Raw genomic sequence first — 121,896 nt, 5'->3', positions numbered from 1 at the left:
CGGGCGGCCAGCACTAGGAAGAGTCTTGGTGGTTCCAAACTTTGTCCATTTAAGAATGATGGAGGCACTGTATTCTTGGGGACCTTCATTCCAAGAGACAATGTCACAGCACAGAGAAATCCATGGCTCCTTTAACCTCTGATGAGAACAGAGTCTATTGTTAGAGCTCTGCTGATATTTTAGAGTAAACCAGGCTCACTGAGGCATGGAGGTATAGCCTTTGTATTAGAGTGCATTAAGGAACATGTGAAGGAAGGCATATGATCATCCTGATAAAAAAAGAATCCCTGCATGCAGGATTTTCTAGGTTACAGCGTTACATTGTCAGGATAAAGGGTATCATCTTTGTGCTACATTTTTCATGTCTTGTCATTCTTCTTTGGTAGGGGCTTGTCAAAGAAATGATCTTGCTTGGCCGGACACTGCGTCAATTACGCCTCAGTCCATAGTTGCTCTGGAAAATAGCCGGGACTTTAGATTAGTTTGCGGCTAGAGGCAAGGAATTTTCTCTGACCAATAAATTCTCCCTCGTTGAAAATATTTTTTTTATTTCCTGATTTGGAAGGTTATTCGGCCCCAAAGCATTACCATCGTAATCCCATATCTTTTCTTTTTTTTGATCGTTCCAAAAATGTACGGTACATTTATCCTTCGGCTCTGTGTCCCCCCTTTTTTATACTGTGAGAGGCATTGACTCTTATGAGTAATAACCATAAATGTCCTTCACATGGTAAATTATGTTCGCTTTTAATGATGAAAACACCTCTTCATCCCTTCCAATAACAAATGCAGTGGTTTTGTCAATTTAGCAAGGGACAGATGATAACATAACTTGTTCCGTTCTTGCAATTATTGAGTTGACCTTAGGTGATGCCTTGTGTTATCTCCAAACTCTGCCTTAATCAAGTGACAGTGTATGAGCCTTAAGAAGGATTTCCCATGAACATCAAACTGCTCTCCTCATCTCCATCTACTGTATACCCATACATTTAAACAAGAGCATCTGGAGCATATATACAGTACATTCGGAAAGTACTCAGACCCCTTGACTTTTTCCAAATTTTGTTACGTTACAGCCTTAGTCTCTAAAATGTATTAAATCGTTTTTTTCCCTCATCAATCTACAAACATTACCTCATAATGGCAAAGCAAAAACAGGTTGAAAAATTTTGCGAATTTATTAAATATAAAAAACTGAAATATTGCATTAACATAAGTATTCAGACCCTTTACTCAGCACTTTGTTGAATCACCTTTGGCAGCGATTACAGCCTTGAGTCTTCTTGCATATGACGCTACAAGCTTGGCACACCTGTATTTGGGGAGTTTCTCCCATTTCCTCTGCAGATCCTCTCAAGCTCTGTCAGGCTGGATGGGGAGCGTCGCTGCACAGCTATTTTCAGGTCTCTCCAGTCTGAGTTCGCCACAGTCTGAGGTCCTGAGAGTTCTGGAACAGGTTTTCTCTGTACTTTGCACCGTTCATCTTTCCCGCGATCCTGACTAGTCTTCAAGTCCCTGCCACTGAAAAACATCCCCACAGCATGATGCTGCCACCACCATGCTTCCCCGTGGGGATGGTGCCAGGTTTCTTCCAGACATGATGCTTGACATTCAGGCCAAAGAGCTCAATCTTGGTTCCATCAGACCAGAATCTTCTTTCTCATGGTCTGAGAGTCCTTTAGGTGCCCTTTGGCAAACTCCAACTGGACTGTTGTGTCTTTTACTGAGGGGTGTCTTCATTGTGGCCATAAAGGCCTGATTGGTGGAGTGCTGCAGAGATGGTTGTCCTTCTGGAAGATTATCCCATCTCCACAGAGGTACTGTGGAGCTCTGTCAGAGTGACCATCGGGTTCTTGGTCACCTCTCTGACCAAGGCCCTTCTCCACCAATTGCTCAGTTTGGCCGGGCGGCCAGCGATAGGAAGAGTCTTGGTGGTTCCAAACTTTGTCCATTAAAGAATGATGGAGGCACTGTATTCTTGGGGACCTTCAATGCTGCAGAAATGTTTTTATACCATTCCCCAGATCTGTGCTTCGACACATTCCTGTCTTAGAACTCTACGGACAATTCCTTCGACCTCATGGCTTGGTTTTTGTTCTGACATGCACTGTCAACTGTGGGACCTTACATATACAGGTGTGTGCCTTTCCAAATCATGTCCAATCAATTGAATTTACCACAGGTGGACTCCAATCAACTTGCAGAAACATCTCAAGGATGTTCAATGGAAACATGAGGAATCTGAGCTCCATTTCGAGCCTCATAGCAAATGGTCTGAATACTTATGTAAATAAGATATTTCCGTTTTTCTATTTTTTTAATCAGTTTTTTTGTCATTATGGGGTATTCTATGTAGACTGATGAGGATTTTTTTGTTTAATCCATTTTAAAATAAGACTGTAACGTAACAAAATGTGGAAAAAGGGAAGAGGTCTAAATACTTTCCGAATGCACTGTAGAAGTAATTCTGTAAAAAATGTCATCTCACCCACCATGACCCAATGGACACTGTTAGCCTATAGACCTACAATATAGGGGTAGGGGAGTCAAATAACAGACATCAAAGGGACTTTCCACCTTTACCAGGCTTAGTGCTGTGGTGAACAAACCAGTTCTATTTATCATCAGCAGAGTTAGGTCCCCTCATTTAGCAGCATGATTGATGTAGACCTGTGGAGAACTGATGTGTTCTCCCCCACCTGACATATGATGCAATTTAATTTTAAATTTTTAAATTTTTAAAATGTTAAATTTCACCTTTATTTAACCAGGTAGGTCAGTTGAAAACAAGATCTCATTTTAGGAGCAGTTGGAGGCCACTGAAGGATGGCATTGAATCTCGTTTGGAGGTTTGTTAACACAGTGTCCAAAAAAGGGCCAGATGTATACAGAATGGTGTCGTCTGCGTAGAGGTGGATCAGAGAATCACCAGCAGTAAGAGCAACATCATTGATATGTACAGAGAAAAGAGTCAGCCCGAGAATTGAACCCTGTGGTACCCCCATAGAGACTGCCAGAGGTCCGGACAACAGGCCCTCCGATTTGACACACTGAACTCTATCTGAGAAGTAGTTGGTGAACCAGGCGAGGCAGTCATTTGAGAAACCAAGGCTGTTGAGTCTGCCGATAAGAATACGGTGATTGACAGAGTCGAAGGCCTTGGCCAGGTCGATGAAGACGGCTGCAAAGTACTGTCTTTTATCGATGGCGGTTATGATATCGTTTAGTACCTTGCGCGTTGCTGAGGTGCACCCGTGACCAGCTCGGAAACCGGATTGCACAGCGGAGAAGGTACGGTGGGATTCGAAATGGTCAGTGATCTGTTTGTTAACTTGGCTTTTGAAGACTTTAGAAAGGCAGGGCAGGATGAATACAGGTCTGTAACAGTTTGGGTCTAGAGTGTCACCCCCTTTGAAAAGGGGGATGACCGCGGCAGTTTTCCAATCTTTAGGAATCCCGGACAATACGAAAGAAAGGTTGAAGAGACTAGTAATAGGGGTTGCAGCAATGGCGGCGGATAATTTTAGAAAGAGAGGGTCCAGATTGTCTAGCACAGCTGATTTGTACGGGTCCAGGTTTTGCAGCTCTTTCAGAACATCTGCTATCTGGATTTGGGTGAAGGAGAAGCTGGGGAGGCTTGGGCAAGTATCTGCGGGGGGGGGGGGGGGGAGCTGTTGGCCGGGGTTGGGGTAGCCAGGAGGAAAGCATGGCCAGCCGTAGAGAAATGCTTATTGAAATTCTCGATTATCGTGGATTTATCAGTGGTGACAGTGTTTCCTCGCCTCAGTGCAGTAGGCAGCTGGGAGGAGGTGCTCTTATTCTCCATGGGCTTTACAGTGTCCCAGAACTTTTTGGAGTTAGAGCTACATGATGCAAATTTCTGTTTGAAAAAGCTAGCCTTTGCTTTCCTAACTGACTGTGTGTATTGGTTCCTGACTTCCCTAAAAAGTTGCATATCGCGGGGACTATTCGATGCTAGTGCAGTACGCCACATTATGTTTTTGTGCCGGTCGAGGGCAGTCAGGTCTGGAGTGAACCAAGGGCTATATATGTTCTTAGTTCTACATTTTTTGAAAGGGGCATGCAGATTTAAGATGGTGAGGAAATTACTTTTAAAGAACAACCAGGCATCCTCCCTTCCAGAATACCCAGGCCAGGTCGATTAGAAAGGCCTGCTCGCAGAAGTGTTTTAGGGAGCGTTTGACAGTGATGAGGGGTGATTGTTTGACCGCGGACCCATAAAGGACGTAGGCAATGAGGCAGTGATCAATGAGATCCTGACTGAAAACAGCAGAGGTGTATTTGGAGGGCAAGTTGGTCAGGATAATATCTATGAGGGTGCCCATGTTTACAGATTTAGGGTTGTACCTGGTGGGTTCCTTGATAATTTGTGTGAGATTGAGGGCATCTAGCTTAGATTGTAGGACGGCTGGGGTGTTAAGCATATCCCAGTTTAGGTCACCTAACCGAACGAACTCTGAAGATAGATGGGGGGCAATCAATTCACATATGGTGTCCAGGGCACAGCTGGGAGCTGAGAGGGGTCTATGACAGGCGGCAACAGTGAGAGGCTTATTTCTGGAGAGATTCATTTTTTTAATTAGAAGCTCGAATTGTTTGGGCATTGACCTGGAAAGTATGACAGAACTTTCTCTGCAGTAGATTGCAACTCCTCCCCCTTTGGCAGTTCTATCTTGACGGAAAATGTTGTAGTTGGGGATGGAAATCTCCAAATTTTTGGTGGCCTTCCTAAGCCAGGATTCAGACACGGCAAGGACATCAGGGTTGGCGGAGTGTGCTAACGCAATGAGTAAAACAAACTTAGGGAGGAGGCTTCTGATGTTAACATGCATGAAACCAAGGCTTTTACGGTTACAGCAGTCAACAAATGAGAGCGCCTGGTGATACACAGGGCCTGGGTTAACCTCTACATCACCCGAGGAACAGAGGAGGAGTAGGATGAGGGTAACACTAAAGGCTATCAAAACTGGTCGTCTAGTGCATTGGGGACAGAGAATAAAAGGAGCAGATTTCTGGGTGTGGTAGAATAGATTCAGGGCATAATGTACAAACAGGGGTATGGTAGGGTGCGGGTACAGTGGAGGTAGACCTAGGCATTGAGTGATGATAAGAGAGGTATCTGAGGCATGTTGAGTGGTGCTAGGGGCTCCGCAGTAAAATAAAACAATGATAACTATCCTAAACAACAGTATACAAGGCGTATTGACATTAGAGAGAGACATAAAGCGAAGCATAAACAATCACAGGTGTTGATTGGGAGAGCTAGCTCAGACAACAACGGGTAAGACAACAACAGTTAATCAGCTCAAACAACAACAACAGATAAAATGGCGATGAATGGGCAGAGAAGGTCAGTTAACTACAGGGCCTGAGTTCGAGGCTGGGGCCGACAGATAAACAAAATAAACAAAATGGAGTACCATGATTATTGACCAGTCCAGCAGGCATCAGCTATGTAACCAGGTGATCATAGGGTCCAGTGAACAGCAATAGATGAAACTGGGAAGCCGTTGGGTAGTTGTTACACCACCAGCAAGCAGGAGACACGGCGTTCATAAAGTTAGCAGGCAGGGGATAGCAGAAGCGTCTTCAACGACGTCCGGCAAAGGCCGGTTGAGGGCACATCGGACGGAATTACGTCGGCAGACCAGTCGTGATGGATCGGCGGGGCTCCGTGTCGACAAAGAGTCCAGGCCAATTGGCAAAAGAGGTGTTGAAGCTGGAGTCATTTTGTTTGCTAGCTGGGAGATGCGCCTGGCTCGAGGCTAACTGGAGCTAGTTTCGGGACAAGGGCGTTAACCACTATAGCCACTCGGTAGCAGCTAGCTAGCTGCGATGATCTGATGCAAAGGTCCAGAGCTTACGGCAAGAATGCGGCGATGTAGTGGCTTCTAGTCGTGTTAGTAAAGAGTCCGGGAGGCATTAGCTGTGTAGCCGAGTGATCACTGAATAGGCCGGAAGATGGGCCTGGCTCATGGCTAGCTTCGGGGCTGGGCCACTCAGTAGCAGCTAGCTAGGTGCAATGATCTGGAGTAATGGTCCAGATCTTACAGCAGGAATCTGGTGATGTAGTGGAGAAAAGCAGTCCGGTATGCTCAGGGTTGATATCGCGCTGTGCAGACTGGTATTATCCAGGCTAAAAGTGGCTGGTGTCTGAGCTAAAGGTAAAGGCCGCTAGCAGTGGCTAACAATTACTAAATAGCTAGTATCTAATTAGCTGGTTAGCATCTGATGGCTAGCTTCTGATGGCGGTTCTAGCTATAAGGTAAAAAAAAACAGATCCGTACCACATTGGGTGAGGCGGGTTGCCGGAAGGTATATTTAATTTAAAAATGGAAAAAGAGATTGAAATATATACAAAAAAAACTCAATCCACACGGGACAACGACAAACACGTCTGCACTGCTACGCCATCTTGGATAAAGCGCCTGTATATTTACAATGGCTCTCCTAGCTGTGGCGTGCGCCTCAGAAACCCTCAAATTCCTCACTCCCCATTCCCTAGATAGGGAACACTTCATCAAGGGAGAGGTGGTGGGATTGGAGAAGGAGAGGGGAGGTGGCATGACATCAGCTACTCTTCCTGGGATCCACATCATCATCCATGACCAGCATTCACATGAATAGGCCTTAAAATGCAATGGAATCAATGCCAAGGAATGGATTCAAAATGGGTTTAAATCCCAGGCTAATCAGCTAATTCATGGGGTTCAAGAAAGTATCCCAATCAGTGTCTGAGGATCCTCAAATGTCTTAATAGATACATAAAGATTGTTTTCTCTTTTCCCATTAACCACTTTTGCAGGGGGAAGGGTATGGGACGGGTTGCAATCTGGTACAGTTTCTCTTTGGGATAAACTTCCTTCTGTCAAAAGAGGCTGCCCCTGTGGAATAGAGATGAAATTAAAAACAACAAAAAACAACAGTGGCTCTTTGGGGAGTGGAGAGGAGATACTGAGCCAGGCGAGAATTCATAAGCACCCATTTGCATCTCTTAGTGTCGTAAGCGAGCTATGCTAACATAGTAACATAGTTTGCAGTATATCAGTCGATATCTCTGAATGAATGGTTCACAAAAAATGAAGGACAACTTCCAAATATTGAGTTGCAACCCCAGCTTTTGCCATCACAACAGCCTCAATTCATCAGGGCAAGGGACTCTACAAGGTGTCGAAAGCGTTCCACAGGGATGCTGGCCTATGTTGACTCCAATGACTCCCACAGTTGTGTCAAGTTGGCTGGATGTCCTTTGGGTGGTATACAATTCTTGATACATACGGGAAACTGCTGAGCGTGAAAAACCCAGCAGCATTGCAGTTCTTGACACAAACCGGTGTGCCTGGCACATACTACCATACCCCGTTCAAAGGCACTTAAATCTTGCCCATTCACCCTCTAAATGGCACAGATACACAATCCATGTCTCAATTCTCTCACGGCTTAAAAAATCATTCTTTAACCTGTGTCCTCCCCTTCATCTACTGTACACTGATTTAAGTGGATTTAACAAGTGACATCAATAAAGGATCTTAGCGTTTACCTGGATTCATGGAAAGAGCAGGTGTCCTTAATGTTTCATACACTCAGTGTATATCCAAACCATCCGTTCCCCAGGTAGGCTGTCATTGTAAATAAGCATTTGTTCTTAACTGACTTGCCTAGTTAAATAAAAGTTAAGTGTAATTTTTTTTTTTAAATGCAGCATTAGTATAAGCAATATCACACAATACCTTTGAGAGGTCTTTTTGCACACAAACATCCACACAAAGGTAAAAACAAAAAACAATCAAATTAGGCTAAATGTATTTATTTGAGTAATTATGAATATTTTTGATTAAGTTATGCTTTCTGGCTATAAGAGATTGCATTTTCCTGCGCCTAGTGGTGCTGAAAATACCAAGCAATGCTGGGGAAAACAAAACTTAATGTTGTGTGCAATGTAGTGGAAATTATGTTGAAAAGAGATTGATCTGTTTACCTTGAATGCACCAGGCATTATACCACCCAGTGCAGAGGAGGCTGGTGGGAGGAGCTTTAGGAAGACAGGCTCATTGTAATGGCTGGAATGGAATTAATAGAATGGAGTCAAACTTGGTTTCCATTATATGTTTGATGTGCTTGATACTGTTCCATTTATTCCATTCCAGCCATTACAATGAGTCTGTCCACCTATAGCTCCTCCCACCAGCCTCCTCTGACACAGTGGTATATTTTACCTCTCAAAGATACAACCATGAGATTCATCATAAACAGTGATCAAATTCAGCCTTTTTGACAATAATCTTCTGACTGACCCCTTTTGATCCATTCAAGCAGCTTACGAATGCAAAACAAAACATTGGTTCCACGTTTGGCTCTTGATTCTGATTCAGTCATTTCCCTTGTCTTTAATCAGTGCATGATAAACATTTTCCGATTTTTCGCTCCCTCTCTGATTCTCTACCATGATGAAAGCTTCATGAATAAATTGAAAAGCAGACTCAGAGTAACATCTGCTTTTGAAGTCATTGGTCCTTTAACTGCAAGGAGTGTGCACTGCTCCCCAAATAAGATATGGGAATAACAAATGACAGAGAGACAGAGAGAGAGAATGAGAAAGAGAGAGAGAGAGACAGAGAGAGAACGAGAAAGAGAAAGAGAGATAGAGAGAGAGAGTGAGAGAGAGAAAGAGTGCCAAACATTTACTAACCCTAAATACCAGTAATTGTGGAGCAATGCACATGCATCTGAACAATCACTTTTCCTCTTGCCATGACTACATCATGGTGAGAGAGGCAGAAACAAAGGACCTTTTGGAAGAGAATACATTCATGTGATTGGATTAAAATATGCTGCCTGCATGTGGATGTGAGCATCACTAAAGGCCTGGCTGTGTTCTAGTACACAGGAGGGAATGCGCTTTACTGAGGTATAAACGAACATTCAACACGGATCAATAGGCCGAGTGGCCAATGCTGACTCGGGATGCTGAGCATAAATCTCCCAGGGCCACCCTCTCCCTCATTAAATTATAAAAGATATATGAGCCGTGAAACACTGACGGTGAAGGATCCCAGCGGTGCCTAAAAATAGAGACCAACAAAAGAGATGTTCAGTCCATATTGTTACTCAAGAATCCTTTTAAGTTTGTCTACAGAGCTCATGTACATCTGTGGTGCGTCAGCTTGTCAAGAAAATGCTTACACTTCTGTGTGATGTCACGACCACGGAAATACGGTGTAAGAGCGACCAGGGAACACTCGACAGGTACATTCCTGAGGTCCGAGCTGCAGCTCATTGCTTGTTATATTCGAATTGAAAACCCACTGCAGTACATAAGTTAGGAGTGCTCGGAACTAAAACGGAAGCCATGTTGTGTCTGAAGCTTTTAAAAAAATCATGGACCTTGCACTTATGGAGATTACATTTTCATGCGGTAAAATAAAAAGAGTCCCAACACATCACCATCATAATTTTTAAAGGGGGTCTGTTCCCACAAATGGAATCCTAATGCCAAAAGTTATGCCTCATACAATACCGGCTCTGGGGGAATGAACGCAAGGACAGAATGTGGCACATTGTAATGCTAGCTCACCAATCAGTGTTGACAAGGACCTGTTTCCACACTAGTGAGTTTTCAGGGCCTGTATAAATATCAGCCATCTGCGAGACCATCTGCATTAGGGTGCTATATCATGCACTAAGGCTAAGCCACCAAACATAGACAAGTTTGCTTCCATGGCGAGGTCTGCTCCCCATTTGTGATGGATGACCTGCTGCATGACCATTAGTATCTACCTCGCAATGTGTCTAACTGCATTACATTTTACTATTACAGGAGCAATTAGGGTTAACTGCCTTGCTTAAGGGCACATTGACAGATTTTTCACCTAGTTTGCTCAAGGATTCGAATTATGTCTAAATAGGACACAGTTATGAATACAAAAACCGTATTAGTTTGTTTAAAATGTGACAAAACTGACAAAACTGCACATGCTATAGCACATAGACAGAGTGAGACAAAGAAAAGCACTTCTTCATACCTCTCCTGGCACATTGGCTTGATGTAGATGAAGGGGAAGGGGAGGCATTGTTTCAAGCTATCTAGATATTGTGATGGAAATGAATGGGGGTCTTGTGCTCAGAGAGCCACTTCAGAGAAAATCAGCAGTGAGGGGAGTGGAGTGGAGGGCTGGCCTGGTGGCCACTGGAGACCCCAGACATGTGTGTTATTTAAATAGATTGTTCAGAGACAGAAGAGGGGATTAATCTCAATGGGACACTTTGCTCCTTTGTTTATTTACCTCACTGGATGCACAGTCATACATTCTACATCCAGGGAAACCATGAATGGTTACATAAATATTATCTGGATGCGAACTATGCCTCAGGGATAATGGACACTACAAGCCAATAGATATGTAGACAGAAAACGTTAGAATGTTGTGTTGAGTAGTGACATGTGTTGCAATTGTTTATAAATGCAAATATACAGTATATTGAATATACAGTACCAGTCAAACATTTGGACATGCCTACTCATTCAAGGGTTTTTCTTTATTTTTACTATTTTCAACATTGTAGAATAATAGTGAAGACATCAAAAATATGAAATAACACATATGGAATCATGTAGTAACCAATTTTTTTCTAAACAAATCAAAATATATTTTAGATTTTCAAAGTAGCCACCCTTTGCCTTGATGACAGCTTGGCACACTCTTGGCATTCTCTCAAACCAGCTTCAACTGGAACACTTTTCCAACAGTCTTGAAGGAGTTCCCACATATTCTGAGCACTTGCTGGCTGCTTTTCCTTCACTCTGCCGTCCAACTCATCCCAAACCATCTCAATTTGGTTGATGTCGGGTGATTGTGGAGACCAGGTCATCTGATGCAGCACTCCATCGCTCTCCTTCTTGGTCAAATAGCCTTAACACAGCCTGGAGGTGTGTTTTGGGTCTTTGTCCTGTTGAAAAACAAATGATAGTCCCACTAAGCACAAACCAGATGGGATGGCATAACGCTGCAGAATGCTGTGGTAGCCATGCTGGTTAAGTGTGCCTTGAATTCTAAATAAATCACTGACAGTGTCACCAGCAGAGCACCCCCACACCATCACACCTCCTCCTCCATGCTTCACGATGGGACTCACACATGTAGAGATCATCCATTCACCTTATCTGCATCTCACAAAGACACAGCGGTTGGAACAAAAAATCTCAAATCATCAGACCAAAGGACAGATTTTCACTGGTCTAATGTCCATTGCTCGTGTTTCTTGGCCCAAGCAAGTCTCTTCTTATTATTGGTGTTCTTTGGTAGTGGTTTCTTTGCAGCAATTCGACCATGAAGGCCTGATTCATGCAGTCTCCTCTGAACAGTTGATGTTGAGATGTGTCTGTTACTTGAACTCTGTGAAGCATTTATTTGGGCTACAATCTAAGGTGCAGTTAACTGTAATGAATTTATCCTCTGCAGCAAAGGTAACTCTGGGTCTTCCTTTCCTGTGGCGGTCCTCATGAGAACCAGTTTCATCATAACGCCTGATGGTTTTTGTGACTGCTCTTGAAGAAACTTTCAAAGTTCTTGAAATGTTATGGATTTACTGACCTTCATGTCTTAAAGCAATGACGGACTGTCATTTCTCTTTGCTTAATTGAGCTGTTCTTGCCTTAATATGGACTTGGTCTTTTACCAAATAGGGCTATCTTCTGTATACTACCCCTATCTTGTCACAAGACAACTGATTGACTCAAATGCAATAAGAAGGAAAGAAATGAACAATGCACACCTGTTAATTGAAATGCATTCCAGGTGACTACCTCATGAAGCTGGTTGAGAGAATGCCAAAAGTGTTCAAAGTTGTCATCAAGGCAAAGGGTGGCTACTTTGAAGAATATAAAATTAAACATATATTTTGATTTGTTTAACACTTTTTTGGTTACTACATGATTTCATATGTGTTATTTATTAGTTTTGATGTCTTCACTATTATTCTACAATGTAGAAAATAGTAAAAATAAAGAAAAACCCCTGAATGAGTAGGTGTGTCAAAACTTTTTACTGGTACTGTATATATTGAAAAAAATAAGGAATTCCAGTCATTTGTTTTCTATTTCAATCTTTCCCAACATGTGTTACTTTTTCACTACGCTGTCTCCCAACTTATTCCATTGTTTTTCCAGATAAGATACATTATACACTATTGTAAAAAATTATGCAAGAACATTAACATTTTCTTTAAAGCACTGAAAAATAGTAACCTATTACATAAACATTTTCATGCAGACATCTGTACAGGGAAACATTGTTAACCTTTTTTTGCACTGCTAAGGAAGTGGCCATCAAGTAGCCTACCTCACAGTCAGACCAGCCCAAGATGCCTTTGTGGTCATACGAGGCGATGTGAGCACTTCAGACTCTAGAGGTCTCCGTCCAGCATGCAGCAACATCCCCCTATCCAGATTCTGCCCCTCACGTTCTAGTGCAGCGGACAACGGTATAGGAGAAGACCGCTCAGAGCCACGGAGACAGAGGGAACCTGAGGGACGCACGCTTCCCGAACGAGACAGAAAGAACGGGAACTTTGATTTGACGCGAGGCTGATAAAATTACGATAATATAGAGCTGCATTCCTTAGTGAAGGGATGCATTGACATTTCGTGTGTTCAAATATGATGTCCCTGGTTCCCTGCTCATTGTAGATTATATTTAATGTATCTCTCCTATTTCTGATGTGCTACTTCATTGTGACTGTACACTTGGGTCACCCGCATGAATTTTAAGGCAGCCGGAGCGCATTGTTTCCAGCCTCGTTTCATGGGATTTCCAGTCGTGTCGGGTGCCGTGATGTCTGCAACATTTCGCTCTTTGTTTCTGGGTAAGTGAGTTCCCAATCGCAAATAGTTAGTTATTTAATAGGAGAGTATCAATGTGACGATAAAGTATTTAATCGGGTTTTTGTTATGAATTATTATGATTTAAATCGAGACGTTATATACATTTGTATTGTTCACAAAAATGTACCATAGCTAACAGCGCTCTATTGTGCGTAATTTTATCCAGAATTATATCGAAATTAGCCTACAAATGATGTAACAAACTATTCATAATTTTTTATCTCACGTTCTTTTTGAATAGCCTAGATCACTTTGACAAATAGCCATTTTGTTATGTAAAATAAAAGTGAATGAGACGAGACTTAATTGCGATAAGTAGGCTAATTCAAGTGAAGAATTAGTGTTAAGAAAAAAAAAGTTAACTTCGTTTAAAAAAATGAACCCTTACAATGTGAATTGAAAGCTGTGTTAATGATCACTGTACAAAGGCTACACTTCAGGCATTCACTTGACTGGTCCTGGACAAAGACTGTAGTCTGAGTGTATTCTAGGCTATTCATTGTCTGTTATTGACAGATTAAACACACCTGCTTCTTATCAGAAAGCACAAAGACAGGGCACGCCACATATAATCCGAATCACAAACTAATGTGCTGTGACACCGATTGGCAAACAGATATTTCTAATAGATCACGGCCGGTGGTGAGCGAGCGGCTCAGCTGGTGCCCTTAAGAGGAATGAGGAAGCTGGATATCGCATGCCCGCGTGTGCCGGGTCAGAGCTCGTAAGAGTGGTGCAAAGCAAACGTTGAATATTCTCGGGGTGGTCTCCTTTGGTTAAATTCCAACAATTTCGTCCATCGTTGTGATGGTGCATTCCAGAACAATTGTTATGTCTATTGACAGTTTGTTGGCTATAGCCTTCTGTGTGTAGCCTAATGTGTCCAGCAAACTTAGACCTGTAATATACTGTGTATTTTATTTGCAATAGTACATTAAATGCATGACCTCTGGTAATGTATTTGGATGTTAAATTGGGCCCTAAAGTCTTCTTTTGTCCAAATTCAATGCAACGTCCACAGTTCTTGCAGTAACCTCACAATGTCTAAATTGCACTGTGAGGTTTCTAAAAATTCAGGAAATACCATAGCTAGAGCTTTACATGTTCAAAGTACAGTAGCTATGCCTGAATGAGGTCTCAGTAGCATGCCCTGCAAGGATAGGTGTATGAGTGAGGCAGACAAATGATGTGGGTTGCTGTCCATTGACCGACTTAAATAGTTGGACTGAGGATGGGACACGCCTTAGCACTTTAAGCCCCTCTGTCACTGGGATAATGAGGATAATCATATAACCACTGTGTTCATTTTCTATAGCCTATAGGCTGGGGATCATTGGGTTGACAGTCTAGACATGCAATAACAGCTTTAGTGAACTGTATTATCAGCTATTCATTTTGTTAGCTGGTGGTGATGATGGTGGTGGTGGTGATGATAGTGATGATGATGATAACGATGGTGTTGATGATGGTTATGGTGATGATGACGATGATGGTGGTGATGATGATTGTGGTGGTGGTGATGATGATTATGATGATGGTGTGGTGGTGATGTTGAGTATGATGGAATTGGTACACTATATATACAAAAGTATGTGGACACTCCTTCATATTAATGGATTCGGCTATTTCAGCCACACCCGTTGCTGACAGGTGTATAAAATCGAGCACACAACCATGTAATCTCAATAGACGGACATTGGCAGTAGAATGGCCTTACTGAAGAGCTCAGTGACTTTCAACATGGCACCGTCACCAGATGCCAGCTTTCCAACGATTCAGTTCGTAACATTTCTGCCATGCTAGAGCTTCCCCGGTCAACTGTAAGTGCTGTTATTGTGAAATGAAAACATCTAGGAGCAACAACGGCTCAGCTGCAAAGAGGTAGGCCACACAAGCTCACAGAATGGGACTGCCGAATGCTGAAGCACGTAGCGCGTAAAAATAATCTGTCCTCGTTTGCAACACTCACTACCGAGTTCCAAACTGCCTCTGGAAGCAACGTCAGCACAATAACTGTTCGTCGGGAGCTTCATGAAATGGGTTTCCATGGCTGAGCAGCCTCACACAAGCCTAAGATCACCATGCTCAATGCCATGCATCGGCTGGAGTGGTGTAAAGCTCGCTGCCATTGGAACCGAAGCAGTGGAAAGCTATTTTTCATGGTTCAGGCCCCTTAGTTCCAGGGAAGGGAAATCTTAACGCTACAGCATACAATGAATTTCTAGATGATTCTGTGCTTCCAACTTTGTGGCAACAGTTTGTGGAAGGCCATTTTCCTGTTTCAGCATGACAATGCCCCTGCGCACAAAGCGAGGTGCATACAGAAATGGTTTGTCGAGATCAGTGTGGAAGAACTTAACTGGCCTGTACAGAGCACTAACCTCAACCCCATCAAACACCTTTGGGATGAATTGGAATTGGAACACCCCAAATCAGTGCCCGACCTCACTAATGCTCTTGTGGCTAAATGGAAGCAAGTCCCCGCAACAATGTTCCAAAATCTAATGGAAAGCCTTCTGTTATAGCAGGAAAGAGGGACCAACTCCATTATTTTGGAATGAGATGTTCGACAAGCAGGTGTCCACATACTTTTGTTCATGTAGTGTATTATCGTTTGTATTTGGCAGATTAGTGTAGTGCTGAAGTGATCGTTAGATGGCATACATGTAGTGGTTACATATCCCTCTGTGCGGTCTTTCATAATGGCAAACCAGGTTGAAGGACATTTCCCTTATAATTATAAACAGATCAACACAGAGGCTGAGCTAAGAGAGAAGAGCTTATTCTATTATGGAATGATCAATACTCATTAATAGAGCTCATTTCCTTTTAATTTGTCTATGGCCTTGGAAGTCCTGAGACATTCTTAATTTAATATCTGTGGGAGATGTAATATCCAGTGTTCCCTTTATAGATAAGTACCACAATTAAACACCACAGAAAACCTCAACTGGCTTTATCAAGGCTTACATCACAAAATGAACAGAATAGTAGAAGGTCAAATGATGTGGTAAAGCCCTTAAAACTGCTGGAAGTAGAACCTGAGTAACCAAACCAGAGTAGTGGAGCTTAATGATGGAGTGCCTGCCTGTCCTTCCCTCAGCAAAATATGGTATTGAATGGAAAATGTTAAATGACTGTCCAGGAAGTAATAACAGATTGTAATTCACTTGACAGAAATGTAATGAGAAAAAATGAGTAGCCTTTCCGTTGGAGTTATTCATTTCCAACCCCCAAACGCCCTCATTTCAAATGGAGCTTATGCGCTATGATATTTAGCAGTCTTGCATCTATGCTGCACTATTTGAGATACATCCTCAAGTCTAATCATTGTTCATCTGATCCACTATGTATGGAGATAGATACTAGGTTTAAAACGGGTTTCTGTTCCCGTTCTATATTTAGCAAGTCTCCAGGGGTGGACAAAGGATCTCTCAAATGTGGAGATGACAGGAGCCTCCAGAGCCAGAGGTTATGAAGTGACATCTCGATGTGTTTGCTCCTGAATCACACTCCCACACATACTAACCCCCCCTATCTCACACTAATACAAACACACAGCAATTTAAAAAAAATCAGATGACCATAGAAAGCATTAAAGCTATAGTTCTAGTTATTGCATATTTAGTCAGTATTCATCAACTAGGGGCTGTATTCAATCAAATCAGATGTTATTAGTCACATTTTATTTTTATTTTTATTTTACCATTATTTTACCAGGTAAGTTGACTGAGAACACGTTCTCATTTGCAGCAACGACCTGGGGAATAGTTACAGGGGAGAGGAGGGGGATGAATGAGCCAATTGTAAACTGGGGATTATTAGGTGACCGTGATGGTTGAGGGCCAGATTGGGAATTTAGCCAGGACACCGGGGTTAACACCCCTACTCTTACGATAAGTGCCATGGGATCTTTAATGACCTCAGAGAGTCAGGACACCCGTTTAACGTCCCATCCGAAAGACGGCACCCTACACAGAGCAGTGTCCCCAATCACTGCCCTGGGGCATTGGGATCTTTGTCTAGACCAGAGGAAAGAGTGCCTCCTACTGGCCCTCCAACACCACTTCCAGCAGCACCTGGTCTCCCATCCAGGGACTGACCAGGACCAACCCTGCTTAGCTTCAGAAGCAAGCCAGCAGTGGTATGCAGGGTGGTATGCTGCTGGCAATCATGCGCCGAATACAACAGGTGTAGACCTTACAGTGAAATGCTTACTTACGAGCCCCTAACCAACAATGCAGGTAAAAAAAAATAAAAAAAATAATATTAAGAAGAAGAAGAAATAAAAATAACAAGTAGTTAAAGAGCAGCAGTAAAATAACAATAGCGAGACTATATACAGGGGTGTACCGGTACAGAGTCAATGTGCGGGGGCACCGGTTAGTCAATCTATCACATTTATTTATGAAGCCCTTCTTACATCAGCTGATGTCACAAAGTGCTGTACAGAAACCCAGCCTAAAACCCCAAACAACAAGCAATGCAGGTGTAGAAACACTGTAGCTAGGAAAAACTCCCTAGAAAGGCCGGAACCTAGGAAGAAACCTAGAGAGGAACCAGGCTATGAGGGGTGGCCAGTCCTCTTCTGGCTGTGCCGGGTGGAGATTATAACATAACATGGCCAAAATGTTCAAATGTTCATAGATGACCAGCACGGTCAAATAATAATAATCACAGTAACAGGTCAGCACCTTAGGAGTAAATGTAGTTGGCTTTTCATAGCCGATCATTCAGAGTATCTCTACCACTCTTGCTGTCTCTAGAGAGTTGAAAACAGCAGGTCTGGGACACGGTAGCACGTCCAGTGAACAGGTCAGGGTTCCATAGCCCCAGGCAGAACAGTTGAAACTGGAGCAGCAGCATGACCGGGTGGACTGGGGACAGTAAGGAGTCATCAGGCCAGGTAGTCCTGAGGCATGGTCCTAGGGCTCAGGTCCTCAGAGAGAAAAAAAGAGAGAAAGAAAGAGAGAGAGAGAGAAAAAGAGAGGGAGAGAATTAGAAAGAGCATACTTAAATTCACACAGGACACAGGACGGATAAGACAGGAGAAATACTCCAGTTATAACAGACTGACCCTAGCCCCCGACACATAAACTATTGCAGCATAAATACTGGAGGCTGAGCAGGAGGAGTCGGGAGACACTGTGGCCCCGTCCGACGATACCCCCAGACAGTGCCAAGCAGGCAGTATATAACCCCACCCACTTTACCAAAGCACAGCCCCCACACCACTAGAGGGATATCTTCAACCACCAACTTACTATCCTGAGACAAGGCCGAGTATAGCCCACGAAGATCTCCCCCACGGCACGAGCCCAATGGGGGGGGGGGCGCCAACCCAGACAGGAAGATCACATCAGTGACTCAACCCACTCAAATTACGCACCCCTCCTAGGCACAGCATGGAATAGCACCAGTAAGCCAGTGACTCAGCCCCTGTAATAGGGTTTGAGGCAGAGAATCCCAGTGGAGAGAGGGGAACCGGTCAGGCAGAGACAGCAAGGGTGGTTCGTTGCTCCAGTCCCTTTCCGTTCACCTTCACACTCCTGGGCCAGACTACACTCAATCATAGGACCTACTGAAGAGATGAGTCTTCAATAAAGACTTAAAGGTCGAGACCGAGTCTGCATCTCTCACATGGATAGGCAGACCATTCCATAAAAATTGAGCTTTATAGGACAAAGCTCTGCCTCCAACTGTTTGCTTAGAAATTCTAGGTACAGTAAGGAGGCCTGCGTCTTGTGACCGTAGCGTACGTGTAGGTATGTACCGCAGGACCAAATCGGAAAGATATGTAGGAGCAAGCCCATGTAATGCTTTGTAGGTTAACAGTAAAATATTGAAATCAGCCCTAGCCTTAACAAGAAGCCAGTCTTCTTACCCCAGGTTAGCATTGGGGTAATATGATCATATTTTTTGGTTCTAGACAATATTCTAGCAGCCGTGTTTAGCACTAACTGAAGTTTATTTAGTGCTTTAACCTGTCTAGCCCCGCTAGCGGAACCCCCCCCACATTCCACTGAAAAGGCAGCGTGCGAAATTCAATTATTATTTCTTTTTTAATATTTAACTTTCACACATTAACAAGTCCAATACAGCAAATGAAAGATAAACATCTTGTGAATCCAGCCAACATGTCCGATTTTTAAATGTTTTACAGCGAAAACACCACGTATATTTATGTTAGCTCACCACCAAATACAAAAAAGCACAGACATTTCTTTCACAGCACAGGTAGCTTGCACAAAACCCCCAAATAGAGATAGAATTAGTCACTAACCAAGAAACAACTTCATCAGATGACAGTCTTATAACATGTTATACAATAAATCTATGTTTTGTTCGAAAAATGTGCATATTTCAGGTATAAATCATTGTTTTACATTGCAGCTACAATCACAAATAGCACCGAAGCAGCAAGAATAACTACAGAGAGCAACGTGAAATACCTAAATACTCATCATAAAACATTTATGAAAAATACATGGTGTACAGCAAATGAAAGATAAACATCTTGTGAATCAAGCCAATATTTCAGATTTTTTAAGTGTTTTACAGCGAAAACACAATATAGCATTATATTAGCGTACCACAATAGCCAACCACACAACCGCATTCATTCACCGCAAAGGTAGCGATCGCAAAAAAACAGCAAAAGATATAAAATTATTCACTAACCTTGACAAACTTCATCAGATGACAGTCCTATAACATCATGTTACACAATACATATATGTTTTGTTCGAAAATGTGCATATTTAGCGGTACAAATCGTGGTTTTACAATGTGAATACGTAGCCAAACTGCACAAAATTATCCGGATATATTTCTGACACTAACCTAATCTAATCAAAGAACTCATCATAAACTTTACTAAAAAATACATGTTGTACAGCAAATGAAAGATACACTAGTTCTTAATGCAATCGCCGTGTTAGAATTCTAAAAATAACTTTAGTACGACATACAGCTTACGTTATAGCGAGACAGCGCCTGCAATGAGGGCGGAAAATAGTACTAAACATTTTCCACAGAAATACGAAATAACATCATAAATGGTTCCTACTTTTGCTGAGCTTCCATCAGAATCTTGTACAAGGAGTCCTTTGTCCAGAATAAATCGTTGTTTGGTTTTAGAATGTCCTCTTCTCCTGTCGAATTAGCAACCAAAGCTAGCCAAGTGGCGCGAAGTTGTCCATCTTCACCAAACGCAGAGAACGGAAAACGCAAAAACTCCCGATAAACGTTCAATAATCTGATAAAACTATATTGAAAAAACATACTTTACGATGATATTATCACATGTATCAAATAAAATCAAAGCCGGAGATATTAGCCGTCTATACCGAAAGCTTTTCAGAAGGCAATCCAGGGTTCCTTCCCGCGCCTTGCTGAACAAAGGAAATTTGGGGTCACGTCATTCCAAGAGCTCTTGTTCAACCTCAGATCAAGCTAGACACCCCATTCCACCTCCCACTGCCTGTTGACATCTAGTGGAAGGCGTATGAAGTGCATGTATATCCATAAATGTCAAGTAAATGAATAGGAAGGCCCTGGAACAGAGCCTCCTCCAGATTTTTCACTTCCTGGCAGGAAGTTTGCTGCAAAATGAGTTCTGTTTTACTCACAGATATGCATATTGTACGATCTAGGATAGAGTACGAGGCCGTTTAAATTGGGCACGATTTTTTCCCAAAGTGAAAATAGCGCCCCCTATCCCAAAGAAGTTATCCAGGTAGCCGGAAAGTAGAGCATTGCAGTAGTCTAACCTAGAAGTGAGATAAGCATGGATACATTTTTCTGTATAATTTTTGGACAGAAAGTTTCTGATTTTTACAATTTTACGGAGATGGAAAAAAGCTATCCTTGAAATATTCTTGATATGTTCATCAAAAGCGAGATCAGGGTCCAGAGTAACGCCGAGGTCCTTCACAGTTTTATTTGAGACAACTGTACAACCATCAAGATTAATTGTCAGATTCAACAGAAGATCTCTTTGTTTCTTGGCACCTAGAACTAGCATCTCTGTTTTGAGATGTTCTTAAAGTAGAACATTTGCCGCCATCCACTTCCTTATGTCTGAAACACAGGCTTCCAGGGAGGGCAATTTTGGGGCTTCACCATGTTTCAACGAAATGTACAGCTGTGTATCGTCCGCATAGCAGTGAAAGTTAACATTATGTTTCCGAATGACATCACCAAGAGGTAAAATATATAGTGAAAACAATAGTGGTCCTAAAACGGAGCCTTGAGGAACACAGAAATATACAGTTGATTTGTCAGAGGACAAACCATCCACAGAGACAAACTGATATCTTTCCGACAGATAAGATCTAAACCAGGCCAGAACATGTCCGTGTAGACCAATTTGGGTTCCAATCTCTCCAAAAGAATGTGGTGATCAATAGTATCAAAAACAGCACTAAGGTCTAGAAGCACGAGGACAGATGCAGAGCCTCGGTATGACACCATTCAAAGGTTATTTAGCACCTTCACAAGTGCAGTCTCAGTGCTATGATGGGGTCTAAAACCAGTGTTTCATATACATTGTTTGTCTTCAGGAAGGCAGTGAGTTGCTGCGCAACAGCTTTTCAAAAATGTCTGAGAGGAATGGGAGATTCGATATAGGACAATAGTTTTTGATATTTTCTGGGTCATGTTTTGGCTTTTTCAAGAGAATCTTTATGACAGCCACTTTTAGTGAGTTCGGTACACATCCGGTGGATAGAGAGCCATTTATTATGTTCACCATAGGAGGGCCAAGCACAGGAAGCAGCTCTTTCAGTAGTTTAGTTGGAATAGGGTTCAGTATGCAGCTTAAAGGTTTAGAGGCCATGATTATTTTCATCAATGTATCAAGAGATATAGTATTAAACAACTTGTGTCTCCCTTGATCCTAGGTCCTGGCAGTGTTGTGCAGACTCAGGACAACTGTGCTTTGGAGGAATTTTCAGATTTAAAGAGGAATCTGTAATTTGCTTTCTAATGATCATGATCTTTTCGTCAAAGAAGTTCATGAATTTATCACTGCTGAAGTGAAAGCTATCCTCCCTTGGGGAATGCTGCTTTTTAGTTAGCTTTGCGACAGTACCAAAAATACATTTTGGATTGTTCTTATTTTCCTCAATTAAGTTGGAAAAATAGGATGATCGCGCAGCAGGGCTCTTCGACATTGCACCGTACTGTCTTTCCAAGCTTGTCAGAAGACTTCCAGTTTGGTGTAGCGCCATTTACGTTTCAATTTTCTGGAAGCTTGCTTCAGAGCTCGGGTACTTTCTTTATACCAGGGAGCTAGTTTCTTATGACAAATGTTTTTAGGGGTGTGACTGCATCTAGGGTATTACGCAAGGTTAAATTGAGTTCCTCAGTTAGGTGGTTAACTGATTTTTGTACTCTGACGTCCTTGGGGAGGTGGAGGGAGTCTGGGAGGGCATCTAGGAATCTTTAGGTTGTCCGAGAATTTATAGCACGGCTTTTGATGATCCTTGGTTGGGGTCTAAGCAGATTATTTGTTGCGATTGCAAACATAATAAAATGGTGGTCCGATAGTCCAGGATTATGAGGGAAAACATTAAGATCCACAACATTTATTCCACAGGACATAACTAGCTCCAGAGTATGACTGTGGCAGTGACTAGGTCCAGAGACATGTTGGACAAAACCCACTGAGTCGATGATGACTCCGAAAGCCTTTTGGAGTGGGTCTGTGGACTTTTCCATGTGAATATTAAAGTCGCCAATAATGTGAATATTATCTGCCATGATTACAAGGTCCGATAGGAATTCAGGGACCTCAGTGAGGAACGCTGTATATGGCCCAGGAGGCCTGTACACAGTAGCTATAAAAAGTGATTGAGTAGGCTGCATAGATTTCATAACTTGAAGCTCAAAAGATGAAAACGCAGTCGTTTTTTTGGTCAATTGAAATTTTCTATCGTAAATGATTGCAACACCTCCGCCTTTGCAGGATGCGCAGGGGATATGGTCACTAGTGTAACCAGGAGGTGAGGCCTCATTTAACACAGTAAATTCATCAGGCTTAAGCAATGTTTCAGTCAGACCAATCACATCAAGATTATGATCCGTGATTAGTTCATTGACTATAACTGCCTTGGAAGTAAGGGATCTAACATTAAGTAGCCCTATTTTGAGACGTGAGATATCACAATCTCTTTCAATAATGACAGGAATGGAGGTCTTTATTCCAGTAAGATTGCTAAGGTGAACACCACCATGTTTAGTTTTGCCCAACCTAGATCGAGGCACAGACACGGTCTCAATGGGGATAGCTGAGCTGACTACACTGACTGTGCTAGTGGCAGACACCACTAAGCTGGCAGGCTGATTAACAGCCTGCTGCCTGGCCTGCACCCTATCTCATTGTGGAGCTAGGGGAGTTAGAGCCCTGTCTATGTTCGTAGATGAGATGAGAGCACCCCTCCAGCTAGGATGGAGTCCGTCACTCCTCAGCAGGCCAGGCTTGGTCCTGTTTGTGGGTGAGTCCCAGAAAGAGGGCCAATTATCTACAAATTATATATTTTGGGAGAGGCAGAAAAAAACAGTTTTCAACCAGCGATTGAGTTGTGAGACTGCTGTAGAGCTCATCACTCCCCCTAACTGGGAGGGGGCCAGAGACAATTACTCGATGCCGACACATCTATCTAGCTGATTTACACGCTGAAGCTATGTTGCGCTTGGTGACCTCTGACTGTTTCATCCTAACATCGTTGGTGCTGACGTGGATAACAATATCCCTATACTCTCTACACTCGCCAGTTTTAGCCTTAGCCAGCACCATCTTCAGATTAGCCTTAACGTCGGTAGCCCTGCCCCCTGGTAAACAGTGTATGATCGCTGGATGATTCGTCTTAAGTCTAATACTGCGGGTAATGGAGTCGCCAATGACTTGGGGTTTCAATTTGTCAGAGCTAATGGTGGGAGGCTTCGGCGTCTCAGACCCCGTAACGGGAGGAGGAGAGACCAGAGAAGGCTTGGCCTCTGACTCCGACCAGTTGCTTAATGGGGAGAACCGGTTGAAAGTTTCTGTCGGCTGAATGAGCGTCACCGGTTGAGCATTCCTTCAGCATTTCCTTCCAGAAGCCATGAGAAAAGTGTCCGGCTGCGGGGACTGTGCGAGGGGATTTATACTACTATCTGTACTTATTGGTGGCACAGATGCTGTTTCATCCTTTCTTACACACAAATTACCCTTGCCTAACGATTGCGTCTGAAGCTGGGCTTGCAACACAGCTATCCTCGCCATAAGGTGATCGTTCTCCTGTATATTATGTGTACAGCGACTGCAATTAGAAGGCATCATGTTAATGTTACTACTTAGCTTCGGCTGGTGGAGGTCCTGACGAACCACGTCCAGTTAAAGCATCCGGGGTGAAAAAGTTGAATGAAAAAATTTGAGCGATGTAAAATTTAATATAAATGTTAATTAAATAGTAAAAACCGTAAAGTTGGCAGGTAGCAAAGTAAAATTAGCAACAAACCGCACAGCAGCACGTAAACAAGTCTACAAGTTGTGACTGGAAATGACGCCAAAAAACAAGTCAACTTATCCTCCGAGGTAACTGAGGTAATATGTACATGTAGGTAGATCATTAAAGTGTCTATGCATAGATGATAACAACAGAGAGTAGCAGTGGAGTAAAAGAGGGGGGGGAAATGCAAATAGTCTGGGTAGCCATTTGATTAGATGTTCAGGAGTCTTAGGCTTGGCGCTCCAGTACCACTTGCCTTGCGGTAGCAGAGAGAACAGTCTATGACTAGGGTGGCTGGAGTCTTTGACAATTTTTAGGGCCTTCCTCTGACACCACCTGGTATAGAGGTCCTGGATGGCTGGAAGCTTTGCCCCAGTGATGTACTGGACTGTACGCACTACCCTCTGTAGTGCCTTGTGGTCGGAGGCCGAGCAGTTGCCATAACAGGCAGTGAGTGATGCAACCAGTCAGGATGCTCTCAATGGTGCAGCTGTAGAATCTTTTGAGAATCTGAGGACCCATGCCAAATGTTTTCAGTCTCCTAAAGGGGGAATAGGCTTTGTCATGCCCTCTTCACGACTGCCTTGATGTGCTTGGACCGTGTTAGTTTGTTGGTGATGTGGACACCAAGGAATTTGAAGCTCTCAACCTGCTCCACTACAGCCCTCTTGATGAGAATGGGGGCGTGCTCTGTCCTCTTTTTGCTGTAGTCCCCAATCATCTCCTTTGTCTTGATCACGTTGAGGGAGAGGTTGTTGTCCTGGTACCACACGGCCAGGTCTCTGACCTCCTCCCTACAGGCTGTCTCGTCGTTGTTAGTGATCAGGCCTACCACTGTTGTGTCATCGACAACCTTAATGATGGTGTTGGAGTCGTACTTGGCCTTGCAGGAGGTGGCTGAACACGCATCCCTGATGGGCCCCTGTGTTGAGGATCAGTGTGGCGGATGTGTTGTTACCTACCCTTACCACCTGGGGGTGGCCCATCAGGAAGTCCAGGATCCAGTTGCAGAGGGAGGTCTTTAGTCCCAGGGTCCTTAGCTTATTGATGAGCTTTGAGGGCACTATGGTGTTGAATGCTGAGCTGTAGTCAATGAATAGCATTCTCACATAGATGCTCCTTTTGTCCAGGTGGGAAAGGGCAGTGTGGAGTGCAATAGAGATTGCATCATCTGTGGATCTGTTAGGGTGGTATGCAAATCAGAGTGGGTCTAGGGTTTCTGGGATAATGGTGTTGATGTGAGCCATGACCAAACTTTCAAAGCACTTCATGGCTACAGACATGAGTGCTGCGGGTCGGTAGTAATTTAGGCAGGTTACCTTAGTGTTCTTGGGCACAGGGACTATGGTGGTCTGCTTATAAAAACATGTTGGTATTACAGACTCGGACAGGGAGAGGTTGAAAATGTCAGTGAAGACGCTTGCCAGTTGGTCAGCGCATGCTCGCAGTACACGTCTTGGTAATCCGTCTGGCACTGCGGCCTTGTGAATGTTGACCTGTTTTATGGTCTTACTCACATCGGCTGCGGAGAGCGTGATCACACAATCTTCCAGAAAAACTGGTGCTCTCATGCATGTTTCAGTGTTATCTTCCTTGAAGCGAGCATAGAAGTAGTTTAGCTCGTCTAGTAGGCTCGTGTCACTGGGAAGCTCTCGGCTGTGCTTCCCTTTGTAGTCTGTAATGACGAGCATCAGAGCCGGTGTAGTACACTTCGATCTTAGTCCTGTATTGACGCTTTGCATGTTTGATGGTTCGTCGGAGGGCATAGCGGGATTTCTTATAAGCCTCCGGGTTAGAGTCCCGCTCCTTGAAAGCGGCAGCTCTAGCCTTTAGCTCAGTGCGGATGTTGCCTGTAATCCATGGCTTCTGGTTTGGGTATGTACGTACAGTGGTTCCTCCTTTAAAAGTTGCAGCGTACAGCGGCGCAGCTTGCATGGTGCGGCAGAATTCTATGGCACGTTATTTAAGTGTGAACCACTGGTACCATTAATGCTAGGTAGTGCTAGTTTGACCACGAAAGAGCATCTTTGAGAAGCATTTGATAGCCTTCAATATTGGCTGTACTAGAGAATGCGGGCAAGCAGGAGACCGGGGTTCAATTTCCCGACAGGGAGGAAGGAGTAGACTGTCCTTGTAACTTAAGAATTTGTTCTTAATTGATTCCATATGTGTTATTTCATAGTTGTGGTACAATGTAGAAAATAGTGAAAATAAAGAAAAACCCTGGAATGAGTAGGTGTGTCCAAACTTTTGACTGGTACTTGCTTAATTAATTTGATTAATATTATGGTGTTTCTATTCCAAGAATACCCTCTGGGTTTCTGTTAGGAAGGAACGGAAAATAGGGCGTTGTACAACGTGATGTCGGAAGTACAGTACTGAATCACCACATAGCGCGCCAAAGGGCACGCGGGAGACTGGGGTTCAATTCCCTGATATGGAGGAAGGAATAGGCTGTCCTTGTAAATAAGCTTGTCTCAGAGCAGTGCGAAACGTTGCTAAAATAGTTGTAGGCTTTTGCTTCAAATCCTATTGCCTCTAACTTCAATATGCTCTTGAAATAAATAAGACCTGCGCCACTTTTAACAGCACATTACTCAACATTAGTGAGACTCATGTCGCCTACGGTAGGCCTACAGTATATCGAAAAATATGACGTGACTCCGCCAATAATTACATATAAAGGATTGGAAGATTGGAGGATATTTCTGTAATTCAGTGATATTTATTCCCATAGTAATTTGTTATGGATCCATAACTAAATAAACATCGTAAATTTGATAGAGTATTTTTGTCATTATTTTATTAATGAAAGCATAAAGATGCCATTATTAGTTACATTGTTTGAGTTTGAACATGCAGACTGGCACTAAGAACAGAACCCCTTCCTCCTCCTCCCTTCCCCATGTCTAGGTCGGTCTTCTGTGCGCGGCTCTGCGGCCCATCCCGTGCCCCCTGCCCTCGTGCCTTGAACCTTGCGCGCTTTCAGTGGACACAGCTGAAGAACTGCAAGGCAGTCCCATTGTGCAACACTCCGGAGCCATGACCAATATATATTGTCCTGCTAATAACAGGGTTAATAATATATCTGTGAGAATATCCAATGGGCTTTTATATCATTCTAAATTAATAATAATAATAATAATCGCTTTGTTTAAAAAATAACAATATTTTGGAGATTATTTTGTTTTCCAATAATGTAAAATGAGTGAGAAAAAGGCCATTCTTGAACATGGGGTGAGACAATGTTACTAATTTGTAAATAAAGCCTGTTTGTTATTTATAATTATTTATTTCTGTTTTTAGATGGAGAAAAACCAAAAACCTAGTTATCTCATGGGTCTCCCAGTCAAGGCTATTGAACCAGCATCTGCAGCAACACAGCTTGCACTGCTATGCAGTGTCTTAAACCATTGCGCCACTCAGGCGCTGTACAATGTGACTGGTCGGGAGTGGGCTACAGTACTACAGTAAGAGAAAAATAAGACATTAGTGTAACAGTTTTAGTAAGTAATACTGAAGTCGTGCACAATTATCAGTTTCTATTTAGGTTCATGTCGCCCATTCATTGTCAGTTAGAGACACAGTAGGACCCAAGAGCATAATCAGTGCTCTAACTGCTCCTTGTGCTGGTCTGGAGCAATGAAGTGGTGACGCAGGGTACCGTACTAAACCACAAATTACCTCCAAGTCCCGTGGCGTAAACTCACCATTTTTAAAGGAGGAACCACTGTACGGACGTCATCATCGATGCACTTATTGATGTGATTTGATGTACTCCTCAATGCAATCAGAGGAATTCCAGAAAACATATTCCAGTCTGTGCTAACAAAACAGTCCTGTAGCTTAGCATCTGCTTCATCTAACCACTTTTTTAATGATCGAGTCACTGGTGCTTCCTGCTTTAATTTTTGCTTGTAAGCAGGAATCAGGAGGATAGAATTATGGTCAGATTTGCCAAATGCAAGGCGAGGGAGAGCTTTGTATGCGTCTCTGTGTGTGGAGTAAAGGTGGTCCAGAGTTTTTTTTCCCTCTGGTTGCACATTTAACATGCTGATAGAAATCTTGGTATGACCGTTTTTAGTTTCCCTGCATTCAAGTCCCCGGCCACTAGGAGCACCACCTCTGGGTGAGCGTTTTCCTGTTTGCTTATGGCCCAATACAGCTCAATGAGTATGGTCTTAGTGCCATCATCAGTCTGTGGTGGTATGTAGACAGCTACGAAAAATACAGATGAAAACTAAAGGTAGATAGTGTGGTCTACAGCTTATCATGAGATACTCTAACTCGGGCGAGCAAAACCTATAGACTTTATTAGATATCGTGCACAAGCTGTTATTTACAAAAATACGTAGTCCGCCGCCCCTTGTCTTACCAGACGCCACTGTTCTATCCTGCCGATACAGCGTATAACCAGCCAGCTGTATGTTTATAATGTCATCATTCAGCCACGACTTCGTGAAGCATAAGATATTTCAGTTTTGAATGCCCGGTTGGTAGTTTAATCTTCCGCATAGGTCATTGATTTTATTTTCCAAAGATTGCACGTTTGCTAGCAGAATGGAAGGCAGTGGGGGTTTATTCGATTGCCTATGAATTCTCAGGAGGCAGCCCGCCCTCCGGCCCCATTTCCTGCGTCTTCACGCAAATGACGGGGATCTGGGCCTGTTCCCGGGAAAGCAGTATGTCATTCACGTCGGGCTCGTCGGACTTGTTAAAGGAAAAAAATTATTCTGCCAGTTCGTGATGAGTAATCGCAGTTCTGATGTCCAGAAGTTATTTTCTGTCATAAGAGACGGTAGCAGCAACATTATGTACAAAATAAGTAAAAATAAGTTATAAGCAACGCAAAGAAACAAACAAAAAAACACAATTGGATAGGAACACGTAAAACGTCAGCCTTCTTCTCCGCCGCCATCTAATCCGTATCGCAGAAGTTCAGCGTTACAGCATGATTGAAATTTAAAGATAATGTTCCCGCGTTAGCAGAGACTGCATTCCCTTAAACGCTGCATATGTCGGCTCAATCAGAAATTACCTTTACATTTCTTTACATTGCACAATCTGTAATGCTTCAGCCCTAGATACTGATTTTCATCAACATGACTCGACATTCATTTTCCATAAAGACTACATTTTCTACTTGGAGGTTGTTTTGGTTTTTAGGGTTGGGTTTCACTTGGCAGTTTTGAATTTGTGGGACAAAAATCACATGGTATTTAACACGCTTGGCCTGAACTCTTGGCTGGACAGTTCTTTGGACATTCTTGTGGTGTTTGAGGGAGGAAATGATCTTGATTGTTTGAGTTATTAATCCTGTTGGAAGTCGCCGTAATACAAACCGAAAGCACACTATGAAGGACTTGCACCTTTGTCATCAAGAGCAAAGAGAGAACAGATATGATTTACCTCCAAGGCTTTGGCAAAACATTATATAATAGTGAATCCAAATATTTCAAGCTCTTGGCTGCAGAGATACACAAAGGATGGAAGAACCTTTTAGAAGACATGTGAGCACACATCTAATGATCAGCCTAATGAGAAGATGTTCGAGCACAAAGCTCTGTCACTATTAGAACTATACAACCATATCGCTAACAAACACTGATTAGCTTTTCTTGCAGTTTTTCTAGATGAGTTATGTGTTACGTGATTCCTATGGCCTTTTTTGCTGGCTAATACTCTTTTCCATTTTTTCTGCTGAAAGAACATTGTTTCATTAATTGAGGTGCTTTTAGGAAGGTTTTTCCGTCCAGAGCAAGCCTAGGGCCCGATTCAATCAGATCCACTTTAGCCGACATCCGCATAGTGTTTGTTTTGGCAGTGTCAGATGTGGAACTTTGTTAGAGCTGTCAAATCCACAAGCAGCTCTGTGGGTTAAGGCCAGTTAAGGCTATTGCGGATCACTGCCATTGGATGCAATGAAACCACACCCGACTAGGAGTTCATGCAGCCGCTTTACAAGTTCAAACACTCAAATTAACTTATAGGCAAAAATCCCGTGTCATGCATTAGTCTAACATCAATGGTTTGACATTTTTATCAGTAATATTTCTACCATCGATAGAGCCTACACTTTCTAGCGCCATTTTGAACTTCTAATGCAGTAGGGATAATAAGGAAGGGAGTGGTTTGTGACACACAAGATTTGTCAGCTCATACCCCAGTTACACCTCCAACAACATCAAAACATCAGCTATGTAGATCCTGCCAACTCTGGTTAACGTTGGTTAGTGCTTGATCTGATTGAATCCAGGTCCTACTTCTGTGTTTTGAATGAGAGTGACTTTAGGTGAAATAGTGCCTGTTTTATACCTGTTCTTGCTCTCTCTGTGGAACATATCCACTGTGTGTATTTTTTTTTACAGTCAAAGACATCCTCGGTACAAGTAAAGGTCATTCTGGTGGGATGAAATTGTACATTTCAGCATGACAGATTTCCTCTCTCTTTTTCTAAATCCTGCCTATTTTAACTCCCAGTGTCTCTCACCATCTAATTTGCATCAATACACTACATTGATATTGGACATCAATTTCACCATTGATCAATGTTTTTTCAAAAGGTCTGACTCAAAATACAGTATGTCTTCGTTTGAAATATGATGTAGCATTGACATGGGCCACAAACGTCAGGACAGGTAGCTTTGTGGTTAGAGGGTGGCAGGTAGCCTAGTGGTTAGAGCATTGGGCCAGTAACCAAAAGTTTACTAGATCAAATCCCTGAGCTGACAAGGTAAAAATCTGTTGTTCTGCCCCTGAACAAGGCAGTTAATCCACTGTTCCTAGAATTTGTTCTTAACTGACTTGCCTAGTTAAATAAAGGTTAAATAAAAAACAGTACTGGGTTTGTGTTGTTTTCTGACCTATAAATCTGACGCTTTTTAACCTTCACTGACAAAATGACTTCCAGATTATTTTGGAACACATGAACAGGAACTGCCTATTTCACTTTATGGCTAACTTTTGACAGATGTTCTGGAGAGGGTCAGATTCAAGTTAACTCAAGCCACCTGTATAGTACAGTAGGCTATGTTCATTCTTGAATACCAAGCTCTTCTTTCTAAGTTATCTATCAAGCATTGCAGACCTTCCCCATAAATGGGGTTCAAACATAAGAGTGCCCTGCGGCTTTCTCTAATCTCTGCCGCCATGGTCATTTACGAGCAAAGGTTTGGATTTCTGCACTATTTGCTGCAGTAAATAACCATGAAAGTCAATGGAGCAAGGACAATTATTGCTTCTTTTCAGAAAAGCTTTGCCGCTAGTGAACATAAACAGTTTGATGAGGGTCTCTTTGATTGGACACAGAGATCTGAGGGTGAACAAGACAAATACAAGCATTTCGCAACACTCGCATTAACATCTGCTAACCATGTGTATGTGACAAATACAATTTGATTTGATTTGAAATACTGATGTTTTCTGCCCTGAACTACAAAGGGCATGGTGCTGCCTTGCGGTGATTCACCTCACTAAAGTCCTGGTATGATATTTTTTAGATTGCAGATAGATTGTGGGTTCTATCAATTTAATTGTTTGCATAATTTCTAATCCCTGTTATTTTTTCAATATTTTTTCCGTCTACCCTACCATCCCTACCCTGATTGGAATAAACTAATGGACAACAATACTTCTACTGCTACTTGTAGTTATTTTCTCTTACATGTACGGTACATGTACTTAAATAATTTTACATATATTTCTAATTTCGTCTTTCTGTAAATTCACCCACAGTGGCCAATCCACCATTAATTCTGATCTTAACTCCAACCCTCTGATGTCCAGTGATAATGCCATTTTGCTCTTTCCTTTTGCAATACATCCCTCCATTTTACTATTATGTCTTACGGGGATCCTGAACCTCCCTATTTGTAAAATGTTTACCAATATTGTAAAAAAAAAATAATACATTACCCAAGAGTATAATGATATTTCCCATTGACTGATTGTGGTTTTTCAGATCCCCTGGTATGATATTGTTGCACATCAGTGCTTGACACTGTTGAACTTTAACCACATCTTTCAATTGATACCTAGTGTATGGGTCAATTGATACCTAGTGTATGGGTCAATTGATACCTAGTGTATGGGTCAATTGATACCTAGTGTATGGGTCAAGTGAATAGAGATTGATCAAAATCAACACTTCTTTTGAATACCATTTAAAATGATTCCATTATAATCATTCATTGTTGGGATGCTATCATTCCAAGCTCACTGCTCTGTTTTGCTTCTCTCAAGCATGCTCTGCCTAAGTGAAAACTGGCAGCCCAGAATAAGGCTGGCACGCTTGTCTACGCTGAGCAGAACATGCTTTTGATCTGTGTTCTCTCTCTGGAAACTAGGTATATCTGTTTTCAGAGAGGCTGAGTGATCCGACGCAAGTACAGGAAAATAAATAGCTTCAACCCCCCCAAAAAATCCCTGTACCAAATGTATCTTTCAATTTCAAGCAGCTTAGCATACTGCTTACATCAGTGACACGAAAAGAATAGCAAGTGCTTAACAATGTATTTTAGGTGTGGTTTGCCTCCATTGAAAAGAATGGAATTGTCATTCTGTACATTCGTTTCATGGCTGAAATTGGCCAAACCTTCTTTTTCTCAGAGGCTGTAGTGAGCGTTTCCTCTGTGTCAAATGCTCTAGCCTCCTGTCACCTGAATGACCATTAGCTTGAGCTGAGGTGATCACGCTGCAAGGCTGAGATGATGAGTTGTGATTTGACTGTTTTATGTTATTCGTCAAATGTGCAAGCCCTTGCAAAATATGCAGGGAATTGTTGATTTTGCCCAAGAAATTCTGTAGGGACTAATTGATTATTATGTCCAAATAGAGGCTTTGATGTTCAAAATGCTTGATATGACTGAAGATCTGAATCATTTGGGAATATTGCTCTCAGAGGAATAGGTTCTCACATTAAAGCACTCTATGATAGGGATTATCAGATAGATTCAGCCGCTGGACAAGTTTTTCTTCGCTATTTAAGTGCTAATATTGTCACCCATCAGACTATTCTTGATTTAATCTTGTCTTTGCATATACTAAATAATTTATGTGTGGAATTTGTTTTGATTTAGAGTGGACCATTATCAAGCACCTGTATCGAAACAGGGGCAGGGGAAAGACATGTCATCTATGCACTTAAATAGCGAATGGAGGGCGCTATTCCAGTGGTTCATTTTCATTCCAGTCTGTTGTAACGAGAAGCAATGTGCTTAATATTAGGAAAGTTGAGAAATAAATATAGTAGTCTTAGCCTATAGAATGCTGATGGGATCATTCTCTTTTTAATAGAGGCCATCACTCACGCAATTGCGCAGCCTAATGTTGCGCAACATGAGCTCATAGGCTCTCATGAAGGGTTTGATTCAATTTTGGATCACATTTGCATTGATGTCAGAGTGATTAGAGGGACAATAGAGTGCTGAATACCAGACAGTTAGCAAGTTTGGTAGGTTACTAACGACCATCAGCAGCATCAGAGCTTGGAGATGCCTAATTACCCTGACTAATGGGTCACGTGGAATTTGACTGCCGTTATGACCCCTGAACGCCGGTGTGGCGGTAATACGATCACCGTAACAGCCCTAACTAAGGTTTGACTTCTTCTCCCACATGTGACGTTAAGAAGTAATTTAATTACAGAAATTGATTACAGATTTTTTTTAAATATCAACCCATGATGCAAAAGCATATTTCACAAGGCAATGGCAACCCTGATGTTTTTTCTCTCTCTCTTTTTGTGGAATGGGAGCCAACTGAGTGAAGGGGGAAATGTTCCACATCTGACTATTTAGACGCCTGCTGTTCCTTTCAATTTGAAACAGTCTATTAGCTCTGCTAGCAGGCCACTCCATTAGGTGTTCTGAACCCGCGTGCTCCATTGTCTCACTCCATTTCCCTCTTGCTGCTCTCCCCCAAAGCGTTAGTGCCAGTAATCAGCCTCCTGTTCTTCTTGCATTCATCTTCACCCCCATTGGTCATCACCACTCCACCCGGAAAAGATCCAAAGATGGATGGTGTTTGCAGGGGGAATTTGGTGACCATTTATTAGTGCATTTAAAAGTAAGGAAGAAGGAATGGGTAACCTGCATGTAGCAATAACAACTTGAGCACCATTTGTCTTCTTACCTGAGTCCATGTCCCTATTTGATTTGGAGGGGTTTTAAAATCTGAAGTTTGTTCATGGTTCAATACTTTTGTTTTATGTCTGTAATTAATTGATCAATACATAACGTCCTGTAATTCAGATAGGTTGTAATTATTTTATTAGAATCATGAAACTGGCTTTATATGATAAACACGTACACTGATGCTGATTAATTTATAACTAAGGATAAATGCATTGGTCATCATGACCGCAGATCTTTTATTGCTATTCAGTACAACTAACTGTAGAATGCAATATTTAGGTCCCACGGTAGTGGCTTGCTTTTATCTTGTACTAGAGGCGTCATGATGGATGGTATAATTATCAAGCGACAATGCCAGGCATTTGGCTGTTCATACCACAGCAAAAACATTGTAAACTGGATATCGCTGATCAATCGCTAGGCTGCCTGCAATTAAGTGTGTAATGCTGCTGATTACACTAGCCTGCAGTGTGTCACACTAACAGTGGCTCAACCTTTAGACACTGAGAGGCGAGATGCACTCAATGGAAGAAGTTTATGTTTGCATAGGAGATTAAGTCACTTATTCAGGTGCTTAGGCCAGGGGTGTCAAACTCATTTTGCCCCGGGGGCCTCATTCGGTCTTTAACGAGGTCCGGAGGGGCGCGATTAAAATTGGTTATATTTCCTTGCCGCCAGAATTAGTAGAAAATTGTCCTCTATCCATCGTTTTTGGAATTTTCGATGCTCCCTGACTGTCTAGCTTTCATTTCGGTGAACATTTCGGTGAATATTAACGAGCTACAAATAATGGAATGTATGTTTGGCACCCATGGTTCAGAGTTAGACCATGGTGAGTGTACAGTAGATTGCCCTCCCTGCTGAAAAAGCCATTTTTTCTCCCTTCCTGTGAAACTGTTCCAGAACAGATGGCATCACCACCTTTACTTTTACGAGTCGTTAGACTTGACTTGTTGATGAAATGGAGCCTTTCCGCTATACTGCCCATGCAGATGTGTAGCTCTATGGTTTGATGTTATCCACCATGTAGCATAGTGCCGTGCAGCAATAGCGATGTAATATACAGCCCAAACACCTACGAGAATTACATTTACAGGGCTTCAGATATTGCCTTTCCAAAGAGGGCACATTATGTTTTCCAATGACTGAGATGGCAGCAGCACCACGACCTGTGCTCTGATAAAAGTGTAATGCAGGGTTGTTATCCTGCATGCCTGAAATACACACACACACATTCACACTCTTTCTCTCACACACACACACACTCCTGCCCTGGGATCGTGGGGCTCATGGTACGGTTGTGCTCCTGCTTCTGAGGAGGCTTCCAGTACACTGGGGAGTGGCAAATTAATGCCATCTACTTCCCTGTTCCCGGATGGACCAAGCTGCTACTTACATTTCCTGCAGATGCTACCATTTTCACTCCATTGTTTAGTCATCTTCTGCCCCTCCTGTGTCTCTCCTTGATTCTTTACCTTGGTCCTCATCCAGCCTAACTGTAGCTCACTACACCACCAGAGAAGACACTGGGCTTAGGACTGTGTTTAAAATGCTTGTCATGGTTTTGTGTTTTGTCAAAACTGTCACATTTAATGTATCCCATGCTGGTGCTGGACAGTTTGCTTCTGAATGAGATGTTCCTTTTCAAATATTTGTTCATTTCGGGGCAAAGGTTCAGTTGGGAGCAAATAGAACATGACGGGCACGGCTTGTCTTTTTTATATTAAATGTGAGGTTTTTAGCAGTACACATCATTTTATTGTCTGTGTCATTTCTGAAAGGGAAATCTGGGGTGTTAGCATTTGGCATGATTTGCCGTCTGGGTTCCAGAGTTGCTGTGGAGGAGGAATAGCAACGTTTGCAAAATCATGCTCTTAAAATAATTAAAGTTGGCAATGATGACTGTGTATTCTAGACTAGTCCAAGCTCAAAAAGTACAGCGATGGGAAGTACTGTACCATCAAATGTATGCTATGTTATACGTTTTTTTTAAATGGCATTGGGTTAGAATATAGAATACGAAGATGTGATTAAATTAATTGCAAATAGAGAATAAGGACATGCCTCATCTCCTTGGTTACTGGACACAATTAAAAAATGTAAAAACATTTTTCCTATCTACACTCTTGGGAAAAAAAGGTGCTATCTAGAACCTAAAAGGGTTCTTCGGCTGTCCCCATTGAAGAACGATTTTTGGTTCCAGGTAGAACTCTTTTGGGTTCCATGTAAAACCCTTTCCACTGAAGGTTCTACATAAGGTTGTGGCGGTCACGAAATTTCGCCGGTGATTGTCAAGCAAATAACTGTCGGTCTCACGGTAAGTGACTGTTAATTAACATTAACACATTTAGCATCTCCTGGCTTCCACACATAGCCTACAAGCCATTTTAAAAAGTAAAATAAATCCATGTAATGTAGCCTACACCTTCACAATAAGTCCATTATTTATTTTAGACAGGTCTAAAGAAGCATGATATGAAGAAAATGCAGTCTATTTCAGAAGAAAACAATGGTGTACTCTGAGTTGTCCTTATGTTAGGTACAGATGTGGCTATGCCAAATGGCTGTGGGCTACACTACTTAATTTAGAAGACAAGATTTGCTTATAATTCTGTTGCATTATTTTATAGTATGAAGAATACAATTGAACAAATCTGAAAAATAATATAAATATTTTCTCCAAACGATTTGAGGAAATGCGCATATGCCACTATTCTGTGTTGAGCGGTTAACAAAGAAATAGGTACTCAAATATCATTAATTTAGAGTTACGAATGTAACTTTAGTTGTTCTACAAACGTTGGGCTATATGTTTAGAGTTATTTTATTTTTAACACATTGTAAGGCTGCATGATGAGACTCTAATGATGATTTGAAAAAAGTTGCATGAGCTCTGCTTTGTTTTTTGCGCAGGCTGTACACACTTCAATAGCCTCTCATTCACAATTTGACAAGCACCTGATAATGCCTCGAATTTCACGGCGGCATCCCCTTTGTGGCCGTAATGCACCCTAAAAAAATCCATGCCTTTTGCGGCCCAGAGTGCTGCGTTGTGCCCTTCTCTCTGAGTGTGCTGCGCAATCCGAAGCGCCTCTCACTCACATGGCTCTCCGTCACATGATCAGGTCTTTCTCACAGGCTACAAGTGAAGACGAACACATCAGGGATGCAACTGCGGACGTCCTTATACAATTCCAAGGTGCATATTGAAGATATTGGAAGAACTGTCCACATTTACTTTTCGTCAGCCAACAAGATGAGTAACGAACAGCAAAATCACAAGCCTATGTCAATCTACTATCACCAATAGTACAAAAGTTGACCTATTCTATTCTGTGCAATAAATAAATATTCCAAACATAGTCTGGGACAGTTGTGGGATGCGATAGATCCCAAATTAATACAACCATTAGCATCAAATAACCTTTTTTATGCAATGTAGCTGACGCAACAGATCAGAACGTTTAGCTTAAAATGTTGATAAACTATTATGCTATTTCTTCACATTAGAAGCGCAGCAATGCGTACATGGTAGTAGGCTATAAGCGTGAATGTTACATTAGCGACCGCAAATGCAATTATGCATATAATGCTTTTTTATAAAGGTGCATTTTTATTGTGAAAATTATCTTCTCCAAACTCATGCGCTGCTTATATATGCCAGATAGGCTCTACGCTGTTTGTAAAGCAGATTAATGTGCTTAATTTTAAGAAGCTATTTGGCCACTTTAGTTGTGATACAAACCTTATTAAAATATATAGGCCTATGGGCTAGGTTACATGAGGTGTGCGACTATGATTCGAAAAAGTTTTTTAAAAAGTCATTGTTTCTTATGCTCGGCATCATTCACAAGTGATAATATATAATCCACAAGTGATAGGCTAATATTGTCACCCATCAGACTATTCTTGATTTTAATCTTGTCTTTACAAATACTAAATAATATTTGTGTGACATTTGTTTTGATTTAGAATGGACCATTATCATGCACCTGTATCGAAACAGGGGCAGCAGGAAAAAAAACATGTAATCTATGCACTTAAATAGCGAATGGAGGACGCTTTTCCCTGTGGTTTATTTTCATGCCAGCCAGGTAGGCTATACTCCTGTTGTAAATATAAGCCATGTGCTTAATATTTGGAAAGTTGAGAAATAAATATAGTATGCCTAGCCTATAGAAAGCTGATAGGATCCTCCTATTTTTATCAGCGGCCATCACTCTGTTTTCTCCCGCAATTGCATAGCCTTTGCATAGAAATGTTGCGCAACATGAGCTCATGGGCTCTCATGAAGTGTTTGATTAGATTTTTGAATGCATTTGCATTGATGTCAGAGTGATTAGAGGGACAATAGAGTGCTGAGTACCAGGCAGTTAGCAAGTTTGGTAGGCTACTAATTACCAGCAGCAGCATCAGAGCTTGGAGAAGCGTAATTACCGTGACTAATCGGTCACGTGGAATTTGACTGCCTTCATGACTCGTGGCGGTAATATGGTCACCGCAACTGCCCTATTCTACATGGAACCCAAAAGGGTTCCCCTATGGGGATAGCTGAATAACCCTTTTGGAACCCTTTTTCTAAAAGTGTAGAGGAGAAGACACTATGTACCCTATTAGCCTTTCCTCTTGGATGCACTCTTGGCATTGAACAATGTGGAAGAGCCGACTCGTCACTAGCCCCTTTGCTAATCAGGCAATTAAGTCTAACCTGCCGTGGTGCGGCACTGGGCTGAGTGTAGGGCCGAGAAGTCATCTGCAGTCTCAGCAAACACCAAGCGTCTCATGCCCCCTGGCTGCAAACAGAAGGCACATGCAGGCCTGTTTGGTGGGATTCACTCCCCATCCACCCCCTTTCTCCTCTTCCCTTCTTCTGTGGCCATCCCTCTCCAATGTGACCCTCACTCATCGCTTCAGATCACAAGCAGGGTCAGGCCGCATTGAAGCCTTTGGTGTCTAGCTAGTAGCTTCATAGAATCACGTTATCCATGATTGATGCTTGTGCGCTTCCTGTTTGGCGATGGGATATGAAACAGTACATGGTGTTATAGTGTTGCTTCAGAGTGTTGACTGCTACTGCTGACCTGATTATAACATGGTGCAGCAGCAGCATTTTCCTGTCCTGGCGCCTCGGCCGTTAGTGGAGTATTTACCATGTTTCCTTTGGTCCATGAGTTATTCATGCCACCAAAAGCTCCTCCTCAGGGAGGGGACCTTGGGCTGCAGCAGTGTGGATGGAGGGATCCTACTGCAGCTGGAGGTAGCGTGGTGCGAGGGTGCTTGTTTCTACTTTACCTCCCTCCCACATGACGCTCATAAATAAAACAAGGCCCACCTCTCCTTCACCTGCTCACTCATTGCTAGATAATCCTGCGTGTTAGTGTGTTGTATGTGTGTGTGCGTGTGTGTATGTGTACAGTATGTGTGTGTGTGTGTGCATGCATACGTGTGCATCATGTGTTTCGTTAGATTGCATCTTCCTAGTGTGTTATGGGGATTTCTGTTAAAACATGTAAATTCATTCACCTCAAGGCTGTTTTGCTTATTCCAGGCTAATGTTGATTGTTTAAAATTGATACTCCGCATTCCTCCTCTTGCCCAATTAAATTATAGTGACATCAGTTAGCATGCTTACTGCTGCTGTGTCATGTACAGAATTAGAGCCTAAGTTAATGTGTTTAAAGGCAGTGATAATGGCAAGGCTTACGGCTGCTCAGAAAGGGATTACTGGACATCGTTTTCTGTCTTCAAATAGCTGGCTTAACCGTCAGATTACTTTCTTCTTCTCTGGTAATGAATCACTGGTGTTGCCTGACAGACGGCATGAAAGAAAACGTCTCACTCTGCGGAGAAGGAAGACTGCTGCTCATTAGCACTGGAAAGGTATACTGCACCGCACAGTGCAGAGAGAGAGAGACAGGAGACGTCCTGGCAGATTTGCTTGAAGTCTCTGAAGTCTGCTCTTTCACGGCCAGTTGGCTAATGATTGATCAGAAACATTTGAGAAGCGATCCATATGTGATTTGTAATGAAAGTGTTTGTGTGGACGTACAGGAATGTCCTCATGCATATACTAAAGCAATTGTACATGAGAGGGTGTGCTAAATGACTTTTTTTTAGCATGGCTGTGCTGCGGATATAGGTACGAGGCAGAGCGGAGTACAGTAGCTCAGCACAGCCGTGCTAAAAAAGTAGGTTTGCACAACCTCGAGTGTAAAATTGCTTTTCTCCAAATGGTTACCAATGAAATAAAAAACATTATTTTGATCAATGTATTCATAGGCTACTATTTTATCTCTCAATGAAAATATAGGCCTAGTCCCGACACATTCTATAGGTTAGGTTGCTAGAGACGTGACCCAGTCGTTAAGTCTTTTTGTTCTATATCTATGGATGCAACCCAGTCGTTCATTCTAAATGTTCCGTTGCCATGCTGTCTGGCAACACTCTTATCCCTTGCTTGCTAGCTATCCAACTACGGCTAACACAGTCATGTCAAACCGTGCAGCTAGAATAATAGCAAAGTAGCTGCATTTCATTTGACTTGTTTTTCAATAGATTTTTCATTGTATATACAGTATCCATAAAAATGCTGATTATGCTGATTCATGGTTTCGACGGGCTGAGAAAATATGTCCGTCTCGTCCTGACACTATAATTCTCAATATGACAGTGGTTTTCGAATTTCAATATTGAAGCAAATGTTGCAAATGTCGAGAGACAGACAACGTTTGTACAAACCCCTGTTGTTGCAAACCAAATGTTAGGCTAGAAGCAAGGGGAAATAATGTCTAGATGGTTTTTACAGTGGAGATCAAGTTAATTCATTGGCTGACTGAGCTGATGGGACACTGGATGCGCATGTATTTCTCAGATGGAACAGAAAACAAGATACCCATTTTCACGTCATGGGCTTATCCGTGCTAAACGTTTTTTTTAGTATGGCTTACGATGCATCTCAACCAATCACAATGCTTGTTTTGACCAACCCGTTGTCGAAAGTAGATTGATATACATGTATAAAACAACATGTTCAGTTGATTCCGTTTTGTAGAGGAAAGTATAACAAGTAAATCAAGTGGCAGTCCCTTTGTTTAGGGTTTCCACATCCTCTCCAGTTTTGAGAACAAACCCACTAAAGGGTGACATATTGTGTGTCAAGATCCATCTGCAGATCACGTGAGCGGATCAATAGCCAGAAATCACTCCTGCGAGCGATTGGCGCCTGTGAGGCAGCTGGATTGGGGGGTATCAGTTACAGGTCACCTGGAGGGTAAACTGACAAGACCTTACGAAAGTGCCCTGTGAGCAATAGCCGAACGCGTCTGCTCTGTCATTGGCCGAGCGGAGTGACACCAGATCCAGAAGGAGACGTGCTTGACAGCACAGCAGCATGCTGAAGGATAAATAATTCCCTCCCTTGCAGACGTAATCCTTTCCTCCAAATGCACTGCTTACAGGACCTTTATAAAGACATTAGACTGGAGAAATGACTCCGTATTCAATATTCAACCCACATAGCATGGCAGGATGAGACTCTTACTTCCCTTGTTAGAGGAAATGTATTGAGTGTGCACCCTGAGGACTCACATCCCTATGTAATGCTGTCTGATGTTGCAGGCAGTGGCACTCTGCTTATGGCTGGAGCTGCGCTGTGTTGTGTGTTTCAGGAGGCTAGCTAACGAGTGCTCACCAATAGCCCATGGTAACTGCACTGGTGATTGGATTGTCTTGGGCACGCTTTATCTGAAGGCATGTCAATAGCTCCGATATACCCCAGCCTATTCATCGACTGACTGGTTAGCGCCATTTTGTAATGAGGTTTTTGTCTGGTCTCCATTACCTCTGAGGAGAAGCCATACAGTATGCGGGTGCATCAGTGCTTAATGAAGAGGGTTTATTCTAGCACTGTTCTATCAGTAGGACCCAGTTACCTCACTGGTATGTCACTCTCCTTCTATCTCCCATCCTCTCCTTCAGACCATCCTCCCACCAAGCTAAACACTTCCTGCAATTGATTTCACAGAACATTTGTGCAGGAGGGAGGGGGAAGGCAGTTAACATTTGTGCAGGAGGTGGTGGGGCAGTTAACACATCCTGTCTTGGGGGCGGACATTTTGATGTATCACGCCATGCATTATCATTGGAATGCATTAGCATGCCTGGCCAATGGCGAGGCTACATGGGTTTTGAAAGCCACCATTAATTCACCTTAGATCTTTCAGCAGAACGGTATTGAGATCTGTTAAAGTAAGACAGTATATCTTCCCTACATGTATCATTCTTTTCACTGACCTATTCTAATTGGATTAGGAACAAATAAGCAATGATGCATTTTTATAGATCCCAAATGTCTTTTGTGTTATAGTCTCCCTGTGTGTTGTTTGAATGGAACTGAAGGATGAATGATGTTTCACTCAGCTGACCCTACCAGGCCATTCATCTTAATGTTTAGAGTGTAGCCACCACATACTCTCAGCCTTGGTTTGACTACAAGTCATCATAGCCAGTATCTCTGTGTGTTGTGCAGCAACAGAAACACTATACACGCAGAGCCATAGTCCATCAATCTATGGGACACTGCCATTTCTTTCCACCTGTATTGTTTTTGTTTCACGCCTCACCCTTCCCTCATCTTTTAACGACCTGTTTTTACTGTCCTTTACCACTCTCTGAGTAATGGAACCGGCTATGTACGGGTAGAGCATCATGGACATGTAACCACTGCAGGGTGTGATGGTTAAGGGTACGGGCTATGTACGGGTAGAGCATCATGGACATGTAACCACTGCAGGGTGTGATGGTTAAGGGTACGGGCTATGTACGGGTAGAGCATCATGGACATGTAACCACTGCAGGGTGTGATGGTTAAGGGTACGGGCTATGTACGGGTAGAGCATCATGGACATGTAACCACTGCAGGGTGTTATGGTTAAGGGTACGGGCTATGTACGGGTAGAGCATCATGGACATGTAACCACTGCAGGGTGTGATGGTTTAGGGTACGGGCTATGTACGGGTAGAGCATCATGGACATGTAACCACTGCAGGGTGTGATGGTTAAGGGTACGGGCTATGTACGGGTAGAGCATCATGGACATGTAACCACTGCAGGGTGTGATGGTTAAGGGTACGGGCTATGTACGGGTAGAGCATCATGGACATGTAACCACTGCAGGGTGTTATGGTTAAGGGTACGGGCTATGTACGGGTAGAGCATCATGGACATGTAACCACTGCAGGGTGTGATGGTTAAGGGTACGGGCTATGTACGGGTAGAGCATCATGGACATGTAACCACTGCAGGGTGTGATGGTTAAGGGTACGGGCTATGTACGGGTAGAGAATCATGGACATGTAACCACTGCAGGGTGTGATGGTTTAGGGTACGGGCTATGTACGGGTAGAGCATCATGGACATGTAACCACTGCAGGGTGTGATGGTTAAGGGTACGGGCTATGTACGGGTAGAGCATCATGGACATGTAACCACTGCAGGGTGTGATGGTTAAGGGTACGGGCTATGTACGGGTAGAGCATCATGGACATGTAACCACTGCAGGGTGTGATGGTTAAGGGTACGGGCTATGTACGGGTAGAGCATCATGGACATGTAACGGGTGTTATGGTTAAGGGTACGGGCTATGTACGGGTAGAGCATCATGGACATGTAACCACTGCAGGGTGTGATGGTTAAGGGTACGGGCTATGTACGGGTAGAGCATCATGGACATGTAACCACTGCAGGGTGTGATGGTTTAGGGTACGGGCTACGTACGGGTAGAGCATCATGGACATGTAACCACTGCAGGGTGTGATGGTTAAGGGTACGGGCTATGTACGGGTAGAGCATCATGGACATGTAACCACTGCAGGGTGTGATGGTTAAGGGTACGGGCTATGTACGGGTAGAGCATCATGGACATGTAACCACTGCAGGGTGTGATGGTTAAGGGTACGGGCTATGTACGGGTAGAGCATCATGGACATGTAACGGGTGTTATGGTTAAGGGTACGGGCTATGTACGGGTAGAGCATCATGGACATGTAACCACTGCAGGGTGTGATGGTTAAGGGTACGGGCTATGTACGGGTAGAGCATCATGGACATGTAACCACTGCAGGGTGTGATGGTTTAGGGTACGGGCTACGTACGGGTAGAGCATCATGGACATGTAACCACTGCAGGGTGTGATGGTTAAGGGTACGGGCTATGTACGGGTAGAGCATCATGGACATGTAACCACTGCAGGGTGTGATGGTTAAGGGTACGGGCTATGTACGGGTAGAGCATCATGGACATGTAACTACTGCAGGGTGTTATGGTTAAGGGTACGGGCTATGTACGGGTAGAGCATCATGGACATGTAACCACTGCAGGGTGTGATGGTTAAGGGTATGGGCTATGTACGGGTAGAGCATCATGGACATGTAACCACTGCAGGGTGTGATGGTTAAGGGTACGGGCTATGTACGGGTAGAGCATCATGGACATGTAACCACTGCAGGGTGTTATGGTTAAGGGTACGGGCTATGTACGGGTAGAGCATCATGGACATGTAACCACTGCAGGGTGTTATGGTTAAGGGTATGGGCTATGTACGGGTAGAGAATCATGGACATGTAACCACTGCAGGGTGTGATGGTTAAGGGTACGGGCTATGTACGGGTAGAGAATCATGGACATGTAACCACTGCAGGGTGTGATGGTTTAGGGTACGGGCTATGTGCGGGTAGAGAATCATGGACATGTAACCACTGCAGGGTGTGATGGTTAAGGGTACAGGCTATGTACGGGTAGAGAATCATGGACATGTAACCACTGCAGGGTGTGATGGTTAAGGGTACGGGCTATGTACGGGTAGAGAATCATGGACATGTAACCACTGCAGGGTGTGATGGTTTAGGGTACGGGCTATGTACGGGTAGAGCATCATGGACATGTAACCACTGCAGGGTGTGATGGTTAAGGGTACGGGCTATGTACGGGTAGAGCATCATGGACATGTAACCACTGCAGGGTGTGATGGTTAAGGGTACGGGCTATGTACGGGTAGAGTATCATGGACATGTAACCACTGCAGGGTGTGATGGTTAAGGGTACGGGCTATGTACGGGTAGAGCATCATGGACATGTAACGGGTGTTATGGTTAAGGGTACGGGCTATGTACGGGTAGAGCATCATGGACATGTAACCACTGCAGGGTGTGATGGTTAAGGGTACGGGCTATGTACGGGTAGAGCATCATGGACATGTAACCACTGCAGGGTGTGATGGTTTAGGGTACGGGCTACGTACGGGTAGAGCATCATGGACATGTAACCACTGCAGGGTGTGATGGTTAAGGGTACGGGCTATGTACGGGTAGAGCATCATGGACATGTAACCACTGCAGGGTGTGATGGTTTAGGGTACGGGCTACGTACGGGTAGAGCATCATGGACATGTAACCACTGCAGGGTGTGATGGTTAAGGGTACGGGCTATGTACGGGTAGAGCATCATGGACATGTAACCACTGCAGGGTGTGATGGTTAAGGGTACGGGCTATGTACGGGTAGAGCATCATGGACATGTAACCACTGCAGGGTGTGATGGTTAAGGGTACGGGCTATGTACGGGTAGAGAATCATGGACATGTAACCACTGCAGGGTGTGATGGTTAAGGGTACGGGCTATGTACGGGTAGAGCATCATGGACATGTAACCACTGCAGGGTGTGATGGTTAAGGGTACGGGCTATGTACGGGTAGAGCATCATGGACATGTAACCACTGCAGGGTGTGATGGATGACCACTCAACCATGTGCATCCTGCTCACCAGAGGCAGCTTATAAATTATGCTCTGAAGTGGGGTTGGGTCTGGGGTGGAAGAGGGGTTGAGTTGGGTTGGGTTGGCTGCAGGAACATATTGGAGGCTCTTGCTTGGTAAAGGAATGCTCTGTAGGAAGACACTGGAGGACAGAGTAAAAGTGCTATAGGAAGAGAGAGAGAACCATTGAGAGAAATATAGAGAGACAGAAACAGAAGGAGGGAGTCTGGGATAGTAAGCGAGATGGAGAGGGAGAAACAGCACTTGAGAGAGAAAAAAAGAGAGCAAGAGAGGGGGAGGAAGGGAGAGAACGAGAGAGAGAGGCAGGGAGGATCCGTCATTGATCTAGTGGCATTAGCCAGGGCTGTCATAATGAGGTGTGTGTGTGTGTGTGTGTGTGTGTGTGTGTGTGTGTGTGTGTGTGTGTGTGTGTGTGTGTGTGTGTGTGTGTGTGTGTGTGTGTGTGTGTGTGTGTGTGTGTGTGTGTGTGTGTGTGTGTGTGTGTGTGTGCACGCTGGGCCACAGTGGAGGGAGGCAGCACGACTCATCCATCATGTTTCCCCTTGGCCTATGGTGCCCTCAGAGGAGTGCGGCGCTGTCACGGTGACATTGGGCTCATTTTCGACCAGAAAAATGTAGAGTACACAACAAACGCAGGAGCCCACACACCCTGGCTCCAGCACCACCAGAACCGCCTCAGACACCACATTAATAATCCCTCAGTCTCAGTGGGTCTGGTTCTCAGTCTCTTCTTTGTGGCTGCATGTCCGCCGGGACAGATTGCTAATCAGAGATGTTTGAGGGTCTCCTTTGTCCTCCATTTAGACACCGCTTCAGGTGGGCTGTCCGCCGTTTAGACACTGCTTCAGGTGAGCTACTCCCTCAGACAACCTTGGGCCTGACTGGGAAAGGCTGAGGAGGGAGGACAGGATTAGGGTTGTTTATGAACACGGCACATTCCCTCCTTGTCTCCCCCTCGCCCCTCTGCTTGCAAATGTAACGGGTGAGTCAGCATGAGCTATCCAATCAATCTGTTTATGCTCGCCTCTGAGGGGACAATGTGAGCGCCGTGCTGCCTGCCGACTGACTGCTGCTTCGTGACTCAGTAGCTTGCCAGTCCCTCCCCAACCTCAGTATGTGTGTGTGTTTACGTGTGTGTGCGTGTGCTTGCGTGCATACATGTGTGCGTGTTTGTACGTTTGCATTCTGGGTGTATCTCTGTGTGTGTGTGGGAGAGAACATGACTTCCATCAAAAGCTGCTGTACTGAGAGAGAGAGATAGATAGTTGTCAAGGTCAGGTGACATGCTGGGTAATGAATATACAATTCACTCGTCCCCGGGAGAGAGGGAAAGGAGAGACGAGGAAGATGGAGAGATGTGTGTGTATAGGAGGAAGGGAGTGAACACTGCCTGGTCTCAGGCTTTATGGAGGGATGTTGGGTCTGTTACAGTGTTAACCCTCTCTGTGACTGTTACTCTTCTACGTCACTGGGCCTGTCATATACAGTATCTCCGGTCCTTGTACCACTCCATGGACAACCTTTGAAGTGGGCCCTGCTAGGATTAACAACCCCCCTCCCCAGCTCCCCCTCTGCCATTATGGAATGCCAGTCACCACATTTTAAGGTCATTCCTACAGAAACAGCACATCACACTCCTATCATCCATCTCCTGCATTTCTGGATGGGACGTATATGGGGGTACGGTGTTGGTCGGTGGACAAGGGAAGGGAAGCGGGGATGAATTAGCAGCATGTTTGCCCTGCCACTGCCCTGTGGCTGTAGTTATTTACAGTCCCTCATCGTCCCTACCCCCACCCCGACTCACACACATGCACACACGTACACAGACGCATAAACACATACATACTGATGCACACACACACATACTGACGGACACAAATACATTGACACACAGTAACCAGTCCCCAATCAGCCTATTTTACAGTAACCCATACCCTATCCCCATCCATACCCTATCCCCATCCATACCCTATCCCCATCCATACCCTATCCCCATCCAGCTGACATGAAATAACAGCACACCAATCCCAGTCCCTACTGAAGTGACACACGCGTCAACAGAGAGAAACAATGTCCTTCACTGTCCCAAGTCAGCATGTTCCTCTCTGTTCTGCTCTTTTGTTTTGAAACGGACAGATCTATTTCCAACAGCACGGTTCATTTAGAAGATGCTTGTGCATGGCGATTGATTGTTCCCTTGTCACCAGAAATCCATGGTCATTCATCGTCTTTATCACTGATCTCATTCCTCCATTTGCATTGAGCTCCCGGTCCAGTGACCTCAGGTTTCATTGAAGTGAAGATAAATGTGTACGCATGTTATTAATTGTGTGACCCCTCTCAGTTGAATTTACTATTGAACAGAACCCATGGCAGTATTGTCTTTCATACGGCCCCAGGAATAACTTAAATTGACTTCCTTCCTTCGTATGAATCAATAGTATGGGCCCTAAGAAATATTATGCGATTCAGTTTACAAAGGATATGAGTTCTTGAATACACCAACCGAAGCCATAATGGACATCCCACTGCAGATAAAAATGTTGCTGTTCCCGCTTCCGTAGCTGTTGTGGATGCCGCATACTTTTGTTTTCAGTGAAAGTGGATTCCTTTAAATTCAGTGTAAGCTGCACCAGAGGCTTTTGATGTGTACAAGTATCTTGCTCGTTTTCCTGACATAACTGAGAGGGTTTGTACTGTATTGTATTGCATCTTATCCTACTGTAGCCCGTCACCATGAAGGAATGTTGAATAGCACATTTCAATAATTCTGTCACTGGAAAACTCGAGTTTTTCTCTGCTGCATGGCATATGTCCTCGACTTCCCCTAATCCCTATTATGGTTAAGAAGCGAAGGTCATTGTCAAAGCGGAGGAGTGATTAAGTTAATCCACTTGTTTAGTGAATCCGATTTACCTCATTTTCAAATCTAGGAAACAATGTTCCAGTACAAAGACTATCAAAATGATAGTGGTGCATAAAGGAGACCAGGCTAGAAACTATCTGGGTATCGGGTATCTGCTACCCGGCACAGCCAGAAGAGGACTGGCCACCCCTCATAGCCTGGTTCCTCTCTAGGTTTCTTCCTAGGTTTTGGCCTTTCTTAGGAGTTTTTCCCAGCCACCGTGCTTCTACACCTGCATTGCTTGCTGTTTGGGGTTTTAGGCTGGGTTTCTGTACAGCACTTCGAGATATTAGCTGATGTACGAAGGGCTATATAAAATAAACTTGATTTGATTTGATCTGTCTGCATTATCTATATCCCTTCTCCTGTGTTTCCTAGTTATAGCAACCCAGTGCATTTTAAATGAATATATTCAAAGCTATCTGTGTCATGCATGCATGCATGCATAGAGAGAGAGAGAGAGAGAGAGAGAGAGAGAGAGAGAGAGAGAGAGAGAGAGAGAGAGAGAGAGAGAGAGAGAGAGAGAGAGAGAGAGAGAGAGAGAGAGAGAGAGAGAGAGACAGAGAGAGAGAGAGAGAGCAGAGAGCAGAGAGAGACAGACAAAGCAGAGAGAGACAGACAAAGCAGAGAGAGACAGACAAAGCAGAGAGAGACAGACAAAGCAGAGAGAGACAGACAAAGCAGAGACAGACAGACAAAGCAGAGACAGACAGACAAAGCAGAGACAGACAGACAAAGCAGAGACAGACAGACAAAGCAGAGACAGACAGACAAAGCAGAGACAGACAGACAGAAACTGAGAGAGAAAGCAGAGAGAGAAAGAGAGACTTTTGGGGAGGCAGGTAGCCTAGTGGTTAGAGCGTTGGGCCAGTAACCGAAAGGCTGCTAGATCAAATTCCTGAGCTGACAAGGTAAAAATCTGTCGTTCTGCCCCTGAACCCACTGTTCCTAGGCTGTTATTGTAAATAAGAATTTGTTCTTAACTGACTTGCCTAGTTAAATTTAAAAAATGAAGTCAAGCTCATAATCATCAGGGGGGCAACACCTAATGTCTGGTTCTGTGTAAATTGCCTGACAACCTGATGTTTCTGGATTCTACTGACCTGCTGAAGGTGCTCTTAACAGTAGACATCTAAAAACCATGTCAGTCAGTCTTCTCTCGATGACATGGTTGTTTTGCTATGTTATGGTTCTTCTCTTGCCACGTCTTTGATGTGTTTGATGCCATGTCATTGACTCCATTCCAGCCATTATTTTGAGCCGTCCTCCCCTCAGCAGCCTCCACTAGAGTTCACCATTAAAAGCCCTTTCTCTTTCTTTCTTCTCTGTTGTTCTCAATCTCACATATCCTCGACTGACTGCCGAGATGCTTTGTTTTCTGCCCTGCCTCTGGAGATTGTGTAAAGCACAGTCAACGCACTGGGGGTATCACGTAGACTGCAGAAGTTCATTCCCTTTCTCCATGTATTTCTTTCTCTCTTCTTCTCCACCACCCAGGGTTTCCTCCTGTCAGTTTCAACAGCAGAATGAAACTCACTAAACAAGCTCAATCCTCTGAACTCTAGTTGACTCCAGCTCATTTGGGGGGAAAAAAAGAAATAAAGAAAGTGAATTCCTTGGTCTTCCAGAAATCCTGGTTGGTGGATTTCTGATTTCTTGCTTATTCCCTCCTGATTCCGGGAATCCTCCAACTGGGATTTTGTGAAAACCAGGGAATTGATTGATTGTTCCCGGAATTTTGCAACCCTCAGCATACCCAATCTAAATACTTCATGATCCACATCCTTTAGATGACTCTTTAGCGGGGAAGTTATTTTCCCGCACTCATTAACACTCTTGCTCTCTCGCTGGGGTTTAACAAATCCCACGGTCGCATCCGTCATAATTAAGTCCTAAATGAGTTATTGCCTAGCATTTCATTAGGAAAAGGTGGACGCCAGCAACAACTTAATTACATGCCATTCCCTCACTTTATTATTTTCTGAAGGACCATTTGTAATGATGAAGAGATAGAGAGGGAACTGTCTAGTGAGGGAGAGAGAGATGATGCTTATCACTTTAGTTCTCACGGCACCAGCCAAATGTTGCCTTTTGGGGAGACGTAGTTCAGAGCACCCTCTCGTAGACTCTGGGTGATCTCTGTGTGCTATATTGGGATGTACGTGCTAATGAAATGCTACAGATGTAGGATCTTAATTTGAGCCAGTTTGCTACAGCAGGAAAATAATCCTGCAGAAACAGGACATCTGAATTATAATGTGGATTATAATTAATAGATGTTTTTTGTTTTTTTAGGCAAGTTAGTTAAGAACAAATTCTTATTTATGATGACAGCCTACCAGGGAAAGTAGGTTAACTGCCTTGTTCAGGGGTAGAACAACAGATTTTTACCTAGTCAGCTCCAGGATTCAATCCAGAAACCTTTTGCTTACAGGCCCAACACTGTAACCACTAGGCTACCTGCCGCCCCAGGGGTTGATACATTTTTTGTAAGAAAAAATAAAGTCTGAAATTACAAACTTTAGAAGTCTTTTTAAAACTCGAATACACTCCAAGTTTGCATTTCCTGCTTTCCAGGAAAATTCTCATTAACAAAAGAGTGATCAAAATGAAGATCCTACATCTGTACTTAACAGCCCTTAATGGATTAACTGTTAAAATGCATTGTCTGCCTGCCCATTACTTTGTGTTACTTCACTGTTAACAGCCTGGGTGACCTCATTCAGTCTGTCTTATTCAAATTCCCTTTGATCCTCACTCGTACTAACCATCTCAGGTACATCAGGGATGGCTGGGAGTTTGAGTTCCTAAAGTACACAATTAGTGAGATAGTGAGAAATTCCAACCCCTGAGGGATTATTTAAAAGTAGCTTTTTTTCTGATGATGTGTTCCAGAGCTGTTAAGCTATAGGTCTGGTCACACCATTTTATATTCCTTTTTCTTTAACTTCAAATAACTCACCAAGCAGCCAGACTGTCTCAGTCCTCCTCTAGACTGCATGATCAGTGTTTGCTTGGAGACCTACCTGCCCATTCAAATTATGTCCTTGGAGCTTGGGCGCAATGATCCATTTGAGTAGGAGACACTCCCCTATTACTCTGAAATTGAACTTGGCACACCTCAGCCAGTCCTGATGGCCACAGGAAGGGCAGGCCTCCTCTCATTGGTACAGTAAATTGCTTTTAAGAGTGTTAATCCGCGCTAAATGAGTCTATCTGGGCACTTGAGCTGTTTCACCTGCTTTCCAATCATTTACAGCCCCCTATTTGGTCTATTTACAAAAGAGATTGTCACAAAGTGCTGTAAGGTTTGCCAGGGAAAATTCAAGGAGGCAGACTAATAGATAAAGTAGCATTTTTCCTGATTCAGGCTAATAAGAAAAATACTCTGCATCAGAGCATCAGGATTTCAGGGACTGAGAGAACCATTGATAGTCTATAGGACACTTTTTTTTATTTAACCTTTTTTTAACTAGGTAAGTCAGTTAAGAACAAATTCTTATTTTACAATGACCTTGGCCAAACCCCTAACCCGGACAACGCTGGGCCAATTGTGCACCGCCCTATGTGACTGCCAATCACAGCCGGTTGTGATACAGCCCGGGATCAAACCAGGGTCTGTAGTGACACCTCTAGCACAGAGATGCATTGCCTTAGACCGCTACGGCACACGGGAGCCCAATAACTAATAGAGAAAGGCTCCCACACTGTTTTATGATGTTTCATCCTATCCTGTTCTCTGGAGGAATGGGAGGGAGAGGGATTGAAGCTGGCTCAGCCTGAGATGTGTGCTAAGTGCTCTGTCACTGTTTCATGAGGACAGGAGGAGATCAGCTGAGGCTCCAAACAGAGTTAGAATCTTCACTCTCATCAGAGAGGACCATACACCTCCTCCATCTCTCTCTCGTTCCCTCTTTCCCTCTCTTTTTATCTCTCCATCTCTGTCTTTCTAGCTCTATCTCTCTCTCTCTCTTAATTAATAATTCTCTCTCTAGCTCTCTCTAGCTCTTTCTCTAATAGGAAGTATTATTATACTGTACCGAGAAATACTGTTATTATTCCTGTAAGTGTAATTCCTGTTATTATGAAACCAATGTCATAAATAATATAATGGAGATATGCGTTTGCATATTTACATAAACTCAGCAAAAAAAGAAACGTCCTCTCACTGTCAACTGCGTTTATTTTCAGCAAACTTAACATGCGTAAATATTTGTATGAACATAACAAGATTCAACAACTGAGACATAAACTGAACAAGTTCCACAGACATGTGACTAACAGAAATGGAATAATGTGTCCCTGAACAAAGAGTGGGGTCAAAATCAAAAGTAAAGGTCAGTATCTGAATGAAGTACTGCAGTGCTTCTCCTCCTCATGGACTGCACCAGATGTGCCAGTTCTTGCTGTGAGATGTTACCCAACTCTTCCACCAAGGCACCTGCAAGTTCCCGGTCATTTCTGGGGGGAATGACCCTAGCCCTCACCCTCCAATCCAACAGGTCCCAGACGTGCTCAATGGGATTGAGATCCGGGCTCTTCGCTGGCCATGGCAGAACACTGACATTCCTGTCTTGCAGGAAATCACGCACAGAACGAGCAGTATGGCTGGTGGCATTGTCATGCTGGAGGGTCATGTCAGGATGAGCCTGCAGGAAGGGTACCACATGAGGGAGGAGGATGTCTTCCCTGTAACGCACAGCGTTGAGATTGCCTGCAATGACAACAAGCTCAGTCCGATGATGCTGTGACACACCGCCCCAGAACATGACAGACCCTCCACCTCCAAATCGATCCCGCTCCATAGTACAGGACTGGCAAAAGTGCTCTTCACTGTCGTGGTTTTGTCTCACCAGGGGTGATGGCGGATTCGCGTTTATCGTCGAAGGAATGGGCGTTACACCGAGTCCTGTCTGGTCCAGCGATGGTGGGTTTGTGCCCATAGGCGACGTTGTTGCCAGTGATGTCTGGTGAGGACCTGCCTTACACCAGGCCTACAAGCCCTCAGTCCAGCCTCTCTCAGCCTATTACGGACAGTCTGAGCACTGATGGAGGGATTGTGCATTCCTGGTGTAACTCAGGCAGTTGTTGTTGCCATCCTGTACCTGTCCCGCAGGTGTGATGTTCGGATGTACCGATCCTGTGGCGGTGTTGTTGCAGGTGGTCTGCCACTGTGAGGACGATCAGCTGTCCGTCCTGTCTCCCTATAGCGCTGTCTTAGGCGTCTCACAGTACGGCCATTGCAATTTATTTCCCTGGCCACATCTGCAGTCCTCATGCCTCCTTGCAGCATGCCTAAGGCACATTCATGCAGATGAGCAGGGACCCTGGGCATCTTTCTTTTGGTGTTTTTCAGAGTCAGTAGAAAGGCCTCTTTAGTGTCCTAAGTTTTCATAACAGTGACCTTAATTGCCTACCGTCTGTAGGCTGTTAGTGTCTTAACGACCATTCCACAGGTGCATGTATGTTCATTAATTGTTTATGGTTCATTGAATAAGCATGGGAAACAGTGTTTAAACCTTTTACAATGGATTTTTACAAATGATCTTTGAAAGACAGGGTCCTGAAAAAGGGACGTTTCTTTTTTTTGCTGAGTTTATATGTTTGTGAATCAACTCAGAATAGCTTCTCTCTGTCACATTCTGATGAGTTGCTCTCTGTTTCTGGTCATTGTAACGGCGGCTTGGTACATGAGGAAGACCCATTGGAGGGAGGGAGGGAGGGAGGGAGGGAGGGAGAAAAACTGTCAATTGTCAATTTATGTGTGACCAGACCCAAATGATCTCTCTCTCAGTCTAAATATTAGACATCTAAAAACCTGACAGTCTTCAGTCTCTTAATGGCTGACATGATTGTTTTTCAATGCTATGGTGTAGAGTGGCAAGTATCCTAGTGGTTAGAGCGCTGGTTTTGAAAGGTCACTAGTTTGAAGACCATACACCTTCTCTATCTCTTTCTCTTTCCCTCTCTCTCTATCTCTCTGTCTTTCTATCTCTCTATCTTAGTTGATATCTTTCTCTCTAGCTCTCTCTAGCTCTTTCTCTAGTAGGACGTATTATTATAGTGTACCAAGAAGTCAGCTAAGTTCAATTCCTGTTATTATGAAACCAATGTCATAAATAATATCATGAAGACATAGTCGACAAGAGAGCACGTGAGATGCAAGAAGTGTACTAAATAAAGTGTTGTGCAGTTGGAAATGACAGTTTACATTTAGTCTTCTTGAGGCCTCATATTCTGACACCTATGCTCCAGTTCATCTGCAAATCAAATTGTATTTGTCACATACACATGGTTAGCAGATGTTAATGCGAGTGTAGCGAAATGCTTGTATAGCTGCTATTTGCTAATCACAACAAAACTGTTGGAAACACTGAACATGAAGTAAATGAGTGTCTCCAGACAATCTACAGTGTCTCTCCCAGTGTGAATCCTCTGGCTGGTAATCAACAGTTCACAATGCTGGATGTTCCCAGTGCTTTCCATAACAGGTCTGTCTGTCTGTCTGTCTGTCTGTCTGTCTGTCTGTCTGTCTGTCTGTCTGTCTGTCTGTCTGTCTGTCTGTCTGTCTGTCTGTCTGTCTGTCTGTCTGTCTGTCTGTCTGTCTTACTCAGCTCAAACTATTTTTGTCTATCCTCTGTGACAGCTGAAATTCAATGTGAATCCATATGAGCTCCAAATACTGGAGTTACTTTGACACAATTGTGACAATTACAACTAAACTGAACAAGAATATACATTTTACATGCAACACTTACAAAGATTTTACTGAGTTACGGTTCAGGGTGGGCCTGGGAGGGCATAAGCTTACCCACTGAGGAGCCAGTGGGTAGGCTTATATAATGATTTTTTCCCCACAAAGGGCTTCATTACAGACATAAATACTTCTCAGCACCGCCTCAGACGATCCCGCAGGTGAAGAAGCTGGATGTGGAGGACCTGGGCTGGCGTGGTTACACGTGGTCTGCGGTTGTGAGCCCAGTTGGACGTACTGCGGAATTCTCTAAAACAACGTTTTTTTTCACCTTTATTTAACCAGGTACCCTAGTTGAGGACAAGTTCTTATTTACAACTGTGACCTGGCCAAGATAAAGCAAAGCAGTGCGACAAAAACAACAACACAGAGTTACACATGGGATAAGCAAACGTACAGTCAATAATACAATAGAAAAATATATGTACAGTGTGTGCAAATGTAGTAAGGTTAGGGAGGTAAGGCAATAAATAGGCCATGGTGGCGAAATAATTACAATTTAGCATTAACACTGGAGTGATAGATGTGCAGATGATGATGTGCAAGTAGAGATACTGGGGTGCAAAAGAGCAAAAAAAAAAATAACAATATGGGGATGAGGTAGTTGTGCTATTTACAGATGGGCTGTGTACAGGTACAGTGATCGGTAAGCTGCTCTGACAGCTGATGCTTAAAGTTAGTGAGGGAGATATAAGACTCCAGCTTCAGTGATTTTTGCAATTCAATCCAGTCATTGGCAGCAGAGAACTGGAAGGAAAGGCAGCCAAAGGAAGTGTTGGCTTTGGGGATGACCAGTGAAATATACCTGCTGGAGCGCGTGCTACGGTGGGTGTTGCTTTGGTGACCAGTGAGCTGAGATAAGGCGGGGCTTTACCTAGCAAAGAGTTATAGATGACCTTGAGCCAGTGGGTTTGGTGACAAATATGTAGCGAGGACCAGCCAACGAGAGCATGCAGATCGCAGTGGTGGGTAGTATATGGGGCTTTGGTGACAAAACGGATGGCACTGTGATAGACTACATCCAATTTGCTGACTAGAGTGTTGGAGGCTATTTTGTAAATTACATAGCCGAAGTCAAGGATCGGTAGGATAGTCAGTTTTACGAGGGTATGTTTGGCAGCATGAGTGAAGGAGGCTTTGTTGCGAAATAGGAAGCCGATTCTAAATGTAATTTTGGATTGGAGATGCTTAATGTGAGTCTGGAAGGAGAGTTTACAGTCTAACCAGACACCTAGGTATTTGTAGTTGTCCACATATTCTAGGTCAGAACCATCCAGAGTAGTGATGCTAGGCGGGCCGGCGGGTGCGGGCAGCGATCGGTTGAAGAGCATGCATTTAGTTTTACTAGCATTTAAGAGCAGTTGGAGACCACGGAAGGAGTGTTGTATGGCATTGAAGCTCGTTTGTAGGTTTGTTAACACAGTGTCCAAGGAAGGGCCCGATGTGTACAGAATGGTGTCGTCTGCGTAGAGGTGGATCATAGAATCACCAGCAGCAAGAGCGACATCTCTACATCTCTACTGACGTAGAGAAATTAACATTAGAATATCTGGAAACGCTCCCTCAAAACATGAGACATCTGTGGAATTGTGTTGTGTGACAAAACTGCATATTTTAAAGTGGCCTTTTATTGTCCCTAGCACAAGGTGCACCTGTGTAATGATCATGCTGATTAATCAGCTTCTTGATATGCCACAACTGTCAGGTGGATGGATTATCTTGGCAACTGAGAAATGCTCACTGACAGGGATGTAAACAGATTTGTGCACAAAATTAGAGAGAAATACGCTTTTTTTGTTTACGGAATATTTCTGGGATTTTTCCCCCCAGCTCATTCAACATGGGACCAACACTATACATGTCGCGTTTCTATTTTTGTTCAGCGTAATACGCCACTTGCAGTCATAAATGGATGGATCTTTATTTGTTATTATTCAAATTAACCTCATAAAAGAGGTTCAGTATAACATTTGGCTCCAGTGAACATTTCTATTTTCTACCATGATATTTTTTTTCACATTCTTTGGTCTGTTCCATGGACAGGGTTAGGAATAAAGCCTTCACAGAGCCACCCTGTTCTGGTGTTATAGGGTGGGGAGTTAGTTTGTGAGTCTGCATCCACCAATCCCGGTGACTGTCTGGTTACAGTAAACGGGAGGCCTGGGTTCTTGAGATCTGGTTTCATAGTGCGGGTTGGATGCCAGATGTCCACGGATGTGCAAGGCATAGGCGGGTCCCTGCTCCCAGATGTGAAAAATCTTGGTACGACACAGACTGTTTTCTCCTTGGTATGATACAGTGTGGACGCCTCACCATCCTCAGCCTCAGTCCTACAGTACTCTCAGCCCCAGCAGTGCAGTCAGCAGCAAGATGCCAGAGCGACCAAACACTGATTACATTACTGAACTCTTTCACTCCTCCTCTCTTTCTCACCACAGCTCTACAACAGAGCACTCTTAAAAATAAAGCAGTCGTCTGAAAAGAAAGCAACACCAGTTTGTCTAAATGGTGCTTTTTTCTACATGTTTAGTACAGTAAACAAGCTTTGCTGAATGTAATGACAGCAAAGATGTTAGCTATCTAATTACGCCAATTAGCAATCATTGTTTTGATTACGTCTCTTCCTGATAATTTATTATAATGACATTCAGTTGCTCTGTGATTATAATTATCACCCCAAGTGTGTTTTCCAGTGGTCCTGATTGCCTTGGTCCCATTTAATTTGGAGAGCAGACCATGGATGAGCTGAGGCCTCACAGATCATCATGTGATTGAGAATCCCTGATCAATCAGGGAACAGGGCCAATGTCTACTGTCTCCATCCATCACACCCCCATATCCCAAGATTACTGAGTCTCTCGGCCTGGCTAAGGAAATATCATCCTGATAACCCTCTGAAGGGGTCAACCGGATGGTCTCTCCACCTGACCCTATGGACCCATGTGACCAAGCCCCCTGCTGAAATAATGAAGGAGGGCCTGTTAGCGTGACGGGGAGCACCCATGTGTCCCTCAGGCTGATTAAAACACGATGCTCTGTATTTACTGCCACAGGCCAAGGATGCGCAACACAGGAGGCTCTAAACTCCCCCACCCCATCGCATTACTGCCTTGTGGGGGGTTGAGCCAAGGACCAAGATGGCTGCTGCTGCTCTCCACCTCTGGAGGTGTATTTCTATTTATTAAGGAACCCCATTAGTTTCTGAAAAGGCAGCAGTTCCTGGGGTTCAGCAACATTAAGGCAGTTATATACAATTTAAAATACTACATGACACTTTTCACACCACATTAAGTGTGTTCCCTCAGGCCACCACTCTATTACCACATATCTGCAATACAAAATCCATGTGTACATGTGTGTAGACTGCGTGTCTTATCATGTGTATCTGTGTCTGTGCCTGTGTGTGTGTGTCTCTTCACACTCCCCGCTGTTCCATAAGGTGTATTTTTATGTTTTAAAAAAATCTGATTCTACTGCTTGTATCAGTTACCTGATGTGGAATAGAGTCCATGTACTGTAGCCATGGCTCTATGTAGTACCGTGTGCCTCCCATAATCTGTTATTGACTTGGGGATTGTGAAGAGGCCTTTGGTGGCATGTCTTGTGGGGTATGCATGGGTGTCCGAGCTGTGTGCTAGTAGTTTAAACAGAGACCTCGGTGCATTCAGCATGTCAACACTTCTTACAAAAACAAGTAATGATGAAGTCAATCTCTCCTCCACTTTGAGCCAGGAGAGATTGACATGCATATTATAAATGTTAGCTCTCTGTGTACACCCAAGGGCCAGCAATGCTGCCCGTTTCAGAGCCAATTGTCATTTTCCAAGGTCCCTCTTTGTGGCACCTGACCACATGGCTGAAAAGTAGTCAAGGTGCGACAAAACTAGGGTGACAAAACCTGCCTTGTTGATAGTGTTGTTAAAAAGGCAGAGCAGCGCTTTATTATGGACAGACTTCTCCCCATCTTAGCTACTGTTGTATCAACATGTTTTGACCATGACAGTTTACAATCCAGGGTTACTCCAAGCAGTTTAGTCACCTCAACTTGCTCAATTTACACATTATTTATTACAAGATTTAGTTGAGGTTTAGGGTTTAGTGGATGATTTGTCCCAAATACAATGCTTTTAGTTTTTAAAATATTTAGGACTAATTTATTCCTTGCCACCCATTCTGAAACTAATTGCAACTCTTTGTTAAGTGTCAGGGTGTGATCTGAGTGGGCATTCTATGTTGTATGTCTAGTTTGTCTATTTCTATGTGTTCGCCTGATATGGTTCTCAATCAGAGGCAGGTGTTAGTCGTTGTCTCTGATTGTGAACCATATTTAGGTAGCCTGTTTTGTATTGTGGGGTTGTGGGTGATTGTTCCTGTTACTGTGTTCACGTTACGGGACTGTTTCGTTTTTGTTTGTTGTTTTTTTGTTTTTGTTTTGGTCAAGTATTCGATTAAAATGAATACTCACCATGCTGCATCTTGGTCCTCCTCTCTTTCTCCCAACGAAGATCTTGACAGAATCACCCACCACCTAAGGACCAAGCAGCGTGGTAAACGGGCAGCAGCAGCGATCGCAGGACTCCTGGACCTGGGAGGAGATTCTGGACGGTAAGGGACCCTGGGCACAAGCTGGAGAGTATCGCCGCCCCAAGGCTGAGCTGGAGGCAGCGAAAGTGGAGAGGCGGTGGTATGAGGAGCGTGCACGTAAGCGCGGCAGGAAGCTAGAGAGGCAGCCCCAAAAATGTATTGGGCGGGGGCACACGAGGAGTGTGGCTAAGTCAGGTAGGAGACCTGAGCCAACTCCCCGTGCTTACCGTGGAGAGAGAGGTACCGGGCAGGCACCGTGTTATGCCGTGAGGCGCACGTTGTCCCCGGTGAGCAGGCATAGCCCGGTGCGGTACATAGCAGCGCCTCGTATCGGCCGGGCTAGAGTGGGCATCGAGCCAGGTGCCATGAAGCCGGCTCAGCGCATCTGGTCTCCAGTGTGTCTCCTCGGGCCGGGGTACATGGCACCAGCCCTACGCATGGTGTCCCCGGTTCGCCAGCACAGCCCAGTGCGGGCTATTCCACCTCGCCGCACTGGCCTGGCTACGGGGAGCATTCAGCCAGGTAGGGTTGGGCAGGCTCGGTGCTCGAGACCTGTAGTGCGCCTCCATGGTCCGGTCTATCCGGTGCCACCTGGCAGCCCCCCGCACCAGGCTGTCTCTCCGAGTCTTCCTCCAGTCCAGCGTCGCCAGAGCCGCCCGCCAGTCCGGAGCCGCCAGAGCCGCTCGCCAGTCCTGAGCCGCCAGAGCCGCCCGCCAGTCCGGAGCCGCCCGCCAGTCCGGAGCCGCCAGAGCCGCCCGCCAGTCCGGAGCCGCCAGAGCCGCACGCCAGTCCTGAGCCGCCCCTCAGTCAGGAGCTGCCCCTCAGTCCAGAGGCGCCCCTCAGTCCAAAGGCGCTCCTCAGTCCAGTGGTGCCCTTTAGTAGGGTTGCCGGTCCAAGGTCGGCGGCGAGGGTAGCCGCTGCTAAGAGGCCACTGAAGCGGGGAATGACTATGGTGGAGTGGGGTCCACGTCCCGCGCCAGAGCCGCCACCGCGGACAGATGCCCACCCAGACCCTCCCCTATAGGTTTAGGTTTTGCGGCCATAGTTTGCTTTGTATGTTTCTATGTTTTGTTTGGTATGGGTGTGATCTGAGTGGGCATTCTATGTTGTATGTCTAGTTTGTCTATTTCTATGTGTTGGCCTGATATGGTTCTCAATCAGAGGCAGGTGTTAGTCGTTGTCTCTGATTGGGAACCATATTTAAGGTAGCCTGTTTTGTATTGTGGGGTTGTGGGTGATTGTTCCTGTTACTGTGTTTCTGTGTTCACATTACGGGACTGTTTCGTTGTCGTTTGTTTGTTGGTTTTTTGTTTTGTTCAAGTATTTGATTAAAATGAATACTCACCACGCTGCATCTTGGTCCTCCTCTTTTTCTCCCAACGACGATCGTGACACTGGCTTTACTCACACTGGCTTTACTTAGTAAAGACTGAGAAAAGTAAGGGGCCTAGACAGCTGCCCTAAAATGTCAAAAGCCGCACTGAAATCTAACAAAACAGATCCCACAATCTTTTTATCATCAATTTCTCTCAGCCAATCAATCATTTGTGTAAGTGCTGTGCTTGTTGAATGTCCTTCCCTATAAGCGTGCTGAAAGTCTGTTTACAGTAAAATACCACTGTATCTGGTCAAACACAATTCTTCCCAAAGGTTTACTGAGGGTTGGTAACAGGCTGATTTGTCAGCTATTTGAGCCAGTAAATGGGGCTTTACCATTCTTGGGTAGCGGAATGACTTTTGCTTTCCTCCAGGCCTGAGGGCACACACTTTCTAGTAGGCTTAGATTGAAGATGTGGCAAATAAGATATGGCAATATCATCCGCTATTATCCTCAGTAATTTTCCATCCAAGTTGTCAGACCCCAGAGGCTTGTCATTGTTGATAGACAACAATACTTTTTTCATTTCTTCCACACTCACTTTATGGAATTCTAAATTACAATGATTGTCTTTCATAATTTGATCAGTTATACGTGGATGTGTAGTGTCAGCGTTTATTGCTGGCATGTCATGCTTAAGTTTGCTAATCTTGCCAATGAAAAATCATTAAAGTAATTTGCAATATCAGTGGGTTTTGTGATGAATGAGCCATCTGGTTTTGGGAATGTTTTAATTCCTCATCAATCCAAGGGGATTTAACAGTTTTACAGTAATTTTCTTAATGGTTGCATGCGTATTTGTAATTGAAATGAGCAATTTCATAAGTGCGACGTTTGGTTGCTCCTCATTACACACCACAGACCAACAAATATTCTTTACATCAACAACATAGGAATCACTACAAAACTTATTGTATGACCTCTTATACACTATATTAGGCCCAGCCTTTGGAACTTTGGTTTTCCAAGATATGGCTACTATATTGTGATCACTGCATCCGATAGATTTGGATACTGCTTTAAAGTATATTTCTGCAGCATTAGTAGAGTTGTGATCAATACATGTTGATGACTTCATTCCTGTGTGTGTGTGTGTGTGTGTGTGTGTGTACACACTGTGTCACTGCAGCTGAAGGCTTGTCACTGATAGTGGCCCTGCTGTGAAGTGAAGGTCACCGTACTCTGTGGCTTTCATCTGGCCCTCTCTGAGGGACACCTCTGTGCATGTCAGCTAATGAGACAGGGGAGAGAGAGGTAGGAGGGGGAGATTGGGAAGGGAAGAAGTAGTCAGGGGCGTGGTAGAGATTACTGCAACAAACAAGAAGATGGAGAGAAGAGTGGGTGCAGAAATTTGGGAGTCATATGGAGTGTGGTTGCAGAGTGAAGGCCTATCTAAGGCACAGTGGGAGAGGCCTCCTGCAGTCTCACCTAGCATGGCTCACAGCACTGTTCCTATCCCACCAAGCCTGCTGCTCTCTCACTGCACACTCCTATAGCAGGGAGAGAGAAAGAGCTCCCAGACATCGTCAGGAATGATGGATTGGGGTGGGATGGGGGGGGTGGGGGGGGGGGGGTGCACTGCAGTGGATATGACAGATGGAACATGCATTATTTTCCCGGTGGGTTTGGCTTGGGCTAAAATGTATACCGCGAGCACAGTATGGAAAAAGCCTCCAGTCTGTAGGATGAGGGCTCTTTTAGTGGTTGTTTTTTACCACTGAATCACAACCAGCAATTCATACGGTATGAATTACGCCATGTCAGGGGCAGCAAGAAAGAGGTTGGCAGACAGACAACAGTTTACACAGCCATAGACGGTTGGTAGATAGGCAGGAGGTTTGGATAAAGAAACTGTTTTAGAAATCTGGTCTGAGTGTGCTAACTCAGTTAGCACACACAGACCAGGCAGATTTAGGCTTCAACATGTGCATAAAACAGACATTGTTTACAGGACTATATCCCAGATTTAGGCTTCAGCATGTGCTTAAAACAGACATTGTTTACAGGACTATATCCCAGATTTAGGCATCAACATGTACATAAAACAGACATTGTTTACAGGACTATATCCCAGATTTAGGCTTCAACATGTGCATAAAATTGACATTGTTTACAGGACTATATCCCAGATTTAGGCATCAACATGTACATAAAACAGACATTGTTTACAGGACTATATCACAGATTTAGGCTTCAACATGTGCATAAAATTGACATTGTTTACAGGACTATATCCCAGATTTAGGCATCAACATGTACATAAAACAGACATTGTTTACAGGACTATATCCCAGATTTAGGCATCAACATGTACATAAAACAGACATTGTTTACAGGACTATATCACAGATTTAGGCTTCAACATGTGCATAAAATTGACATTGTTTACAGGACTATATCCCAGATTTAGGCTTCAACATGTACATAAAACTGACATTGTTTACAGGACTATATCCCAGATTTAGGCTTCTCCATGTACATAAGGTCAGTCTCCATGGTAGAAACACAGTTTGGCTGCCATAATGTTGATACATGACTCATCAGCCCTGTGACATCATTACACAAGCGCAGGGCCTGCTGTCATTCATTTGCATACAGTATGCATATGGAACTCCAGCCACAATCCACCATTTCCATTTAATTTTCCTCATGTTATGTGTGGTTTGTTTAACAGCTTAATTTACATAGTCATTAATGGACAAAACCCTCAAGCTGGTCACACGTCAATTCCCAATGCTTTCATAACATTTTACTTTGTGCATAAATCAATAGGCTTGACCATAATTCCCATGACTAGTTAAAAAGAAATCTAAACGCCCGCCATTAAAGTATGTCAGTTGTGATGTGCATAACGTAACTGTATGTAGTAGTAGATATAGCTCTCTTCATTCATTTAAAATGAGCCTGTTATGACTCCCTGGAGCCACAGTGGAGACTGGAGTCTTATTGTACGCTGAACTGGAACCTCCTGTTGGACAGTGTAGCCAGTGAAGTGTCAGAATGTATGCAGAGCATATACAGTAGATAAGGCCTAATCATAGCAAGGAATAGTGTTGTACTATACTTGATGTACACTACCATTCAAAAGTTTGGGGTCACTTCGAAATGTCCTTATTTTTGAAAGAAAAACACATTTTTGTCAATTAAAATAACATCAAATTTATCAGAAATACAGTGTAGACATTGTTAATGTTGTAAATGACTATTGTAGCTGGAAACGGCAGATTTTTCATGGAATATCTACATAGGCGTACAGAGGCCCATTATCAGCAACCATCACTCCTGTGTTCCAATGGCACGTTGTGTTATCTAATCCAAGATTATAATTTGAAAAGGCTAATTGATCATTAGAAAACCCGGTTGGAACCGGAATTATTTTCCAATCATTTAGTTCTGAACAGAACCATTATTTTTTTGTTCCGTTCCACTATTCCGACCAGCAAAATAAAATTCTGAACCAGTTCTAACAAAAAACAAGTGATGGATTATATCGTTCCTTTCCGGTCCTTTTTTAACCTCTGAAATTGTCATTTTGTTTACAATTAGCTTAACATTAAATAATTTCAGATAGAACAGCTTGTTATGGAGCGGCTAGCTATTTACATGCATTGGACAGACGAGTGTAGGACGCGAGATGCGACTGAAATGTTGTGGGTGGGGAGAGAGCAAGAGAGGGTAGAGGACAAGGCTTGGCTTGAAGTGTTGGGCAACTTGTTGTTTGCATTATCTGAATTAGGCCCACGGAATTATACCTACTGAAGAGCAGTTTCTATGAAGGAACTTTGAATGTCTTTGAACTTCAGAATGTGCGTTGGACCAGCTAGCTAGCTAACAAGCTTATGTGGGCATACCAGCACCAGAATTAAAATATACATTTTAATAAATCCTATGCTTCGGAAGGAGAGGGGCGGGTTGCCTACACACGCACAGGCAAAGATTTTCCATGGCAGGCAGGCAGACACTGGAATACGTTTCTGAGCGAGGGCTTTGCATTGGCACTTTGTATAATTTTGGGGGGGACTGGAAAAAAATGCCCGGAACGTAATTAACCTTTTTAACCGGTTCCCATGCTTTTAAAATAACGGTTCTGATCCAGAACAGTATAGATCCCTTTCGTTCGTGGTTCTGATTCTGTTCCTTGAAAATGCCGTTATTTTCAGTTTTTTGGTTCTGTTCCCTGAACCGGTTCCAATCCCTGATAATGATATCATTGGGGTCAATTCCATTTCATTGAAATCATTTCAAATCATTGAAATGCATTGAGGAAAATTGGAATTTCAGTTTACTTTCTGATACCCAACCCTGATATGTACTTTGGAGTAGAATATTCAGATTTATTTTAGTTTATTCATCCACACAGTATAACCTAATATTGCTTTGGAAGCAGTGAAACAATGCACCAGAGAATCAGCCCAATTGCAAAATGGCTCGTGGTCAAAACCTGTCAGGTTTTGGCTCTGATTCCCCCATCATGGAACAAGTCTCTGAAACCACCGTCACCTCATTTGTCCCTTCCCATCCGTCGCTCCCAGTCACAAACAACACTGCCATTTTACTGGGCCAATTAAAAGGCAGTGACATTCAAGCGTGGGAGACGGAGTGACATTAAGATTAATTTCTGGTAAAAACCCAGTGACATTACTCTGCTGATCAGCCGGCGAGCACACAGGCACGCTTGTACCTACTGGCCAGGAGCACTACTACAGCATACAAATCCGCTGCTGGGGACCCGTTCTCAATATGAAGCCTTTCAAATGTCATTAGACAATTAAGCTGCTTTTCATAAAGTGAAAGGGAGGGATGGTCTCTTGTGCTTACCTCAGCAGCGATTATTATTCAGTATGGTTTGATATACCGAGCAGGCGAGTCTCTCTCTCTCTCTCTCTCTCTCTCGCTTTCTCTCTCTCTCATCCACATTCATCTAGATATCCGTCCCCTTTGTGTTTGAGTGACAGGGGACCTAGCTGTCACTCAAGGACATCTGGGGGAGGAAGGACATTGTGGCTTGAAGGTTACGCTATGGAGTCTGTAGCACTTCGCTAAGGGCAGCCTTACAGCTCCAGTTTCCTCCGTACTCATGTGTGTGTATGTTTGTGCATGCGTGCGTGTGAGCGTACATGTGTGTGCACCCTAAAACCTAAAACCCTACTCCAGGCAAATATCCACTGCTCATTAAATCATACAGGGCATTTCTCCCTCTCATCTACACCAGACCCATAATCAGCATGCAGTCCCACCCTGAACCTCCCCAACTACTGTATGTCTGCATTAAGAACCAGGCACACATCTCAGACAGAATTAAGTCCTGCACCTGCCTGACCTCCCCTCCACCCCCTATTAGAGGAGTCTCTCACGCAGAGCAACTTGTGTCGCAGCACATCACTGGAATGCAGGTGGGGCTAATAGAAAAAAACCTTCACCAACTTTCTCACTCTAATATTTCTATGAGTTGACCAGATTAGACTGGACTAATCCGCCCGACGATTGGGAATATAAATTGCGTCCAGAGCCTGTGTGATTGACCATGGTGGGATAAATAAGCCTGGAGCAGAGCAGGCCGGTCTGAAATAGATCCTTCTAACTCCAGCGCCGCCTGGCTCTCCTCTACTCAGATACGCTGGCTAGCTGCTCCAGCTGAAGACACGGACCGGGCCACTGCATGGCATCTGGGCCGGAACCGAAGCTGATTGAATCAGTTCTTGTTTATTGGATGCCTGGGAGAATGTTGTTATTGCCCTGGCATTGGCCCATCCATGCATGGAAAGTGCATTATTCCCCTCCACCGAACAGTCGCCTTGCAGTTTGTGTTGTAGTGTGTGTTCTGTGTGTGCACTGTGGGCTTGTCCACATCAAGGCAAAAGGGGTGGGTGGAGAAAGTTTGGAGGCAGAAACGGGTTGAAGGATGTGGGTTGGGATGAATTGAAGAAAGAACGAACGTCTTACTGCAGGCTCCTGAAAACATTCCCTCACCCTCTTCCCCCCCAGAACCCTCCACCCTACCCTACCCGCATCACCCCCAATGCAGCAAAGAAGCCAGACAGGGATGGTGAATCTGGTTTGAGGCGGTCATGTTCCACACAAAGGGAGTAGCCTGAGAGTGAAGTGTACCACCACTAGTGATACATTTACATTTACATTTAAGTCATTTAGCAGACGCTCTTATCCAGAGCGACTTACAAGTTGGTGCATTCACCTTATGATGTCCAGTGGAACAACCACTTTACAATAGTGCATCTAACTCTAAGGGGGGGGGGGGGTTAGAAGGATTACTTTATCCTATCCTAGGTATTCCTTAAAGAGGTGGGGTTTCAGGTGTCTCTGATACAGTGCCTCTTAGACTGGGATGGGTGGATGGCAGTCAAACAGACAGCATGACAAAGTATTTTTATACAGCCTCACTTTGTCTGCCTCCAGAATTCACTCTAGGTCTGAATAGGAGGATGCTGCAGTTCACTGTTTGACATAATCGTCTTTGAAAGGTACGTTGGACAATGACAGATGCCAAATCTTTGTGTTATAGGCTTTAGTACCTATTCTCTGTGATGTTTTATATGGCCAGATGATGATGGGATCAGGCTCTCACCGGTTCACTGTGTTGTGAAGTCATGACACCATGATGTACTCATCACACCCAGAAAGCAAAGCCCACAGTCTGCTGCTGTGGGATAGGGCTTATCTGGCACGGACATGGTCAAATGCAGAATTATATCAAATGGATGCCATGTTGTTTTTATGTTTTACGAATATGGAGTACTTGAGTCTAGATATGTGTGTGATGCTGCATGACGCAGGGCGGCATATAAATGGCATATAAATCAACTCCTGCCCCTTGAACTCAAGTCAGCTCACAGAAACATAAAGGACATACAGTCCCAGATCAGCAGTCGTTTGTCCCTTTTAGAACAGATAATATTATATTCTAACGTGGTTGCTGCCCTTCAAAAACATGTTAACGGTATTATTTGGGGTAATGGTTTTCATTTTCCTGCTTGAAATCCGATTTGTCAGCAGGGGACAGAGAAAAAGTAGTCATTTTCAGATAAATTTGAGATCCACTTTTTATTTATTTGTTAGGAGGGTAAAAATGGGAGAGGAGGAGAGAAATAATTGCTTCACTGAGCAAGCAGAATGTTCTGTATAGTGTGGCGCATAGTGAGGCTGTTCTTAACCTCTGTGTAGGATCCAAACGCCAAAGAGCCAAACGTCTTTCATTAATCTTGAGACAAAGTCCCTGCATCAGCAGAACCGCAGACTCCACGGCAGAGTGAGGATCATACCGAAAACTTTGAGAAGATATACAACAAGAAATACAACACACTCCACCCGCCTCAACAGTAGCTATCCCTCCTCTGCTCCTTGCTCACTTTTTAATTAAGAAGAAGAAATTACCCTAAGGGTTGATGCATAAGAGACAAAACACTTAGCATGTCTGGCCTTATATAAGATTCTACATTCTGTTGCCTAAAATAAATCAATTTATTCAGACCTCCAGGGTACGCTTTTTCATGGCTAAAAGGGTCCTGTGTTGATTCTAGTTTAGCTGCCACACTACTTAAGCACTCATCTAGGGCTGTGTGGCTGTATTTAAATGAAGGAATGGGAGGTATGAATTTATATAACATACCAAGAGAGGGAGGAGAGGGGGAAGACCAGGCTTGACGAAAGAGAAGAGGGAGAAAGACTCTAATTTCAGTCTCTGAAAAGCAAAAATGTAAGCTTTTGCCAAATGCTAAATTAATATCTAGAGTCCTCTGACATATCCTCAGATACTGTACCTTCTTGCACATTAATCATAATTGATACCCATTTGAAATTAGAGAGAGATAGAGGAGAAGGAGAGAGGCAGAAAGAGAGAGAGTGAGTAGGGAGGCTGTGTTCCTTTGTGTTGCTCACTCTGTCTCCCGTGGTGATGTCATAGGGGATCAAGTCATGGAGGCTCGGGCCTGGCTGATGATTCACACAGATAGAGGAAGCCAATAGGGACAGGGGAAGACCCAGAGGCCAGGAGAGGAGTGGATAGCAGCAGCAGCTCCCTCCCTGCCACATGAAGGGAGCCAGTTGATTAGGAGGAGGAGAATAATAAGCTTAGCCTGCATGTGTATTGTGTCAAGGCTGGCTGAGTTTAATAGGGGACTCACAGCAGGTAAACCACAACTAACTAAACTCACACTGCATCACTAGGAGCACATGTTCAACCACAGAACTAGCCTGTCCTGTGCCAGGTTTACCCCATTGTTCTGCTATTGTTATTGTTTGTGTTTGCAGTGCTGGGTATTTTGTCATCTAAGTGGTTTGCTCTGTACTGGTTGAACTGTCTCCGGAATGTATTACGTATGTCCAGTAGGTCCAGTGTCTTTTTAATGGCTCTCTTAATTAACTAACTGTAAAATGTTAGTCTCGTCAGAGAGGATGCCCAAGCATGCCATTTAGCCCGGGGTAATGAGATTAACCTCTTGTTGGCCAAGCAAACACAGATTAAACATTACGTATGAATTAAATTAGGTCTTTCTTTACTCGAGCCTAGTGCAGCGCAGCAGCCAGCGAAGCAGCCACAATTCTTTCAGCAGAAACATAGCTGAAATGTCATGGGGATATGGAGTGTGTTTGGCGTTGGGTTGTGAGTGTGGCCAACCAGCTACATGTCAGAGGGAACAGGGATGGATCCTGGAGCAGTGTCTGGAAAATAGTATGCTACATTGCCTCGCTCAGGAGGGCCATTGTGAACAACCAATGAAAGCAGACCCTTAATCACTCACACACAGCCTCTGCCCTGAACACGCACACACTCACACTCATACTCACACACACACACAGTCTGAACACATGAACTGGGTGAGACAGAGAAACAGGGACACGTGGCACGTTTAGCAGAGTCCTACACTGGCCAACAGAAAATCACCTCCAAGCTGGAAAAACAAGCCTTGTGCAGTATGTTTGTTTTGTCTCTTTCTTCCCCAGTCCCCTAAACCACAGTCAAACACCCTCCAAGTTGCTCAAATTCTCTGTGCTGAGCACATCTTATGTCCTGGACAACTGGAACATGAACTTTATACCACATTGCTGTAAAACATTCAAATTTGAGGGAAAGGCTTGAGTTATCGTATATTGATTGCATTTAATTGGACTTACAGGTCTTACATCCATGTTACACAGACAGCAATTGCAGACAGGGGTATTAATGTGTCATTATAAACTCTAAGGTATAATTAGTAACTCCAGCAATTGTGGATCTGTGTCAGTTTTTTTCACTCTTCACATGATCCATATAAACTCCTGGATTAGACAGGGATGTTTCTAGTCCTCGGTTTCTCCCATAATGTTGCAGTTTGTGCTCATTTTCTTTGGCACCGTCGGTTGTCACTTTCCACCCCATGGCTTACTTTACTGTATTGCGTGACTTTATTTCACACAAAAACACAACGTAAGGTGACAAACCCCTTTTAGGCAGAATCTAATTTCATTACATTCATCAGCGCTCCCATTTAACTGAGAAGTCTGAATCAGGGTCGATCAATTATTTTGTCTGATGGAAATTTGGAGTGCATTCTTGATGTGTCTGGAAAGAACTCCTGAGACTACGGCGACAAATCAGAGAGACTGTAGGTCTGCCCTTTACCCTGTTGTCGCATTGAGCCCACGCCCTGCTCTGAGCACTGAGCTCTCAGCCTTGGCCCAACGAGCTCCGCATCTCGTTTAATCAGGCTTTGGGGAGTGAAATATGGGCCTGGCGAGCCTGCTGCACCAAAGTCCCATTCATCTGGTTTCAATCTCCTCTCCTCCCTCGGTTGTGGCCGCGTGGGAATTCCTTATCTGGCTGACGGGCCGGGAGGGGCCACCCCGCACTGAGACTGAATGGGCTGAACAGCCCAAAGGCCAGCCTTATTTATTGGGGGAGTGTGTGAGAGCTGTGAAGCTTTTGCCACATATGGATGCATGGGGACCTCTGCTCTGCTTTGCTGCTGACCCCCAGTGATGGGAGAAGGTTTTTGGCCTTTCCTGGTGCTCCATCTTTAAAGGGCTTTTTAGGCATGTTGTTAACTGGTGCTGTAAGATGCCTGGTTGCATCACATGCATTATTTTAATGGATATCTAGTATATGGCACATTACAAGTGGACAAAGTACAGTAATGATTCTAAATAGTTTACTATTGATAGGCTGCTATATTAGGCCTACTGAAATGCTGCATTGTTTTCTTATGCCAGCATTTAGTAAGTAAAGAGATGCCTGTACTTTATATGTGAGTGATTGTGTGCTCTGTGTACTCATGAGACAGAGTGTGTGTATGTGTGTCTAGCAGGCACTCACTGTCAGTCTGCTCCATTGGACCTGAGTAGCCAGCAGCACAGATGGTAACCTGGGCCATTAGTGATCCTCTGAGCATAAATCGGACCTTTCCTGGAAGCTCTGGCTCCTGTTTGCCCTCCACAGCAACAGGAGCACTTTGTCTTTGTCAGATACCTCACAAATCAACACATTTCACAAGCCGTGAAAGCTGCCATGGCACCTCTTCACCTCAGGGGAGATCAAATCAAATCAAACTTTATTTCTACAGCATATTTCAGACATGAAATGCAGCACAATGTGCTTCACAGGAAAAAACTATGAAAATAAAAACTTGTATATTTACTACACAACCAACATAAGAAGATAAAAAATTAAAGAATAACAATAAAAACTAAAAGATTAAAAAGCACCCTAAGGAAAAGCAAAGCTAAAAAGGTGTGTTTTAAGATCTCTTTTAAATATGTCCACAGTTTCGGCCCCCCTCAGGTTCTCTGACAGGCTATTCCAAAGGCTGTGGGCATAGTAACTAAAATCTGCATCCCCATGCCTCTTGGTCCTAGGCTTTGGGATAGTTAAAAGGCAAGTTCCAGTGTCACGACCTGACCGTAGAGATCCTTTTTATGTCTCTATTTTGGTTGGTCAGGGCGTGAGTTTGGGTGGGCATTCTATGTCTGGTGTTCTATGTTGTGCTTGTTTTGCATTTCTGTGTGTTTGGCCTGGTATGGTTCTCAATCAGAGGCAGCTGTCTATCGTTGTCTCTGATTGAGAATCATACTTAGGTAGCCTGTTCCCACCTGTGTTGGTGGGTGGTTGTTTTCTGTTTTGTGTGTTCACCTTACAGGACTGTTCGTTTATCGTTTTTGTTGTTTTGTCAAGTGTTTCATATTTTAATTCAAATAATGAACACTTACCACACTGCACCTTGGTCCTCCTCTCCTTCTCCAGACGACAAACGTGACATCCAGAGGACCTGAGGGTCCTACTGGGTACATAACTTAAAAGCATGTCTGACATGTATTGGGGTGCACAATCATGGATTAATTAAAAAAACAATAGAAGAAGCTTAAAATTAATTTTAAACTTACAGGCAGCCAGCGCAGAGACCTTAAAACTAGTGTAATGTGTGCTCTCTGTCTTGGTCAGTACCCGTGATACAGTGGAGACTGGTGGGAGGAGCTATAGGAGGACGGGCTCATTGTAATGGCTGGAATGGAATAAATGGAACGGTATCATACACATCAAAGATATGGAAACCACGTTTGACTCCGTTCCAAATACCATTCCAGCCATTACAATGAGCCCGTCCTGCTATAGCTCCTCCCACCAGCCTCCACTGCCGTGCTGCAGCATTCTGTATGTTTTGCAGTTGACCAATGGCTTTCTTGGGTAGACCAGACAGGAGAACATTACAGTAGTGAAGCGTGACTCAAGCCTGCTTGTAATAAAAGCCTGAATGAGTCTCTCAGTATCAGCCTGAGAGAGAAACGGCCGCACCTTGGCAATGTTCCTCAAGGCGGTAAAAAGCTATTTTGGTTACTTGTGTGATTCGAAATTGAGTTCAAAATCTAAAATAGAACCTAGGTTTTTTACCTGGTGTTTTATCTTTATTGCCCATGAATTAAAAAGAAGTTAAAATATGCGGGCAGATTATTTCTCTGTGCTTTGGCTAAAACAATAAGTACCTCGATCTTGTCTTGATTTAGCTGGAGAAAGTTGTGAGCCATCCAAGTATTTAAATCACTAATACAATCTAATAATATATCAAGTTGTGTAGCAAACTCATCACGTGGAGGAAAGCTCGTATAGATTTGCCATGGTAGGATTTATCAGGCCATCAATGGTCGAGAAGAGCACTCTAAAATTATTCTGATTATTAGTCATCAAGTTAGAAAAATGGAGATGGGTCCCTCGACGTGCCCTTCCCAGTCATCAGACAGGATGGATAGGGTGACTCCACTCCCATGCAGCAAGAGCAGCATCCTGTATCCACTCCTGGTTTCATGTGTCCTGTATTTGTTATGTTCTGCTTAGTCGATCAAGTAAAAGGATGAATCAGATGCATACCATAATTCTGGAGACAGCGCGAATATGTTACTGATGCTGGCGAGCTAGCAGACTCGGATGAAGGGGAGGGAGTTAGTGTCCCGTCTGTTTTCAATTAGCTTGTTAAATGTACAACATGGAACTCACTCTGCTCTGTTGTTGTTCAGATCCTATTCTTCCATGGACAACAGCCCAGCTCTTCAGTGCCTTTGCTCAGATACGCTCCGTCTAACCCTGGGTGAACTCAAGGGCTTCGACAGTGACAAACAGTGGCAGTGGACAAACTAATGGAATTAAATGTGTGTTGAGAGGAGAGGGACCAGGAAAGTATCCAGAGGCCCAGCAGCATGCTCAGGCCACAAAATGTAGCATGTCCAAACCCAGGCCGTTTTACACCATCTAAAGCCATATTTTAGCGTTAGCATGTCCAAACCCAGGCCGTTTTACACCATCTAAAGCCATGCTTTAGCATTAGCATGTCCAAACCCAGGCCGTTTTACACCATCTAAAGCCATGTTTTAGCGTTAGCATGTCCAAACCCAGGCCGTTTTACACCATCTAAAGCCATGTTTTAGCGTTAGCATGTCCAAACCCAGGCCTTTTTAGACCATCTAAAGCCATAATTTAGTACAGCTCTAAATATAGTCCAGGCTTTGAGGTTGTTTTCAAACAGCCGTTTTCACGTACCACCACTATCCTTTGTATACACTCATGTGTTTTATTGTCTTACTTGTAAAAGGAGTTCGAGAGACTCCTTTAAAACATCATCATCGAAGTATTGAATTGCATTTAATAAAAGTTAATGGCACAATACTTAATGCAGACAGCATTTGATGTTTTTTATTGGTCGTACAGTACGCTGATATAGAGCATCCATCACCACAGAGACTGGGCAACCACCATGCATTCCACTTCTTGGTCATCCACCTAGTCAGCTCTATTTTCCACCTAATTGACATAAAAAATTGCAGATTGCAGCTAAATGGACTTGGCAGCACCGTAGCGTATTATTGATCTTCGGAGGTCAATGCACAAGTCCAGGCAGCACCGACAATGTGAGCGGAGTTCACCAGCAGCCAGCCACAAATGGAGATTAGATTCATAAATAACAGGGAAATAAACATTGTCCATTTTGTGTTCTGGATAATGGAGAGACTTGCACACAGGTGCCTGTTGTGCCAGGTGAAGTAGTATACAAAAAGGTTATTGATATGGGTACTGTGGCAATTATGTTTGGTCTCAGTGCTTCTCTATCTGTCTGTCCATAGCATAATTTAGTTTCTCTCACACCAATACCCAACATGCCTGCTGCTGATAAACAGGAGCTGTCGAGGCATTCTTAAACAGTGCTTTAATTCATAAGGCCAGCTTCCAAGTTGACTGCACCATCTGTTTTGATGGCAGGGTCAAGCCGAGCCTGAACCCCATGGAGGCAAATGTATGACTGTTTTTCTTTTTCTAGGTATCGTTTCTTCTCCAGCTAACTGTTACAGTATAAGTCCTCTGATATTAATATTTCCTTTCTGTTTACACAATCCTGGAAAATAACCTTTCTGTTTGCCAAGAAAAATGACTTAATGCCACTCAAAGCGAAACATAGGCCAGGCTCAGAAAACAATAGTTTTGCTGAATTCTTGGAGAAACTTTCCAAGTGCTTGATAAAAATAAATGTTTTCCTAATAGAGGTAAATGAAAATAAATGTAATTTCTTAACAGGATATAGAATTGTTTTCTTTGAATATCACGAATTGCTGAGTCTTTCAATTATTGCCATTGTTTTTCATCCTCACATATTGTTTACACACACAGATTTTTCTAATGTTTCAATGGAAACGTCAAAAAGCGGTCTATTCTAGCCTGTCTGGAAATGTCTTACCGTGTCAAGGGATTTCAGTCCCCTGTCCATGAAATATGGATACTGCACTGTACTCGGTGGGGGTGGGGCATTGGAGGCTAGTAAAGTTTGTGCAGGGCGTGTGTGTGTGCATGTCTCGCTGTCTTAGTGTGTGTCTCTATGTGTGTTGATCTATCTATCTCTCTGTGTGTGTGTTCCGGGGGGATGTGCCTTTAAAAGGCCCACACCACAACCACATGTGAAGCAAACAGAGAGAGAGAGAGAGAGAGAGAGAGAGAGAGAGAGAGAGAGAGAGAGAGAGAGAGAGAGAGAGAGAGAGAGAGAGAGAGAGAGAGAGAGAGAGAGAGAGAGAGAGAGAGAGAGAGAGAGAGAGAGAGAGAGAGAGAGAGAGAGAGAGAGAGAGAGAGAGAGAGAGAGAGAGAGAGAGAGAGAGAGAGAGAGAGAGAGAGAGAGAGAGAGAGAGAGAGAGAGAGAGAGAGAGAGAGAGAGAGAGAGAGAGAGAGAGAGAGAGAGAGAGAGAGAGAGAGAGAGAGAGAGAGAGAGAGAGAGAGAGAGGACCAGCACATTAGTCAACATTTTTTGAGGAGTAAGTTTACACCTCTCTCTCTTTCTATCATTCTCTGTCCTGGGAAGAGAGAGCTAAGCATATACTGTATGTAGACACTCTGGTCATGTGTAGCAAAGCAAATGCACACACATGCTGGTTTATTTTGGAGTGGCCAGATGTGGGGAGGATATATTGCCACAGCAGAGCAGAGGGTCTTTCTCCAAGCCCCACAATGCAGCTGACGCATGTTATCTTGCGCAAGCCAGACCATTTGATGTTTGGGAGGCTTGTTTATTTAGAACACCTCATGGAAATGGGAGGTCCTTTACATGGTGTTATTTCAACCTGAAAATAACCCCTTAAATGGTTTAACACCATACAGACTCCAGCGATTATCCTGCGAGGGAGCCTGGAGTCTCTTAAAATGCATTGGCATAATTAAAATGTAAATGGAGAACATCCATTCCAAAATATGAATTGGGTTTGAATTAAAACTCTACCAATGACTTTCAGTGGTGTCTTTGTGTTTGGGCCCTTTTAAGTCCTGTGCCTCTCTTTCCACTCTATCATATGTTGGAGCTGTGGTTTTACTGAGCCACATAAAGATAAAGGGAGGAAGGAGGAAGTGGGGCAGCGGTGGCTGCTTACTGGAACGTCTCGAGTACCACATGTGGTACACTCTGGAGCCCTGGTCGTTTAAGCTAACGCTAACGGCTAAGCGGCTGATGGAACATCCATAGGATCTTGGATAACACCCGTGCATACAGTATGATTCCAACAGATGTAGGGTTTGGAAGATGTAAGCAGGTTTTAGTGAGTTGGCGATCCTTTGGGAAAAGTTGTAATTAGCTTTTTTTTGCTGAGAGAGTTTATCGAAATCTTTTGGGGAATTAAAAGCCCTCGGCATGAAACCAATTTAGCATCTATTTTGGGATTCTGTCAGTGGGATGGCGTCCGTTTTTCGCTTGATGTGACATAGATGACGAGCCCCTGAAATAGATGCTAATGAAGGCAACAAGCGAGCTTGAGGTGAAAACGTACCACATTCTTCAGACCTTAGTGGAATTTCATTCCGTATTCATTCCGTATTTCCCATAGGCCCTCTCCCTTTACCTGTTTCTCTCTTCCAGGTCCAACGGATTATCCTGGATGTGATTCCATTCCTTCTTTGCACTCGCCTGCTCTAGCCAGGCTCTTAGGAATCCATCATTGCAGACGAGTGCGGACACGACAGGGCCCTCTTTTTAAACGTTTTTCCTTTCAAGCCCCGGCTCTCTCTCTCCATGCTTGAAGTGGCCCTGATCTTTAATAGTGCTGCAAGTGCCATGGAGAAAAGTCCCATGTCAGCAGAAGGGGTGTTGGTCACCGAGCGCAATGCATGGAAGGATTATGGGTACTTTATCCCTCCAAAAAGCAGCATCCAGTCAGAGAAAACACAGCCCTCTTTGATTCCACAGGAGGAAAATATTCATGACATGGACCAAGATTTAGGGAGTGCCCGCGACACGTGCGATTTAATGTTTGGGCGTGATCTCTGGGAGCGTTTAAAAAGATTTTCCCCCTTCAGAAGAACTAATTAAAAAGAGCCTGTATAAGAGGCAGTATAAATAAAGGAGTCTCTTTGAGAGCTCTGACGGGGGTTGTTTTTGTAGCCTGTCAGTTTGTACTACCGTCTCAGAGCATGGCTTTTGTCTGGGGAGCCATCAGAGATGTGAGAGGATTTCAGTGTTTCATGCCTTCCGTCTCTCTGGAAAGCCTCAGAGATGGCAGTAAAAGAGAGAGCATATGCTTTACCTCCCTCTGTGCCCATCTCTGTGATAACTCTGTTTCCCTGTGAAGAAAGCACCAATATACTGTATTTACCATTTGTATAGCCACAGCAACAGGAGGTCAACAAACCCACTGTGATGCAGTGTTCATTTCATTGATCTTTCTAAAACACCAAGCTGCACCTCTGGCTGTGACCTCTGAATATTTCAGTGTTTTCCATCATCTGAATGTTTCTCCAGCTCAACTAAAACCTGCTGTATGTCAGCAGTCACTTCTGATGCATTTCATACATATTGGTCAGAACAAAGAGAAAAGCCAAATACAGTGCACCTGGTAACCTAGGAGGCTTTTCTCTATGTCCCAGCCCAGTGTTCTCTGAGTAGTTCTCCCCGTCCGCTCCCTCTGTTCTCTCCTCCTGCCAGAGGAGCCTGTCAGTGGTGCAAGCTAAAACATTTAGTATAGAGTGGCAGTGCTGAGAGATGAATGCTGCAGACCTCTCTCCCTGTCTGGAGCCATACCTTGTGTGGAGCAGCTGGTAACTCCTATGCAATTTGAAACTCCATATGCCCCACGACTGCTATACTCTAATTCACATGTCTGCATTGATTTACCGTCAACATGAGATAGCCTTGTTTTTCCATTATGCAGATAGAGGAGTATGGAAGGGCATTTCTGAGACAGCATATGTTCACATAAAGCATGCAGCACACACAGATGCACTCTTATTACAAAGACAAATACAGATTCTCTAAAGGACTCTAAAGGAGTTAGTTCTGCATCCTCCACTTTTCCCCACTGCTTGTTCCTATAGCTAAGGTGAGATTAAAGCTCATTGTGGCCTTTTCCTCTCTTTTCCCTCTTCTTTTTCCTCCACTGATCTCTTCAGTCTTTAGAGCCAGAGGTCAGGAGCTTTAGCGATGCTGAGGCCCCAACCAAGCCAATGTGCTGATGGGATGTGGAGCTTGACTTTGGTAAATGTGAAAGATCTGGGGCCGCTGCCTGCCTGCATCCCACTGGCTGCTCTATAATAAGATTGTACCGTTCTGTGGGGAGGTGGATTTACTGGAGCACAACTCCCCCTAGGGCATTTTTATAGAAATTGGATCCTCCACTACAGTCGCCCCAGCTCTCCCTCATTCGCTCTGTCTCTCACTCTCTCTGTCTCTCTCTGTTTCTCTATCTCTGTGTCTCACTGTTTCTCTCTCTGTCTCTCACTCTCTCTGTCTCCCTGTCTCTCTCTGTCTCTCTGTTTCTCTGTCTCTCTCTGTCGCTCTCTGTTTCTGTCTCTTTGTCTCTCTGTCTCTCTCTCTGTCTTTCTTTAGCTCTTTTCTTTGCTTCGGTTAAAACCGAGCTCCATCAAAAATGACAATGTGCAGCCGCGTTGATCACAGCCCAGAGAGTAGAGGAAATGAGGGGGGGTGTCTAGTCGGAGCCAGAAGTTATTAACATAGTTACCTTATCGCGAAATACCCCTTTGACTTACAGCTCTCAGTTTAGATGGCCTCCTTAACATGGCATTTCCCAGGGCCCTATGGAATGTCAAGAAGACGTGAATGAATAGAGGCCTCGTGATCTGACATGGGTTCAAGTACATGTGTATTAGAGTATCTGGTATTTAAAATACTTTTTTGTGTATTTTACTATTTTCAAATACACAGCCCAAAACAAGTACTTGTATTTGAGTACTTGAATGGTTATTTGTAAAAAACAAATAGTATTGTATTTCAAATACATTGACTCAAATATACTCCCATGCAATTAACCCAGGAATTTGAAAATAGTATTTGAAATAAGCATTTGAAAATACTGTAACATACTTTCCAAGTGGATTTTCAAATACATTAAAATATTCAATCACCCCACTGGGCAAAGACATCAATTCAACATCTATTCCACATTGGTTCAACGTAATTTCATTGTGAATATGTGGAAATAACGTTGATTCAACCAGTGTGTGCCCAGTGTGACTTGTCTTTTTAAATATATTTGAATACTTACTTTGAATGTATGTGAAAGTATTTGAGATATTTGAAATAGTATTTGAACCAAGGTCTGCTCGTGATGGAACATGTTTCGAGTTTTGTCATGCCTGACTGTAGGTAATGTCTTAGACTATTTACTATGTCACAAGTATGCATAGTAATTCAACAATTTCTTTGCTTCTGTTGCCAGAAAGCTGGTTAGCAAGCTGCCCACCAGTTCTAGTTTGTATGGAAACGATCAAGTCAAACAGTATTATGCAAAGGTAGCAACTGCCAAAGTAGCAATTATGCTAGCAGAGCTTAAATGCGCCAAAGCCACAGGCAGGGATAATATTCCAGCAAGGTTTCTTAGAGATTCTGCTGAGCAAATTGCCCCTTGCAACACGCATATCGTTAATCTCTCTCTTCAACAAGGCATCTTTACCAAGGACATGAAAAAAGCTAAAGTTATACCTCTGTATAAGAAGGGGATAAAGTCTGACCCTGGGAATTGTAGGCCTGTATCTATCCTCATTATTACATCAAAGATCCCGGAGAGAGTTGTACACGAACAAATGTATGAACATGTCAAACTAAGTCTAATGTATGATTTTCAGTCGGGATTTAGAAAAACATACTCCACTGACACTTTACTTGACTGACTTCATCAGGAAAGAGATTGATGAGAGAAATCTTTGTGGAATGGTACTCCTTCCTCCTGGGGGGGAGCATGGCCAATAAAGTGCTAGGGAAGGTTAATTCCGGGACCAAGTTTTTGCCTAGAAAGTCCAAGCAGCTTGATAAGGACTCCATGAGAGTGCTAGCCACGGACCTAATTCAATTCCATTTTGACTACGCAAATACTTCCTGGTTTGGGGTCTTGTCTAATCTTCTGAAGGGGAAGCTCCAGATTCCCCAGAATGAGCTGATCAGGGTAGTATTGAAGGTGAGTCCACGTACTCACATAGGCAGGAGCTGCTTTCAGGAACTCAACTGGCTGCCTATTGATGCTAGGGTGTCCCAGATTAGACTGAGTATGGTTTCCAGGTATATTTATGGTTCTGCACCCAGATATCTGACTGATTACTTTCCCCACGTTAGGGATGTACAAAACCACAGCACCAGATCAGGTGTTGCTAATTTGTGCTTATACAAGTTCAGGAGTAATGCTGGGAAAGGTACTGTCTTGTATACTGGAGCCTCAGGGTGGAATGCCTTAAAAATAAAGTAAAAAACAGTTTGATGTCTTCTGTGCCCATATGAATGTACCCTACGATGTAACTGCAATGATGAGATAGATGTTGTTCTTCTTTGTTTTTATGCTTTATTATCTCGCTGCCATACTCTCTCTTGTCTCAAGAGGACCACAGTGGAAATAAGTTCCTTCCTTTATTGTGTGTTATCCTCGATGATTTTACTGATGTGCATGTATGACTTCAAGTTTTATGTGTGCTTGTTTTTTTAAATGGTTGAATAATTAACTAAATTAAAGTATGCTGAAATATCCCACTATATTAAAACCATTGAAAGCCAATGTCATAAAACTACAGACTACCTGATGTTCCTATACAGAGTCACCATAGTCTGCTGTGACACCCCGGTATGCCGCATACTGGGCATCTCACAAATGCTGGTTCCCATCGGTCCAAACTGCCACAGCTGTGCACACTGTGAATGAGGCCAATCCAAATTTGAGTGCAAATAGATTTCAAGGCAGGCTTATTTTGGACCACTATGTTATCCATTCCACAGCACAAAATCCCCTCTCCAAGACCATAAACTGTGGATGTAAAAGCTGACTGTTATGTCACTATAAAGACATTGAAATGTTTGTCATGTTGTTGACTGAAAGTTAGATAATTTCATATGTGGTAAATCTATTGACAGGTGATGAAGTGGGGGGGCTGGCGGTGGAGAGGTGAGCCTACTAGCTGTTATCAGGCCCAGCACACAGAGCAGGGAGTTCAGCCCTGGGGTGACGAGTGTGGGGGCACTGATTAGACAGCACGGCTTAAACAGGCCTTGTCTAGCAGCGGGCACTGGGCTCCCAACGGACCATCACCGGGCCCCAACACTCACACTCTCTCGCACACACACACTCCAGCCAACCTCCTCCTTCCTCCTCCTCCTTAAAGTGATTAGGAGCTATGCTGAGAGGATACCCAGTGTCCTCTGTGCTGGCTGGATCTGGATCCTTCTCTCCTAGGCTTCCCTCCATGACTTCCATCCAAAGTAATATCTGCGGGGAGCCCACGAGATGAATGGCTCTGCAAATGCTGCATTAAAAAGTAATGAACGGGGACACCTTCAGGGGTGCTGGAAGCTCCTTGGCTGGGAAGAGGTGGCCCTTTTTTCTGCTGAGTAGTGATTTGAGCAGAGCAGGGGAGCGCAAGAGCAGTAGGAGGACAGTAATGTGTCCTGTCACCAGGGCTGTATTGAGCGGACTGAGGGCCCTGCTGTACTGTAATATGGCTTCCTCTCCTGTGTTGCTGGGTGCCAGTCAGTGAGCGCAACTGGGGTTGTGTCTAAGTGGTGACTCAGATGGATGTGAGTGATTGGCGTGGAGCCCAGGGTTATTGCAGCAGGGAAATGTGAAGTGAAGGAAACTTAAAGAGCTGCACACAAAGTTCACAGAGTAATGATGTCATCACTGTGAGTCAGTCAACCAATTCTGAATAAGCGGTTTACAGTTATGATACCTTCCTCCCCGTACCAAATCAAATCAAATTTGATTTGTCACATGTGCCGAATACAACTAGTGTAGACTTTACCATGAAATGCTAGCTTAAGACTCGTAAGATGTCACCCATCTCCAACCATCACCATCTTTAACACAAACTTACACCAAGTCACATGTTTTATAGGGCAGACCAGCGACCATTCTCATTGGCTCTGACAGCTCTTACGTGCTGTTCCTGAGAGGGTGGCCACAAAATAAGAAGAAAAGTGCCTATGACTGATGCATTGACCACATTAGGTGATCCATGGAACATTGACAACGTCATCGAGGGTGATAGGGCACTAAAGCATTCTTTCAATGAGTCGCTGTCTGTTGAATCATTCAAGCCCAGACATAACACACTCGGGGCTAGGCAACAGGCCATACAGTGTTTGTGTAAGTACTGTATGTATACCACACTGTATATTTAGTGATTTATTGAAACACTCAGCACCTAATCAGCAACATACCACTGAGTAATGAAAAGGAGATAATATAATATTTACATGACCAGGACATAATGCATCTGAAAAAGCGTTTGGATAACTTTATTTAAAGCTCTTTGAAGCCAGGCTCTTAGCCCGCTCTCTGCAGTGACTAAATTAAATGTGCTAGTTAGGTTAATGCAGAGGCACCAAAAATATCTCTCGCATTTGAGCGAGAAAGCCCAGGGGGGATGTGGAGCCTGTGCATTGTTTTCCCTGTGCCGGGTCTACCAGGTGGAGGGAGTCGTATGTCCCCTTCGCCCCCCTACGGCCCCCCTAAGCTTCATCCCTCTGCAAATCCCCCCGACGCCTCTCCCTAATTCCCCTCCAGCCAGTGGGGCTGTCCAGCATCCTCCAATAAATTAGCCCAGCGGCCCCCTCTGCGTAATAGGCCCTAACAGTCTGGCTTCTGGCCAGGGGCAGAGTCACAAGCTCCATGTATGCTACTGACTGAGCCTAGTGTAACCCATACCCTGTCCTACAGCAAAGAACCTGACAGCTAGGTCGGCTTGGGAGATATTGACTAGTTATAGTCTTTGTCTCATTGTGGCTTGGATGGTTTTTATTGTTTGATTCTGTTTCTTTTACGTATTATGTCCTAGTAATTCTGATTCTGTTTCCTATCTCACTAGATTTTTACTCCAGCTATATTCTGCCTGTGGCTGCTGTCTGGTGGTGTATCTGGTTCTAGTTGTCTGACAGTTCCTCTGTTCTCTCTCTCTCCAGTGCTGCTGAGCCTGCTGATGGCTGGCGCCCAGACAGAAATGAAGAGAGTTGTCGGAGACAACGCCACCCTGCCGTGCCACCATCAGTTCTGGCAGTCCAACGCGCAGTTGCTCGACATCGAGTGGCTACTGCAGAAGCCCAACTCCAAGCAGAGAGTGGTGAGGAAGCCTCTCTCTCTCTCTCTCTCTCTCTCTCTTTGTCATTGTCTCTCTTTCCTTCTTTCTCTCTTTCTTCTCTCTCCTTTTCTCTATACCCCCAATCTCTTTGTTGCAGCCAATATGATATAATTTGAATAGCTTTTTCAAAGGCACACTTACACAACACAATGTTCCTCCAATTTGTTTCCTTCCCATCTCAACCCTTTTCTACTTCCTACAGTTTACTCTTACTCTCTCCCAATTCCTCATTCCTCTATTTATTTAATATGCTCAGGGTATTGTTCATAGGCTTTTTCAGATTCCCTGAAGTGTTACAATATCGACAGAGATACAATAGTAAACAAATTACTGTGGCTGAAAGTCTACCAGAGACACAGTTAATAAATAAAGCCTATACATCCTACCAGCTGTGAAAATAGAATACCTAGACCTTCCAGTCCCTGACAATTGAATTAGACCACATCAATACTGCCAGCTCTTAATAGGATAAAAATGGATCCATCCTATCACCTACCTTGAATCATTTACCCGAGTCTAAAAACAGCCCTAATCTAATTACTTGTGTTGTAGCTCTCAGAAGATGTTAGAATATCAGTTTCTGTTTTGATTTGTTCCTGTTTTTTTTAATGGGATGCAGTATCTGATAACAGTAAGACCATGGAATCTCAACAGGCCTCATCAGAACAAAGAGATTTCTTCTCTCTTTGGAAGTCATTCGTTAACACACTGATCTGTTGATTAGAAGTGAGAGATTTGGTTCCACAAGAAAATGGAGACAGGAGGGAGAGAAGGGAGGAGGGAGAGAAGGGAGGCAAGAGAGAAGGGAGGCAAGAGAGAAGGGAGGCAAGAGAGAAGGGAGGAGAGAGAGAGAGAAGGGAGGAGTGAGAGAAGGGAGGTGGGAGAGAAGGGAGAAGGGAGAGAAGGGAAGAAGGGGGAGGGAGAGAAGGGAGAGAAGGGAGGAGGGAGAGAAGGGAAGAAGGGAGTATGGAGAGAAGGGAGGAGGGAGAGAAGGGAAGAAGGGAGTAAGGAGAGAAGGGAGGTGGGAGAGAAGGGAGAAGGGAGAGAAGGGAAGAAGGGGGAGGGAGAGAAGGGAGAGAAGGGAGGAGGGAGAGAAGGGAAGAAGGGGGAGGGAGAGAAGGGGAGGAGGGAGAGAAGGGAGGAGGGAGAGAAGGGAGGAGAGAGAGAAGGGAGAAGGGAGGAGAGAAGGGAGGAGGGAGAGAAGGGAGGAGCAGGGAGAGAAGGGAGGAGGGAGAGAAGGGAGGAGAGAGAGAAGGGAGGAGGGACTATTTAACGGGGAGATAACATTGAAGGCACCATTAATTAAAATCAAATGTCTGATAATTTGATTAGGAATGAGACTGTGCCAGTGGCGGAATGAATAACTAATTATTTTATTTCCGCTGAAAGGCCGTGTTGAAATGGAAAAGAGCAACTTGTCAACATTTATCCTCTGTTGCCGAGCGTACAGCCTAAATGTGTCAGGAGCACAGAGGGGAGAGAAAGCCTGAGCAAGGGCAGAGTTCACTTGTGCTAACCTGGGGATGCGTATGCTAATGATAATGGTGGTAACCACCCATAGGCCCATATACTGAGGCCTTCCACAGACACGGAAACAAACAAAAATTTGACCAACTGGGGACATTTTGTTAGTCCCCACCAGGGTTGGGGAGTAACGGATTACAAAAATATCGCAAAAATACCAGCAAAAATACCAGCAATAATATAGTAATCGGATTACAGATACTTTTGAAAAACTAGATGATTACTTCGAGGATTAGTTTTAAATTCAGAAATTTGCGAAGAAAATATTTGACACTATTCTGTTTTCTCAATGACATTCAAATCAGCATTGAAAAAAGGCGCAAGTTTAAGTTTGTTCACCTGAGCGAGTCTGATGACACACCAAATGTGTTTGATGGATTGTGGGAAAAGAGCAGGGATAGGCTTTTGTAGGCTACAGCCAAGCTATGTCTTCCAATGGTGCAACTGCTGTCGGCATCCAAAGATTATCCAACTTGAATAAACACATGGAGATAAGGATGACAGCAGTGGTATACTCTACGGCGATACGGCTATCACTTATTATTGATATCTACATAGCGCATTGATGTAAATCACACTGCTACTCTCTGATTTAGCTATTTGAGCTTTACAGATTGTGGTTGTTATGGATGGCTGTTCACAGTTCAGAGTGAAAGAAAAGCAGCCAACGGGTGCACAGCATATGTAGGAACTCCTTGCAAAATCATTTCAGGTGAAGCTCGTTGAAGGAATGCCAAGAGTGTGCAAAGCTGTCGTCAAGGCAAACGGTGGCTACGTTGAAGAATCTCAAATCTAAAATATATTTTGATTTGTTTCACACTTTTTTGGTTACCACATGATTCCATATGTGTTATGTCATAGTTTTGATGTCTTCACTATTATTCTACAGTGTAGAAAATAGTAAAAATAAGGAAAAACCCTTGAATGAGTAGGTGTGTCCAAACTTTTGACTGGTACTGTCTATTAATGTAAAGATATAATTTCATGTAGTGGAAAGGGATGGGTTAGAAGAAACCAACATAACCAACCCATAAAGTAAAATGTAACATCTTATAGGGGCAGCTATGTAAACTTTAACATTGATTTATCCTGCAATAGATGTCGTTCAATTGGAAACATATATTTTTGTCTTTTTCTAATGCCTCTTAAAGGGAAAGTAATCTAAAAGTAACAGAATGTAATCAGATAATGTTACTGAGTTTGGGTAATCAAAAAGTTACATTACTGATTACAATTTTGGACAGGTATCTAGTAACTGTAGCGAATTATATTTAGAAAGTAACCTACCCAACCTTGATCCCCAAAAGGTCAAATGCTATTTCTAGGGGGATTAGGGTTAAGGTTAGAGTTAGAATTAGGTTTAGATTCAGGGTTAGATTTAGGGTTAGGGTTAAGGTTAGGTTTTGGGGTTAGGGTTAGGGTAAGGGTTAGAGTTAGGGTTAGGGGAAATCATTTTGAATAGGACAGAATTTTGTGTCCCCACAAGTTTACTTGTACAAGACTGTGTGTGTGTGTGTGTGTGTTTGTGTACTGTAAATGGCCAGTTGTCACCTGCAAACACAGCAGGTAAACCCAGCTCCTGTGGCACTGATGTGCTGTGGCACCAGCATTTAGCAGTCACCATCTGCAGGCTCTCAGTTGCCCTGAGTAATAGGCTGCTGTGACAGCTGTGTTTGATGGTGTTGTTGTAGTGTGTGTGTGTTTACAAGGGAGAGAGAAAAAAAGACAAAGAGAGGGTACATGTCTGTACTGTATGTGTATGTGTCTTTATGAGCAAGCAGTGTCCAATGCATGTGTAAATCCAGATACAGATCTGATGTCTTTACATATGTCTCTGCATACAGCTCTCTCAGTGTGTCTCATTGTCTCTCTCCCCAACCCAGATCATCACGTTTTTCGGGGGCCAGGTGTACACCAATGAGGTGACCAGCGAGGCCAGTCGTCTGTCTTTCGCAGGCGACTACCTAAAGGGAGACGCCTCCCTGCTCCTCAGTGACCTACAGCTGACGGACTCTGGAGAGTACTACTGCAAGGTCAAGACGGGGGGAAAGTACCACTGGAGCCAGGTTAACCTCATAGTGCTGGGTGAGTCTGCTCTCCAGCTCTGTCTCTCACACACACTAATCAATAGGGAATTAGCAGGCACATTTCCTCTCTCATGCTAACTGATCTAATGATTCAATTTGATTTAGACGGAGTGATTCGATTTAGATTTTTTGTTTGGCCTTGTTTCTCTGTTGCGAGGGTCTCTGAGATGTGTGGTTGTTAAGGCATATACAGTAGAAGTAACATATCATATATAATATACTAAACTCAGAAAAAAAAGAAATGTCCCTTTTTCAGGACCTTGTCTTTCAAAGATAATTCATAAAAATCCAAATAACTTCACAGATCTTCATTGTAAAGGATTTAAACACTGTTTCCCATGCTTGTGCAATGAACCATAAATAATTAATGAACATGCACCTGCGGAACGGTCTTTAAGACACTAATAGCTTACAGACAGTAGGCAATTAAGGTCACAGTTATGAAAACTTAGAACACTAAAGAGGCCTTTCTACTGACTCTGAAACACACCAAAAGAAAGATGCCCAGGGTCCCTGCTCATCTGCATGAACGTGCCTTAGGCATGCTGTAAGGAGGCATGAGGACTGCAGATGTGGCCAGGGCAATAAATTGCAATGTCCGTACTGTGAGATGCCTAAGACAGCGCTACAGGTAGACAGGGCGGACAGCTGATCTTCCTCGCAGCGGCAGACGATGTATAACAACACCTGCACAGGATCGGTACATTCGAACATCATACCTGCGGGACAGGTACAGGATGGCAACAACAACTGCCCGAGTTACACAAGGAATGCACCATCCCTCCATCAGTGCTCAGGCTGTCCGCAATAGGCTGAGAGAGGCTGGACTGAGGGCTTGTAGGCCTGTTGTAAGGCAGGTCCCCACCAGACAACTACGTCGCCTATGGGCACAAACCCACCGTCGCTGGACCAGACAGGACTGGTAAAAAGTGCTCTTCACAGACGAGTTGCGGTTTTGTCTCACCAGGGGCGATGGTTCGCGTTTATCGTCGAAGGAATGAGCGTTACACCGAAGCCTGTACTCTGGAGCAGGATCGATTTGGAGGTGGAGGGTCCGTCATGTTCTGGGGCGGTGTGTCACAGCATCATCGGACTGAGCTTGTTGTCATTGCAGGCAATCTCAACGCTGTGCGTTACAGGGAAGACATCCTCCTCCCTCATGTGGTACCCTTCATGCAGGCTCATCCTGACATGACTCTCCAGCATGACAATGCCACCAGCCATACTGCTCGTTCTGTGCGTGATTTCCTGCAAGACAGGAATGTCAGTGTTCTGCCATGGCCAGCGAAGAGCCCGGATCTCAATCCCATTGAGCACGTCTGGGACCTGTTGGATCGGAGGGTGAGGGCTAGGGCCATTCCCTCAGAAATGTCTGGGAACTTGCAGGTGCCTTGGTGGAAGAGTGGGGTAACATCTCACAGCAAGAACTGGCAAATCTGGTGCAGTCCATGAGGAGGAGATGCACTGCAGTACTTCATTCAGCTGGTGGCCACACCAGATACTGACTGTTACTTTTGACCCCCCCCCTTTGTTCAGGGACACATTATTACATTTCTGTTGGTGACATGGAACTTGTTCAGTTTATATATGTTGTTGAATCTTGTTATGTTCATACAAATATTTACACATGTTAAGTTTGCTGAAAATAAACGCAGTTGACAGTGAGAGGCCGTTTCTTTTTTTGCTGAGTTTATGTCTAGAAATGGCTGACATTGGGGATTGACCTGGTCAGCTTGAAACAGATGATGCAGAATTTAGATGTTAAAGCGGAAGTTCACCCATTTTTACAGGTGGCCTTATTTTCACTTTTTCTGTGCTTGTAGTTGATACCCCAAACCATTTTTCATATTTTGTTTCGTTACAGAAAACATTGATTGTCACATTTTGCTGAGTCATTACTTGCTTTAGACTACAATGCATTATGAAAATGTGTTTGAGCATGTTATAAAATGCTCCAAACCCCCTTATATTACATCAGAATCTCATTCTGGATAACACCTCTGTACTCAATTTTAGAAAATGTTTTGCACTGTCCCATAAATCCATATTTGCATATTTTTGTTGTTGTAAACAGCATCATTCAAACATGGATTTATTGTATGGTGGAAAGACAATCCCATATTGAGTGCAGAGACATTATCCAGAATGAGATTCTGATGTAATATGAGGTGGTTTGGAGTGTTTTCGAGCATTTTATAACATGTTTTAAACACATTTTCATAATGCATTCTAGTCTATGGCAAGTGATGACTGTGACAAACAATTTTCTCTGTAACAAAACACACATTTTAAAAAACTGTTTGGGGGGGGTCAGCTACAAGCACAGAAAGAGTGAAAATGTGTGAACTTCCCCTTTAAACATTAGGAGAAAATGTTGCTACCATGATAAGAAAATACGTTTTCTGTCATTATACGGCAGACAAGCTCTTTAAGATGATTTAATATGTGTTATATCTGTTTTTAATTATTAAACACCAGACAGAGTTCTGAGCCTAAATTCAGCTCTCATAGGTATGATGGCAAAGCCAGTTGGGCTGCTTTAGCAGAGGCAAAGACGCCATTGTTGTTTTATTCTCTGTTCGGTTTAGTTTCTTCTTTGCCCCAATACACAGAGGCTTGGCGGATCTGTTTTAAATGGTTTAGTTTTAACTGTCTCTGTGGTAAATGTGTCTCTGCATATCATTGAATAGACAAACAGCTTTGAAGGACAGACAGGCAAATGGAGAGCAGCAATACCACAAAGCCGTCTAGTAGTCCAATGGGAGAAGTGAGATCATTCTCAATGTCAGAAACGATGTAATTTATTAAAACATCATGGGAGATTAGTTCAACCGGCGGTTATTGGTTCTTTATTAATGGAACAGTCTCTTAATCCTTTCTCTCTTTTCTCTCTCCTCCATAAAGACATTTCATTGAGTTAACGCTTAGATTTTTACAAATTGCCATCAGCTTTGCAGTGACACTTTCGATTTTGAGAGACGAACATTTGCATTTTTCTTTCGCAGTCCCGATGTTAAGATAATGGGTTGGCAGAGGAGCTGGCTGCTGGCTGGGTCTGGGCCTGGGCCTCTGTGTCAGTGTGTGTCCTCGCTCTGGCTGCTCCTGTTGCAGAGAGAGCGGCCTAACTGGCCCTGACAGAGCTGTGAGATGAACTGCAGAATCCCCGGCACTCTCCTCAGCCCCCTTATTATATCCCTTACTGAGTGTGTGAGCAGCATGTTCACCAGGCCGGTTAGACTAGAAGGGAAGGGATGGAGGGAAAGGATGGATGGATGGAAGGAGGAAGAGATTGAGGAATGGGTTGAGGGATAGAGGGATGGGTTGAGGGATGGAGGGAAAGATATAGGGAGGACTGGAGCAGCTGCTGTGAAGCAGCCATAGAGCTTAGAGCAGGGCTGGCCATCTAGTGACCTCCAGGCCACAGGAACTCAGGAGCACAGCACTCTCTCCTGACCTGTCTCTGTTTGCAGGCTTTCAAAACCAACTCACAGTCACTTATTGATCTTGGCCTGGGCCTTTAATACTACTCTTAATCCCAGCATTGACTTCCATGAGAAATGAACAAGCTATTGTTACACTCAAGAATCTTTTAGTATTAATTCACATTTACACATACTGCTACAGTATGTCATACTCTGGGCTAAACAGCATATTATATGAATGAATCATTATCCGTATTAGGTACCATCCTGTGTTCTTTTTTGTATAATAGTATTATTTGTAGTGTTATGTAACTACTGTTCTGTTGTTTCTACAGTGAAGCCCTCTAAGCCACGATGCTGGATGGACGGCAGGCTGTTAGAGGGCAGTGACGTTAAACTGAGCTGCAAATCCAGTGACGGCTCAGATCCTATCAAATACAATTGGGGGAGAGTGCTGGATAAGGGAAAGAGTGTTGGGAAACTCCCCCTACTGGCACTGAGAGGTAAGTAGATTGTCCACAAGTACACATGTGTATGTGTAACACGGGTCCCCTAAAGAGGATATTACATAGTATATGTTATTTTGATGCTAGTATTTCCCAGAAGAAATTTGATCCCCAAACACCTAAATTCCAGTCTGCCTCCGAAACACCAAAATGTAATGGAGATTCAATACAGCACGAAAACTTTCTCCATTCTTCATCCACATCCAGACCAGGGTTCCGCAACTGGTGGCCGAATTTGGCCAGCAGGCGATTTTATTTGGCCCCCCAAGTTAATTTTTTTTAAATAAACATATATACAAAAATAGGGACATAAAAGACTGTAAAAACACCAGCAAATCAGCTCCAAGTGATATTTATTTAGAACATTTGTCCAAAAGTATTCCCACACATAATAGAGGGATATATGTGATCGTATACAAATGTAAGCAAGGTTTTATATCTGTTTGGGCTTCTTGCGGTCAATTTGCATTCTAAAAATGATTAGTAATTATGTTCCAAACCCGTGACCATTTGCTCAACAACAAAAATTGTCCAGCGGCTGAATCTAGTTGATGATCCCTATACTAGATGCATCTATCCCCAAGGCACACAACAACACGCCTTCATTACATTTCATTTTTCCCACCTATTTTCCCCACTCAACTCGCATTAGCCATGGCATGTGCCAATGCCAAAAGCCTAGAAGTTAATGATCTCCATGAAAGAACACCTGTACAGTCTAATTAGTTTTCAGTGGGCAATAAAACAAATCGGCATGGGCCATTTTGTATTGGTAGTGGTGAACGGTAATATTACGTGGCTGTTGTGAGGGGGATGACTAAACGACTCTTAACCCAGTAAAGCTCATTCGTTCTCTCAGACAAACTATTTAAACTCCCCCTAAATTCCCTCAGTGTCTACAGGCCCGCTCTTCAATCACCAGAGCCACTCTGAGTCTGAGTTTACTCAGTCTCTCAGAGGCCAAGATCAACATTTGCGAGTTCATCTCCTGCTCTGTCCCACAAAGTGTGATACATCAGAGCTGACACACTATTACAGACAGGAATGGTTAGCCCAAAACAGACCTGGGTCAGATCTAACTAGGCTCAACACTCATCAATACAATTTCACCTCAATACAGCCTCACAATCATTTTTCTTGATGCTGGTCTGTACTAGATTATCATAGAATGGAGTGGATCAGAGCTAAGTAGACTTTGACATGAAGTGCAGTACATCACTGCAAGGATTTACTACATCACTGCAAGGATTTACTACATGCTGTTAATCAAATTACTCTTCAAGGTCATGCTAACTGTAGAAGTGCATGAAACCATTGTAATGTAAATACATGTACCACCTGCACCACAGACAAATCAAATCAAATTGTATTGGTCACATACACATGGTTAGCAGATGTTAATGTGAGTGTAGCGAAATGCTTGTACTTCAGTTCCGACCGTGCAGTAATATCTAACAAGTAATCTAACAATTTCACAACAACTACCTTATATACACAAGTGTAAAGGAATGAATAAGAATATGTACATATAAATTATATGGATGAGTGATGGCCGTGCGGCATAGGCAAGATACAGTAGATGGTATAGAGTACAGTATATACATATGAGATGAGTAATGTAGGGTATGTAAACATTATATAAAATTGCATTGTTTAAAGTGACTAATACATTTATTACATCCAATTTTTTATTATTAAAGTGGCTAGAGATTGAGTCAGTATGTTGGCAGCAGCCACTCAATGTTAGAGATGGCTGTTTAACAGTCTGATGGCCTTGAGATAGAAACAGTTTTTCAGTCTCTCGGTCCCAGCTTTGATGCACCTGTACTGACCTCACCTTCTGGGTGATAGCGGGGTGAACAGGCAGTGGCTCGGGTGGTTGTTGTCCTTGATGATCTTTTTGGCCATCCTGTGACACCGGATGGTGTAGGTGTTCTGGAGGGCAGGTAGTTTGCCTCCGGTGATGCGTTGTGCAGACCTCACTACCCTCTGGAGAGCCTTACGGTTGTGGGCGGAGCAGTTGCCGTACCAGGCGTGATATAGCCTGACAGGATGCTCTCGATTGTGCATCTGTAAAAGTTTGAGAGTGTTTTTGGTGACAAGCCAAATTTCTTCAGCCTCCTGAGGTTGAAGAGGCGCTGTTGCGCCTTCTTCACCACGCTGTCTGTGTGGGTGGACCATTTCAGTTTGTCCGTGATGTGTACGCCACTACTGTCCCGTCGATGTGGATAGGGGGGTGCTCCCTCTGCTGTTTCCTGAAGTCCACGATCATCTCCTTTGTTTTGTTGACGTTGAGTGTAAGGTTATTTTCCTGACACCACACTCCAAGGGCCATCACCTCCTCCCTGTAGACTATCTCGTCGTTGTTGGTAATCAAGCCTACCAAACTTGATGATTGAGTTGGAGGCGTGCATGGCCACGCAGTCATGGGTGAACAGGGTGTATAGGAGAGGGCTGAGAACGCACCCTTGTGGGGCCCCAGTGTTGAGGATCAGCGGGGTGGAAATGTTGTTTCCTGCCCTCACCACCTGGGGGTGGCCCGTCAGAAAGTCCAGGACCCAGTTGCACAGGGCGGGGTCAAGACCCAGGGTCTCGAGCTTAATGACGAGTTTGGAGGTACTATGGTGTTAAATGCTGAGCTGTCATCGATGAACAGCATTCTTACATAGGTATTCCTCTTGTCCATATGTGTTAGGGCAGTGTGCAGTGTGATTGCGATTGCGTCGTCTGTGGACCTATTGGGGCGGTAAGCAAATTGGAGTGGGTCTAGGGTGTCAAGTAGGGTGGAGGTGATATGATCCTTGACTAGTCTCTCAAAGCACTTCATGATGACGGAAGTGAGTGCTACGGGGCGATAGTCGTTTAGGTTAGTTACCTTAGCTTTCTTGGGAACTGGAACAATGGTGGCCCTCTTGAAGCATGTGGGGACAGCAGACTGGGATAGGGATTGATTGAATATGTCAGTAAACACACCAGCCAGCTGGTCTGCGCATGCTCTGAGGACGCGGCTAGGGTTGCCGTCTGGGCCGGCAGCCTTGCGAGGGTTAACACGTTTAAATGTTTTACTCACGTTGGCCGCGTTGAAGGAGAGCCTGCAGGTTTTGGTAGCGGGCCGTGGAAGTGGCACTGTATTGTCCCCAAAGCGAGCAAAGAAGTTGTTTAATTTGTCTGGGAGAAAGTCGTCGGTGTCCGCAACGGGGCTGGTTTTCTTTTTGTAATCCGTGATTGACTGTAGACCCTGCCACATACGTCTCATGTCTGAACTGTTGAATTGTGACTCTACTTTGTCTCTATACTGACGCTTAGCTTGTTTGATTGCCTTGTGGAGGGAATAGCTACACTGTTTGTATTTGGTCATGTTTCCGGTCGCCTTGCCATGATTGAAAGCAGTGGTCCACGCTTTCAGTTTTGCGCGAATGCTGCCATCAATCCACGGTTTCTGATTGGGGAAGGTTTTAATTGTCACCGTGGGTACAACATCACCGATGCACTTGCTAATAAACTCGCTCACTGAATCAGCATATACATCAATGTTGTTGTCTGAGGCTATCCGGTCCTCTCAGATTTCCCTGGTTGAGCAGGTTGTTAAATCACAGTCTATCTACAGTGGGGAGAACAAGTATTTGATACACTGCCGATTTTGCAGGTTTTCCTACTTACAAAGCATGTCGAGGTCTGTAATTTTTACCATAGGTACACTTCAACTGTGAGAGACGGAATCTAAAACAAAAATCCAGAAAATCACATTGTATGATTTTTAAGTAATTAATTTGCATTTTATTGCATGACATAAGTATTTGATACATCAGAAAAGCAGAACTTAATATTTGGTACAGAAACCTTTGTTTGCAATTACAGAGATCATACGTTTCCTGTAGTTCTTGACCAGGTTTGCACACACTGCAGCAGGGATTTTAGCCCACTCCTCCATACAGACTTTCTCCAGGTCCTTCAGGTTTCGGGGCTGTCGCTGGGCAATACGGACTTTCAGCTCCCTCCAAAGATTTTCTATTGGGTTCAGGTCTGGAGACTGGCTAGGCCACTCCAGGACCTTGAGATGCTTCTTACGGAGCCACTCCTTAGTTGCCCTGGCTGTGTGTTTCGGGTCGTTGTCATGCTGGAAGACCCAGCCACGACCCATCTTCAATGCTCTTACTGAGGGAAGGAGGTTGTTGGCCAAGATCTCGCGATACATGGCCCCATCCATCCTCCCCTCAATACGGTGCAGTCGTCCTGTCCCCTTTGCAGAAAAGCATCCCCAAAGAATGATGTTTCCACCGCCATGCTTCACGGTTGGGATGGTGTTCTTGGGGTTGTACTCATCCTTCTTCTTCCTCCAAACACGGCGAGTGGAGTTTAGACCAAAAAGCTCTATTTTTGTCTCATCAGACCACGTGACCTTCTCCCATTCCTCCTCTGGATCATCCAGATGGTCATTGGCAAACTTCAGACGGGCCTGGACATGCGCTGGCTTGATCAGGGGGACATTGCGTGCGCTGCAGGATTTTAATCCATGACGGCGTAGTGTGTTACTAATGGTTTTCTTTGAGACTGTGGTCCCAGCTCTCTTCAGGTCATTGACCAGGTCCTGCCGTGTAGTTCTGGGCTGATCCCTCACCTTCCTCATGATCATTGATGTCCCACGAGGTGAGATCTTGCATGGAGCCCCAGACCGAGGGTGATTGACCGTCATCTTGAACTTCTTCCATTTTCTAATAATTGCGCCAACAGTTGTTGCCTTCTCACCAAGCTGATTGCCTATTGTCCTGTAGCCCATCCCAGCCTTGTGCAGGTCTACAATTTTATCCCTGATGTCCTTACACAGCTCTCTGGTCTTGGCCATTGTGGAGAGGTTGGAGTCTGTTTGATTGAGTGTGTGGACAGGTGTCTTTTTATACAGGTAACGAGTTCAAACAGGTACAGTTAATACAGGTAATGAGTGGAGAACAGGAGGGCTTCTTAAAGAAAAACGAACAGGTCTGTGAGAGCCGGAATTCTTACTGGTTGGTAGGTGATCAAATACTTATGTCATGCAATAAAATGCAAATTAATTACTTAAAAATCATACAATGTGATTTTCTGAATTTTTGTTTTAGATTCCGTCTCTCACAGTTGAAGTGTACCTATGATAAAAATTACAGACCTCTACATGCTTTATAAGTAGGAAAACCTGCAAAATCGGCAGTGTATCAAATACTTGTTCTCCCCACTGTATCTCTCCTACAGATCTGAAGAATCCAGAGATCGTCACCCTGCGGAACCTGACGAAGGACAGTACAGGTTTCTACAAGTGCACCGCCAGCAATGACGTGGGCGAGGAGAACTGCATCATCGAGGTCACCATGCAGTGTGAGTAGCGAAAGCTGCTCTCCGGCTCCGCACCACACCGTGCTACGATGGTGATGAATGACTGTAGTTTCCAACAGCACCTGAAAATTGGTTTCCCCTCCCTCCACTCCCCTCTGCCTCAGTAAACCAACACTGGGGACGGTACCGTTTAAACATTGGCCATTGGTCATCAGCTTCACCCAAACAGCCATGTTTCAATGTCACGGTAATAGATTTCTAGAAAGGCACAGGAATTTTAGGGTCACAACAGGGTAAACTGTTGGGGACATGATTTATAAGTTAACACAGCAACAGAAATGGTTTTGATACCATTTTGTTAGATTCATAGCTTTGTAGGGGACTGAACACATAATACACATAACACCAGCAAAATCTATGATCTACAAATTTACAGGATTTACCTATCGGGACTAAACCATTATTTTCAAAGGGATTGTTTGTGTGAAAAGCATCAATATTTGCATGTGTGCACAGTACGGTATGGATACTGTATGTGCAGGTGCATTTGTGGTGGTTTTTCTCTGCCCTTCTGATGTCACAGATGTGTGATGTTCCACAGATGTTCGAGGGATGGGCGTGCTGGCAGGTGCCGTGGTGGGCGTCTCCTTTGGTGTTCTCCTCATCATCCTAATCATCTGGCTCGTCTTCCGCAAGAAGGAGAAGAAGAAGTATGAGGAGGAGGAGACTCCCAACGAGATCAGGTCATTTATTTTTCTTCTTGTTCCTCTCTCTTCTTCTTCTTCTGTTCTTCTTTTGCTCTTTTTCTGTCTAACTAAAGTACTAAAGAAAAGCACCCACTTATGTGCATGTGTATGTACACATGCGTGTGTGTGTGTCTGTAATAAATCCCTCATTGTCAAGCGTAGTATTGATTGGTTTCTGAGAGACTTCTTTTCACACCTTTCTGCTCCTGTGCCCAGAGCTTCTCTCCTTTCCAGAGCAGGCCTTAGAAGGCGGCAGGGCCTAGGTGTGAATTGAGGCCGTGTTGATCTACAGTAAACTAGGGCCTCCCGGGCTGCTAATGGCATGGCTAGTTACAGCAGCAAAAAACAAATGTCACAGCTTGGAGGCTGTGTAGCTGCTTATTTGCCGGTGTTCAGATGAATAATGCAGCTTGGTTTGGGATGACTGTGTAGTAAATAATGCAGACTACGGGGAGGTGTTTCCTGTTTACATGCCATGTTTAGCCACTGAGCGGGCAGGAATGGATGGAGCTCGCAGGCTAGGTGATGTAGTTTTCTGGAGTGGGTTCGGTGACGGTGGTGCCAATGTAATGTGGTGGATTTAGACCCAGACGAATTAGACTATATTTATTTAGACACTGTGTCAGACCCAGATGGTAATGCAGCAAGTGCAGTGGAGCATCACCAAACCCTTTTTCCTGATTGTATAAGACAGTTTTCTCCACTGGCTCTCCTCAGAAAGGCTGTAGAGTTTGTCTAAGTTTATGTTTGTCTTTGTGTGCATGCTTGAAGTGACGACTGGCCGAATCTAAGTAGCTCTTGTTTGTTTTTGCTGTGTGTCTCCATACAGGGAGGATGCAGAGGCTCCCAAGGCCAAGCTGGTGAAGCCCAACTCCCTGTCCTCATCCCGCTCTGGCAGCTCCCGCTCCGGAGCCTCCTCAACACAGTCCATGGTGCACAACACCGCCCCCCGCGGGCACCGCCCTCGCCTCCCAGCCATTGCTGCCCTTAAGGAGAACGGACAGCCCCCTGACTTCCCACAGTCCCCCCCAGCCTACACCACGGTGGTACCACCCAACAAGACCCCTGAGCCCCCCGGCACCCCCAAATACAACATCAACTCCAGGAACCAGATCTCTGGGCCCACTCCCCCAACTCTCATGGTCCCTGCCCAGACCAAGGCCTTTCAAACTGTGTAGGAAGTAGAAGAGAGTCCATCCTGGCTGTGTTGAAGTATAAGACCCACCCCCTCCCCCCACCCCTTCAAAGACACAAACTCTTCCGTTAAACAACGATTAAAATAATAAATAATAGTAATCCCAAAACTTTTAATGATTGCATAATTAAAAAGGGAAAATAAGAAATGCTTGCCCCCTACTGAATAAAAAACAACAAAACTAAACTAAAAACCCGAGACAGAACATTTCTGTTTATGTCTCTCGGCTAAAGAACTTATTTTTACACTTGTCTTTCAACTTTGAAGGCATGGAAAGCAGTGAGCGGGCACAGCGCTGTGTGCGGTGAGGTGGAAGGAAACCCAGAGTGGAGCTTTTATTTATTTATCAAATCAAAAGGACGGGAGGAGTGCAGAGAAAAAGGAAGAAAGAAGGGATGGGATGAGAAAAGAGAGATCCAAAGTCAGAGCCAGGTGCCGACGGAGGGATGGGGGCATGAAATACTGAGAAAGAACACGCCTCTTTATTTTGGCCTTGTGGTGTCTCTGACTCATCCAACCACACCGATCCAAGCAGGCAGACACATTGGAGCTTCCCGCTACCAACCACACACCCAAAAACACCCCTGGCCCTCTGACAGATAGCAGACTGTTTTCCCTGTGAGGAGAGAAACCGTTAGATCACCCCTCCAAACCACAGGCGGCTGGTGGCACCTTATTTGAGGAGGACGGGCTCATAGAAATAGCTGGAATGGAATAAATGGAATGGTATCGAACACATCGAACACATGGGGTATTTCTCAATATGCATACAACCGTACTCTACACTCTCATGCTCCGAGTGATGTTCTCTCGAGTACGTTCTTGTGAGGACGAGAGTGTGGAGAACTCATAAAACATTTAATTTGAGAAGCACTCGCACTCCCCCTACTGTATTACCTCACACTGCATCTCCCCATTCACTGAACCTTTTCCAGCCAGGACAATGGCAACAATAGACGCAACAAGATATACATAAAACAAACGTTTTACCTAATAATTATCAACTAGATATATGTGAATCGTAGTACTCTAGTTAGCCACATAGTTTAACAGGCAAAAATGACGTAAAACTAATGTTATGCAAGGTAGATGTTCATTTGTCATGGGTAGCTAGCTACCTATTCTTCGTGGCTAGCTAGCTAGCCCTATTAAATTACAATGGATTTACCCATTCACTGAACCTTCTTCCAGCCAAGACAATGGCAATAGAGATTAAACAAGATATACACAAAGCAAACGTTTTACTTCATAACTATCAGCTAGCTATATGTGAATCGTAATAATGTAGCTAACCACATAGTTTAACAGGCAAAAATGACCTAAAGCTAATGTTATGCAAGGTAGATGGCAATTCTTTGTGGGTCGCTAGCTAACAATTCTTCGTGGCTATCTGGCTAGCTAACAGTTGTAGCTAACCAGTTTGCCCTATTGACTTATTATGGGCTTGCATTCTACGATACGTAGGCAGGTAAACATGCCAAAAATAACACAGCATGTATTTATTAACCTGCCAAAATAAAATATTGTAGTCATGCAACATATGAGATGAGAATAGGCAACATTTCATTCTGAAGTCGGAGTGTATTTTCTCTCGATTCAGCTCAAATAATGGATTTCAAGAAATGTTGTGTCATTTTTTACGTGGTTGCGTCATATTTCTTTACATCATTTCTGTTGAAGCTTGCATCGATGCATGCTTCCAAATATGTACAAACTCATTCGAGAAGTGCCCTCTGTGCTCCATTTCGCATACTTTGATTTGGACTCTGACCCTCCCCTTCTCCAATTTGCGTGCTCGGAGCATGGTAGTATGTATTTTGAGAAACACCAATGCTTTCCATGTGTTTGATACTATTCAATTCACTCCATTCCAGCCATTATTAGGAGTCGTCTTCCCCTCAGCAGCCTCCTGTGCTGCAGACGCTCAGTGATGCTTTACGGAATCTATGACGTCATCTAAGACACACCATGTTCCATGGTCCTGACCCCATTCAGAGAACAGCTCATCTGCTTTTCTCAACAGGAGAAACTTTAGCCACATTCATAGGATGTATCACTGACATGGTAGCCTGAGTTCTGCTGAAACTTTTATTTTTCTCCCCACATCCTCTCTCTTAGCTCTGTGGACATTCTACATCAGGGATCGGCAATTCTGGCCTCCCGAGTCTGTAGTGGTGTCACACTTTCCCCCTCATCCCTAGCAAACACAGCTGATTAAACTAATTGCGTTCTAAACTGAAGATCATGATTAGTTGATTATTGGAGACAGGTGTGTTGGCTGGGGCTGGGGCAAAAGTGTGAGGACTGGAGTTATCATCCCATATAGTATGTAAACTCCTCCCCAAATTAACATATGGGTAAATTAGGTGTTAAAGTACAGTACATAGAGATACATGACTGAATATACTGGATAAGAATAACTTTAAGACAAGGGGGGCATAGTATCTCTTCTATTTCTATTTTACTCCCCCCACCCGGGCATGTCTGGACAGGTTGTGAAGGCTGACCCACAGTTTCAAATAAATCAATCAAATTGATTTATAAAGCCCTGCATACATCAGCTGATGTCACAAAGTGTTGTACAGAAACCCAGCCTAAAACCCCAAACAGCAAGCAATGCAGGTGTAGAAGCACGGTGGCTAGGAAAATCTCCCTAGAAAGGCCAGAACCTAGGAAGAAACCTAGAGAGGAACCAGGCTATGAGGGGTGGCCAGTCCTCTTCTGGCTGTGCCGGGTGGAGATTATAACAGAACATGGCCAAGATGTTCAAATGTTCATAGATGACCAGCAGGGTCAAATAATAATAATCACAGTGGTTGTTGAGAGTGCAACAGGTCAGCACCTTAGGAGTAAATGTCAGTTGGCTTTTCATAGCCGATCATTCAGAGCATCTCTACCGCTCCTGCTGTCTCTAGAGAGTTGAGAACAGCAGGTCTGGGACAGGTAGCACGTCCGGTGAACAGGTCAGGGTTCCATAGCCACAGGCAGAACAGTTGAAACTGGAGCAGCAGCACGACCAGTTGGACTGGGGACAGGAGCAATGAGTCATCAGGCCAGGTAGTCCTGGGGCATGGTCCTAGGGCCCAGGTCCTCCGAGAAGAGAAAGAAAGAAAGAGAGAAAGAAAGAAAGAGAGAAAAAGAGAGAGAGAATTAGAGAGAGCATACTTAAATTCACACAGGACACCGGATAAGACAGGAGAAATACTCCAGATATAACAGCTAGCCCCCGACACATAAACTACTGCAGCATAAATACTGGAGGCTGAGACAGAAGGAGTCGGGAGACACTGTGGTCCCATCCGACGATACCCCCGGACAGGGCCAAACTGGCAGGATATAACCCCACCCACTTTGCCAAAGCACAGCCCCCACACCACTAGAGAGATATCTTCAACCACCAACTTACCATCTTGATCACGTTAGTGACTCAACCCACTCAAGTGATGCACCCCCCCCCCCCCCCCCCCCACCAATCCCCAGGATGGGTCATCGTTGCTTTTTTTTTCTATTTTATTTACCTCCACTGTTTAGCAATGTTACTGAAACCAAAGCCTGTCAAAAATGCCATGAATGTGTTGAACAAAGATGGTCACTACGATTATTTGCTTTGCTTTGTAAGGTACTGAATGGAAGGAAGTCAAAGATCGATACAGAGGCACACATTACCTTGAAGTTAATCCCCCAAATACTGTGGATGAGGGAATGGAGGAAGGAGTATGACTTTAGTGACTTGTATTGTACAGTGTGCATGGTTCAACCCATGGTAGGTACTCTCCTTGGGATCCACAACAACAGAGTGGCACTCAATTACTGTCTCATTTTGTTTATGGCTGCTCAGTACGTTGGCCAGGCTTTGGCATCAGCCATCCCCTTTGTTGTACAGCTGTCAGACCCAGTGTAGTTTGAATGAAAGTTTAGAAAAAAAGAACAAGTAGGCAATTTAGTGTGCCTTTGCAATCCCTATCCCCTTTGACGGTTTCTTTCTCTGTCCTTATCGTGAATGCACAAGTGGTTTGAGTTATCTGTGTTGATCCAGCTTTGGGAATCTACAGCCAAACTAGAGGGGCGTAAGCCAAACGTGTGATTATATGTAACCCAATCACAATGCAGAGAGTGTACATCTCCTTAACGAGACAACGATCTATGCCAATGGAGTAATGTACATTATGTAGTCATAGTGTTGTTTTATATTATACATACAGATAGATATACGCACATGATGTCATTTAATTTAATAGACAAGGTGGTGGTGGTGTTGCTGGTGGTGTTAAGACGTCCAATGAGGAAAGAAATGCCTTTTCAAAGAGAACAAGATGGTTTGTATTGGGCCAGGGAAGCTGAAGTGTTTTAGTTCGATACAGGCCTTCAGGGCCACACCCACACATTCTCATGTTAGCCGCTCATTCAAAGGAGAAGGATAGGGGGACCAGCCAGGCATATCCTATCTGAATGGGTAAGGCATCAGTGCAGACACAGTGTTTATTTTAGTTTCTGTGACAGTATAGTATATGCCTATTATTGAATTCAATTCAGTTTCACAGGCAGCAATCTTGTTTTCGCTAGTGCTAGTGGTGTCTCGAGACAATGCCTGTCCATAATTCATACTCATCTAGTCCTCTCGAAGCCACTCGCATGCTATCTGCCTGGCAATGCTGTCTTTTAATATAGGCATGCACTGGTCTATTTATGTATTGACAGCTTCCCATCATACACACACACACCACATAGTACACAGTGAACCGAAAGCCGAAATAGTCAGACTTGTTATTTCTGTTCCTTTAGAATAAATTTGATGGAGGGAATGTCGGTGGGCATTATGACTGACTGATGGGCCTGCCCATCAAAGGGAGCACAAAAATAACTATTGCATAGCCCAGGAGACAATACACACACACACACACAAACACACACACACAAACCGTGCTATGTGTCTTAGCATTCTCAAAAACAGATGCTCTTAACACAGTTTTCAAGGGAACTTGAGAGAGTAGTGGGAGAGGAGGGGACGTATAACAAGATTAAAATCGAGCCAGAGCTCTAGGCTCCTCCATTTAAATTCCCTCCACTGCCTATAGGAGCAGCCCGGTGGAGGATAGGATACTTTGTCTTAAATTCCTCCGGCTTTTTGATTTGATTTCCAGCAACTGGAGGTCTCAGGTGGCAAATTCCCCAGTTTACGAGCCCTCACGTTGCTTCTCTTCATCTGTGCCAGCTTTGTGGACTGTCAAACCTACTTCTCCAAATGAATCCTGATAGGCTTTTGTCTGAGCAGTCGGGAATTTAAACTAGGCTTTCTCTCCACCCCAGATTTGCAACACACTCAAAAATGGTTCTTAAAGTGGCACCACTCTAATGTTATCAGCATTCAAATGTAAGTGAAATGATTCATGATTCTGATTATCCTGCATTATATTATATGAATATGAATCTCATGTAGCCACCATGTTTGTGTTCTTTAGCAGTTTTTGGGATAAGCAGTCCAGCATGACAGATTGAAGCTCAGACTGTGTTTGGCCAGCCTCTGGTACAGGAACATGATGCGTTGTGACATTCTGAAAGTGGAGGGGTGGAAGTCCATCTCAGAAAAGAGGAACGCTAAGGGTGCTGCATGTCAAAGGCCATCGAGCAGATGAGGGGAATGCTTTGCTTTGATGTAAACGTATACCTGTATTTGGCTAAAATCATGTTATTGTAAATATATATCACAGAAGGTTTTATGAAGCTTTATTTTGTTTTCTGTTTTGGTTCTTCTGAATCCATGTACTTTGCACTTTTGTGTGCTGTGCTCATCGTGGGTGAGGGTTGGGGGTTGGGGGGGTTTGGCTTTGTCTGTAACGACCTTGTCTGGATGTCAGACAGACAGCTCAGCACGGCATGATAAAAGGAAGTATAAACCTCTCTTTACTTTTCACTCATCTGTCATCTTCTTCACAGTCGCTTCTCTTTGTTTTTTTTTAAAGCGGTACAGTTTGTTTGACAAAAACAATCCATGTAAATATCACAAGTAAAAAATGTATATTTTTACGACTTCTGAGTTATTACTATTTCCTTTGCAAATAAAATATACAATGACAAGTTATATGGCTTTTTTTGCTTCAATCAAGGCAAACGCTAGCAGTGAAACTGACATTTGATAGCAGCTGCCTCTCATGTGTGTGACATTGTAATGGTATTATACTGGTGACTCAAGGTGAGAGAGCTAGGGACCACCTTTCTCTGTGTTGCTAATAGGGCTCATGATCTCCAGTTTCCCAGTGACAGAATGGTCATCGACGGCAGTAGCAGAGGCTTCAGCCTAAGTGCTACTCTCCAGGCCCATGGATGTGACAGTTATGCCTATTGCAGGAAGATCAGAGATATCTATTGACCTGTCAGCCTTTTATTGACTGACATTTATCATTTTCCCTCAGAAAATGTCTTCCTATGTTGACAATTTATTGAACTGCCAAAATGAAGTATACATGTCTAACGGATCCATAGATAAAGGGTGACTTTTATATAATTTTCAAGGAACACAGGTATCATACAAAAATATGTCTGTTAACAAATCACGACAAACAGTGATTATGGAATATATTCCTCAAGTAAATGGTAAGAGATATAAAAGTGAATGTACTGTAGATATGAGAGCAATAAAATGGGTATTGATTTGGCTACATACCACATATTAGACTGTCTTATCTGACATCTGCTTGTTGCTGATCCTATTTGTTTAAACATTAGCATAATTCCAGAGCCCCTCATGCATATCCAACAACATTGATTCAGATTTTCAAGCCAACATCACATTTCTCTACTCTGCTCCATGCATCTGTGCTCTTTGATTCCACAGGATTAACAGTGTGTGATGACACTCACACACCCCATCAGACACAGAAAAACATATGTACACATTATGTAAACACATGTACACATACATACACATACACACTTCAGCATCAAAATCAAATGATCTTGCGTGAAAATCAATAACACAAGCACTGGCCAATGTATGTCTATCATTTTAGAAAAATGTAATTGAAAATGAAAAAGGCGATTCTAGTCGTACTGTACTGTAATGTACTGTAATGGATACTGTAATGTACTGTAATGGATTACCACGGGAATAGAAAACACAATGTTACTCTAATGGGTTCTAACATAACTATGATAAAGATGAGTCCTTGTGTCCTTATCTCGATTTTGCCATGGGAAAATGTTATCAAACCTTATTTGGCTGTTGAATAAGATTTGATTACATTTTCTCATGGCAAAAAAATCTGATTAAGATATTCGTCATCGAGATAAGGACACAATGACTCATATTTATCATATTTATGTTAGAATCCATTAAAGTAACATTGTGTTTTCTATTCCTGTGGTAATCTTGAAAGTTAATGTATGTAGATTGCCATAGTGCATAATTGGAGCACCGAAAATATGTTTCTGTTCATCAGTTATAGAATTGTGCCCCCTGGTGTTGATTGAAGATCTCAGTGAAAACGGCTCCATCTGTGATGATGCTGCTGGACCCTAATGTGATAACAGCCATGCACATTTTAAACCAAGAAATCAGCCAATAAAATACATGAGCCACTTGATCAGTTTATCACAAATCCTCAAGGTGATTAGTGACCACATATTACTATCTAGACTACAGTATGGTGGTGGTGGGAATTGGGATGGAAACAGTGAAGGCATGAATAGCTTTGGTTGAGGCTCCCTCTGGTAGTCCATAATATGGCCACCTCCAGAGGTATCATGGTTATCACCAACCACGTTTCCATCCAACCATTTCATGCAGATTAATTACCTGCCACATGAAAAAAGTCACAACCGGGCTTATCGAAACATGAAATGCCTGTACAATTTTATAATAGAATGGCATTGATAAGAGCATGATGATATAGGCCTACAGTAATGTAGTATGTACCCACTGGGCACACACATATACTTTGACAACCCACATGCAACTATCACGGTCATGTATCTATCTGGACCAGAATATCTTCTTCCTAAAGGACAATTGGTAACCATCTGCCATCTGCCCATTGATTCCCATCTAAAATGGTAACTGCTGCTGTATAGGAACCAAAGCCTCGCTCACCAGGGTTATAGCTCTGTATAAAAGCCAAAAAGGTGGTGAAAGAAGACTATTGAGCAATTGATACATTTGTCTGAAGGTTGTGTCAAACTTAACACACACATCGTAGACTTTTAACGATGTCTGTCTGCCTCTCAGTTCTCTCAGTGATTCTCAGTGGATAATGGGTATTGTACTGTGACCCGCATCTCAAGCACATTTCACTGTCTGACGACTACACTAATTACAGTGCTGCCATAAAGTCAAATGGAGAGGTTAATAGGATGCTATTTTTAACATCCACTTGGCATTATAATTCCCTTTTTAAATCAAGAGTCCCCGACTCCCCCTTCATCCAGATGAACTGTGCAGACAACATTCCAGTCTGAAGACACTCAATTGCTCACAATTTACTCCTTGATACTATTCTTCTTGATTCTGCCCTGCTCATAGTGCTAAAAGGAAGATAATTACTTTACTTTTTCCTTTTAGCTCTTAGTGGAGCAATGGGCATCAATGGTGCATCTCCAGCTAACTTTCTTCTGGGTAGTTTTCATGACGTTATTCCAGGTGGTTCCTGCCTTATCTCTTCCTCATTCGTCCTTCTCCTTGGCTTCTTTGGGTGGCCAACATTAATTTTGACCTGTGTGTGAACGGCACAATATTGGGGAATCTTTTCCAGCTACAAAAGTTGTGTTTCCCAAGATGTTCTTTTGGGCGAAAGGATTGCCCGTGGACTTTTAGGAGCCATTGGTCAAACATAAATGTGCTTTAATTAAGCCATTGGCGTTAGGCTTCATCTGTGAGATTCTAATTAATTCACAAAACCTTATTGATGCTAAACAAAAAAGTAGAGCACTTGTTACATTAAGATCTATAAAGTTAAAAAAAACATTGTTTGTGTGGCCTAATTATACATTAAAGCAGTTAATAAAATATCCTAATGTGGCAGAGTGCAGAAAAGTAAGAGTAGGCCTAGGCCAAATTGACATGCCATGCGGATTCATATCAAATTATTCTGGGCCCTTAAGACGTGTATTTGGCAGATGCTGAGCTGACTCCATGCAGTTCAATGGAGGAGAGCTAATTGAATACAAGTGATGACCAGGCTATCCACCCACAGTAAAGTAATTGATCTGAGACTCCTCAGGAAAACTACAAAAATCAGCAGAGCTGTGAGGATTACGCTATTAGTGACAGACTACAGAATTCTGTATGAGAAGTCTTCTATTTTCTAACCATAGGCTAGTCTATGACATATGGACAGACAACATACAGTTTGTCATGTGGGGTACCGCATGGGTTGATTCTGGGTGTATGTACAGATGTATGATCTTCATTTGATCACGCTGTTGCAGGAGAGCTTTCCTGCAAACTTGTAGTATATTTGAAGTTTAAAAAGGCTTCTGAAGTTTGTAATTTCCACTTTGAAATTTCAGTCCATTTATTATAATCCACAAAATAATTCACATCTCCTGTTGTTGCAGGATTATTTTCCTGCTTTTGCAAACTGTCTCAAATTAAAATCCTACATCTGTTGGTCCACCCATGCTCACAAACTGGACAAAGCTACCCCTTGGAGAGTGTGGGTCATGCTGGCTAGCCAATCAGGGCCTGAAGAGACAGCATGGCTAGCTCATATACAGGGGTGAGGTGAATGGGGACTGTCAGATTGGCTAAGGCCAGGAGTTGGAGGTGATAGCAATCTCTTACTTGAGGGGGAGAAGGGGTGAGGATGGGTGACAAGGGGTGAGGATGGGTGAGAGCTAGACAAACAATCAATGCACACACTGGAAAAATTTCCTAAAGCAGCCAATTGGATTCCATGAAAATTCAACACCTACAGTAGGATTGGGGTGAGTACCAGAAGTGTTGTGAAATCCAATAGGTTTGCTTTAGAATTAGCTAGCCTAGCATGAGGACGAAAACGCAAGTTTAATTAAAAACTAGCAGTGTTTCAATCTTCTCGATTTTGCATTTCAGATAATGGGATAATTAGGAGTACAGGGACATCTTCCATCCCTGGATTGAGGTACGTTTTCTAGACAAATCCTGCGTTCATAAACATGGTGCAAACATAATGGGTGAGAAGCATTTAGACCTGAAGGGATTCAGATGTATTTAGAGTCATTGGCTGAACCTCAGGTCGAAACATAAAGGAAAGTCTGTGGTAGCCTACCTTATGTCAAGTTTGGGGTGAAAGACAGCATCAGGTCAAGCAAATAAGAATTGTTTAAATAAACATTAATTTACATTTTAAAAGTTCTAACGAAATCAACATATTTGAAACTGTTCACTGACTTGTAAACAGGGACTCATCAGATCCATTAACAAACAAAGAATTCTCACTCTACAGTGGCGCGCGGTCCTCTATAATGATTCTGTCTCATCATTTGGAATAAGTGGTTGCGCGACACCAGTGAAGCGTTGTGTGACGCGTGGCACCAACTGCGCCTCAGCGTCCCAATTATACTTTTCGGCGGGGAGTAGAGCGTATAGGATGCTGTGACAAGGAGCTTGGATGGAGGGACACCACAATATAAAAGCGACAGGAGTACCAACACACGTTTTTATTAGTCCTTTATAGTGCGGTAGGCTTGTCTCTCGAATTGCGCCCTTGTCATCAGTCGGCTGTTTGTAAACACAGTGCGCATGTGTTGCGATAAACATCATGGCCTTAGGACACCTCATCCCACAACTGAGGCTGGAGGAGTCGACTGAGGAGGGTTTGTTCAAGAGCATCTCCTTCCCTCTCTTTCAGCAGGGACAAAACCAACGTGGGAAAACAACCTCCCCGTCTAGTGACAGAAAACAACACAGGTAGCCTAGTTTTGATTCTGTAGAACACTGAAAACCTGAGGTTTCCAAACATGCATGGTATTGTGAGTGAAGAGCCGAACATGTGATACACTCCAACTAAATATTAGATTGAGGTTGGCTTTGTGTTTTAAGTTATTGGAAAGAGTTGCATAATTGTCCTGCATTTGGCCTACATTGCACTAGGTGATAAACTGTGGATATAGGGAAGAGTGGGGTAAGTATAGCCAAAGTAAAGGTTGAGCCACCCCTTGTTTGTAGGAAACCATACACACTACTTCACAGGAGCAGCATTTGAACGTAAACATTTTTTTTACATCAAAATGCGTTTTTTTGGCAGAAATGCCTTCTGGAACATGTTAACTTTCATATGCCTTGATAACAAACTTCTATTCCATACATAAATATGAGTAAAATTGTTAAATTACGAGCCTAGTTGGTTTAGCCACGGAAAAAGTAAGGAACCTTCCCGCAAGCCATGATTTGCTAAGATAATCGATGGGCTGGACTTGCCGGGAGATGAGTTTGGATTGGTCTGCCATGTAGCGTGCTTCTGTCTATAACGTGAGCTGTTCAGTATGTGTTGACAGTGCTTAGTACCGCACCATTTTTGAAAGATATAACTTTAGCCATCGAGACCTACAAAAGATTTGCTACTTTTCTCAACAACATTGATGCCCTGAATTTAGCAGGTGTTATCAACAGATCAGTTGGAAAAAGTGATGGGCTACTTTCTGCACACACCACGGTCAGTGTGAACCGGAGTGACTTAACACAACGCTGGCCAATCAAGAGGTAGCTACAAACAAAACCGAGTTAAATAGTTCCAGTCTGCCGCTAAGGGTCCATCCATGTATATGGGTAAGAGTCTAGCTACATTGTCAGATAAGTTTCGAATTTTGTCAGAAAGTCGTTTTTATTGCAAGTTAAAGTGTACTGTTAGTTAGTTAGCAAACGTTAGCTTGCTGTTTCGCTAGCTAACGTTACGTGAATGATCTGTGTAGTAATATTGTTTTAATCAGAAAGCCATTTGCATTGCTAGTTATTGCCTAATATTAGCTAGCTAACATTGAACCAAATTTGTTTGCTTTAGCTACCTGCAGATTCATTCTACAGCTATGAAAATGTTTGTATTGGTAGTAGTATGAGTTGAGATTATGCCGGTTCATTGTTTAGCTAGCTAGATATCTAGCTAGCTACATGTCTAAGCAAAAGACTCCACTTCAGACGGATTATTACGTGACCCATCAAATTTGCCAGATGTGTCTGGGTGTGATTACGGCCATCTATTGTATTTCATGAACATGTGTACACGTCTACACAATAGTGGCCCATCCACTTAGCTACATGTGGCTGGGGGGGTGGTTATAGGATTTCCTTCACATGACCCATGAATTTAGACATGAGTGTCAGGTAAGAATCATCTAATAATGATTAAATATTTATAAAATATTTTTATCTGGACACTGTTTTTGATATTGCTACTATGCAAGTAACCACTTCACTGGTTACTTCACTGGTTTACACCTTCTGTATGATGTGCATGTGACAAATAAACATCGATTTTATTTGATATAGCTTGTGTTTACCACATGTAAACTTCCGACTTCAACTGTGGGTATGGTAAAGTAAAGTGTAAAGTGACTATGCATAGATAATAGACAGTGCATAACAACAGTGTAAAAACATTTGGAGTGAGGGGGTGTCAATGTAAATAGTCTGGGTGGGTATTTGATTACCTGTTCAGCAGTCTTATGGCTTGGGGGTAGAAGCTGTTAAGGAGCCTTTTGGTCCTAGACTTGGCGCTCCGGTACCGCTTGCTGTGCGGTCGCAGAGAGAACAGTCTATGACTATGGTGACTGGAGTCTTTGACAATTTTTTGGGCCTTCCTCTGACACCGCCTATTATATAGATCTTGGATGTCAGGAAGCTTGGCCCTAGTGATGTACTGGGCCATACGCACAACCCTCTGTAGCGCCTTATGGTCAGATGCAGAGCAGTTGCCATACCAGGCGGTGATGCAACTGGTCAGGATGCTCTCGATGGTGCAGGTGTAGAACTTTTTTGAGGATCTGGGGACCCATGCCAAATCTTTTCAGTCTCCTGAGTGGGAAAAGGTGTTGGCGTGCACTCTTCAAGACTGTCTGGGTGTGTTTGGACCATGAAGACTGAAATATAACAAGCAGTTTGACATAGAAAAAAACAGATTTTTAGCAGTTTTTAATAATGTTTTTTGATTATGAAATTATGAAAAATAGTAATAGCATTCCACCCATGAGGCCACTAGGTCATTTGACTACAGGAAAGGGTTTTAATTATATTGGGCCAATTGAAATGTATGAGTATGTAGGCCTACAGAACGCATTATTACAAGAATAATAATGGACAGCACAGGAGGTTGGTGGCACCATAATTTGGGAGGACGGGCTCGTGGTAATGACAGGAGCAGAATAAGTGCAATGGTATCAAATACATCAAACACATGGTTTGATGCCATTCCATTTGCTCCGTTTCAGCCATTATTAGCCGTCCTCCCCTTAGCAGCCTCCACTGATGGACAGGTAAAGGTTAGTTTAACCTTCACACTAAGGATATGATAACCATATCAAGTGTGCTTCCTGTGTGCTCTATCATGGCACTTTTATCTCTTGTAACTAGGCCTATATTGTATTTCAACTCCTTGGCAAATTTTGAGGATGAACTTAAATCTTGTGTGCTGCATCGTGTCACTTTTATCTCCTTGTAACTAGGCCTATATTGTATTTCAAGTCCTTGGCAAATTTTAAGGATGAACTTAAATCCCTGACATCAGTCCTCTCAGGATCTTGACAGAAGTTGTTATCTTGACAGAAGTTGACTATATGGCCCTCGCTTCCTGTCTCTAAAATCCATGGAATAAACAGCATTATCTAAAACATTCTAAAATGTCCTGCTCTATGCTCTTCTTTCCTAGAATAAATGACCATATATGTACTGTAGCAGAGGTTATTCCAATGGTACCTTACCAGTCAGCTTGACTACCTGTGCATCTATAAAGCTTTACAGGCCACTTACTTCTAGGTTTGCAAAGGGAGGGTATATTACTGGAAACGTTCAAGTATACCAGTAAACTACCAGAATGTTTGTATCTTTCCAGGATTTTATGTAATCAATCACAAGACATCTAGTGACCTTTTGGGTACTTCAGATTATCACAGGTTTGTGTAATTTTCTTTGGCCCTCTCTCTGGCCCTATCACATGTAAAATATATGAAATAATTAAATAAGCTGATGAAAAAAGGTGTATTGACAAAGCTCTAAAACATTATCCTAAATATAAATCATCAACTTAGTGAATACCATCTGTGTTTAATATAAGAGTTTCAGAATGAATAGCCTTTATATATTTTATACAGACTTTTATTTATTTTACTATGTCAATATGTATTTGCTGTCAGGGTTTTGCCATTGTTGATTTTCTTTTCTTCATTTATTTAGGCTATTTTCTTGAACCATATGGTCTATCTATTAGAAACTCATGGACAATATTGACACAGATTATAACAAATTAATACTGTATATGAATTTAAAAAAATAGTTATTCAAGTATAAATTACCAAAGTTACGATAGATTGCCATAGATTTTCTGTTAATTACCTAAATTACTGAAGATTCTGGTAACTTTGGTAAATTACCAGTAGCTTTGCAACCCTAGTTACTTCATACAGATTGTGATTACTTCCTCACTGTCTGTAATGTAGGATGTTATCGTAGTAAACTTTATGTGGGGAGAGGGGTTTTAAGTCTGGATTTATTTGCAGATGTTTTCATATGCATAAAACACCACAGAACCTATGATGTAGCTGCTGCTTTAGATACACGTTTGATAACACTGCAAAGTAAATGCCGGCCATAAACAGGGGTTGCAAAGACGATGGAGATGTTTTAAAACATTAATCATGCTAAAGCCAAGGTGCAGTTGAGTCATTGATAGGCCAGAGATGGATGGGATTTCCATACTGGCTCAGGTCCCTCTCCTTATCCAGTTGCACCAAGTACCAGACTATAGCGTATTTAGCACTTGATGAACAATTAACTTTAAAAAAATATGACACCATGGTATAGCAAGATTTCTTTATTTCTTTAGAAGTAATACAGTATGTCTCTGGAATTGCAGTCGGGGTGCTTGCTAAATGGTGTCTAATATGAGTGGCAGTGGTGGTTAGCAGAGGTGGTGGTCTCTGGATAACCTGGCTATTAAGAATCCCTCCCTCTCTGTGGCCACGTATCACACCTCTAGGCCTACTGCAACCAGTCTGTCTGGCTGTCTGCTGACTCTCAGAGCAAAAATGATGTATGACAACTGTGTCACAGCCCAATTGCACAGCCCTGTGTTACTGTGCTAAAAGGCATCAGCCTAATAGGAATACTAAAGAAAAAGCTTCTGCTGTCATTCATACTCACTCAGACATGCGTAGACATTCGTGTTGCACAGATACAGAGTGTATGAGTAACCAGATGTGTGATGTTTCATGGGGGACCTTCTTGAGCTATAGTTCTGTTGTCACTATAACCCATTTACTAGATGGATGTTTAATTGTCCCCGTAACACCAGGTTGAACCTGCCTTCCCAGGATGAGATGGTTGTTTTACTACAGAAGACTGTGCATGTCATGGCAGAGTGACGGACATCACAACTGCTAGAGCTACAGTAGGAAAGTGCTTGTCAGTTGTCAGGCTTCTGTACTCCTCTCTGTATTAACAGGAAAGATTTGAGTTTCATGTCAATTTAAACTGTAGCCACAGACAAAAAATGGCAAACCTTTCTGCAGTTATTCTGGCTATAAAATTAAATGAAAAGGGTGTCGTCCTCCTGACCTCCTTTTGGCTTACAGTTCTAGCGGATTTCTGCCTGCTTTTTTGGCATTCCAAGCTTTGACGTTTTTTTTCTTCTATTTGATTGGTTTAACAGACCTGTTGACCATAAGACAGAGTGTTCAAATAAATGTAAATAACTGGATGAGATTAGTTAAATGCGATAAGGCAGGTTGGGGTAGAAGGAGTACGTGATAACAACAGTGAGAGAATGGATCATCCTTTCCCATACATTGACTATGTTTATAAGCACACTAATAATTTGATATTAAACTGATTATGGAAGTAGGCCAAGTATGGCATTAGTCATATAAACACCTTACTCTGCTTATCTAATCGGCATAAGGTCGTAATCAAAGTAAGCATTCCCCGATTAAAACACCTGGTTTTCTGAGCAATCCTTCAAATTATTAGGACATGTAAACACCTTAATAGGCGTTCCAGCGGAGTATTTGATTTGCACATGTGTTAGCACCAGCCGAGAGCCTCCCTCTTTAGCGTGAGTGAAGTTAGTTCAGGACAACTGAAAGTATGCATCTTAGAAATAATTTTCACATACAAACATGATATGTTTGAACCCAGAATCAAATAGGCTTCCCAAAAATAACATGGTCGCTGTGGTAGAAAGTTTATTTTGATTTGCGATTTTCTGCATTTATCAAAGTCCCATCAGGTAGCCTGATTTCAGATGTGTTAGGGAAATCGTTCTTCTTGCAAGCATGTAATAGTTTTAATCAAACTAATATATTAATTTATTATGTAACCGTGTGATTGATACACTCATTGATACACCATTACTGTGGCCATCCAGTGGGTGTGTCCATCTCTCCACTGCTCTGCTTGGTCTTGAAGTTTCATTTTCACTGGCCTTTTCCAGCTCGCTGATTTTATATGCTATAGGGAAGCAGTAATAAAGAACTCATCTGGCTCTGCCATCTAACACTACTCTACTCCTGGCTCCCATCCAGATGGACAAATATGTATGCATTCTTTATTCCAGCCACTCATTTAGAATGGGTGGAATCAAGAGTTACTGCAGCCAAGGCTGATGTAATGACTGGTATGGATGCTGAAGATGTACAGTATAATTAAAAGCTTTTTGGAGCTGTGATCCATTAAGTTTTAGGCCTTCATAAGTTTTAGCTAATATTATTCTCGCCTTTTCCTCTACTATTTGTTACTGCTTTGTCTTATTGTAGGTAGTCATGGAAGATATAATGATAGTACACTGTGTGCATTATTTACATTTACCAGCAAGCTTGCTGATGTGGACTGATGTGTAAGGTATGACTGTATTTAGACTAGAGCAATTTATATTCATGGCAGTTTGATATGTTTCCAGACAGCTCAGTTCCCTCTGAAACAGCAGGAGGCTGATTGGAAAGATGAAATCTTGTTCCCAAAGCGCACACAATAACGGAAATGATAGAAATGATCATCTCTCACAAATACCCACCATCTCCCCTTTGACCATCCATCCTCACTCTCCGTCCCTCATTCAGGCCCTCTGTTCATTATGCTGGATGCCAACAATCATTTCTAGCATATACTGTATGGTCCTCAGCTCTGTCCCAGTTTATAGTGTAGTCTGTAGTTTGTTAGCCTGATGTTTATAGTGTAGTTTGTTAGCCTGGTGTTTATATCGTAGTCTGTAGTTTGTTCATCTGGTGTTTAAATCGTAGTCTGTAGTTTGTTAGCCTAATGTTTGTCGTAGTCTGTAGTTTGTTAGCCTGGTGTTTATATCGTAGTTTGTTAGACTGATATTTGTATTGTAGTTTGTTAGCCTGGTGTTTATATCGTAGTCTGTAGTTTGTTAGCCTGATATTTATATCATAGCCGGTAGTTTGTTAGCCTGGTGTTTATATCGTAGTCTGTAGTTTGTTAGCCTGATATTTATATCATAGCCGGTAGTTTATTAGCCTGGTGTTTATATCGTAGTCTGTAGTTTGTTAGCCTGATATTTATATCATAGCCGGTAGTTTATTAGCCTGGTGTTTATATCGCAGTCTGTTGTTTGTTAGACTGGTGTTTATAGTGTAGTCTGTAGTTTGTTAGACTGATATTTGTATCGTAGTTTGTTAGCCTGGTGTTTATATCATAGTCTGTAGTTTGTTACCCTGGTGTTTATATCGTAGTCTGTAGTTTGTTAGCCTGTTATTCATTGTGTAGTCTGTAGTTTGTTAGCCTGATGTTCATTTTGTACATACTGCATGTGGATCGTGTACTCTGTGTCTATATATTCTGCTTGTTTATTGGATGTCTGTATATTCTGTTTATTGTGGCAGCACCATTTTTTACCGTGTCAAATTCCTGTACATGCAAATGTATTTGGCGAATAAAGGTGATTCTGAGTGCATTGAAGGAGTAGCGATTGCAGTGCCATCCGGCTCACAGGAGGCACCGGGTGGCGTGTACGTGTCAGGTGAGCCGGCAGCGATGACCTCCATTGTATTTTAGCTGTATGGTGCTTTTGATTTAAACACCACACGCTTATCAAACAACCGTAATGTGGTACGTCAATGAAAAGGTCAGCAAAGTGCAAGTTTTCCCAACGTCTTCTTTAGTTGGCTAAGGACTAGGCCAATGGCCTTTCTTTCTCCCAAGGAACAGTTCCCACCTCTAGTTTCTCTCTGTTGACATGCCTCCTAATGAGGACAATCAAAACTGTGCTAGTAGATGAGGCAAATTGGAGCCTTGGTAAAATGATACAAATGTTTCATTATGTGAGAGTGAAGTGAGATGAGACGGAGCGGGCTTTTTGGATGCTTTTCATTTCATTTTTTGTACCAAATGGAAAAGGTTGAGTCTTATACTTAGATATAGAGTTTTGCTCATGTGCTGTGCTCACTGTAATTTCAGTCAAAGATCTGGCACATCTTGCACATCTTCCAGATTACAAATCACCAAGCTCCCAACCCCGTACTTGGGTGTCCTGTGTGCATCCTTGTCTTCACAACTGGGTTAAACATCACGTTGAGCTTCCCATGTCTGGGCCATGAGCAGTGTTCCAGCCAGGTGCTTGGAACACATCACATCACTACACCCTTGCCTGTGAAACCTTAACCACAGCACCTGCCTGGAAAACTGCGGTTAAGGTTTCACAGGCAGGGCAGACCAGGCCAGGCAGGGTGTAGTGTAGTGCTCCTTATCAGACATTGTTCGGGGCTAGGGCTGCCACACTCCTGCTGTTTTATCCCCAGGCCCTCAGGCCCTGAATCCTCCCAAAGGGCCAATACAAAGTAACAGGATTGTCTCTCTGGAACACAGACTGTTTCCATTACTCCATACAGGTCCACAGACCAACAGATAGACACACACACAGCTCTCGTCTTGTTCTTTGGGGATGTAACTCCCACTTGTACAGCACCAGTGAAGTGCCTTCAGCTGTAATGTGCTTAGATATGGTGCTTTCTTACTGGCCTGAGGCTTACTGTGATAGCCCTACGCTCTTCCAAATCAGTAGATTCAAATTTTTACAGCGTTGCCACCTAAGGCATTTTCAGTCTGCCCACAATGGATACACTTATTCAGTTGTAGCTAAGCCTATACTCTATAACTAGTTGATTTTATGTAATCACCAGAAAATATGATATTGATGATAATGGATCTGCTTAGCTAGTCTGATGTTCTACCCCTCCATTGAGTCTTGAAGCTGCAATATGTAACATTTTGGGCGACCTGACCAAATTCACATAGAAATGTGAGTTATAGATCTGTCATTCTCATTGAAAGCAAGTCTAAGAATCGGTAGATATGTTCTATGTGTGCTATTTCTATTCTTTGCATGCTTAAGCTTAGTTTTAAGCTTTTACTTTCAGTTTTGTACACCAGCTTCAAACAGTTGAAAATACAATATTTTGGGTTATGGAAAATATATTTTACAGCGTTTTTGTCACGAATACCACCGAAGGTGGCTCCCCTTCCTGTTCGGGTGGCGGTCGTCGTCGCCGGTCTACTAGCTGCCACCGATCCCTTTTTCCTTTTCGTTTGTTTTTGTCTAATTGTTTTCACCTGTTCCTTGTTGGGGTTTTGGGATGGGTGTTATTTAAGTTCGTTTAGCCCGCTGGTGTTTGTGCGGGCTTGTTGTTATTTGACATTAGTGGTGTTTGTGTACTTTTGGGTTTTCGCTGTCCGGTATTTTGGTAACTATGGTTTTGGGTTTGTTGCGCCTGTGTTTTGGGCTTCACCCATGTTTGTAACTGGTTACTGTGCTATAGGACATTAAAGTGTTTTTTCCCGTCAACCTTCTGCTCTCTGCGTCTGACTCCACACCCATCACTCTCCAGACGTTACGTCAACCTTCTGCTCTCTGCGTCTGACTCCACACCCATCACTCTCCAGACGTTACGTCAACCTTCTGCTCTCTGCGTCTGACTCCACACCCATCACTCTCCAGACGTTACGTCAACCTTCTGCTCTCTGCGTCTGACTCCACACCCATCACTCTCCAGACGTTACGTCAACCTTCTGCTCTCTGCGTCTGACTCCACACCCATCACTCTCCAGACGTTACGTCAACCTTCTGCTCTCTGCGTCTGACTCCACACCCATCACTCTCCAGACGTTACGTCAACCTTCTGCTCTCTGCGTCTGACTCCACACCCATCACTCTCCAGACGTTACACTTTTAGATGGTACAAAGATTCTCTACTTTATACATGCTTGTTTTGTCACATGAACTGAAATTATGCGAACTATTAGAATTTTAGCAAACAGGAAATTGCAGTGGAATTTCTGCATAGTGCATCCTATGTGTTCAGCAGCAGCAGCAGAGCAATCAGGCCCATACGCTGCTGTTAAGCTAGGTCTAGGTAATTAGATCCAAATCGTCCTTATCACAAAAGCCCTAATCCCTCTGATATATACAGCATCCTGGTGTTACTGAGAATGTTATCGCTAACCTCAGCCCAGTTGACAAACTGCAGCATGGAAGGAAGGCAATATTCACTGTGTTGGTAATTGGATCGCATGGCTGGAGTTTAGCAACATTACTGTCCAGACCCGCCATATGTCATGGTGGGTCTGGAGATGTGCCTTGCAGTCACAGTGTGTATGTGTGTGCATGTCCGGTGTGAGTGTCCTGTGTGTGTGTGTCCTGTTATGGCTCCACGCCCCCCCAACCACTCAGTGCAGACCAGATGGTTAGATTAAATCACATGAAGGTGTTTCTTGCTAATGCCCTGTTCAGTCAAATGTTATCCCTTGGAAAATATCAGTTTTGCTTGGCATTAGTTTTGAGGCATCTTGTGAAACATCCAACCAACTATATATTTTTTAATTGAAATGTTCATCATTGATTGCACTGCACATTTGATTAAAACCCTCCAATACTGAACCCTTACAGAACCCTACGCTCCTCTTCCAGGGCCTGTAAACGAGCAGCCATCCTCTGAGCACACTGCCACTGACTGAGCTCTCTCTCTCTGTCTCTCTCTCTCTCCATGGAGCACATCTCACCCCAGGGCTCCATCTAATGAGACAACATAGGAAAATTGATTTAGCTCTCTGCTCCCTCCCTGTCTCCATCTCAGAGAGGCCAGAGATAAAACAGAGTCCCCAGGGTTATGGCTCAAAGTCATTTCCTCTCCTCTGACCGACTGCACTGGAGAGATTAATTATAGACAAATCAGGGAAATAACTAAGTGAACATCTAACAATGGTATTGTATTACAGGAAAGTAGGTGTTCTGGTTTAAGGTGCTTAAAATTTGTAACAGGTTTTCTTTCAAAGAAAGACCTAAAACAATGCATTTTCAACAAGGATGCAAAAAGAGTTAGTTTGTTTTCTCTGATCATGTGAGACTTCCTTGCTCTTTCGTCTCTGTATGGCTTGCATGCAGGAAGACTCAGTTGCGCTTGCTTGTTTGCAAATGCAAACAAATGAATGTTTAGGCAAACATTGGAGTTCTGTCTGAACTAATCAGAATTGGAATGGCCCAGTGGTACGGTAAAGTATTCACTGTCTCTGTGTATTGTAGATTTCTTCCACATGGTGGCAGGATTGCACTATTTCAGGATGAAGTGGATTACCTGAAACAGATCCCAATATGAATAGGGTCGCATTCTTGTATTTGGCTTTGTGGAAAGCCAGGAAAAGTTCAAATAAAGCAAGATCAAACACACACACACAGGATAAGTGATGCCATTTAAAGTGAGACCCTTTCAAGGACTACTCCAAAAGGTTCACAGCTCCCAGAGTCAACAGTGAGAAAAATGTGCATCACAGGCATCACAGGGGACATGCTCTGACAGGAGACATCAACTCTGTCATTCACGCCATTGTTTTTGTAAATAAATGGACTGCAAGGACAAACATGAAGGATAGACACAGTACCATATAATTAGGCATTTGAATACTAGAATTGACAACCCTTCTTATGACAGTATAAAGGTCAGCCATTTTGGCCAGAGAGTAGGTAAACCATGGTCCAACATCTGATATCTCGTTTTATGACCATCTAAATGCCATGCTTAAAAAATGTGATCATAAGAAGGAGATCGTCTTCATGGGTGATTTCAATATAAACTAGGAAAACAAAACTTGCAGGAAAAAACTCAAAGAGATCACAGATTATTTCAACCTCTCAAATAATACAAGGTCCAACCAAAGTTGGTTGATGGGCTGATGAGACAGTGGATTGCGCAGTCAGATGGAACAGAGTAACTAGGCATTTTAACGTTGTACTGTAGATTATTTAGCCGGTGGTAACTTGTGGAATAGACACCGGCTGGAATGCGGTTTTAACAAATCAGCATTCAGGACTTAACCCACCCGTTGTATAATAGATGGTTATACCCTTTGTACCTGAGATACAATAATGTGGATTCA

The 121,896-nt window shown here is 43.4% G+C and overlaps 1 protein-coding gene across 1 annotated transcript; it reads left to right on the top strand.

The window, feature by feature from the left end:
• Nucleotides 1–12,423: 12,423 nt before the first annotated feature.
• On the top strand, nucleotides 12,424–105,414 carry LOC139548608 (CXADR-like membrane protein). The gene is made up of 7 exons (XM_071358398.1): nucleotides 12,424–12,882; nucleotides 84,373–84,530; nucleotides 87,956–88,157; nucleotides 91,917–92,084; nucleotides 97,314–97,436; nucleotides 97,996–98,137; nucleotides 98,970–105,414. Exons 1-7 carry the CDS (start codon nucleotides 12,777–12,779, stop codon nucleotides 99,316–99,318), a joined length of 1,248 nt encoding a protein of 415 aa, XP_071214499.1. The 5' UTR covers nucleotides 12,424–12,776; the 3' UTR covers nucleotides 99,319–105,414.
• The last annotated feature ends 16,482 nt before the right edge of the window (nucleotides 105,415–121,896 follow it).

This window comes from Salvelinus alpinus, chromosome 21 (genome assembly GCF_045679555.1).
Source record: "Salvelinus alpinus chromosome 21, SLU_Salpinus.1, whole genome shotgun sequence".
Lineage (NCBI taxonomy): Eukaryota > Metazoa > Chordata > Actinopteri > Salmoniformes > Salmonidae > Salvelinus > Salvelinus alpinus.
This window is presented reverse-complemented; position numbering and strand designations above follow the sequence as displayed.

Coding starts and splice junctions, on each gene's coding strand:
- LOC139548608 (XM_071358398.1), top strand. CDS start 12,777: ATGAATTTTAAGGCAGCCGGAGCGCATTGTTTCCAGCCTCGTTTCATG. Junction 84,531..87,955: donor CCAACTCCAAGCAGAGAGTG/GTGAGGAAGCCT, acceptor TCCCCAACCCAG/ATCATCACGTTTTTCGGGGG. Junction 92,085..97,313: donor CCCCCTACTGGCACTGAGAG/GTAAGTAGATTG, acceptor TCTCTCCTACAG/ATCTGAAGAATCCAGAGATC.